At 59.7% G+C, this 137,435-nt stretch overlaps 4 protein-coding genes and 1 long non-coding RNA gene across 16 annotated transcripts; 3 read left to right on the forward strand and 2 right to left on the reverse strand.

Moving 5' to 3' along the window:
• Nucleotides 1-21,337: 21,337 nt before the first annotated feature.
• Nucleotides 21,338-32,707, reverse strand: MDH2 (malate dehydrogenase 2). Its single transcript, XM_002711906.5, has 9 exons — nt 32,495-32,707; nt 28,012-28,180; nt 27,049-27,132; nt 26,552-26,661; nt 24,840-24,965; nt 24,065-24,142; nt 23,483-23,582; nt 23,053-23,204; nt 21,338-21,624 (listed from the first exon to the last, which is right to left on the reverse strand). Exons 1-9 carry the CDS (start codon nt 32,558-32,560, stop codon nt 21,493-21,495), a joined length of 1,017 nt encoding a protein of 338 aa, XP_002711952.2. The 5' UTR covers nt 32,561-32,707; the 3' UTR covers nt 21,338-21,492.
• Nucleotide 32,708: 1 nt separating this feature from the next.
• STYXL1 (serine/threonine/tyrosine interacting like 1) lies at nt 32,709-73,386 on the forward strand. Of its 11 annotated transcripts, XM_070064489.1 has the most exons (10): nt 32,714-32,923; nt 43,380-43,483; nt 48,283-48,368; nt 50,219-50,375; nt 55,300-55,445; nt 59,524-59,669; nt 65,633-65,730; nt 67,132-67,244; nt 70,205-70,252; nt 73,148-73,386. In XM_070064489.1, the coding sequence occupies exons 2-10, from the start codon at nt 43,381-43,383 to the stop codon at nt 73,277-73,279; spliced, it is 1,029 nt and encodes a 342-aa protein (XP_069920590.1). In that variant the 5' UTR covers nt 32,714-32,923; nt 43,380; the 3' UTR covers nt 73,280-73,386. The 11 variants fall into 11 exon arrangements, with proteins under 11 accessions (XP_069920593.1, XP_051703629.1, XP_069920591.1 ...); XM_051847669.2 differs by lacking the exons at nt 70,205-70,252; nt 73,148-73,386 and adding an exon at nt 67,919-70,184 and having other exon boundaries at nt 32,712-32,923; XM_051847670.2 differs by lacking the exons at nt 70,205-70,252; nt 73,148-73,386 and adding an exon at nt 67,919-70,180 and having other exon boundaries at nt 32,713-32,923; nt 48,283-48,344.
• A 776-nt stretch (nt 73,387-74,162) lies between these two features.
• On the forward strand, nt 74,163-78,874 carry TMEM120A (transmembrane protein 120A). Of its 2 annotated transcripts, none has more exons than XM_051847681.2 (12): nt 74,163-74,381; nt 75,547-75,665; nt 75,782-75,898; nt 77,067-77,126; nt 77,252-77,347; nt 77,422-77,511; nt 77,725-77,790; nt 77,885-77,946; nt 78,058-78,150; nt 78,323-78,387; nt 78,541-78,609; nt 78,749-78,874. In XM_051847681.2, exons 1-12 carry the CDS (start codon nt 74,301-74,303, stop codon nt 78,785-78,787), a joined length of 957 nt encoding a protein of 318 aa, XP_051703641.1. In that variant the 5' UTR covers nt 74,163-74,300; the 3' UTR covers nt 78,788-78,874. The 2 variants fall into 2 exon arrangements, with proteins under 2 accessions (XP_051703641.1, XP_051703640.1); XM_051847680.2 differs by having other exon boundaries at nt 74,164-74,381; nt 78,674-78,874.
• A 57-nt stretch (nt 78,875-78,931) lies between these two features.
• POR (cytochrome p450 oxidoreductase) lies at nt 78,932-93,183 on the reverse strand (the record flags this gene model as incomplete). The annotated part of the gene is given in 15 exon segments (NM_001160290.1): nt 78,932-79,201; nt 79,290-79,375; nt 79,475-79,620; nt 79,728-79,998; nt 80,080-80,229; nt 80,340-80,521; nt 80,963-81,081; nt 81,165-81,281; nt 81,868-81,966; nt 82,080-82,169; nt 82,382-82,506; nt 82,594-82,743; nt 82,823-82,951; nt 84,247-84,298; nt 92,992-93,183. Coding segments are annotated over 15 exon segments (2,040 nt in total). The 3' UTR covers nt 78,932-79,056.
• Nucleotides 93,184-110,847: 17,664 nt separating this feature from the next.
• LOC138847005 (uncharacterized) lies at nt 110,848-113,452 on the forward strand. Its single transcript, XR_011384571.1, has 3 exons — nt 110,848-111,084; nt 112,166-112,313; nt 113,265-113,452. It is a non-coding gene; the product is annotated as an uncharacterized lncRNA (long non-coding RNA).
• The last annotated feature ends 23,983 nt before the right edge of the window (nt 113,453-137,435 follow it).

Consider the following 137,435-nt stretch of genomic DNA (forward strand, 5'->3'; position numbering starts at 1 on the left):
TGGGTCCGTCACCCTCACAACCCTCCCTCTCTCCAGTCTGGTCTCTAAGTCAGAGCACTCTGAGTCTCTGAGCTCCCCAGCCCTTCCCTTCTGTTTATAATTTTTTAAATTTATTTTCATTTGAAAGGCAGAGAGAGAGAGAGAGAGAGAGAGAGAGAGAGAGAGAGAGAGAGAGAAACAGACACACTGAGAGAGAGAGATCGTCCAACTGCTGGTTCACTCCTCCAAATACCCACAAAAGCCAGGGCTGGCCAAGTGGAAGCCAGGAGGCTGGAGCTCCACCCAGACCTCCCACGTGGGTGGCAGGGGCCTGGGGCCCTGAGCCATCATCACCTGATGCCGCTCAGCTGTGTATTAGCAGCGAAGCAGGCCAGGCTCAAACCAGCACTCCTGTGGGGGAGGCAGGCAACCTCAAACCCCACCCACCCCCAACTTCCTTCCCTTTTAAGGTTGAATAGTGTTCCACTGTATGCACACAGCAGTCCATCGATCTGTCCGTGGAGCCTTGAGTGGCTTCCATGTTTTAGCTGTTGTGAACAATGCTGCCATGGACATGGTGTACAAACACCTGCTCAAGCCCTCACTCAGCCCTCTTGGGTGCCTACCCAGAAGTGGAGTTACTGGATTATATGGTGATTGATGTGTAGCTCTTTGAGGAATGGCTGTTTGGTTTTCCACGGTGGTTGCACCATTTGTTCCCATCAGCAGTGCACAAGTGTTCTGCCATTACCATTTGCCATTTTATGGGTTCTTTTGAAAAATAACAGGCATTTTTCTGGTATCTCCTATTGTGCTTTATTTCTATTTCCCTCATGGCTAGTGATGCCGAGTTTTTTTTTTTAAATGTGGGGATACAGAAAGAAGGAGAAAGAGAGAGAGAGAGAGAGAGAGAGAGAGAGAGAGAGATCTTCCATCTGCTGGTTTACTCCCCAAAAGGCTACAACAGCTGCAGGTGGGCCAGGTTGAAGCCAGGAGCCAGGAGCTTTATCCGGGTCTCCCACGTGGGTGCGGGGGCCCAAGCACTTGGGCCATCTTCTGCTGTTTTCCCAGGCACATTAGCAGGGAGTGGGATTGGAAGTGGAGCAGCCAGGACTGGAGGTGGCGCACACATGGGATGCCAGCATTGCGGGCGGAGCCTTAGCCTTCTATGCCGCAGCTCCAACCCCAGGGCTGGGCATCTTCCCATGTGCTTATCGGCCACGGGTGTATCTTCTCCCTTACGTTTTCTTCATCCCCACCTGCCCCACGACCCCTCCCCTGTGTTCAGTTCTGCCTGCACACGCCAGAGCTTGAGCTCCGTGGGGCTGGGGACTTCACCCACTGCGGCGTTCCTGCCTCCTGCGTGTAGTGCATGCTCATTAGCACTTGCTGATGCGATGTCTTCCCTCGGTCCTTTCTCAATCCACCTTCTGCCTGGCCTCCCCGGCCAAAATGTGTGCTATTCTGCTATCCTGTAGCATGAGAGCAACAGTGCCACACAGACACCTTTCCAAGATAGACGCAGGATCCAGATTCCTGCACTTGCGGCTGATCCACGCTCTCCCATCTCCTGCACACCCAGACTCGCTCTCCCTGGCAGCAGCTCAACCTGTCCCTGAAGTTGGGACCACCCCTCCCCCTCCCTCTTCCCTCCCATCCCCTGCACCTCCTCTGAACTTCACACCTGTGGTTCCCCACCTGGAACACCACTTCCTGCTTCCTCTTGTCCTTTGAGTCTCAGTGCCAGGCTGGACCCCACTTCCAGGCAGTCCCCCGCCCCTGTGTCTCATCAGTCCATCCATAGGCCTCATGCCCAGAGGCACGAGCAGGAAAGACGCTGTGATGAGAGCCCAGGCTGGGTTAGCGTCCATCGCTGGCCGGAGTACCTGGGGTGGGACAGGGCTTATGGGGTGTGTAGTGGTCTGGGCCCCAGAATCGGCCCTGCCTTCTCTGACTCTGCCCTCTGTCTGTTCCCCCTCTCTCTGTGCCATTCTGGGTTAGGACAGGAGGTCCACTCAGGCAAGGCTGGGCCATACCTAGCTCTGTATCTTTCACATCAGCACCAAAGGCGTGAAAGTCATCTCTTGTTGGAATGAGTTGTCTGGGAGTCGGAGCTGTGGCAGAGCTGGTAAAGCTGTCTTCTGCGACACCAGCATCCAATATGAGCACCGGTTCGAGTCCCGGCTGCTTCACTTCCCATCTAGCTCCCTGCTAATGCACCTGGGAAAGCAGTGGAAGATGGCCCGAGTGCCTGAGCCCCTGCACCTGTGTGGGAGACTGGGAAGAAGCCCCCGACTCATGACTTCGGGCCAGGCTGTTGTGTCCCTTTGGGGAGTGAACCAGCAAGTGGAAGAGAGCTCTCTTCTGTGTCTCTCCTTCTTCCCCTGTAATTCTGACTTTCAAGTAAGTAAATAAATCTTAAAAAAAAAAAAAGTCTTCCTCCAAGCCAACCTCTGTCCTTTTGCTTCTCTTCCTTCCTGCCTCTTCCCCAATCTACTCTGCACATTTCTTTCTGTAGGATGTGGTGTAGACGCGCACCCCTTGGAAGCCTTGGACTTGGTTCCTGTCTCCCGGTCCTTCTAAAGGTGTTTTCCAGCCTGTGCATTAGGACCCCTCAAGTGCTTGTCAGGTGCGGTGGTGCCCAAGGTTCACCCCAGGCCTGCTCCAGAGGTTGCCTGCTGCTGTGCTACAAATACTCCCAGGCGCTTTATTGTGTCTCACAAGTTCATGGATTAGAAAATGTGTGCGGGGCTTGGCCAGGCGGTTCTTCTGCTCCGCACGCCCTTTGAGGCAGGCCCTGCGTGGTGTGCAGCTGTGGGCTGAGGGGCCCAGGTGTCGGGTCCTGGGGGAATAGGCAGGGGAGGAGGCTCAGCCTCACCTCTCTCCCTCTCCTGGCAATCTGAGGCCGCTCCACGGGGCGTGCCCAGCCCAGCAGTCAGACTCCATGCCCTGCTCAGGGCCCCACGAGCAAGGACTCCAAAGAGAGGGAGGAGGAGTTGCTGATCCCTGAATGCCTAGGCTCAGATACACATGACTTGGCCAGCGCCGTGGCTCACAAGGCTAATCCTCTGCCTTGTAGCGCTGGCACACCGGGTTCTGTCCCGGTTGCCCCTCTTCCAGGCCAGCTCTCTGCTGTGGCCCGGGAGTGCAGTGGAGGATGGCCCAAGTGCTTGGGCCCTGCACCCCATGGGAGACCAGGAGAAGTACCTGGCTCCTGCCATCGGATCAGCATAGTGCACCGGCGGCCATTGAAGGGTGAACCAATGGCAAAAGGAAGACCTTTCTCTCTGTCTCTCTCTCTCACTGTCCAGTCTGCCCGTCAAAAAAAAAAAAAAAATACACATGACTTTGCTTTCCTTATTTTTTTTTATTTTTTATTTTTTTAGACAGGCAGAGTTAGACAGTGAGAGAGAGAGACAGAGAGAAAGGTCTTCCTTTTCTGTTGGTTCATCCCCAAGTGGCCGCCATGGCTAGTGAGTTGTGGCCGGCGCGCTGCGCTGATCTGAAGCCAGGAGCCAGTTGCTTCCTCCTGGTCTCCCACGCAGGTGCAGGGCCCAAGGGCCTGGGCCATCCTCCACTGCATTCCCAGGCCACAGCAGAGAGCTGGACTGGAAGAGGAGCAACTGGGACAGAATCCAGCACCCCAACCGGGACTAGAACCCAGGGTGCTGGCACCGCAGGCAGAGGATTAATCTAGTGAGCCACGGCGCCGGCCTTCCTTATATTTTTTAAAAAGATGTATTTATTTGAAAGGCAAAGTGACAGAGAGATCTTTTTTTTTTTCCCGAATTTATTTATTTGAAAGACAGAGTTACAGAGAGGGATAGAGAGAGAGAGAGGTCTTCCATCCCCAGATGGTTCACTCCCCAGATGGCCACAACAGCCGGAGCTGCGCCAATCCAAAGCCAGGAGCCAGGAACTTCTTCCGGGTCTCCCATGCGGGTGCAGAGGCCCAAGGAATTGGGCCATCTTCTACTGCTTTCCCAGGCCATAGCAGAGAGCTGGATCGGAAGAGGGGCAGCCAAGATTAGAACCAGTGCCCATATGGGATGCCGGCGCTTCAGGCCAGGGCGTTAACCCGCTGTGCCACAGCGCCGGCCCAGAGAGATCTATCTGCTGGTTCACTCCCTAGATGGCTGCAACAGCCAGGGCTGAGTTCTCCCACATGGGTGGCAGGAGCCTAAGAACCTGGGCCATGCTCCACTGCTGTCCCAGACATATTAGCAGGGAGATGGATTGGAAGTGGAGCAGCCAGGACTTGGAGAGGTGCTCTGTCTGATATGGGATGCCAGCATTGCAAGCAGTGGCTTCACCTGCTGTGCCACTACACCAGTCCCTGCTATGTCCCTTTTATATATATATATAAAAGTACATGTTTATTTCTTTGAGAGGCAGAGAGAGTGGCAGAGATAGGAGGCGGACAGAGATGGATCTTCCATCTATGGTTCACTCCCCAGATGCCAGCAACCGCTGAAGCTGGAGCCTGGAACTCAACCCACAGGGGTGCTGGGACCCCGCGACTGCCTCCTAGGGTGTGCCTTGGCAGGAAGCTGCAGTCAGAAGCAGAGGAGCTGGGACCTGAACTCAGGGGTTCTGAAGTGGGGTGCAGGCTCCCCAAGTGATGTCTTAGTCGCTGAACCATCACCTGCCCTACTTTTTTTTTTTTTGACAGGCAGAGTGGTTCACCCCCGCAATGGCCGCTGCGGCCAGCGCATCGCGCTGATCCGAAGCCAGGAGCCAGGTGCTTCTCCTGGTCTCCCATGGGGTGCAGGGCCCAAGGACCTGGGCCATCCTCCACTGCACTCCCGGGCCACAGCAGAGAGCTGGCCTGGAAGAGGGGCAACCGGGACAGAATCCGGCGCCCCGACTGGGACTAGAACCCGGTGTGCCGGCGCCGCAAGGCGGAGGATTAGCCTATTGAGCCGCGGCGCCGGCCACCTGCCCTACTTTCACGGCTGGTCAGAGCATTGTCTGAGCCCACCTCGTTTAAAACAGGGCTTCCCCGTCCGTATTCGAAGGTGGAGGGCTGAACCCCACCTCTGGAGGGGAGCAGGGCCAAGGCTGCTGTGGTCTGTGTGTGCCCCGGAAATTCAAGTTGGAATCTCACTTCCTGGGTGCGGCAGTATCAGGAGGTGGGAGCCTAGTGGGCGGTGTTTGGGTCACAGAGGCAGAACCCTAGTGGGTGATTAATGCCTTTGTTTTGGGATTGGGCTGGTTCTTAAGGCAGGGTGGGCGCTCTCTCTCTAGAGGGACTGGATCAGCCACTGCAGGAGCAGAGGCTGCCCCTTCTGTCTGCGAGCACTCACGTTCCCTCCCGCTTTCTTCCATGCATGAAGGCAGCGCGAGGCCCTCACCAGAAGCCAAGTGGACGCCGGCACCCCGCTTGTGGACTTCCCAGCCCCTGGAATCAGGAGCTTACACAAACACCTCTCTTCTTCGTGAACCACGGCGTATCAGGTTTTCTGTGCCAGCAGCAGGAAGCAGATGGAGGCAGTGGCCAGGCGCAGACTGAGTCACGCCCTTTGGGGAGCCGGGAGTGTGCTCCTGACTCCACAGAAGCAGGGCTCTGGCCCCCTCCTGCCCTGGCGCTTGTCTCTGGCACCCCAGGCTGCCCTCTGCCCTGCGTGCCTCCTGGCCCTGTCGCCGTGGGCTCAGGTGCTACCCTGCTCACCCCATGGCCCCTCACTGGCCCCTGCCTTCTGCTGCTTGCCCACAGCCGCACACTGGCCGTTTGGTGGGGGACACGTGGGCGTGTCATGGGAGGGTGGCGGGAACCAGGCATGAGCTGTCAGCAGCTGTTTGCAGTGGTCCTGTGCAGGGCTCACAGCAGGCACTTAATTATTGCTCCATCCTGCTCTTGCTGGACGAAGAGGCCTGGACGACAAACACAGTCCCTGGACCCTCAACTCCAGTGGACTCTGCGCGCAAAGCCATTCCAGGCACAGTGACCAGAGGTGACAGGCCAAGGGCACCTGGACCTGACGACCCTCGGAAAAATGGCTGAATGCCTGGGGCCTCCCTGGCTGACTGGGAGGCATCGCTGCTGCCCGTTCCACGCAGGTGAGACAGGAGATGGGTTCAGGCGGCTGGAGCGTCCTCCTGGGAGGCTGCTGGAGCAACCTGGGAGGCCCTCCTGGAGGGAGAGTCCCTCGCCGGGGCCAGAGGACCGGGAGGATGTGGCTGACTCGGCAGAGGAGTGGGGTCTGGCGCCAAGGTTTGCCGCTCGCCCGTTGTGTGGTCTGGAAGAGTGGCGGAAGCGTCCCTAAGCCACGTCTCCTCATCTGTAAGATGGGGCTATTCACACCCATCTCCAGCACTCATTCTGAGGCACCTCGGGCTCCTTTTCCACTTGTTATAGATCTTTCAATGGCCACAGCCTCGAGGGAGCTGGTGAGATAGGTGAAAGGTCAGTGACATTCTGGTGCCATAAAAAATTTAAAAAAAAATTTGATAGAGAGGGGCCAGCGCTCTGGCACAGCAGGTTGCTGGTTCAAGTCCAGGCTGCTCCACTTCTGATCCAGCTCCCTGTTAATGCACCTGGGAAAGCAGCAGAAGATGGCCCAAGTGCTTGGGGGCCCTGCACCCACATGGCAGACCCAGAAGAAGCTCCTGGCTTCGGATCAGCTCTGCTCTGGCCACTCTGGCCACTTGGGGAGTGAACCAGTGGATGGAAGACCTCTGTCTCTCTCTATAACTCTGCCTTTCAAATAAATAAATAAATCTTAAAAAAAAATTGATAGGAGAGAGAAAGGAGACAGAGACAGTCAGAGCTCCCATATGCTGGTTCACTCCCCAAATGCCCACAACAGCAGAGAACACAACCCAGATTTCCCACGTGGGTGCCTGGGACCCCATTATCTGAGGTCCTCACTAGCAGGAAGTCGGAGTCGAGGGTAGAAGTCAGGTACTCCAACGTGGAAGGCAGACACCTGAACCATGGAGCTAAGTGCCCACCCTCTGGTGCCTTGAACCTAGTGAATGACTCAACTCAGGCCTCCGGGTCTCTGCCCGGTCCTGGTATCTTCACCATTTACCCCGGGCCCAACCCACCGGGGCTTCCCCTAAGCCACTGGGGCCCCTTTCTCCCCGCCGTGTGTCTCCCAGGTGATCCCTCCGTGACCAGCATCCTGCTGGGTAGCGTGTGTTCAGGGGCCACGGTGCCTCTTTGTGCCCCCACCCTGCCTGCCTGCCTGCCTGCCCTGGTATCTTCTCCAAGTCTATCCCCCGCCGCAGCCCAGCACTGCGCTCGCTCGCTCTCTCTCTCTCTCTCTCTCTCTCTCTCTCTCTGCAGAGCCTGGGAAATCGAGGAGTCCCTTGTGGCAGACAGGCTGGGCTGACCTTGAAGTAGATCTTTAATAAAAAATGAGCAGAGGCCACAGCCTCCCCCGCCGCCCTCCCCTGCACTCCCCTCCTCTCCCCTCCTCGCTCCCAGCCTCCCGCTCCCTCTGCTCTTGGGAACTCACCCAGGAGGAGCCGGGGCCCTGGGTCAGCACCGCGCTTGTCCAGCGCCTTCTGAAGGGCCCCAGCGTCGGGCGGGGGGCATGGAAAGGAAGGAAGCTTGGCCGGGATCTGGGGAAGTGGTGTAGCGCCTGCCCTCTCCTGAGTGCATGGCCCCCACCCTGAGTTGGGAACCCCCCTGCACCAGCAGCAGGGTCCACCTTTTTTTTTTTTTTTTTGACAGGCAGAGTGGACAGTGAGAGAGAGAGAGAGAGACAGAGAGAAAGGTCTTCCTTTGCCGTTGGTTCACCCTCCAATGGCTGCCGCGGCCGGCGCGATGCGGCCGGCGCATCCCGCTAATCAGATGGCAGGAGCCAGGTACTTCTCCTGGTCTCCCATGCAGGTGCAGGGCCCAAGGACTTGGGCCATCCTCCACTGCACTCCCGGGCCACAGCAGAGAGCTGGACAGGAAGAGGGGCAACTGGGACAGAATCCGGCGCCCCGACCGGGACTAGAACCTGGTGTGCCGGCGCCGCAGGTGGAGGATTAGCCTAGTGAGCCGCGGCACCGGCAGGGTCCACCTTTGAGGGCCCCCCAGAGCCAGGTCCGTCAGCACCTTGCCTTCTTCCCCTGGTCTACTGTCGTGTGTGTGTGCCTTGGCCCAGGCCCCTCCCCCTTGAATGTGTCTTTTTTTTTTTTTTTTTTTAAGATTTATTTATTTATCTGAAAGTCAGTTACATAGAAAGAGAAGGAGAGGCAGAAAGAGAGAGACGGGTCTTCTAGCCGCTGGGTCACTCCCCATTTGGCCACAACAGCCGGAGCTGAGCCGATCCGAAGCCAGGAGCCAGGAGCTTCTTCTGGGTCTCCTATGCAGGTTCAGAGGCCCAAGGACCCGGCCATCTTCTACTGCTTTCCCAGGCCACAGCAGGGAGCTGGATCGGAAGTGGAGCAGCCAGGACTAGAACCAGCACCCATATGGGATGCCAGCACTGCAGGTGGCGGCTTTACGCGCTACGCCACGGCGGTGTCTTCACAGGAGGTGTAGACCTAGGAATGGATGTGTGTGCGTATGGGACATAGGGAAAAAAAGTGAATGAATAAACTCTTCAATGAATTTGCAAATGAATGAGTGAATGAAACATTGAATCAGTGAGCTCTGTCTGCCCGGCAAGGTTGGGGCAGGACACAGACCGTTCTCGTAAGGCCCATGGCGACAGAGACGTCCACCAATGTCCATACACTCTTTCCAGAGTGCTGAGTAGCCTATGGGATGAGTCCCTCCAGGGACTACATGTCCCAGCATTCCTGGCGGGTATAGCAGTGGAACCATGTGACCCACTCTCACCAATGAAGTGCTAGAACTCACCAGGAACTACATCTCCCAGCATTCCCTGCCAGTATGGAGGCGGGATCATGTGACCCATTCTCACCAATGCAATGTGAGCAGAGGCGACCTGTTCCCGGAAGAGCCGCTGAGGAAAGTAGGTACCCCCCACCCCAGCCCGGCGGGGTCCCGAGACTGAAAGGCCGTGGGTAGGTATGGAGCCGCAAAATGGAAGAAGCCCCAGTCACTGAGTCATTCTCGGAGGGAGCTGCCTGCGTGAGGCGCGTGGCGGTTTACGTGTTAGGGCCGCGAGCGCCGTCCCCACCCACTCTCGGGAGCGGGGTGTTTGTCCTCAGCTGCAGACCCGCAGAGGCCCCCTCGGGGCTCCCGCCCGCCCAGGCCGGGGCCGGGGTCCTCATCGTTTGCCCGCCGCTGGGGGGTCCGGCGGCGTCCCCCGCGGCTTCCTCTCGGCTGTTGCTGCAGGGTTGGGGTTAGAAGGGCCCGCGGGGCGGTGTGGACACCCACTTCCCACACCCGAGAATACCTGGGCTCCTATCCCGACTCCAGCTCCCTGCTCACGCGCACCCAGGGAGGCACCAGGTGATGGCTCCAGCGCCTGGGCCCCTGCCGCCCACGGGGCAGACCCGGCTGGAGCTCCAGGCTCCCGGCCCTACGCCGCAGCGCCGGCCCCTCATTTTAAAAAAGATTGGCGGGGGGCGGGGGGGCGCGGGCCCTGTGTCCACAGTCTCACACGTGTGTCTGTCCCCGGGCTCTCGACACCCCTTAAAGTGCTCTGTCCACATGCCCCCCCCCCATATCTGCACCTGCTTCACCCCTGGAGACGCAAACCTCAGACGCAGACCCCAGGCACGCAGCTCTTCCCAGACACGCCTCACGCACACGCATGACACCCGCACACGTGCAGCTGTGCACAGACGACGGACACATCCCTGTGGGGTCCCAGCTAGAACCTCGGGCCCTGCCGGTGGCGGAGCGAGCTGAGACTGGGTGGGAGGCAGGGCCAGGCCCCGGCAGGAGCACCTGGGGAGCTCCGGGGCCCAGGACTGCACCCTGGACCTGCCAGTTCCGGCTGCCCCGTCGTGGGGGAGAGGCTGTGGATGTGGGGCCGGACGAGAGGCGGGGCGCCCGGCGCAGGCCTGCGTGTGCGCATGCGCACCCGCGATTGCCCTAAACGCAGGGCCCTGAGCTCCCCCGCCAACAAGCCCCTTCCTCCCCGCTCGCCCGGCTTCAGTGACTCCTCCAGAGGCCCCGCCGGGAGAGGCTGGACTTGCCTTCCTAGTCAGAGGCCAGCTCAGCCCCACGGGAGGGCAGCGTGGTCCCTGCTGGCCCTGGCCACTCTGCTCCCAGGAGCCCGGGGTCTTTATCTCCTACCCTGCCCTTGCAAGTGAGGAAAATCCCCAGCACAGTCGCCGCGTATTGAGCACCTGCTGTATGCGGTGTAACTGTTTAGCCCGGGAGTGGACGCCGAGGCTCGCGCAGGGCAGATTTGCTGACCCCATGGCAAGAGAGTGGACCTCTTGTTGGCCCTCAGGGATCTCATTTTCCGTAGCGTCCTTCTGGGCTACGGGACTCTCCCTTCTAGAAGGTTCTGCCGCACTGGTGCAGTCAGATATACAGTGCAGCCCCGTGACCTTTACCATGGAGCCCTGGTAATTCCTCCTCTTCTCCAGGTTTTTGCTCCACAAGCAGCTCCGGTACGGTGGTTTCTCTTGACCTGTTTCTTTTTTTTTTTTTTTTTTTTTTTTTTTTTTTTTTTTTTTGACAGGCAGAGTGGACAGTGAGAGAGAGAGACAGAGAGAAAGGTCTTCCTTTTGCCGTTGGTTCACCCTCCAATGGCCGCCGCTGCAGCCGGCGCACCGCGCTGATCCGATGGCAGGAGCCAGGATCCAGGTGCTTTTTTTCCTGGTCTCCCATGGGGTGCAGGGCCCAAGCACCTGGGCCATCCTCCACTGCACTCCCTGGCCATAGCAGAGAGCTGGCCTGGAAGAGGGGCAACCGGGACAGAATCCGGCGCCCTGACCGGGACTAGAACCCGGTGTGCCGGCGCCGCAAGGTGGAGGATTAGCCTATTGAGCCACGGCGCCGGCCTTTGACCTGTTTCTTGAAATCCACTCCCGCTTAATGGTAAGAAGCCACCTGAGATGCCCACATCCCAGATGAGGGCGCCGGGGTTTGGGTCCTGGCTCTGCTCCCAGCTCCAGCTTCCTGCCGATGCGCACCCTGGGGGGCAGCAGGTGCTTGGGTCCCTGCCACCGATGGGGGAGCCCCGGACTGAGTTCCTGGCGTGGGGCTGAGTGACTTTGGTGGGCATTTGGAGAGTCAGTTAGAGGATGGGTGATCTGTCTCTGTCTGCCTATCCGATAAAATGAAAATAAATCATACATAAGTCTTCCCGTTGGTCTGAGCCTGGCTCTAAGCAGAGCTGCCTCAGGTGTGCTAGGCCACAGGTGTGGTTGTTTTCTTGTTTTTAAGACTTATTTATTTATTTGAAAGGCAGAGTTACAGACAGAGGAGGGGAGACACAGAGAGAGATCTTTGATCTGCTGGTTCACTCCTCAAATGGTTGCAATGGACAGAGCTGGGGCAGGCCAAAGCCAGGAGCCTGGAGCTCCATCCAGGTCTCCCATGTGGATGGCAGGGGCCTAATCACTTGGGCCATCCTCCACTGCCTTTCTAGGTGCATTAGCAGGGAGCTGGATGGGAAGTGGAGCAGCCGGAACTCGAACCTGCTTCCCTACAGGATTCTGGTGTTGCAGGTGGCAGCTTAACCAGCTGTGCCCCAGTGGCAGTCCCAGGTGCTGGTGTCTAATATAGGGCCGGGCCTCAGTCACGGTGGTGGCCCTTGCAGGGGCTGGACCAGGTCCCTAGCACCAGACCTGGCCTCTGCGTATGGAGAGTGTCCCCTCCCCACAGGTGCTGAGACAGACCCACCCCCTCAACAGCCAAGCTGAGGGCTCCGCCCCTCCCCTGGGGAAAGCACGCTGCTCCGGGGTCAGGAGCCAACACATGTCACGTGCTGTGTGACCCCTGTGAGGCTGTAGCCTCAGTTTGCCGCTTGTCCCCGCCTCAGCTGCATGCCTGGCAGGCACCTGCCATGTGGCCGGCCCACAGGGCCTGGCTTTGGGACCATGGTTGGCAGGAGCAGCCCTGCTGCTCTCCCATTCGAGCGGCCTTCCTCAGAGGCCTCCGGGGAGACGCAGGCGGAAGGTTCTGGAAAAGGACGGGTGCTCTTCACACAGGTGCTTCTGGGATGTACTCCAAGTGGGAATCAGCAGGTGCTTGGAGGGTCCCGAACGCCGCACTCTCCTGAGCCCAGCCCAGCCCAGCCGAGGGTGTGTGGGGTGCATCTGGCATTGGTCACAGCCAGCGCAGCTTACAGTATCTGCCCCCCGCCCCCCACAGCACACCCACACCACATCCATGCACACAACACTCGCGTGTACACACTGTATCACACACACGCACACACGGAGTCGCTGCCCTGCCGTGAGGGATCCTCTCGATACCCCATGCCTGGCCCCAGCCTGGCGGCCTCCCCGAGCTAACCTAATTACGGGCCTGGGTCTGCAGGCGCCAGCTCAGCAGCCAGAGAATATCAGCCCGGCCGGAGCTGGGAGGGAGCCAGCCGAGGCACAGGCATTATTTTTAGGTGTGAGGTGGAGTTAGGGGCTGAGGGAGGAGGGGCTTCACAGAATGGTGGGGGGCTCAGGTGGGAGAGGCAGCAGGACAGCCTGGGACAACCCGGGAGTGGCCTCTCCTCCAAGGGGCCAGGCCAGACTGGGGCTCCCAGGAAGAAGGGAAGGACTTAGAGTTCTTCCCAGACGGTCCCCACTGGGCCTGGGGGCCGATGCAGGCCACACGCCGGTCTCTGGCCCCGGGGCAGCAGCGGAGTAGAGCCCGAAATGGCTCTAAAATGGGCAGGAAGGCCGGCGCCGCGGCTCAATAGGCTAATCCTCCGCCTAGCGGCGCCGGCACACCGGGTTCTAGTCCCGGTCGGGGCGCCGGATTCTGTCCCGGTTGCCCCTCTTCCAGGCCAGCCCTCTGCTGTGGCCAGGGAGTGCAGTGGAGGATGGCCCAGGTGCTTGGGCCCTGCACCCCATGGGAGACCAGGAAAAGCACCTGGCTCCTGGCTCCTGCCATCGGATCAGCGCGGTGCGCCGGCTGCAGCGCGCCGGCCGCGGCGGCCATTGGAGGGTGAACCAACGGTAAAGGAAGACCTTTCTCTCTGTCTCTCTCTCTCACTGTCCACTCTGCCTGTCAAAAAAAATAAAAAAATAAAAAATAAATAAAAAAAAAATAAAAAAAATAAAATGGGCAGAAGACTTGGTTCCGACCTGATAGCCCCTCACCAACACCTACACACACACACACTTACAAACCTACACACACACCACACACTTACACACCTACACATACACTGCACACACCTATACCACACACACATACACCTATACACACACCACACACACGGTGTGGGTCTATGGTCCGGCCCCAGAGGGTCACCTGGCAGAGGAGGGCTGGGTCTGCCCCCGGGGCACATCAGCCAGAGTGACCAGCTGCCCCCTCCATCCAGGCCCCTCCCCCGCTGCTCTGTAGCCTGCAGCCAGGATCTGAGAGATCTGAGGAATCCCTTCCCAGGAGACAGAACCCCCTGGGTGGAGGAGCTACCGGGGAGCCCTCCGGAAGCCCCCAGAGCCACATGGTGCTTTGTTGAAGGGGAAGTTCTCCTGCTGGGCCTCCTGGGTTCAAATCCCAGCTCCCCTGACAAGTTACCCAGCGTCTCTGGGCGTCGGTTACCTGGAATGGGGGTGGAGATGCTGACTGGACACACCTCGGAAGGCTGTGATGTGCATGAAGGGAGCAGCCTGGGAGCACCTAGCAGGGTTGCCATGGTGTCCTGTGGCTGCTGTCACCCGTGCCCAGGCTTACACCCCCACGGACGTGTTCTCGCGGCCCTGGGGCCGGCAGGTCTAAGACCGACGTGCCAGCAGCGCTGGCTCCATGCAGGGGCTCTTGGGGAGGACCCACGAGGGGGCTTCAAAAACTCGGTGGAAAAATAGCATGAAAAGATGTTTCCTTGTTGTTGCCAAAAAGAAGAAAAAGTCTTGAAGTCCACCTGTTGTTTTTTTTGTAATAGATTTTCTAAGGGCTTTCTTAAGACCTCTTGTATACATGGATTTGAATTGTTTTGCACCCAAATTTATTGTCTCTTATTATTTTTTAAAGGTTACTTGTTTGAAAGGCGGAGCATCAGAGAGAGAGGGAGAGAAGCAGGGGGGGTGGGGACGATCTATTTTCTATCTGCTGGTTCACTCCCAAGTGGCTACAACAGCAAGGGCTGGGCCAGGCTGAAGCCAGGAGCCAGAAACTACATCCGGGTCTCCCACGTGCATGCAGGGGCCCAAGGACTTTGGGCCATCCTCCACGGCTTTCCCAGGTGCATTCGCAGGGAGCTGGATTGGAAGCAGAGCAGGGGGGCTCGAACTCACGCACAGGATGCTGGTGTTGCAGGCAGCGGCTTACCTCGCTGCGCCGTGCAGCCCACCCCAGATGCATCTTTGATTCCATTTTCCATGTCCCTTCGTCCCCTTGTGTTTTTCAGCTCCTAGAAGCTGCCTGCCTCCCTCAGCTGCTGACACCGCACCCTGCCCCCCATCCTCAGGACCGGCAGGTGCCGGGTCCAGGCTCTGGTCTGCCCCACGCTGCCTCTGACCTGACCCCTGGCTCCCGGTGACGACCTTGGGCCCACTTGGTTAATCTAGGATAATCTTCCCCATCTCAAGATCTTTAACAGAGTCCCCGCTACAAAGGCCCGTTGACAACAGAACATCAATGTCCCTGGGCTCCCGGGCTTAACGCGCAGCCATCTTTGAGGGTGGGGGGGCCTGGGGAAGACATCAGTGGTCAGCAAACGTGGGGGAGGGAAGAGCGCCCAGCACCTCGCCAGCACACACAGCTTCCGGGAAAGCTTGGCCCTGCTTTCGGCAACAGGTGACCCTGGGGGAAGGTTCCAGAGAAGCGACAGCAGCTCCCTGGTGCACAGCTCTACAGCCGTCTCTGACAGTGAGCAGCAAGGGGTGAATCCGGGCACCTTCCCACCACACCCCAAGTGCCTGTGTGCCCCTCACAGCTGACACTGGCACCCCGAGCAGTGCAGCAAGCCCTAGGCGGTCAGACCCTCGGTCCCGTGCTGTCACGGCGGGCAGTGATGAGTGTAGCCTCCTAAGTGACACAGCCCGAGCCCAAGCACAAGGTGGTTGTGGAGTGTGAGGTGAACTTTCACAGGCACGAGTTTAACTTAAAACCCGACTTATTGGGGCCGGTGCTGTGGCATAGCGGGGAAAGCCAGCATCCCATATGGGAGCCGGTTCAGGTCCTGGCTGCTCCACTTCCGATCCAGCTCCCTGCTAATGGCCTGGGAAGAGCAGCAGAAGATGGTCCAAGTACTGGGGCCCATCCACCCATTTGGAGGAGGCTCTTGGCTCCTGACTTCGGCCTGGCTCAGCTTTGGCCCTTGCAGCCATTTGGGGGAGTGAACCAGTGGACAGATCTCTCTCTCTCTCTCTCTGTAACTCTGCCTTTCGAATAAATAAAAGAAATCTTAAAAACCAAACAAAAATCTGATTTATTTTTATTCCATCAAAAGGCAAAGAGATAGATATTCCACCCACTGGTTCACTCCCCAGATGCCTACAACAGCCAGGCCAGGGCTGGACCAGATGGAAGCCAGGAGCCAGGAACTCCATCCGGATCTCTCATGTGGATGAGAGACCCAAGTCCTTGAGGCATTGCCTGTTGCTTCCTCAGGTGGACGTTAGCAGGCAGCTGGCTGGGAATGGAACCCCCTCGAGCCCAGGGACGCCCAATACAGCATGCCGACATCCCAAGAGGTATCTTAACTATCGCACCAAACGCCCACCCTCCACAGATTTCAGTTTCCAGTACTACTCATTCCGATTTCTATTAGGACGGATGTATTGTGTGATATTTAATTGTACAAAGTCTCGCTTACTGGGGTTGCCATGGCGAAGAACCACACCCCCCCCCCCAGGGCCTTAGACAGCTGAAATGCACGTTCTGGAAGCTGGAGTCCAAAACCAAGGTGGGGGGAATCTCCCATGTCACTGCCCTGGCTACTGGGGCTTTGCTGCCCATCTTTGCCGTTCCTGGGCTCCTACACGCACCATCGCCCCCATGTCTGCCTTGTTCTGCAGCACATGCTTTGTGTCTAAATTTCCACTTTGTATACAGAGAGCAAGGCACTGGATTAGGGCCTTCCCCTTCTTCTCTTCTTTCTCTCTCTTTTAATTTGAGAGACAGACAGAGAAGGAGAGACAGAAAGAGACAGGGAGAGCCCCCATCTGCTGGTTCACTCCCCACATACCTGCAGCAGCCCAGGACCAGGGGCCAAACCCTAGCTGGGAGCCGGGAACGCGCTTCGGGTCTCCTGCATGGGTGGCAGGAACCCAGCTCCTGGAGCTGCCTCTGCTGCCCCTCAGGGTCCGCGTTAGCAGGAAGCTGGAGCCGGGTGTTGAACCCAGGTACTCCCGTGTGAGACGCGGGTGTCTAACTGCTAGGCCAAACGCCCGCCCCAGGGACTTCACCTCAAGGAACTGCTCCTACACATGCTTGTGTCCGGGCCAGCCTATGTCCCGGGACACTGGGGTTAGGACTTCAACGCAGGAAGTGTGAGGGACCCGTTCAACCCCTCACACCAGGTTGACAGTCAAAACCTTAGATTGCCCTACAGTACACGGGCCAACAGCAGTCTGCTGCCCCCTGCTGGGTGCTCCCCCTAACCGGTGTGGTGCGGTTCCCTTCCAGAGCTCTTGCCGTGCATTTACATTGAAGTGGGAATGCATTTCAGGGCGGTCCCTCCCTGTCCCCCTCCTAGCCAGGATGCTGTCACACACACCTGCTTTCATCTGAGGGGCGGGGAGTCTTTGCTGTCTGATCTGTGTCCTGTTTGGTAGCCTTGGCCTTGGGGACAGAACTGGGGGAGGTGCACTCACTGGGAAGCCATCCCAAAGACGGGGCCTTCCCCTCGGTGGACAGGGGCTTGCTCTCTGGCCTGGACCCTCAGCACTTCTGCAGAAGGGGTGCTGGTCCACTGTGGTATTATTTCACCCCTAGACGTACCTGGGCACTGGCCGACCTGTTTGGAAACCCCATGCCGCGAGGTGTTCCTGTACCATGGGGGGGAAGCATCCCTGGAGAGGGGCCACAGCCGTAGAGTAGTCGGCTCAGCAGTGTCTTTCTCACCACAGACCCAGCTGTCCTGCTGCAAGCCAGCCAGGCACCCCCCTCTGCCTGGGCCTGCACCGGGGGAGCAGCTACTGAGGAGCAGGAACGGAGGCCGGCTCTCCCGGCTGCTCCCCAAGCAGCGTGCGCCCTGGAGCAGGCAGGTGCAAGGGTGTGGGTTGATGGCGGCTGGAGGGAGGGGCCGCAGCTCTGCTCCTCCTCCTGGTCAGCCCCTCTTGGGGCGCTGGGAACAGTCACCCGTCCTTGCTGTACTGTACAAAGGGCCCTGGAGCACCCCAGGCTTCCTGGCTAGCTCATCTTGTGGGCACCGCCCTGCTTCTGACCTGGTTTGCTGGTGGTGATGGGGTCTTCCCAGACCCACCCCCTGAAGCCCACCCCAGGCTCCCACGATGGGAGCTGGCTTCCACAGGCCTCCATTCTCCCTGTCTGGGGGCAGCTGTCCCCACCCTGCCTGGATGAGCAGAGATCAAACAGAGCGGCAGCCGGATTTGGCTCTGGAAAGCTAATCCGCACTCCATGCACTTGACCTAGCCGGGCCCTAAGCCACTGTGCTGCAGCAGCCTCCAGCTCCCCCTCCCGGCCATGGGAGGGGACTGCAGAGGTGTGGCCTGCAGTGGACAAGTCCCTCCTAATGGAGGTCAGGGTCATTGCGGCTTAAGCCTTTGTAGAGCCCCGCCATTCCGCTTCCCCCTGATTACCCAGCGTGGCTTCTTGGCACGATTCTTTTTGCTTCCGAATTAACTCCTGGAGGCAGCTGGTTGCAGGGCCTCTGGGGGCCGCACGGAGAGGCTGAGGCTTTGCTCCAGGTCCCTGGCCCCCGCCCCTCCCGCTCACCGCCACCCCACTTCTGGCCCTCAGCCTGTCTGCTGACGAGCGCCCGTCGCGGCAGCTCCTGCAAGTGTGGCGCGCGTGCCGGCGCGGGGACGCCGCCTGGGGGCTGTCTGCGAGTGCAGGCTGGGCGGCCCCGGGCTCCTGAGCCGCCACCTGCCTGTGCGCCAGCGCTGTTGTGCAGATTGGGAAGCCACATCCTAGGATGGCACCCACTGGGCTCAGCACCTCTGCCATCCTGTCCCCACCGCCCGCGGCGTGAGGGCTCTTCAGCACTCTCCACCCTGGCCTGCCTTCCCCCTTGCTGGCCCTGTGCTGCCAGGCAGATGGCCCTTCAAGGCCCACCTCGCCCGAACTGCCCTTCCCGCTGGCTGAGGTCCAGCCAACCTGCAGGGCCGGCCTGCTGCCGTCTGCTCCTCCTCCCTTCCGGGTGTCCACGGGGACAGTCTTCCCCGACTCTCCCATTCACAAGCTCGTCCTCTCTCGAGTCCTGCAGCAGGTCCTCCGCATTTTCTAGCTGGTTCTCAGGCACCTGGCTCGTCTGGAGTCTCTGAGTGACAGGAGCAGGCCCTGCAGGGCGCAGAGTTCCATGGCAGTCTGGTTCCAAAGTGGGGCTCTCCCTCAGCATAACCTAGAAGAGTTCTGGGTCTTCTGAGGTATGTGTTCAAAAAAATTTTTTTGTCCATTTTTATCTGAAAGGCAGAGAAACAGAGTTTCCACCCACTGGTTTACTATTCAAATGCCTGCAACAGCCAGGGCTGGGTCAGGCTGAAGCCGGGATCCAGGTCTCAGATGGGTGGCAGGGACCTAAGTCCCTCCCAAGGAGGGCACTAGCAGGGAGCTGGGACTTGAATGAAGCTCTGTGGCATGGGATGCAGGTGTCCAAATTAGCAACTTAACCACCGTGCCAGACACCTGCCACTGAACCTCTGAGAGGCAGGGCCAGGCACCCACCTGCATCTTAAACAGGAGGCTGTGTGTGGCATCTGCTGGTATGTGGAGGTGAGCAGCAACCATCAGAAGCCAAGACACAAGCTGACATGACCCCATCCTAGGTCCTCCCTGTCAGGCTGTTGCCAGGACCCCAGGAGACAGCCAAGTGCCCTCCACGTAGAGCTAGCAGAGCGCTTTGCATATAGAACGGCCAGGAGACCGGGGTCTGAAAGCACAGTGATATTCCAATCATGCTCTCTGCGGTGAAAAGCTGATTATCTGGGCCTAGCGCTGTGGCATAGCGGGTAAAGCCGCCACCTGCAGTGCTGGCATCCCATGTGGGCACCGTTCGAGATTCTGATCCAGCTCCCTGTGAATGTGCCTGTGAAAGCAGTGGAGGGTGGCCAAGTGCGTGGGCCCCTGGACCCACATGAGAGACCGGGAAGAAGCTTCAGCCTGGCCCAGCCCTGCTCTTGTGGCCACTTGGGAAGTGAATCAGTGGACCAAAGACCTCTCTCTCCTCACCTCTGTCTCTTTGTGAGAACTCTTTCAAATAAATAAAAAAATTTATCTAGGCACAGTGGGCAAAGTTGCTACGTTCACCCTAAAGATGATCTGGCTATTTAACAAGTGACACGGAGAGGCAGGTGTTCAGCTTAGCAGTCGGAGGACACCTGGAGTTGCAAGTGCGGCCCCAGCTCCTGACTCCAGCGTCCTGCGAACTAACGCAGACCCTGGAAGGCAGCGGGGATGGCTCACGTGACCGCGCTCCTGCGCTCCCAGCTCCTGGTTCTGGCTCAGCCTCAGCAGAGGGGAGGGGGGAGGCGTCTTCCAAATGAAATAAAGGGAAAACATACCGGCGCTTGGAGTGAAAGAATGCGGCGTGGCAGCGTCTCCAAAGACCAGGCTCCTTGGTGTCCGCTGCCCTGCGTGGTCCCTTCCCACACACACCTGGGCTTGCCTCGTGACTTGCTTGGACCGAGAGAAGGGCACCCCAGTGATGCTGTGCCAGTTTGGGCCTAGCCTGCGAGCCTGGCGGCACTGCCTCCTCGCTGCGGGAAAGCGGAACCACCCTTCCAGCGTCTCCCAAACTCCTGCCACCACACCAGACGTTCTCCTGCCAGAGGGACTCGCCCAGCTGAACCCCGTCTGTCTAGAACCCTGAAAAGTTAAGTGGCCTCAAAGCAACGTGCGTGGGAGGAGGGACTGTGGTCTGTGGGGCAAGGTCCCAACGCGTGAAGTGTGTGGCAATCACTTTCCTGCCAACTTTTTAGGTTTTATACAATGAACGCCAGCTTCAAGAAAACAATCGCATCCCTCTTTATGATAAACCCATTTTGGGGAGGCCGGTGCTATGGCCTAGTGGGTAAAGCTGCCATCTGCAGTGCCAGCATCCCATATGGGCGCCAGTTGGAGTCCCAGCTGCTCCTCTTCCAATCCGGCTCTCTGCTGTGGCCTGGGAAGGCAGTGCAGGATGGCCCAAGTGCTTGGGCCCCTGCACCCACGTGGGAGACCCAAGAAGCTCCTGGCTCCGGTTTGGTGCAGCTCTGGTTGTTGTGGCCATCTGGGGAGTGAACCAGCGGATGAAAGACCTCTCTGCCTCTCTGTAATTCTGCCTTTCAAATATAAAAATAAATCTTAAACAAAACCACATTTCGGTAATTTTAAAAGAGCTGCCGTGGATAAAGGAGGGTCCACCCACCGTGTGGCCACCCCCTCCCCCACAGCAGGTCATGGTCATCCCGTGGCCTGCCCTTCTCAGGGACAGAGCTGTTTCCACTCCCAGGTTGCGGCTCCTTGGGAGCACTTGGCTCTCCCTGTAACTCCCCCACCTCAATCCCTTCTCCAGACTCTGAAGCCACTCTTTAAAATTTTCTGGTTTAAATGTCAAACATCTTATTTGCAGAGAGACAGAGAGAGAGATCGAACTTCCCAGGCTCACACGATGGCCAGGGCTGGGCCAGGCAGAAGCCGGGACCCAACTCCCGGAGCCACTTCTGCTGCTCCCGGGTGGCACCGCAGGAGCGGGGATCTGAAGCCAGGAGCTCCGACACGGGGCCTGGGCGTCCGCAGTGCCTCCCAGCCCGTCCCAAACCACACACAGCACAGCGTGCCCGCCCACATCCTCACGGCTCTGGCTCCGCCGTTCCACTGTCCCTATCCCTATGGGGGCATGGTCAGGCGGGGGGGTGGGGGAGGGACAAGGCAGCTCAGCGCAGAAGTCGGGGACGTTTGCTCAGCCAGAAAATACAACAGCACCAGGGGCAGGAGAAGGCCAAACTCTGGATCGATCAGAGCAAAAGGCCACTCTGAGGGGGACACGCCCCGGGCGCCCGAGCGCGATGACGCAACCGTGCAAAGAGCAGGGCTGGGAGCAGGAACTGACGGGTGTCGGGCATCGATCCCATCCAGGAGCGAACACCTGGGCCCTCCTCGCCGCTGCCGACGGACGCCCCGTGCTTCAGTCAAACACCGAAGCCGCATCTGGCAACGAAGACTGGTAAGGCCGAGAGGTGAGCGGCAGGTCCCGGCGGGGAAGAAGCAAAGCACACGTTTGGGGGTCCTGGGACAGACACTCAGACGGCTTTTATTGACGCGCCGGTGACCAGCGTGCCACCCCGGGGTGGCCCCGTGCACACGACCATCACTGAAGCAGGGCGCCGGGCCCGGCTCTGGGGGACACGGGCCGCCGGCTGCTCGCGCGCCCCTCACTTCATGTTCTTCACAAAGTCCTCGCCCTTCTTGATGGAGGCCTTCAGCTCGGGAATGGCCTCGGCGATCATCTTCTCCTCGAAAGGGGACACCTTGCCGATGCCCAGGTTCTTCTCCAGGCCCTTCTTCTGCAGGAGAGAGGGGGTGCGGGATGTGAGGGCTCCACGAGGCTCCCCCACCCCCGAGCCTCCTCACCGCCGCCCACCTCAGACCTGCACGTGGGGCCGGAGCTGAGGCGGGGCCTGGCTCCGGCGCTCCCTGCGCACGTACCCTGGACAACTGTTCAGGCTCCTTGTTTCCTTATGTTAAGACAAGCTCCTGGCCCGCACCTCCACGGAGCTGTGGGAGCAGGCGGGCTACCCGGCACATGAAACACCGAGTCAGCCAACTGGGCGTTACTCAGCCTGCCAGCACACCCCTGGCGTTCTGGTCCTTCCCCAGGCTGCTAAAGGACTGAGGAAACACTTTAAAATTCACCAGTCAAATGTCGTCCACTGGGTCACCGCCTGACATTAGGACCAACAGGCGCCTCGCGGTCCGTCTCCCCTCCCCACGCTGGGCAGTGTCTGGGCCTCAGCCTCGAGGTGACCTTGTGCCGCCCAGTTCCCTGGCTCTGAGCCGGCCAGACCTGGGTGCGGTCCCCTGCAGGCTCTGCACTGACCCGGGAGCTGAGCCCAGCCACGGGTGTGTGGGTCTCTGTGCCCAGTCATGGGGCTCTACACTTCAGAGTCTCTGGGCAAGGCCTCCGAGTGCCTGCCTTGCATGGAACAAACAAACCTGGCTCCATAGCCGGTGCCGCCCAGGGGCTTCTGCTCGCTGCAGACCCAGGAGGACCTGCAGGTCAGCTGGGCCGTGTCCCAGACAGACTTTCAAAGGTGAAGCCAGTGGGGCAAGGAACGAGCAATCAAGAAGGCCTGGGCCAGAAAATCCCAGGCTGGGGGCACTCGCAGGCCCTGGGGTCACAGGAGCAGGCTGGCGCGGGAGGCCTTCCCTACAGAGCCTGCCTGCACGCGGACAGAGCGCCTCCCCACTAGACACCCGGGCAGCGCCAGGACCAGCCATCACAGGAGCGGCCTGCACCTGACAGAGCGCCTCCCCACTAGACACCCGGGCAGCGCCAGGGCCAGCCGTCACAGGAGCAGCCTGCACCTGACAGAGTGCCTCCCCACTAGACGCCCCGGGCAGCGCCAGGACCAGCCGTCACAGGAGCGGCCTGCACCTGACAGAGCGCCTCCCCACTAGACGCCCTGGGCAGCGCCAGGGTCAGCCGTCACAGGAGCGGCCTGCACGCGGACAGAGCGCCTCCCCACTAGACGCCCTGGGCAGCGCCAGGGTCAGCCGTCACAGGAGCGGCCTGCACGCGGACAGAGCGCCTCCCCATCAGATACCCGGGCAGCGCCAGGACCAGCTGGCAAAGCCCCAAGGGAGAGACTCTCCAGGATGATTCCTCCCAGAACCCAATTCTGCACTCTGTCTCCAGGCGCACACCAGGCACGTGTGGTCACTGCACTGGTCCCTGGAGCCAGCGGTCAGTGGGCCCCGCCCAGGACGCTTACCCCCAGCAGGAGCGGCGTGGAGAAGTAGGAGGAGTCAGCTTCCTGGGACTGCACGAAGGAGCACTCGACGACCCCCTCCTTGCCGTTCATCGCGTCCAGCAGTGAGAAGACAAAGCGAGCGCCGGCGTAGGCCATGGACAGGGTGGCAGAGCCTAGGGCGGCGCAGGTGGGTCAGCTGGCGGCTCCGCGCCAGGGGAGCCTGCCCTGCCCAGCGAAGCCCTTGCCAAAGCCGCGCACCCGTCGAGAACCTAGGTCAGCGTCCCTTCACTTGCGAGTGAATGGCATGGAGTTAGCTTTGCCAGCCTCAAAGATCACCCCTCCCCCACCAAGCATGCTCAGCCGCCACCTCCGGTGGAGCTTTCTTATGGGGCGAATGCAAATGAAGCCCAGGCCTGGCCAGCCCAGGCTGACCACCCAGCCCTGACGCTACCTGCTCCAGCTTTGGCCTTGACCACCTCCGTGCCGGCCTCCTGGATCCGCCCAGTGAGTGCCGCCAGCTGGTCCTGGGGAAAGTCCACCTTGGGCGTGCACTGCAAGCCAAGGCCAAGGGTGTGAGATGCTCTGGTCGCCCGTGGAAGCCCCCAGACAGCACCGGTGCATCACGGACCCAACTGTAGGCCCTGCCTGGGGCCCTGCCCCACACCCAGTACGTCCCTCAGCCCGTCCGTGTCTCCGTCTGGAGACCACCCCCCTCTGGGAAGCGGGAGCCGTTGCTCTGCGGTCTTCTTGTGAGGTCGTGCGTTTGGGGCAAAACCACCCCGAGGGTCCTCAGTGCTCCACTCAGGAGCGCTCCCGTCTCCACTCAGTCTCCCCAGCCCTCGGCCTGCTCCGACCTGGCCCGGGGCGCAGTGACATTCCTCGCAGTGGTCCCCCTGGTCAGGGCCGGCTGCTTTGAGCACCGCCCACACAGATGGGGTGGCCACACCCCTGGGACCCCACCTTCCCCAGTCCGTCCAGAGAGCTCCAGGCAGGCGCCCGCCAGCTGCTCCTGACCTCAGCACACCCAACACACCTGCGAGATCAGGGGGATGATGGTCTTCCCAGCATGGCCGCCAATGACAGGAACGTTGACCCGAGCCGGATCCAGGCCCTGGGCACCAGAGTGTGAAGGTTGATTACTCTCAACAAGCCCATGGAGTACAAAACCCATCACAGCCACCCACCCACCACGCCGACCCTGGACACACCCACGGACAAAACAAAATGAGGGGCCGGCATTACGGTGCGCCGGGTTAGAGCCATGTCCCGTGTCAGAGCGCCAGTTCAAGTCCCGGCTGCCCTGCTTCTGATCCCGCTCCCTGCTAACGCGCCTGGGACAGCAGTGGATGACGGCCCAAGTGCTTGGGTCCCCTGCACCCACACAGGAGACCCAGATGGAGCTCTAGGTGCCTGGCTGTGTTCAGCCTGGTCTGGCCTGGGCTGTGGCAGCCACCTGGGCAGTGAACCAGCGGATGGAAGTTCGGCCCCTCCCCCTCTGTCACACTGCCTTTCAAAGAAATAAATAGATCTTAAACAGAACAAAATAAAAACAAAGGGATAGGGCTGTGCTCAGAGCTCCGGCCCCCTGGAGGGGACGCTGGGAGCCGGCACCGCCATGCCTGGGACAGCCACATGGGGTGGCCGGGAAGGAAGAGGGCCCTGGACAAGCCTGGCGGGAGGGAAGGGCCAAGGAAAGAGAATTCTAGAAGTGCAAGACAGGAGCTGCTGCCGCAGAACCCGCAGGGCCCGTCACGTGGCCTTAGTGAAGCCCACGCGGTGCCTCGAACGGCAGCTGCCACAGCGCTCACCTTCAGCTCGGCGACAAACGTGTTGGCTCTGACGATGTCCAGGGTCGTCACGCCGAAGATCCTGTTGGGGTTGTACACTCCGTGCTTCTTGAAGACTTCCGCCGTGATGGGGATGGTGGAGTTCACCTGGGAAGCCAGACGTGCGTTATCTGCTCTGCGTCCCGAGGGCACAGCCCAGCAAGCAGCACAAGGGACAACCTTCTCGGCGACCACCGCCAGGTCCACAGGTGCCAATCACACCGCCCCGACCAACCGCACAGGAGGCCGCCTGCTCACATGACGCCCCCTCCTGGCAAACGGGGGCGCTCTGCTGGGGAACGCTCACTCCCTGGGTGCCTCTCAGCCATCGACTTCAACGTGATCACGGCTCCACCGGCACCTCTACTTGGCTGGGCTGACACCGGTGTGGCCACTCCCAACAGGAGACAGCCCAGCCCAGCAGCAGAAAGCTCAGACGAACTTCATTTTTATTTGTTTATTTGGGGAGTGGGGAGAGAGAATCACCCACTGGCTCACTCCCTAAATGCTCAGTGGAGCTGGGCCGGATCCGGCAGTCAGGAGCAGGAACTCCCCCCAGGGCTCCCACGTCCCGGAGCCACCACTGCTGCCTCAGGGGTCTATGTCAGGAGGTGGAGCTGGGAATTGAACCCAGGGCTCCTATCAGGGGACACGGGCATCTTAACTGGTGACCCAGCTGCTGGGCCAAACTGGTCCACCCTCCTCGCGCAGGCGCCTACAAAACCAGCCGAGTCTGCATTAGGCACTGTTAGCTCCCTACAAGCCAAACAGCTACTACTACCTCCTCTTAGCACGCTTCTCGCCCAAGGTGAGCAGGCAGGGGGGGCAGGTGCCTCTCTCTAGAGGCCTCAGCATCACCGTCACCACTCAGACACCAGCTGGGACTCAGCGAGGGGCGGGGCGCGCAGGGGGGGGGCAGTTTCTGCCGCGGGACACCTGAGGCCCCGCCAGGTGAGGCTCGGGGCCCACAGCTGTGCCCGGTGTGGGCTGGCTCTTGGAGCTTCCGAGTAGAATGAGCTTCCTGCAACCCCCAGCCAGCAGGGCTGGGAGGCCGCGAGTGCCGGAGAGGATGCGTGGAAGTGTGAGGAGACAGGACAAGGGGGACCCGGGAGTGCACAAAGGAGGACTCCAGGCTGACAGCAGCTGCAAGACTGCACTTACTCACCAGGGGGAGCAGCTCCGCAGAAGGGAGGCGGTTTGCACAAAGGACACAGTTAGCTGCTGGAAGAACCAGGCTGACACTCGTACTTAGGGGCAGGTGTTTGGGGCAGCGGCCACCTCGAGGTGCTGCCTGGAGTGCCTGCAGCCGGCATCCAAGCGTCTGGGTTGGAGTCGTGGCTCTGTCCCCAACCCCAGCTTCCTGCCGACGCACACGGGGAGGCAGCGGGAGCTGACTCGGGTACCTGGGTCCCTGCCACCCACACGGGAGACGTGGTGGAGCCTCAGCCCCCGGCCTGTCCCAGCCCTGGCTGCTGTGGGCATCGGAGGAGTGAACCAGTGGACGGAAGACGTGTGCATCTGTTTCTGCCTTTCCAAAGAAACGAAAACCCTCCCACGGGGCTCACGCCGGGAGGAACGTTCTGGAAGTAAACCAGAGGCGCTCGCTGAGCTGCTTCCTCTTCCTGGAGGCGCGCGGTGCTGCGGCGTGCCCCCAGCACAGGCCTGGCGCCGGGAGCTGACCCAGCGGCACTCACCGGGTTGGCGATGATGCAGATCATGGCTTCCGGGCAATGCTGGGCGCAGGCGGCAGCCAGGGTGGCCACGATCGTGGCGTTGGTGTTGAACAGGTCGTCCCGCGTCATGCCTGCAACGATCCAGTGCAAACAACGTTCACGGACCACAAGGCACTTCCACGCAGCTGTCACGTGCTGTGTCAGTCGCTGCCAGAAACCCAGCCACGAGCAACAAGGGCTCCTGCTGGAGGTCCAGAGTCTACGTTGTGGGGAAGACAGCCCAGTGCACCAAGGGCCGGGGGTCTGGGGGCAGCTGAGAAGAGTTCTCAGGGTTCGTAGGACCCCCGGTAGGGCTGGGTGGGAGAAAGGCACTGGCCCAGGGACGGCGGAACACGGCGACAGCGCGGCACCCGTGTGTGTGTGTGTGTGGGGGGAGGGTCTTGATCTTCCGGGCAACGGGAGCCTTTGGAGTCTGCGGCGCACCCGGAGGGCACGCTGGGCAGGGCTGTCGCACACACCTGGCTTCCTGGGGACCCCGGCCGGAATCACCACCACGTCGCAGCCCTTCAGGCATTCGGGCAGCTGCTCGGGGCCGAGGTAGCCTGGAAAACACACCTCGTTAGCAGCAGCCTCACTTCTTCAGGCCCGGGGAGGCCAGCATGCCTGGGGGACAAAGCCTGGGGAGCCCGGGCTCAGCGCCAACCAGCAGCCCCCCCCCCCCCCCGACACCGTCTCCTCCCCTTGACAGCTGCCCCGGCCCCCACACAACCAGCCTGGCTCAGGAGGCGCCCAAGGCCATGGGAGAAAAGGCCCTGGGATCAACCAGGCTCAGATGTGTCTGTGGCCCCGGCGGCCACCAGCTGTGGCAGCAGTGGGCCTTCAGAGACCTCAGGGAAATCAGCAACAATGTCTCAAATCTGCTCCCATCTTGTAGGGCTCTACAGCTTGGAAACAGGCCTGCTCGCCAATCCCACTTTAGCGTGTTAAGAAACAAGATGTCAGGATAAAGTTACTTATCACAACTGACGTTTGTTTTTAGTAAAACGGGCAGGAGCCCGGTGGTGAACGGTAGGGGCATAACCAGTGATTGAGAAGTTACAGGACGGTCCCAGAAACGCTTTCGGCAGCAGTTTGCCGAGCTGTGGTAACCGTGATGTACTGCGAAGGCCAAGTTAGCAGGATGCGTAATTGTGAACGAGGTGCTGGAGAAGTCGCCGAGCCCTGTGGGCGAGGCTGGACGCCCCCTTTTGCAGGCACCCCCGCCCCCCTTTTCAGATCAGCAAAAGTAAACACTGGGCAGATCAGACCGGATTTTTCTAGAGGACACTGCAAGTCCAAAACGGCGCCACGACTTATAAAGCGTAATTCTGCTTGCACGTGGAAACCCCAGCCTCCACACGTCCAGTTCCACCCAAGGTCTCACTCCAGGGGTCCTGCCCCCTGCAGAGGAAGCTGGAGCCTCTGGGGTGAGCGCGCAGTACCTTTCACAGTTGCTCGGGTCTCGATGTGGCTCAGGTCGGCAGCCACCCCGGGGGTGTGCGCAATGTCGTAGAGGGTCAGGCGGCTGACTAGGGGGCTGTTCTTCAGGAGGAGGGAGAGGGGCTGGCCGATCCCCCCAGAAGCCCCCAGAACGGCTACTTTAGCATTGTTCTAGAAAGAAGCAGAGAGAAAGAACTCGTAGGATGTTCTCGGCATCAGACGGATCTGCACGGTGCCTGCAAGGCTGTGCTGGGTCTCCTGCTGCGGTGGGGCCACGGCAGGACACAGCGGTCACATTCTGGATCCCCATTCCCGAGGGCCTGCCTTGCCCAGGGATGCAGGACACTGGCTCAGGCTGCTGGGAAGAGCTGGGGCTGGACGAGCGGCTCACCTACTGAGCTACAGGTGCAAGCCCCCAACCCCCGGCTCTGCAGGGCCGTCAGGCCCTGCTCCCTGACACCCACTCTGCAACACCCGCCCGGGGTGATTCCTCTGTGGGCTTGATAAGCAGGGGGTCCCTGGGCCTTCTGGCTTAGTTGAAAAAGGGATACAGTTTAGTGCAGTCACGGGTCCCCCAAAGCTGGGGTCCAGGGCAGACTGCCACACTCACACCTAAAAGGCCAGGGCCGGGACAAGCGGCTTCTTATTATTAGCTTATGAGGTCAGACCTGACTTTCTCTGTCCTCCCTGGACTGTGCATCCAGCGGTCGTCACACCTGACCCTGTCCATCCCTATCCTGCACTCGAGTGGGTCCGTGCACGGAGACCACACAGCTCAGCACTACCCGCAGTTTCCATTTTTTGGCTCTAACAGGCAGTGCCGCCATGAACACTCACGTACTGGCGTTTGCTGGCACCTGTCTCTAGTTCTGGATATGCACCTAGCAGCAGAACTGATGGGTCGTGTTTCTGAGAAGCTGCCAGACTGCGTCCCAAAGTGGCCGCCTGTTTGCCCGTTCCAGCCACAGGCCAGACCGGCTTGCTGGCTCCAGGGACCAGCCTTGCGAACTGGATCGAAGCAGCAGCCCGTGTGAGCCGTGCCGCAGACGGGGACCCGGGACACGCTGTCGGAGAGGGTCCTGGAGGACGAGCAGTTTGCCAGGTGGTGGGGCTAGCGGGGGAGATGTGAGGACAGCCGCTGAGGGAAGGCAGTGTACACGCCTCCACGGCTTGAGCGCCAACACACACACGTGACGGCAGAAGGGCAGGGCCGGCACCGAGGGCCAGGCACAGGAGCAACGGGAGCTGCTGCACGGCCTCAGAAGCCGGGGAGAACACGACCAGATCCGTTCTTGGAGGACGTGAGAAGAGCTGAGGACGGAGGAGGCAGCGACTGCACTAGTCCGAGCGTGGCTCACGGTGGGTAAAGGTGATGGCCGCAAGGTGGAGGCTTGCGGGTGCTCTGTGGGCCTGTGTCAGTGGATTCCGGTCACTCCCTCCCCTCCATCCGGGTCTCCCACGTGGGTGTAGGGGCCCATATGATGAGTGGGGGGATCTGGGATGACCCCAACTTTCTGGCCCAAAACGTTGAGCTCCACGCACAGTCCCTTCCTGGTCCGCGTCTTCCAGAACTCTGGAGAACGCTCATGGGCGTGGATTTCAAACACTTTAAAAATTTTCAAACCAACACAAACTCTGGTTCCACTTCTTCATGAACTTTCTGACGTACCCTGGTACGTATCATGGTCTCTGGAAGTGGGCCTTGCGCCAAGGCAAGGAGCTTGGTCCAGAGGTCATTTAGCATCCACACCGAGACAGGTTGCAAAGGCAACACAGAGGGAGAGCACCAGGGGCAGAACCCACTTGGGGTGGGGGGGAAGGGCAGGGTCTCAAAGGGCACTGATAAACAGCCTTTCCTACGAGGCAGGACTGAGCGATGACACGGCCGCACTGCGTAAGGCAGCCAGCAACCTCGTGGACTCCCAGTGCTGGAAGCAGCATTTATCAGGGCAGGCTCAGCTGAGTCATTCTTCACTTGATTCTCACAATCAGAACCAAGAGGCAATGTTCACTCCTCAATTTGGGCTTTACACAAAAAGGGAGAGTCCTGGGAGGAAGCTGCTGGAGCTGAACCCCAGCCCTCAAGGCTCACCGCCACGTTCGAAGGCCCCTGCCCCTCCTGGCCCCACTCCAGGGAGCTCCTCTCTCATCTCAACTCAGAAATGAGCAGGGGCGGCTGCAGGGAGAACAGCAGGTGCAGGGACTTGAAGCCCCGGGTCCTGCAGCGGCTGGTGACGGCCAGCCACAGGCTTCGGTCATCGCTGGCCAGAACTAAACCCAGACAACGCTCATGCAGGACTCCTGCTTAGGAAATTAAGACTAAAGGCGTACTCCGTAACCAGGACTCGAATCCAAGCAGGCTGGGCCAGGTTCCAGGCGTGGAGCCAGGAACCCCAGCGCTCGGACCGTCATCCGCTGCCTCCCGGGGGCTGCGCTAGCAGGAAGCTGGGACCTGAACCAGCACTGACACGGGCTGTGGGCTCTGCAGGCAGCGGCCCAGCCTGCTCCACCTCAAGAATCCAAGCCCCAGTCATTGCTCCAGAACCTTCCGAAGCTCCTCGTGCCCACAGCACTCGGCCTGGGGCACAAGACGACCCCCCGGGGGTGCCAGGTGAGGACACTGAAATGTGTTTTTACTTTTATCCAAAGAATTGAGTCCAAGAGACAGCCTCTCCGGGCGCTGGGTGAGCCCGCAGGGCAGGCACAGGGAATGGGCCCTCCTCACCCGCCTCTGCTTTCGCGGTGCTGAGCCCGGGCCACAGCGCACTCAGCACTCAGCGACAGCTTCCCCGCTGTTCACGGGAAACAACCCTACAGCCGCCGCCCCCTTCCCCTGCTCTGCCCCAGGATCTCCGTAAGGAGCCGCCTTCCAGGTCCAACAGGCCCTGAGGCCGGCAGTTTTCCAAGTGGATACACAGTAACTCTCCCCTCATTTGCAAGTCTGCCTTATCCGGGTGGGTCTGTGATGCTGTTTCCAAATTCCCGTTTTTGGGTTTATAGGATACTGTATGTATTAGTACAAATGAGGATCCTTCAGAAGGTTCACGGACGACAGCACTGGTTTATTCTGGTGCAAGAAGTGCCTGAAGCCCACGCGGTTCTCATCAGACACAGCCCCTGGGGCCTGAGGACCTGGCATACACGGATTTTTAATGAACAATCTTTTCATTCCACACCCCCGCCGCCACGATCTCTTTGAGGTCCGCTCCCATAGGTAGCAGTTACCTCGCTGGAGCTGGGAGCCTAGCACCTCCTGGATCCAAAGTCTGCAGACCCCGAGCCGTTGGCTCGAGCCCACTTGCCTGAGTGACCCAGCTGCCTTCTCCCTGCGGCCACTGCTGTGTCCCACAGGCACTGCAAACTCAGCGAGCCTCAAAGACAGACCCTACCCAGAACCCCTCCCTCCCAGAGTTCCCGCCCAGCTCGGCAAACGCTGACCCCGAGACCCCAAATCTTGGTGTCACCCGTGACCCTCTCACTCCCTCATCCAAGCGTTCACTGCCAAATCCTGCTGGCTCCACTGTAACACTCGGGATCTAACCGCGTCTTACCACCTCCCCAGCTGGCACGACAGGAGCAGCCCGGCCGCCTCCCTCCACCTGGGACCATCCTGAGAAAGTGGGAGCTAAGACCAAGGCACTGCCCTGCTCAAAACCCTCCAGCCGCCGCCCCACGTGTGAGCCTGCCGGTACCCTCACTGCCCTCTCGGGTCAAGGCACGGCCCCAGCTCATCCTGGGATCCCCCGCCCCAGCATCAATCATCGCCTCCACCTGTGCTGTGTGCCCGCCTGGCCCAGCGCAGGTGCCCCTTCTCATCCTGGGGTTCCCCGCCCAGCACAGCTGTTGGCAAGCACAGATACTCCGCGTTCTTCTGCAACTTTATTTCTGAAATGAACCGAGTCTACAGGACAGGAAATTTAGAATTCCCTCTAAGAATAAGCGCCTCCCCCTTGGGTGTGGTAGGCAGCGTGGACGTCTCCAACTTGCATGGAACCGGACTCCCTCCGGTGGCGAGCAGGGCACCTGTTAAAGGCAGAGGCCCGGCGGGCCAGGTGGTTCCCACCCAAGCCCCGCACTTCGAGAACCCCGGTCCTGGAAGACGGCTAAAAATAGCTCGGCTTTAAGTGGTCCCAGGCCAAGCCGGCACCGCCACAGCACCCGGGAGCTGGCCCAGTCCGCCCTCCGCACGAAGGGGCGTGCGGCAAGGTTCTTAAGGGGGCAGCAGGCCGCTGGCCGGAGCAGGGCGCTGCCCGATGACCCTGCACGCACACACTCACACGGGCGCTGCAAGAGAGACCGGCTGCGCCCACGCCGCCTAACCTTGGAGGGGCGCGGGCTGTCCCGGGGACCCAGTATGGGGTGGGGGGAGCTCCTCTCCCGTCTCCCCCGCCCCTCCCGGGCTGGCAGTCACACTCGCCGGCGGCCCGGGGGCTGCACGTGGGTCAGCGCGCGGGAGCCCCCCAGCCCCGCGCCTGCAGGGCCTACCTGGGCCGAGGTGCTGAAGCAGCGGCGCAGCGCGGCGCCGGCGGGCCGGGCGAGGGCGGAGAGCATGGCTGGGACGGGAGGGGCGCGGGCCGGCAGGCGCAGGAGCGGGCGGCGAGCAGGTGACTCCAACGACCTCCACACACTGCGCACAGCACCTCCCGGCTCAGCGCCCCAGTCCTCGCGAGAGCGGACCGACTTCCGGCCCGCCCCGGCGCCCCGATCTCGCGAGACCGCGGCCGCTTCCGGGAGTCGCGGAGCGAGGCGGCGGGACGGCGCTCGGGAACTTTCCCGCACGAGTGGCCGTCGCGCCTCGCGGGCCGTGTGGCCGCTGGGGGACCCGCAGTCGGAGTGGGACGGGGACGCCTCCCCCGAGAGGTGGAAGAGGACGGGCTTTAGGCTGGAAGCGCCCGAGGAGGAGCCACTTTGCAGGTGGGGGCTCTGACCGGGCGCCCCGCCGAGGTCGCGCAAAGTGGATCGGGGGGCTCGAGCCCCCGCGCCGGCGTCGGCCACACCCGCCCCCTTGCCCCTGGAGGCCAGAGTAGGGTCTGAACCCCTGAAGACAGAGGGCGGCAAGGGGCGTCCCAGACCCGGGGCAGGCTGGGAAGATGGGGCCATCACTTCCCCCGCGGGAGTTGGCCAGTGCGGTGGCCGCAGCCGGCCCGGACCCTGGAGGGGACGCGGCCTCGGCGCCGGGCACCGCCCTGCGAGCCCCGAGCCCCCTCAGGCCTGCCCCCGCGCTCTCCTGTGAAGGTGGGGAGGTCACAGGTTGCTCAGTTTAAGGAACCGAAGCTTCACTCCTGCGCATGCGCGCGCGCACACACTCTCACACACACCCCGTTCACTTTCTGGGTTTAGGTAGGTGTCTCCTAGTCCTTGTCCTGCGGAACTGCTCTCTTCCTGCCTCCCTTGCGCTTGCTTATCCAGATGCTGAGCGCAGCCTTGCGTGAGCGAGAGCCACGCGTGGTCGGCCGTCCAGGAGCTGGGAGTCTAGGGCGACCATAGGGTTAGCAGGTGCTGGGGGCGCAGGGCAGGTGCGTCTGACCCAGAACGGGCCCCTGCCAGAGAACCTTCTGGAAGATGAACCGTGTGGACCGAGACACGCAGGAGGAGTTCAACGGGTGCATTAAACCCCAGGCACAGGGAAGGGACGGGCACCTGGGAACCCAGAGCGGTCAGAGGAGGGGCCCTAGCGTGTGGGTGACTTGCAATGAGAAGTGTTCAGACAGGATGGAGCCAAAGGTCGTGCCCAGGAGTCTTTAGCTTACGTAGCGCCTTCCTTTATCTTATCACCGACTGTTCCCTGCTAACTGTGCCTGCCGGTCTTGCCACTAGAGCTGAGCGCTCTTTGGAATCGGCTACTATGTCTCCGGCCACTAGATCTGAGCGTGCTACTATGTCTCCGGTCCGTCCCTATTATCCAACAGGAGGCTGGTCCAGGCGTGTGGGGCTCAGGGAGCGTTGAATGCTTTTTGGAAGAGGCTGGGAAAACGGGTCCTGCAGGGCTTTTTCTCTTGTCCCTTGGGCAGCAAGCGTCCACCAGAGGTGTCCGTGACACCACCAGGCGTGTGTCGGGGGAGGCTGGCACCAACCTTGAGAGTTGAGGATTCCCAGGGGAGGTTGTTGAGTCTTGAGGGGATAAGGGTCTGAGTCGTGGTGGTGGTCCTTGAGAGGGTAGGACCAGAGAGTTTGGAGAGTCTGTGCCCATCGAGGCTGGGGGATGTGGAAAATCAAGCACAGGAAGTGAGTTGTGTGGAGGAGAACTTGGGGCTGGGGGTGGGGTAGAGGTCCAGCCCAGCTGAATCGGGAGTGATGTGGAGTTGTCCACGTGGAAACATCAGCGGGCAGATAAGGGTTGTAGCCACGTGGGCTGGGCTGGTGCCGTCCCTAGAGGGGAGAGCTGAGGCCTTGTCAGAAACCGGAATCGCAGATTCCCACACCTGGTGTTCAGTTCGTTCAGCACCCACGCCTGTCGTTGGAGGAAGGCCCACCCCCGCCAGTCCTCTGCCCAGGCCATCTCAAACAGCCTGCTAGGAAAGCCTCGGGTTCGCTCCTGTCTGCTTCCCTAAGCCCTGGGTTACGGCTGCTGAACTCCGCCGTGGCAGCCACCGCGCGGCAGCGTGATGGCACTGAGCACGCAGGGAGACGCAGTCATGAAGCAGGTTGTCTTCTAGGACAGACTGCAGCAGCCCGAATGTCCCAGTCCATGACTGGATCTGCCGCCGGGCTGGCATCGTGGCGCAGTGGGTTAAGCTCTGCTTGCGGCGCTGGCGTCCCGTGTTGGAGCGCCGGTTCAAGTCCCAGCTGCTCTGTTTCCAAAGCTGCCGTAGGCCCCTGCTTGCCTGTGTAGGAGACCAGGATGGAGTTCCCGGCCCAGACCTGGCTGCTGGAGGAGCCATTTGGGGAGTGAAGCGGTAGATGGGAGACCTTTCTCTTCCCCCTTCCTTGTTGCTGTGCCTTCCAAACTATAAAACAGAGTTGTTGACTGCTGTTTCTTGATCTTGCTGCCTCACTCCCCTACTGCACCCCAGGCAGACCAGGCTTCCGACCTGCCTGCTGTGGGTGGGGGAGGGGCTTGTGACAGCGTGGAGACAGGGGGAGAAGGGTCGCAGGCAGTTTGTAGCTGACTTTCTCCCATGCAGTGCTGTTGTGGGTGCAATGCATTCGACCTGGTGGTTACATCTCCCTCTTGCTGTTTCAATTCCTCCCCTCCTCCAGCGCCTCTCTGCCTCCTGCAGTTCAAGATTTCTTCCTCCAGGTGGCGCTCTTGGGCAAAGTTGGCCTTCTCTCTCCTGGCCCAGGTCTGGTTTACAGGGAATACTTGGGCATGCTTTGTCCCAACAGAGGGTGGGACTGCCTCTCCTTGGATTAGCAGCTGGCCAGTCCCGGGAGTGCTCGGCCCAGGACCCGGTACCTTCCAAGGGCACTGGCCCAGCTATTCTGGGGGCTTTCTTCTGGCTTCCTTGTTGTCCCAGGATGTTTGAAATCGGAGAAAGACACTAGCCGGGGAGAGCCCTGAGGCGCCGGAAGGGGGAAGCCGAGACAGGAGGGTGCCCATGGCTCTGACGGGTACCCAGCGGGCAGGGGGCGGGGAGGACAGTCCATGCCCCTTGGCAGCCAAGAATGAGAAGGCAAGTTACTCCGTGGGCACCTGGGGAGGGCTGGGAAGGTTTGGGAAGTCGAAGCCACTGGAAGAAGCTGGCTTACCTGGCCCAAGGTGAGGGCCGGTGTGAGGTTCTGTGGTGGGTGTCGCCTGTGGTTTCCTGCAGGCCATACCCGGTGCCAAGGTCACGGACATGCACACCCTGGAGCAGCACACGTGGACGCGTGGACCCACACAGGGGACTTGTTACCTTCTAACTGATGTCCAGTTTACATACAGTAAAGCATTCCGGTCTTAACTGCTCTCTTTGGTTTTGACACCATATAGCCTTATTACCACCACCCAAACTATAAAACAGTCACTCTTCCAGAAAGTTCCAGTATATTCCTTTTTTTTAATCACTGTCCCAAGAAAGCTGGTTTCCTGAACTCTAGTACCACACATTTGTGTTGTCCATCCATCATCACAAACACGAATCCATCCACTCTGCCTTCTACCCTGACACTCACGTGTGCTGACTGCTTGACTCACACGGTCACGGCCTGTCAGACTTTAGTATGACATGGATACCACCTGTTAACCTGCCCTGCCCTCAACCCTAAAATCGTGCCCGGAGTGAAGTTCCCTGTTTCCTTCCAGGTTGCTGAAGCAAAACAGAGCATTGTAAAGGTGCTGGTTGCTATACCGTGCAGAACTCGTGTATCTAGCATATTGGGAACGTGTATTTCAAAACAACTGTACTTAGATAAGTAGCTGTCACTTCCGCTTGTGACCCATACCTGCTAGAAGCCAAGGATTTGGCTCTCCTCAGTCTATTCCACTGGGGCCACTGGAGGTAGTGGACAGGTGGCGGCTGAAGTGGCTAGCTGCCGTCGATGGTGGCAGACGTGGGTCTGGCCTGGGCAGAGCCCTCAGACCAGCCAGAGGTCAGGGAAGGGTGGGCAGAGCATGGTCAGGGCAGGGACTGTCTGAGAAGTAGAAGGTAGAGGCACTGGCGCTGTGGTGTAGCCAGTTAAGCCACCGCCTGCAACACTGGCTTCCCATATGGGCACTGGTTCATGTCCCAGCTTCTCCATTTCCAGTCTAGCTGCCTGCTAACGTGCCTGGGAAAACAGCTGAAAATGGCCCTAGTGCTTGGGCTCCACCCTCGCAGGAGACCCGGAGGAAGCTCCTGGCTTTGACTTGGCCCAGCTCTGGCCGTTGTGGCTGTCTGGGGGAGCAAACCAGTGGATGGAAGATTCCCTCTCTTCCCCCTCTTGCTGTGGCTCTGTCTTTCAAATCAATCTTGGGAGAGGGGGGAGCGGAAGGTGGGGGCCACAGACCAGAGGAGCAGCCCCTGCAGGCAGACCTGGAGGAGGGGAGCGTGTGGTTAGGTGTGCCACCCACGGGACCCCTAGGGCATCTCTCGGTGTCATGGGCCCGGGGCGGGGCAGGGATGTGGGTGACTCAGTCTAGGCCTCTGATGCGTACCTGTCGTTGCCGCAGTAGACACTGGTGATGGCTGAGGCAGAGTGAGGAGACCGTATTGGTCCTTCCGCTCCGTGCCACTGGGGCCTGGTGGCCCTCTGAACCGCGTGGCAGATTTTGGGACCGTTTTGTGCAGGTGGCCACAAAGGTGTCAGGCTGGGATGGAGGAAAGACTGTTCCAGATCCCTTACGGCCCTGACCCTCAGACCACACCACGGCTGCCTCTAGTTTGTGGACTTCACCAGCTCCTGCTCTGGTCTTTGGTCGGGTGTTTCTGCATGCTGGACTTGAAGCTATCCCTGGGTCCTAGGTGAAGTTGAAGACAGGGTAGGAATAAAAGTTTACTTCCTGGAGCTTCCACCGAGTGTGAAGCCCAGAACAGGGCATTCTGCGTCTGTTATCTTTTTATCTTATTTGAAAGGCAGAGTGACGGAGATCTTTCTTGCATCCATTGGTTCACTCCCCAAGATGATGTAACAGCCTGGGCTGGGCCAGGCTGAAGCCAGGAGCCTGGAGCTCCATCCAGGACCCCCATGCACGTGTCAGGGGCCCAGGTACTTGGGCCATCCTCCACTGCTTTCCCAGGTGCATTGGCAGGGAGCTGGATCAGAAGTGAAGCAGCTAGGACTTGAACCAGCGCTCCAGTATGGGATGCCAGCATCATGGGTGGCAGGTTAACCTGTTGCGCCATGATGCTAGGCCCTGCATCCGTTATCTTGATTGAGCATTCCTCTAGTCTTCCCAGTGCATATTAATGTCTCAGCGTACAGGTAAGGGCGTCGATGCCTATGGGTTTGTTGCAGCCTTGGTCAGCCTAGCAAGCCTGATTTTCCCACCAAGAATAGGACATGAGTAGGGTTGGCTGTGGGCTCCCCCCTTACCTGCCCTGCTCTCTGCTCCACCTGAACCAGGTGCCTAGGGTGAAGCTTGACAGGTGGCTTTTCCGGGAATGAGGGCTGGCGGACTTGGGGCGTCTCAGCCTATGATAAGGCAGTGGTCAGGCCCTGCTGTCAGAACAGCAGGTCCCAGGTGTTGGTCACAGGGAGAAGAGCTGGATCTGATTGGCTCCCTCTTTGGTCGCAGGCTCTGGCAGCCCTAATGAAATACCCCTTCCCCAAATGTGGACGTGGGCTCTCCCTGGAGGGGGACTCTAGATTGACGGGGAGAGATGGGGGGCGCGGGGAGATGGAGACAGCCCCTGGCTTAAAGTTCAAGGTAGGTCATCCCCCAGAAGGTGCAGAGCCTCCTTACTGGGGTATGCAGGGGTGAGACCTGTGCTGGCACCTGCTTTCCTGACAGTGAGACTGTGAGGATCTTCCACAGGGGTCCATTCATAGGGAGGTCCTGCGTCTCATGCCCACCAAGCCAGATCCCCAGAAGGTGTTCCCACTGGCCACCCTCCCCACCTGCCTGCGCATCCTGCCTGCACTGGGGACCCTGGAAGTCTCCCAGGAACAGCAAGGCTGTGCTGAAAGAGCCTAGGGTGAAGGGAGAGGTCTGCAGCTTGCCGTTTTAGCTCCAACACCACCCCCCTTTTTTTAAAAAATTATTTATTTGAAAGGCAGGGTTCCAAAGGGAGAGAGATCTTCCATCCACTGGTTCACTCCCCAGATGGCCACGATGTCCAGAGCTGGGCTGATCTGAAGCCAAGAGCCTCTTCCAGGTCTCCCAGATGGGTGCAGGGGCCCGAGCACTTGGGCCATCTTCCACTGCTTTCCCTGGTGCCTTAGCAGGGAGCTGGGTCAGAAGTGGAGCAGTTGGGTCGCAAACACAGCACCCATGTGGGATGCTAGTGCTACAGGTGGTGGCTTAACCCACTATGCCACAGCGCTGGCCCCGACTCCACCCTTTTGAAGTCACCAGGAAAATGAAACTTGGTAGAAATAATCGACACAAAACGATACTCACAGTGGCCGAAAATTCGATGGGATCATCTGATTAAGGAACCAAGGCTTCATCGTGAAAGTCACAGGAGAAAGACTTGACCTTGGGGAAAAATACAGTTGGGTCATCAAAACTGGAAGTGGGGGAGAACTGGAATTGGTGAAATATAGAACATCAACGATGTTCTAAACCTCAGAATCGGAGCAGTGCTGAAAGGGGTGGTTCCCAATGCCCCGTCCTCAGCCCAGCCAGGCTCGCGGGGCCCCTGGCCTCAGCTCATGGGGGTGCGTCCTCTCGCAGAACCCCGCTGTTAGGGTCTGGGGCCGTACCCATCCCTCTAGCCCTTTGCTAGCAGGCAAGGGGCTGTCCTTGTTGGACCAGGGTGTCCCCCCCCCCAACACAGCCCTCTGAGAGGGACAGGGGTCTGGAGGAGGAGGTCCCTGGGGCCAGTGCTTGGCTGGGCAGTGAGAAGCTGGAGATCACCGAGGGGGCTGCGTGGGAGGGAGCTGAGGGTCGGCTCTGAGCCGTAGACTGGGCAAGGCGGGAGCCAGCTTTAGGTTGGCTTGGTGAGGTGGTGGGACCACACACAAGGCCCTTCCACCCTTCCGAGTGTATCATCCCCCAAGTGACCTAAGGTTGGGGTTTTCAGAGGTAGAGGAGCTGGGGTCTGGCTGGCGGTGGGAGTAAGGGGGTCCTTATAGGAATCTGTACGTGGGAAAGATGGCAGCAGGTCGGTGTGGCCCCCGTGGTGTAGGCAGTGAGAGTGGTGCAAGTAACAGCATACCTGGTGCCCACTGAGCGCCGCCCTGCAGCAGGTAGGCCCTGGGCACTGGGTGAGGACCCAGGAGTGGACAAGACAGGCAGGGTCCCTGTCCTTGGGTACCGTGCAGCCCCATGGGAGGAGACTGACAACAAACAAGTTGTGGGAACTTCAGGTGATAAGTTAAATAAACTCATTAAAAAATTATTTATTTATTTGAAAGGCAGTATTGCAGAGACAGAGAAAGGTTTTCCATCTGCTGGTCAATTCCCCAGATGGCTGCAACAGCCAGAGCTGTGCTGATCTGAAGCCAAGAGCTTCTTTCAGATCTTCCACACAGGTGCGGGCCATCTTCCACTGCCTTCCCAGGCCATAGCAGAGAGCTAGATCAGAAGTGGAGCAGCTGGGACTAGAACTGGTGCCTATGTGGGATGCTGGCACTATAGGCAGTGGCTTTAGCTGCTACACCACAGCGCCAGCCCTGTGAAATAACTTCTTTTTTTAAAAGATTTATTTATTTACTTGAAAGAGTTACACAGAGAAGGAGAGGCAGAGAAAGGAAGAGGGGAGAGGGGAGAGGGAGAGAGGTCTTCCATCTGCTGTTCAATCCCCAATTGACCGCAATGACCAGAGCTGCGCTGATCTGAAGCCAGGAGCTTCTGGGTCTCCCACGTGGGTGCAGGGGCCCAAGGACCTGGGCCATCCTCTATGCTATCCCAGGCCATAGCAGAGAGCTGGATTGGAAGTGGAGCAGCTGGGACTTGAGCTAGTGCCCATATAGGATGCCGGCGCTTCAGGCCAGGGCTTTAACTTACTGCGCCACAATGCTGGCCCTGAAATAACTTATTTTGGAAAAAATTCACTCCAACTACCATGTGAAGGCTAGATTGTAGGGAAGACACAGGAAGACAGCTAGGCAGGAGAGATGCCATCTTGGGGTGGCGTGGTAGTCAGAGGGAGAGAGAAGTGGGTGTTACTGGAACACATGGAGGAAGTAGAGACAGGGGTGAGGGGAGAGGGAATGGGTAGGGGGGCTCAAGCAACTGCGCGGACAATGGTGCTGTTGACTGAGACTGAGGAGGCTGAGAGGCCAGTGGGCACTGGGCAGAGGGACGTGTGTGGGTTACAAGTTCTCGTGTGGCCATGTTGTACTGGAGGTGCCCATCGGGTAGGTATCCTAGAGCTTAGTGCGGACGCCAGGGGTCAGATTTGGCCGTTTCTCGTATGTCAGTGGTATTCAAGGCGCCAGGCGAGCTGCTGCGACTCTGGGTCCCGGGTGGTGGTTCTCAACTGGGGGTGTTTGATTTGCCTTTTCCTGGGGAGGGGGGTTGCATTTGGCCATGTCTGGAGACAGTTTGCTGTGACAGCTAAGGGCGGTTGTTACTGGACATAGGTCAGGGCTGCTCTCATAGGTCCTACGATGCACGGGCCCGTCCCCTGTGACGAATGTCCCACCCCAGTTATCCGGGGTGTCAGAGTCAAGTGACTCTGAAAGTGAGGGTAGACGCAAAAGAGCGGTAAGCCCAGGGCATTGGGTGAAGAAAAGGCAGGGGAGGTGCCGTCGGAGAGGCAGGGTGGAAGCTGGGAGAGCGGAGTGCTGGGGACCGCAGGTCTGTGTCGCACACTGCTGACAAGCTGGGACACTGAGCCGCGGGGTGGCGCTGGTACAACCACCCCCAGGCCACAAGCAGAGAGCTGGATCGGAAGAGGAGCGGCAGGGACACAGACTGGTGCCCGCATGGTTTGCCGTGGAAGCTGCCTCTCAGGTCTGCATCGTCCTGCGCCCCCCTGACCGTGCCCAGTCTCAGAGGTGGGAGCTGAGGCTGGGGTCGGGCAGTCCACGGCAAGTGGCGAGTGAGCTAGAGAGGAGAACTGAGCTGTGTGCCGGCGAGGGAGGTCTACGTGCTGATAGGAAGGGCTCATGTCAGGGCTGAGACGGATGGCATCTGTGGGGAGCGGGGCTGAGAACTGGAGTCCGTGAGGAGGTGGGGAGGACCCAGGGTTCTGGGCAGGGTGTCGGCCCTTCCCAGGAGCATGGGACTATGCACTCTGAAGCACATCCTGTGTTGTTGTTGTTGTTGTAAGATTTTATTTATTTGAGAGGCAAAATTGCAGAGAAAGTTAGAGAGAAAGGTCTTCCATCCACTGGCTCGCTCCCCAAATGGCCGTGATGGCCGGAGCTGGGTCGATCTGAAGCCAGGAGCTTCTTCCGGGTCTCCCACGTGGGTGCAGGGGCCCAAATACTTAAGCCATCTTCTGCTGCTTTTTCCAAGCCATTAGCAGGGAGCTGGATTGGAAGTGGGGCAGCTGGGACAGGAGCTGGTGCCTGTATGGGATGGTGGAGTCATAGGCCTGTTATGTTACGACCCCTGCAGTGTCTACACTCAGTGCTAGACTATAACCTCCGCGAGGGCAGCTCTTATTTGCAGGCATTTCCAGTGCATACCATGTATTGTAGGTGCTCAGTAATGATTTGCTAAATGCATAAATGATTGGTATCTGTTTATACCTGTCTGTAATGACAGTATTTATTGGTTCAATCTTCTATGAAACATTTTAATCTGCTCTGCATATATTTCACTACCAATGCTTTTATTTAAAAAAGTATTTATTTGAGAGGTAGAGTTACAGAGAGAAAAAGGTCTTCCATCTGCTGGTTCACTTGCCAGATGGCCACAACAGCCGGAACTGAGCTGATCTGATGCCAGGAACCAGGAGCTTCTTCCAGGTTTCCCACGTGGGTGCAGGGGCCCAAGCACTTTGGCCATCATCCATGGCTTTCCCAGACCATAAGCAGAGAGAGAGCTGGATCATAAGAGGAGCAACAGGGACATAAACCAGCACCCATATGGTTTGCTGGCACTGCAGAAGGAGGCTAACCCTACTAAGCCACAGTGCTGGGCCCTGCTTTTGTTTGTTTATTTGAAAGGTAGAGAGGGGCCAGCACTGTGGCGCAGCAGGTTAAAGCCCTGGCCTGCAGTGCCGGCATCCCATATGGGTGCCAGTTCTAGTCCCAGCTACTCCACTTCCGATCCAGCGCTCTGCTATGGCCTGGGAAAGCAGTGGAAGATGGTCCAAGTCCTTAGGCCCCTGCACCTGCGTGGGAGACCCAGAAGAAGCTCCTAGCTCCTGGCTTCGGATCAGCACAGCTCCAGCCGTTGCAGCCATCTGGGGAGTGAACCAGCAGATGAAAGACCTCTCTCTGTCTCTACCTCTCTGTAACTCTTTCAAACAAGTAAAATAAATCTTAAAAAAAAAAAAAAAAGAGAGAGAGAGAGATCTGCCATTTACTGGTTCCCTCTGCAGTGCTGTGCTTCAACAGCCAGGGCAAGGCCAGGCCAAAGCCAGGAGCCTGGAACTCCATCTTGGTGGGGGGGTCTCACATGTGTGGCAGGGACCACAGCACCTGAACCACCATCTGTTCCCAGGGTGCGGATCAGCAGGAAGCCGGCCTGGAAGTGCAGTGGGGACTTGGGCCCAGGCACTGGGATACGGGCTGTGGGTGTCTGAACCACTGTGCCGGCTCCTGAGCCTCCACCGTCTCTGATGTTGTTACCTCCATCTGCGTCTGCAGGGGTGTTTAGAGAGGGTTGATGCAGCTCTGCTCCGTACTTGGTGCTCATTCATCTAACACGGGAGTGCTCAGCTTGTGCCTTGTTGATCCTTCCCCGTAGGATGGCTGATCTGGTCTTGTGTGAACCAACCGAGCTCTATAACATCTTGAATCAGGTCACGAAGCTCTCCAGATTAGCTGAGCCCAACTACCTCTGTTTACTGGGTGAGTGGTGACAAGGCCTGGGTGTGTTGAGAGGCGGCACCCTCCAGCCACAGTTAACGTTTGGGAGGGAGGGGACAAACAAGGGTGCAAAGCTGTTAGGCTTATTAGCTCAAATTTTTGCTACTGACTGTAAAATGACTTTGAAATCACTCCAGATTAAATCTAAAAGTTCCTGGAAGACTCACTTTTTGGGGCCAGCGGGTAAAGCCACCACCTGAAGTGCCCGCATCCCATATGGGTGCTGGTTTGAGTCTCGGATGCTCCACTTCCAATCCAGCTTTCTGCTGTGGCCCAAGAAAGCAGTAGAAGATGGCCCAGGTCCTTGGGCCCTTGCACACACATGGGAAACCCAGAAGAAGCTCCTGGCTTCGGATCAGCCCAGCCCCGGCCATTGCTGCCATTTGGAGAGTAAGCCAGCAGATGGAAGACTTCTCTCTCTCTGCCTTTCAGATAAATAAATCTTAAAGACTCATGTTCTGGGCTATTTTTTGTTTAAAGATTTATTTATTTGAAAGGCAGAGTGGCAGAGAGAGAGGGAGATGGGGGAAGATCTTTGATCTGCTAGTTCAATCCCCAAATGGCTGCAACAGCCAGGTCTGGGCCAGACAGGAGCCAGGAACTGAATCTTGGTCTCCCACATGGTGGCAGACACCCAAGTACTTTGGCTGTCCTCTGTTGTTTTCCCAGGTGCATTAGTAGGGAGCTGGATCAGAAGTGGAGCAGCTGGAACGTACACCAGTGCTCTGTTACGGGATGCTGGCATCGCAAAAAGCAGCTTAACCTGCTTTGTGACAATGCCAGGCCCCGCTTTCTTAATTTTCATATTGGGTAGTTCATTGTTTGTGCACAGAAAGGCCACTGGCAGAATTCTATGTGTTGTCTTTGTATCTTGCTACTTGTTTATTTTAACTTGTAGTTGAGTCTCTAGGTAGGGTCTTCTGCATATATGACCATGTCTCCTGTACACAGAGAGATTTTGACTTCTTCCTTTCCAATCTGGGTGCCTTTTGTTTCTGGTTTCATTGCTAACTCCCTTCTGTACTGTTCTGAGTGTTTTGACATGAATGGCTGTGCAAACTGGGGAAATGCTTCCTCATCTACTGAGATGGGGTTCTCACGTTCCATTCCGTCCGTGTGGTGTAGCACACGGATTGCTCTTGTGTTTGGAGCCATCCATGCATTCCAGGGGTGCATCCCACTGGGCCATGGCAGGGAATTGGATCGGAAGTGCAGCAGCCAGCACTTTGCCCGTGGGATTCTGGCACTGCGGGCAGTGGCTTGGTGCCCCACACCACAATGCTAGCCTCCCACACAGAGTCTTGAAAGCAGTTAGACAGAAGTGACCCATCACAAAGGATCCTCTACAAGACGATCAGATTGCGTGTCAGGAGGCCGGGGCAGGGGGCTGACACACTCTAATTGCTAAAAGGAGAAAACCAAGCATCCTGTACCTGGCAAGTTGCCCTTCAGAAGCGAGGGGGAAATCGGTGTTTCTAGATCGCAGACACTGAGGGAGTTTGTTAGCACTGGACTCACTGCAGGAAGCACTAACACAGTCCTGCAAAGTAGAAACCAAAGGACAGCCAGCAGTAGCTCAGTGTCGATGGAGTAATACAGATAAGCAGGCAGGCAATCAGGAAAGCTAGCACCGTTTGCTTGTCGGCTTCAGCAGTTGATGCACTTAAAACAGTCATGTTTTGGGGCACACGGTATGAGAATTCTGTGACACCAGGAACCTAAGATCAGGGATAGGACCGTGAAGGAGCATAGTTTTTGCTCCTTGAGGTTAAGCCGGTATGAATTCGGGTGGGAGCATTCTAACTTCAGGATATTGCTGTGGTCGGGATGCGCTTTGTCCACCCAGCGTTCATGGATAGAAGCTGGGTTCCCATCGCGGTAGTAAAGAGGCGGAGGGGCCTTTGACAGGTCGGACCTGCGGGATGTAACGAGGCCGCGGCGTGGCCCTTGGCGGGGGCTCAGTGCTGGGGCTGTGCATGAGTTCTTGTGGGAGCAAGACGGTGCCTCCCTGCTTCCTGGCCCCCGGCCCACCACATGGTGGTCTCCGTACACACTCCCACCAGCGTGACGCCAGGGCCGGCAGAAGCTGGTACCACACTCTTGGTCTTCCCATACTGTGCACTGAGCCTGCCTTCCTGACACACTACCCAGCCTCGGGTTTGTTATTGCCATGGAAAATGCACTAATATGGGCATCAAATGTAACCCCCCGGTAACCACCAAGAAAGTGGGCAAACGCAACACACACACAGCAGGAAATGAGAAGGGACTTCACCATACAAGACCAACTAAACACAAAGTGACAGACAGCAAAAGCTGCAAGACGCATAGGACGCAAACGGCAGAAGAGCAGAATTGAGTCTTTATCTGTGATTACTTCGAATGCATTAAGCTTCCTGTCACTCCCCCTCTTCATGGAGGAACGACACCAAACCCTGCCTAGGCTTCAATCCGAGTCACGGCACCATTATGTCGCTCCCCGTCTTCGTGGAGGAACGACACAGGACCCTGTGCTGTTCTTTCGTCTGCTCGGCCCTTCCCGGGTTTGCTGCTGGTTCTTCCCGGGTTGGCTACCGTCCCTTCCACCTCCGTGGAAGGGCGGTTCCCCCTGGCCACTTTCCCCACTTCCGCGGGGGAGCGGCACACCGCCGGCCGGCTCTCTCGGGGGCTGCACAGGTGTTCCTCTTAGATGTTCCTGGTGCATGTTGTCTCTCTCCTCCTTTATAGTCCTCTTCCACCAGTCCCAACTCGGCTGCCCACACGCCGAGTTCGCTGCTCTCCTCCAATCAGGAGCAAGATCAGCTCCTGGAGGTCATCACTCAAGTTGGCAAGAGGCAGCTGCGTAGAAGCTGTTTTCTCCTCTCCCAGCGCCATATTGTGGGAGAGCAGATGCATAGAATAAGTCTTAATTTCAGTAACTCAGTCCAGTCCGGGTTGCTCCCCACACTTCCAATCAATAGATAAAGGTTGGCAGAATGGATTAAAATTGCTCCATCTGTGTGCTGTCTAGAGATGCACTTTTTTTTTTTTTAAACAGGCAGAGTGGACAGTGAGAGAGACAGAGAGAAAGGTCTTCCTTTTGCTGTTTGTTCACCCTCCAATGGCCGCCGCGGCCAGTGCGCTGCGGCCGGCGCACCGCGCTGATCCGATGGCAGGAGCCAGGAGCCAGGTGCTTTTCCTGGTCTCCCATGGGGTGCAGGGCCCAAGCACTTGGGCCATCCTCCACTGCACTCCCTGGCCACAGCAGAGAGCTGGCCTGGAAGAGGGGCAACCGGGACAGAATCTGGTGCCCCAACTGGGACTAGAACCCGGGGTGCCGGCACCGCAGGCAGAGGATTAGCCAAGTGAGCTGCGGCGCCAGCCAAAGAGGTGTTTTTTTAACCCCCTGCCTCACATGGGTGGGCAGAAACATCCTAGTGTGTGGTTCCCCCACCCCCCACAAGTAGAGCAGAGATCTGCTAGGTCTCAGGTTTTACACGTGAGGCTCGGCTCCTGCTCCACGTGCCGCCCGCCGTTGAAGGGAATGACAGCTGACGCGCCGTCCTGCCCGGGCGCTAGCGTGTTGTGTCAGCTCCTGCGCTCTTGGGTCTGAGTCTGGGTCTAAAATCCAGCGGGGCCTTATTGTGAGTGTGATAGCCTTTGCTCTCTGGCCTCCCCAGCTTTTTGGAGACCTTGCAGAAAACCCCTCTCCCATCAGTGATCCAGTCTTACTGCCCCTTGAGGGGAGGTGGGGGTATGATGGGGGGATCATGCCACAAGAAGCCCACAGGGTGAGACTGCCCACCCCTGAGTCTCAAACTGACCACTGTTGCCTGCCTGCCAAACAGATATGAGGGAGCGTCACAAAGTTTGTGGTAAATGGAGTTTAAAAATTTTCTTTTGTGCAAAAAATAAATAAAAATCCATGCATACAAGGGGTATTCAAAAATATATGAAAATGTGTAATACTAAAAACAAATCTGGATTTTGACATTTTTTGCATGAGTATAAACATTCTTTGAAAAAAAAAAAAAGGTTTATTTGGCTGGCACTGTGGCCTAGTGGATAAAGCCACCACCTGTAGTGCCTGCATCCCATATGGACACCAGTTCGAGTCCTGGCTGCTTCACTTCCGATCCAGCTCTCTCTGTGGCCTGGGAAAGCAGTTGAAGATGGCCTAAGTCCTTGGGCCCCTGTACCCACATGGGAGACCCAGAGGAAACTCCTGGCTCCTGGTTTCATATCAGCCCAGTTCCGGCCGTTGCCACCAATTGAGAAGTGACACAGTGGATGGAAGACCTCTCTTTCTCTCTCTCTCTCTCTCTGCCTCTCATTCTCTGTGTAACTCTGACTTTCAAATAAATCTTTTTTTAAGAAGGTTTATTTATTTGAATGGCACAGTGGTGGAGGCAGAGAGAGAGAGAGGCCTTCCATATATACTGGTTCACTCCCCAGATGGCTGCAATGGCCGGAGCTGTGCCAATCTGAAGCCAGGAACTTATGCTGGATCTCCCATGCAGGAGCAGGGGCCCAAGGACTTGGGCCATCTTCCACTGCTTTCCCAGCCATAGCAGAGCGCTGGATCAGAAATGGAGCAGCCGGGACTCAAACCGACGCCCATGTAGGATGCCAGCACTGCAGGCAGCAGCTTTACCTGTTAGGCCACATGGCAGCCCCACGAGTATAAACTTTTAATTCCATTTTCCGTGAGCTCACTGAGGCATTCTTGTTGATGGCGATGGCGATGGGAGGACTTTGGCCCTCTCGGGGCTGGCGCTCAGCGACGTCCTTTTCGCTCTGCAGATGTTCGATCCAAACGGGAGTATGACGAAAGCCACGTGATCACAGCCATCCGAGTGAAGAAGGTGTGCGGGCTGGGGGCGGGCCAGGTTGGTCCCGCGGCGGGAGCCTGAGCTGGGCATGGGTGCGAGTCCTGGTTCAGGTCTCCTTGGAAGCCAGGTGCCACCTTGCCCCGCCTGGGGCGTTGTTCCAGGGTTTGGTGAGTATCTTGTTAAGGTGGTGCACAACTGACATTAGAGGATGTCTTAAAACCTGGGTGATGTGGCCATGTGACCCCCTGCGCCAGTCCCGAGAGGGCCAAAGGGGCTGTCTCAGGCCTGGGCTCTGACAGCCACGGTGCGTCTGCTCGTCTGTGTCTTGGATGCTGTCCCCGCCAGCGTCTCCCGGGTGCTCAGTACATATGGGCTAAGACAGACGGCAGGAGGCTGTTCCTGCCCCAGCCCCTGCCAGCTGGGAAATTTCCTGCTGGTCCCCACCATCCCAGGTGCCTCCTGCTCGTCCTCCAGGTTGTCTTGGACATTTGTGTGTTTCTCTCTCTCTCTCTCTCTCTCTCTCTCTCTCTCTCTCTCTCTCTCTCTCTCAGGTAAAGCTGCTGCCTACAATACCAGCAACATGTATGGGTGCCACTTCGAGTCCTGGCTGCTCCACTTCTGTTCCAGCTCCCTGCTGATGGCCTGAGAAAAGCAGCAGCAGATGTTCCAAGTCCTTAGACCCCTGCACCCACATGGGAGACCCAGAGGAAACTCCTGGCTTTGGCCTGGCCCAGCCCTGGGCTGTTGGGGCCATCTGGGGAATGGACCAGCAGATGGAATATCTCTCTCCCACTCTCTCCATAATTCTGACTTTCAGATACATTTTAAAAATTCTGTTTGTTTGAAAGAGTTACAGAGAGGTCTTCCATCCGCTGGTTCACTTCCCAATGGCCGCAATAGCTGGAGCTGAGAAGCCAGGAGCTTCTTCCGGGTCTCCCACACAGGCGCAGGGGCCCAAGCACTTGAACCATCCTCCACTGCTTTCCCAGGTGCATTAGCAAGGAGCTGCATCAGAAGTGGAGCAGCCGGGACTTGAAGCGGTGCCCATATGGGATGCTGGCGCTGCAGCCCGGGGCTTTAACCCGCTGTGCCACAGCGCCGGTGCCTAAATAAATCTTTAAAAAGACAGTCCCGCTAGCGGGTACGTGCTGGGGCACTCGCCTCGACCAGACTGGGTTATGACAGAAGGAGGGTCAGGTTCCCCTGAGTCACAGGGGTTTATGGGGAGCATTGTGAGCGTGTCCCTGAGCGCTGGGACACCCTTTCGGGTCCTGTGTGGTTCTGGAACCACAAGACCACATCACCTCCCCCGGCACTTTCCCAGTCTCCCTGGTGGTCACTGTGGCCCTGCCCTGTGACCCACCCTACGGTGACTAAGCCTCTCCCTGCCTTGCCTGCTCACCCACTGCTCTCTGCCCCATGGCTTCTTATCTGCCCATGCATTCACTTAACCGTATCTATGCCCTATACCATGTGCCAGGCACTGTTCACTTAACCATGGTTAGGACCCGCCCATGTGCCGCCAGCCATTTACTTAACCATACTGAGAACCTGTCCACGTGCCAGACACTGTTCTAGAGACTGATACATCAGTGATTTAAAAAAAAAAATTCCCAGTTCCCACAGAATTCCATTTGGTCATGACCCCTGCTTGCTTGCAACTCCAGAGTCGGCCATGGTGCCAGGACAGAGGGCTGCAGCCCTTGGCTCCGATCCCCGGCCCAGTCAGTTGTGGTCAGTTACTTTTCAGAGGGGGTGTGGGTGCGGAAAACCCTCGGCGTTGAACAGACCTGCCGTCCCGTCTCTGGAGCTTCCGGCCTGTGTGCGTGGCCGGGGGTGGGGTGGGGGGCTCCTCCTGGAATGTGTGCTCCGTGGAACCCCCCATCACGGGCCTCTGCCTTCCTCAGAGGGGCCCCGAGTTTCTCATGCTGGAGTCGGTGGACCTGGAGTGCGTGAGGTACTGTGTGGTGTACGACAGCAACACCAGCTCCCTGGAGGTTCCCTTGAAAGATGGTGAAGACGAAGACGACGAAGACAATGCAGACTCTGAGGATTCCATCCACGGTCGGTGGCTTCTTTAAAAAAATTATTTTATTTGAAAGGCAGAGTTAGAGGGGGAGAGGGAGAGAGGTTGGTCTTCTCTGCACTGGTTCACTCCCTAAATGGCCACAACGACTAAGGCTGGCCCAGGCTGGAGCCAGGAGCCAGGAACTCCATCTAGGTCTCCGATGTGAGTGCAGGATCCCAGGCGCTTGGGCCATCTTCCGCTGCTTTCCCAGGTGCATTAGCAGGGAGCTGGATCAGAGTGGAGCAGCCGGGACTTGAACCAGTGCTCATATGGGATGCCGGCATCCCAGGCAGAGGCTTTACCCACTGTGTCACAACGCCAGCCCCCTGAGGTGGGTTTTGGCAGCAGCAACAAGAAGATGGCTAACAGTTTCTGCACACCTATACCCCGTGCAGGGAGCCGCGGTGCCAGGGTCTCCACCGGGCTCAGTTGGGCAGCCTGCAGTGCTACCCCCCTAAGGTCGGGAGCTCTCAGGGATCTGACGTTTCACCCTCCTCACAAGGCGACAAGTTAGCCTGCCCGCCCTTGTGGATTCTGGCGGAGACCCGGCCCTCCTGGGGCAGAGCCACGGGACTGTGCCGCTGAGAGTGGAGAGAACATGCTCATTTTCCTGCACTATCCTCCAACCCCCCGTTCTCACAAGAGGACGATAGGGGGCCGGGTGACACCTCTGCAGGCAGGGGCTGCATCGTGAGAGACGAGCCCTGGACTTGGGGGAGCCTGAGGCTCTTACGATGGGCAGAGAGGAGGGAGAAACTGTCTTCCGAGACTGGGACGCAAATGCCTTGCGGAGGTGGTCTGCGGTGACAGCAGCCAGTGCCGCTGTGTGTGGGACATGCAGAAGTATGACACACACTGAAGGATCGTCTCCTAAGGGGGAACACGACCCCCATTTCATAAGTGGTTTATCAGGCTCAGAAAAGGTGACATACTCGCCCAGGGCCCCACGCCTGGGGAATTAGTTATGATCTACCCCCTAAACTCGGCAACTTAAACAGTCATTAGGGGCTGGTGCTGTGGCGTAGTAGGTTAAACCTCTGCCTGTGGTGCTGGCATCCCATGTGGGCGCTGGTTCAAGTCCCAGCTGCTCCTCTTCTGATCCAGCTCTGCTAATGAGCCTGGGAAAGCAGTGGAGGATGGTCCAAGTGCTCGGGTCTCCGCACCCACGTGGGAGACCCGGAAGGAGCTCCTGGCTCCCCGCTGCAGATCAGCCCAGCTCCAGCCATTGTGGCCATTTGGGTAGTGAACCAGCGGATGGAAGACCTTTGTCTCTGCTTCTCTGTCTATAACTCTACCTCTCAAGTAAATAAGTAAAAATCTTTGACAAAAAAAGAAAAAAGAAGCAGCCGTTAATTACCTAATAGATTCCGCGAGTCCAGAATTCAGGAGCTACTTAGCTGGGACTCAGCCAGGACCGCTGTCACCTGGAGGTTTGGGCCAGGAAGCCTGGCATCCAAGATGGCTCCAGCCAAGGGGCCTCCAGGATGTCTCCATGGACATCGCAGATGGCCTCACAGCAAGGCAGCTGGTTTCCCCCAGAGCAAGCGACCTGAGAGGCAGGACACGCGGGAAAGCCACGTGCCTTGGGACTGGCACCGTCCCTTCTGCCACCTTCTGCTCCGTAGAGGTAGGCCACCTGTGCAGCCCACCTGTGCCTCAGGAGGAGCCCTGCCTGGCCTCCCAGCTCAGCGGCTGCAGGTTCTGGCCCCACAGAAACGCTAAGACAGGTGACGCTGGCTGTTTGGTGTTCCTGAGCTTCGGAAAATGTGCAGGCGTGACCTTTCCAAGGGAGTAGTTTGCAAGGGACGTGTTTTTTAAAATTTATTTATTTGAAAGAGTTGCAGAGAGAGAGAGAGAGAGAGAGAGAGAGAGAGGTCAGTCAGTTGGTCGGTCAGTCTTCCATCTGCTGGTTCACTCCCCAGATGGCCTCAACAGCCAGAGCTGCATTGATCTGGAGCCAGGAGCTGGAAGCTGCTTGTGTCTCCCATGAGGGTGCAGGGGCCCAAGGACTTGGGCCATCTTCCATTGTTTTCCCAGGCCTCAGCAGAGAGCTGGATGGGAAGTGGAGCAGCCGGGACTAGAACTGGCACCCATGTTGGATGCCGGCACTGCAGGCAGTGGCTTTACTTGTTATGCCACAGCACAAGCCCCAGGGACGTGGTTTTAAACCACCACACCTGGTGAGCGTGGGGCCAGGATTCGAGCCCAAGTGGTTTGGCTCTGTCTCGTGTCCCAAAGCTTGGAGGTCAGTGCAGGTCGCCCCAGCCCCAAGATGGGAGCGTTCGGTCCCTGAAACGCAGAGGTCCCACCTGTTCTCCGTACAGTTCCTGGCTTTGGGGTGAGCACCCCTGGCCATTGGTTTGGGGGGACCTCTCCCTCCTGTGGCTCAGGAGTAGCTATATGCAGGTGCAGTTCTAGAGCCCAGGCACTCACGCTGGCTGCCACTAGGTGGCGCTAAGCTTCTGGCTGTGATGAAGCCGGCGTCCGGGACTTGATACCCTGGAGGTCCTTGGCTAGGAAGTTGTCCCGTCTTCCCTAGACCCATCTACAGGAGTCTGGTCTAGGATTCTGGTCTGGACCCTGAAACCCTAGGGAACCTTTTATGAACTGACCTCACGGTGCCGAGGGGCTCCTGCTGTCACTCACGAAACCACACCATGCATGTGAGGGTGCGTCAAAAAGTTTGTGGAAAATGGAATTAAACTAAGTTTGTCTTGGTACCAGAAAATTGAAATTCCTGCATATGGTAGACCTTCAAAAAGTTCATATTATGAAAAAAGTATGCATGGATTTCAGAATTTTTTGGTGTGCAACAAAATGAACTTCTCAAAAAACTTATTGGGCTGGTGTTGCAGGGTAGCAGGTTAAGCCCCCTCCTGCAGTGCCAGCAGCCCTTACGGGTGCTGATGCAAGTCCTGGCTGCTCCACGTGGTGGAGGCGCCCCCATGCCCAGACATCCTCTGGGAACCAGCAAAGAGAGGGATGGAGAGAGAGAGGGACCGTGAAACGGCCTCGTCCTCCAAAGACTTCTCATTGAAAACAGCATCTTTTAGGTAAATGCAAAAAGTTGTCTCGGGTGGACGGGCTGTACAGGGAACTTGTTTGTTTTCTCAGGTGAGGGTGTGTACCCAGAAAAAACGCAGACACACCCACAGTGACACTGGCACCTGAGTGTTCTGTTTTTTTTTTTTTTTTTTTTTTTTTTTGAAAGTCGGAGTTACACAGAGAGAGGAGAGGCAGAGAGAGAGAGAGAGAGAGAGAGAGAGAGAGGTCTTCCATCTGATGGTTCGCTCCCCAGATGGCCACAATGGCCGGAGCTGCACCAATCCAAAGCCAGGAGCCAGGAGCTTCTTCCGGGTCTCCCATGTGGGTGCAGGGGCCCAAGCACTTGGGCCATCTTCCACTGCTTTCCCAGGCCATAGCAGAGAGCTGGATCAGAAGTGGAGCAGCCGTCTCGAACCGGTGCCCATATGGGATGCCGGCACTTCAGGCCAGAGTGTTCACCCACTGCGCCACAGCGCCGGCCCCCTGAGTGTTCTTAGTAGCAGTATTACTCATACTGGCCCCAAATGGAAACAGTCCTGGTGTCCATCAAGCAGAGTGTGGAATTGTCCACGCATGGAATAGCGCTCACCCACACGAGGCAGGGAGTCGCGCCCCACGCCACAGCGTGGACGAACGTTGAGGAGATGAGTGTGGGTGTTGGGAACCGGCCATAGAGCATCACGTGTTTGCTTGACTGCGTTGTGTGCAGGGTCCAGAACAGACAGATCCATAGGGAGAAACCGGGTGGGTTGGTAACCAGAGCTTGCAGCCGCTGGAGCTGGGAGTCGGGATGCCGATGGGAGGAGAGACTGAGACTGGCACGGGGTTTCTTTCTGAGACACAGGAGATGTCCTGAGAGTGATTGGGGCTTAGCTCTGAATAGATCAGAAACCACCAGAAGTGCATTTTCCACGGGTTAACTGTGTACAGCATGATACGCACATGGTAGAAAGAGGGAAGGATCCACTTGGTGGGGAAGCTGCTTCTCATATTTGAATCAGAACACTCTTCCTTCCTCATATGACGGTACTTCAGTTTGTGGAAAACTGGAATTAAAAGTGTAAGTTCAGGGCCAGTGCTGTGGCATAGCAGGTAAAGCCGCTGCCTGCAGTGCCGACATCCCATATGGGTGCTGGTTCTAGTCCTGGCTGTTCCACTTCTGATCCACTCTCTGTTATGGCCTGCAGAAGCAGTAGGAGATGGCCCAAGTCCTTGGCCCCTGCACCCACGTGGCAGACCTGGAAGAAGTTCCTGGCTCCTGGCTTTGGCACAACTCTGGCTGTTGCAGCCATCTGGGGCGTGAATCAGTGAATGGAAGACCTCTCTCTCTCTGCCTCTGCCTTTCAAATAAAAAAATCTTATAAGAGTATGAGTTCATTTTGGTGCAAAAACTGTTTTTTTCCAGTAATACAGGGGAAATGTGTACTCTTTAAGACTGTTCATGGATTTCAACATTTTTGGCACCCAAATTAACTCACTTAAAAAAAAAATTATGTGAAGCAGAGAGAGGATCTTCCGTCCACTGGGTCACTTCCTAAATGGCTGCAAAACCCAAATCGAAGCCAGGAGCTTCCTCTGGGTCTCCCACGCGGGTGCAGGGGCCCAAGCACTTGGGCCATCTTCTTCTGCTTTCCAGGCCACAGCCGAGAGCTGGGTCAGGAGTAGAGAAGCTGGGTCTTGAACCTGTGCCCGTGGGGGATACCAGTGCCGCAGGCAGCAGCTAACCCGCTACGCCACAGCGCCGGCCCCAACTCACTTCCACGAGAGGCCTGAAGGAGCCGCCTCCTCGGTGCAGCTTCTCAAATCGTTGCTTTCGGGAAGAGAGTGGCCCCCATGCTAGACGGGGGGACGCTCACCTCCGGGGTCTCCGCTCAGGGCTGGCGTCCGGAGCGGCCGTGCAGTATGCCCGGCTTCTCGCCCACCTCACCCGTCACCCCATCCTCATCCTGAAGGGGGGCTACGAGCGCTTCTCGGCCCGCTACCACTTCTTCCAGACGCAGAAGATCATCTGGATGCCCCAGGTGAGGCGGGGCGCTGTGTGCGTGCGCAGCCCGGCTCAGTGGATGGGCTGGGCGGGGGCGGGGGCGGGGGCTGGGGGCAGCGAGAGGAGACTGGACGGGCACAGCCCGGCTCAGTGGAGGGGCTGGGGCTGGGGCTGGGGCTGGGTGTGGGCTGGGGGCTTGGGGCGGGGGAGGGGGGGAGAGGAGACTGCAGGGGAGAAATGAAGGGGGTGGGGGGTGGGGGGTGGGGAGGCAGCCGGGAAGTCCGGTCCACCAGCAAGAATAATTCCCATCCGTCAGGTTTAGGCATAGCCCAGGCCTGTCCCAGGGCAGGGAACGCTAGGGGGAGCTCCAGACGGTGGGCTGTACCCTTTCAAGGGGCATCATGGCTGGAGACCCCGTGTCCACGCCTGACTGTCTGATTCTCCAAGCCCTAGCTGGATCTAGGGATCACAAAAAAAAAGTGAGGTGACAGCACCCGGCGGGGAGCTCCTGGCCTCCAGGGAATCGCGGGCTGTAACAGACTCTATCACACTGTTCTTCCTCTTTTTATGTATTTAACAAAGAATTGTAAAGGAAAGAAAGCAAGGAGTGTGGTGCAGCTCGGGCAGGTCCCCGCTCTGAGCTCGCGGCTGAACCTGATGGCTTCCCTTTCCATGCCCCAGGTGGCTTCAGGTTGTGGGTGGAGGGCTGGGGCTCAGAGGGACAGCGGTGTGAGGACAGCTCCCCCTCTCCTGGTCTCACCCCTTTGGCTGCAGGGGGTGGGGGTGGCTGTGTACGGGGTCCACCTTGTGTGACTGCTGCTTGCGAGTGGAAGGGAATCCCCCGAGCGGCCTCTGGGTGCTTCTGCTGGGTTTCTCGGGGGGCCCTGCTCAGCCTCACCCCAGCCCCTTCTCTTGCCACTGATCTCCCCAAGAGAGACAGCTGTGCTCCCTTCAGCCCCTGCCAGGGGTCCCCTCAACCTCTCCCCTTCCCCGGGCAGCCCAAGGCCGTGGCTGCCGCACTCCAGCCTGGCTTTGTGATTCGGTTGGGGACCTCTGAGGGCGCAGCCCTGTTCCCAAATCCAGGCTGTGCTTGGGGAGCAATGCCTGCCTTCACTGGGACCCCTGCTCAGCTGGGGTGTGCCCCGTCTCTGAGTGAGCCCCCTCAGCCGACTTTGCCAAGTGTGGGCCACTCCTTTCTCTGCTGATATTTCACCCTCCCTTAAAAAAATTATTTGGGGCCGATGCGGTGGTGTAGTAGGCTAAGCCTCCACCTGCGGTGCCAGCATGCCCTCTGGGCACCAGTTTGAGTCCCGGCTGCTCCACTTTTGACCAGCTCCTGGAAGATGGGTTGAGTTCTTGGGCCCTGCACCCTCATGGGAGAGACCTGGAAGAAGTTCCTGACTTTGGATTGGCACAGCTCCTGCTGTTGTGGCCATTTGCGGAGTGAACCAGCGCATGGAAGACCTCTCTGTCTGTAACTCTGCCTTTCAAATAAATAAATCTTAAAAAAAAAAAAAACTTATTTGAAAGGAAGAGAGAGACAGAGAGCCCCCATCTAGTGGTTCTCTTCCCCAAATGCCCACGACCCCCAGGGCCACGCCAGGCTGAAGCCAGGAGCCAGGAACTCCATCTGGGCCTCCCATGGGGGTGACGGGGACCTAAGCACTTGTGCTGTCACCTGCCACCTCCCAGGTGGGCAGTAGGTGGCTCCCTGAGGGAGGGGAGGAATATGTGGGGCTCCGTGTGGCTAGGTTCCCTCCATGGTGTCACCCAGCATTCCCGTGTGCTCGTCTTTAGAGCCCAGTGTTTCTGTATCATCCCGTCTTCCTGGCCTGGGCCGCCCAACTGCAGAAAAAGGAAGTGGGTTTGAAAGCAGCAGGAAGAGAGTTGATTGATGTGCTTTGAGTTTTTACAGAGATTTTTTTTTTTTTTTGGTAGCAGAGTTGTGGGGCTCTCCCTGGGCTCTATCTAGCCTGTGCTGTGTGGGGTCACCACGGGGGAGGGGAGAGGTGACGGCCTGAGGTCAGGGACTGATGTGGACGTTGGGAGCCAGAGGTACTTAAGGTGCGACTTCCCACTTATTTCTGATGTTACTTCAGAAGCCAGAGGACTTTTGGAACTAACTGGTTTTTTACCTTTTTCTGTTTTTTTTTTTTTTTCTTTTTAAGATTTATTTATTTATTTGGAGTCAGAGTTAGAGGAGAGGCAGAGAGAGAGAGAGGTCTTCCATCCACTGGTTCACTCCTCAGAGGACCACAACAGCTGGAGCTGTGCCAGTCCAAAGCCAGAAGCTTCTTCTAGGTCTCCCACGTGGGTGCAGGGGCCCAAGCACTTGGGCCATCTCTGCTGCTTTCCCAGGCCACAGCAGAGAGCTGGATCGGAAGGGAACAGCCAGGACTCGAACTAGCACCCATATGGGATGCCGGCACTGCAGGTGGCAGCTTTACCCGCTACGCCACAGCGCCGGCCCCTGACTACTTCTGCTTTTAAGTTGTTTGAGAGGCAGAGAGAGAGGCAGATACAGAGCTCCCATCTGCTGGCTTACTCCCCCAACGCCCCCAGCGTCTGCGGCTGGGTAGGGAGTGAAGCCAGGGGCTGGGGAAGCCCACCTGCTCAGAGACTGCATTTGCAGGGAGCTGGAGTCAGCCCCGGCGCTCTGCCGACCTGGGATGGGCACACTGGACGCCTGCCCCCGTTCTGGCCTCTGCCTCTGGGAGCACTGATGGAGGGAAGCTTCCTGGAGCCCGTGGTTGCCCGCGTGCGCCACAGGGGGCCGCCAGGTCACGCAGGTCGGCTGCCTGGATGCACTTGGTCCTGTGACTCCTGCATCCACAGTGCATTGTGGGAGGGCAGTGTTTCTTAGAGCCCACTTTGGGAAGCGAAGAAATCATTCCTCGTTTCTCTGCGTTTCAAAGAAACGGAAACTTTTACGGTGCTTTTGGAGCTAGAGTGCCATGGGCGTCCGCTGACTGGTTGTCCTGTCCCTGCCTCCCGCGCGCTGCTGCTTCGTCAGGGCTGGTTTCCGGACACCAGCACCATGCGGCGGGGATTTCTGCCCCTTGTGATTCCCGGTATTGGAGTCCCCGCTGCTCTGCTTCTTATCAGCTCCCTGCTGATTTCCCTGGGAAGGCAGCAGATGATGGTTCCACTGCTTGGGGCTTGGTCACCGGTGGTGGGAGACCCGACTGGAGCTCCTGGCTCTTGGCTTCAGCCTGGCCCAGCCCTGGCTGTTGCAGCTATTTGGGGAGCGCACAGTGGCTAGAAGATGTCTCTGTCTCTCTGTCATTCTGCTTTTTCAAATACATACATACGTACAATCATCTTTAAGAAAAAAAGATTTTTTTAAAAGATTTATTTATTTGAAAGATGGTTACAGAGAGAGAGAGAGAGAGCGCATATGAGAGAGAGGTCTTCCATCCGCTGGTTCACTCTCCAAATGGCCGCAATGGCTGGAGCTGAGCTGATCCAAAGCTAGAAGCCAGGAGCTTCTTCTGGGTGTCCTACATGGGTGCAAGGGACGAAGGACCTGAGTTATCCTCTGCTGCTTTCCCAGGTGCATTAGCAGGGAGCTGGATTGGAAGTGGAGCAACTGGCACTAGAACCGGTGCCCATATGGGATGCAGGCACTGCAGACCGGGGCTTTAACCCGCTGCACCACAGCGTCAACCCCCATGATTCATTTCTAATGGCACTTTCTGTTCTGTGTGAATAGTTTTGTTTTTAGCGTGTTGACATCTTGGTGGTTTCCAAGTTAGTAAAAGGACTGTGCCTGGCTTTCTCACACCTGCCCCAACTGGACATGGTTCTGAGCCACAGGGTCCTGGACTCCAGTCCGTGTGCACCTGGCCAGAGGTGAAACAGGTGTCCCGGGGGGAGCCAGCGGTGTGTGGAGAGCTCTGGCCTGGCGCTCCGCACCTCCACACCGCTGGGTCCGAGTCCTCTGCTCGCTCCTCGTGCCCGCGGCTCTCGCCAGTCTCTGGAAGCCCGGGCCTCCGTCCTGTCTCCCATCCTGGAGTCGCCCCTCCAAGCAGGTTCCCCGAGCCACCTGTGAAGACAGAAATTCCCCATCCCCTGGGCCATGTGCTCACAGCGGGCTTCCTCCTCCCCGACCCCAGGAACTGGACGCCTTCCAGCCGTACCCCGTGGAAATCCTGCCAGGCAGGGTCTTCCTGGGCAGCTTCTCGCAGGCCTGCGACCCTAAGGTTCAGAAGGATTTGAAGATCAAGGCGCACGTGAATGTCTGCATGGAGACCGGGCCCTTGTGAGTCGGGGAGGGCCCGGGGTCTCACGCCTGAGCACCAGGGAATTCCGTGCGCCTTTGTACAGCCGAAAGGGCTCCTGGGGCATGGCACACGCAGGGGTGGGGGCGGCGGTGGCTGTGAGCTTCCTGTGTGCCAGGCCATGTGTTCCCTGCTCTCGACTGAGACCTGTAAGTGTCGCCATCAGTGGTGTTTTCCTGTATTCCACGACATGGGGCCAGGGCCCGGGGCTACTCTGCTTCCTGTCTTAGGACCTCTGCGATGTGTCCCTGTGCCTCATTCTCACACACACACTCAGTTGTGTGCACACTCACACGTACACACTCATTCACACACACTCATGTGTGCTCTCATACTCTCATTCACACCTATGCACTCAGACCAGAGATACTCACATGCACACATATACACATTCACACACATGTATGCTCACACGCAATCACATATGTACACTCGCACTCACACATATACACATGTATGCTCTGTACACACACATACACATATACACATTCATGCACACACTCGCGTGCTTTCACACATTCACACATACACTCACAGAGCACAGCTGTACTCACATACATGCACTCATTCACACACGTCTGCTCACACATGTACACTTGCACTCATGTGCACACATACACACTCATCCACACACGCATGTGTGCTCATACTCATATGCTCAGATATACTCACACATTCACACACGTGTATATACACTCACGCACATACTCCTGTATCTCACATACTCATTCACACATACACACTCATTCACACATCATGTATGCTCACACACTCATACACGCATACGCACACATGTACTCACACATATTCACGCATACACTCACATGTACACACTCATCCACACACACATGTGTGCTCATACTCATATGCTCAGATATACTCACACATTCACACATGTGTATATACACTCATGCGCATACTCCTGTATGCTCACATACTCATTCACATACACACGTATGCTCACATACTCATTCACACATACACACTCATTCACACATCATGTATGCTCACACACTCATACACGCATACGCTCACATGTACTCACACATATTCACGCATACACTCACATGTACATACTCATTCACACACACACACACACACACTCACGCTCTTTCCCTCACCCAGCGTGGTTGCTCCGTCACCAGGATGGCCCTGCACGGCCCTGCTTGTCCGTCTCTGTTGTCTGTATGCAGGCGGGGTCACCAAGGCCCAGCCCTGTGCAACCCTGCCCACTTCTAGCTCCTGACCACACCTGATAGAGGCCTCCAGGAGACTGTACGGAACCAACTCTAGAATTCAGCCTGGCGTCTGGAGACAGGAGGTGGCGTCTACAGAGCAGCAACCCTGACGTATTGATAGGAAAGCAACAGTGCTATAATATGGCGAGAAAAAGAAATGGAAAATAAAAAAAGGGCAAACAGAAAATGTTCATTATTCATAGATGACATAATTAGGTACAAAGAAAAGCCAGTTAGACTTAAAAAGTAAGGTTACTGGATACAAGATCACTATACATCTATCAATTGTTTTTCAGAATACCAATGAGAAACAGAAAATTAAATTTTAAAAAATTGTAGTATTTGAGTTACACAGAAAGAGAGATGGGGGGGCTCTTCTATCTGCTGGTTCTCACCCCAAGTGGCCTTAATAACCAGGGCTGGGCCAGCCAGGAGCCAGGAGCTCCATCCAGGTCTCCTGCATGGGTACAGGGTCCAAAGAACTTGAGCTATCATTTCCTTTTTTCCCAGGCGCGGTAGCAGGGAGCTGGGTTGGAAGTGGAACAGCCGGGACTTGAACTGGTGCTCATGTGAGATGCCAGTGTCGCAAGTGGTGGCTTTACCTGCTGTGCCACAATGTTGGCTCCAGAAAGTTAAAAAAAAAAAATAAAAACCTTAAGATTTATTTACTTATTTAAAGGTCAGAGTTATAGAGAAAAGTAGAGAGAGAGATATTTTTTTCCATCTGATGGCTTACTCCCTAAATGGGTGCAGTGGCTGGGGCTGGGCCAGGCTTGAAGTCAGAAGGCAGTTTCCCACGTGGGTGGCAGGGGCCCAAACACCTGGGCCATTCTCCACTGCCTTCCCAGGTCATAAGCAGGGAGTTGGATCAGAAGTGGAACAGCTGGGACTCCAACTGGCACCCACATGGATGCCAGCACTGGCTTGACCCACTGTGCCACAGTGCAGCCCCAGAAAATTAAATTTTAAAAATATACAGTTGAGGGGCCAATGCTGTGGTGTAACAGGTAAAGCCGCTGCCTGCAGTGCCGGCATCCCATATGGTTTCTGGTTCAAGTCCTGGCTGCTCCACTTCCGATCCAGCTCTCTGCTATGGCCTGGGAAAGCAGCAGAAGATGGCCCAAGTCCTTGGGCCCCTGCACCCGCGTGGGAGACCCGGAAGAAGCTCCTGGCTTTGGATGGGCACAGCTCCGGCCACTGCAGCTATCTAGGAGGTGAATCAACAGATGGAAGACATTCTCGGCCGGCGCCGCGGCTCACTAGACTAATCCTCCGCCTAGCGGCGCCGGCACACCGGGTTCTAGTCCCGGTCGGGGCGCCGGATTCTGTCCTGGTTGCCCCTCTTCCAGGCCAGCTCTCTGCTGTGGCCAGGGAGTGCAGTGGAGGATGGCCCAGGTGCTTGGGCCCTGCACCCCATGGGAGACCAGGAAAAGCACCTGGCTCCTGGCTCCTGGCTTTGGATCAGCGCGGCGGCCATTGGGGGGTGAACCAACGGCAAAAGGAAGACCTTTCTTTCTCTCTCTCTCTCTCACTGTCCACTCTGCCTGTCAAAAAAAAAAAAAAAAAAAAAAAAAAAAAGTCTTGCTTGGCCAGCTGTCAATGCATTTAAAAAATACTACCCCAGAGTGGGCATTGTGGCACCACAGGTAACGCTGCATGTGGGGTGCCCATGTCTCCTATCAGAGTGGTGGTTCGAGACCTGGCCACTCCACTTCCAACCCAGCTCCCTGCTAATGCACCTGGGAGGCAGCAGGTGATGGCCCAAGAGCTTGAGTCCCTGCCGCCCACATGGGAGACCCGGATGGAGCTCCATGGCCCAAGGGCTTGAGTCCCTGCCACCCACATGGGAGACCCGGATGGAGCTCCTGGCTCCTGGCTTTGACCTGGCCCACCCCCAGCCATTGTGGCCATCTGGGGAGTGAACCAGTGGATGGAAAATTCTCTCTCTCTCCCTCTGTCCCTCTCTCCTTCCTCCTCTTTCTCCTTTCCCTCCTTCCTTTTTTGCCTGTCACTCTGCCTTTCAAATAATCTTAAAAAACCCATCTATCCCAAGTAAAGCATTGTGACATTGGTGTGAGGATGGAGAATTCACCCCAGGGGTTAGAATGTAGTTCATTCATAGAGGAGGCTGCTTCAGAAAGGAATTAGAAGATACATTTATTTGGGTGCAAAATGTTTTTGGAATCTGTGAGTAGTTTTTTCAAAATACATATTTTCCATGAATTTTTGGAAGATTTCTTTCTTTCTTTCTTCTTCTTCTTTTTTTTTTTTTTTTTTTTTTTTTTTTTTTTTTTTTTTTGACAGACAGAGTGGACAGTGAGAGAGACAGAGAGAGAGAGAGAGAGAAAGTTCTTCCTGTTTCTGTTGGTTCAGCCCTCAATGGCCACTGCGGCCGGTACACTGCGCTGATCCGAAGGCAGGAGCCAGGTGCTTCTCCTGGTCTCCCATGGGGTGCAGGGCCCAAGCACTTGGGCCATCCTCCAGTGTACTCCCGGGCCACAGCAGAGAGCTGGCCTGGAAGAGGGGCAACCGGGACAGAATCCGGTGCCCTGACCGGGACTAGAACCCGGTGTGCCGGCACCGCAAGGTGGAGGATTAGCCTAGTGAGCCGTGGCGCCGGCCATTCACTTGAATTTTTTAAAAATATCTATTTATTGGGAAGGCAGAGTTGCAGAAGCAGAGAGAGAGAGCGAGGGAGGTCTTCCATCTTCTGGTTCACTCCCCAATTGGCTGCAACAGCCGGAGCTATGCCGATCCGAAGCCAGGAGCTTCTTCCAGGTCTCCCACACGGGTGCAGGGGCCCAAGGACTTGGGGCCATCTTCTGCTTTCCCAGGCCACAGCAGAGAGCTGGCTCAGAAGTGGAGCAGCTGGGACTCAAACTGGCGCCCATATGGGATGCCGGCACTGCAGGCAGCAGCTTTACCCGCTACGCCACAGCACTGGCCCCTGATAGTTTTGATGGGGAGAGAATTGAACCCAGAGGTCGACGTGGGGAATTCACACCCTGACAACGTCGAGTCCCCTGTCAGCCTGTCGTGTGCCCGCTCCGCACCCACTGTGGCCGCTCACGTCTCTGAGGGTGTCTTGTAGCTTCAGTGTGTTCAGAGCTTGCAGGTCTCGTGTTCGGTTTCTTCCTAAGTATTTGATCTTTTGGATAAAAATATATTTTAAGAATTCTGGTTTTGAGCTGATTGTTGCTAGGCTGTGGAAATCCCCCAGCCTTAGCCCACTGGGTTGGTTCTGTTCACGTCTGCCTCCCCCATCAGACTGGGGACTCCTTGAACCTGGGAGAAGTTTAATTCATCTTGTGTCCAGTGGACTCCAGCCCAAGGTCTGGCCCCCGAGAGGCACCAAATAAGGAATGTCCCAGAAGGATGGCTGGCCGGATGGGCAGGGTGGGAGCGAGAGGTCAATACGGTGAACTTGCTTGTGGTGGTCCTAGTCCGCCTTGTTCCGAGCCTGCTGCAGCCCTGTGCTTGCCCCAGGGGTCTGCGTGCCCCCAAGTGTCGCCAGCAGCCCTTCATCTTCCAAAACAACACTTACTAAGTCGCTTGTCCACAGCGCGGCCCAGGCTTCCCGCAGGCATCCTCACTGTGGCCGTGCTGCACACGGTCGCTCTCCGTGTTCATGAAGTTCAGCCTCTCGGATGTCCCTGTTGCTCCTCAAACACACGCAGTCCACTGCCTCGCAGGGCCCTGGCACACGCAAGTCCCCTGGACCTGTCCTCCGTGCTGGCCTGGCTTGCTCCCTCCCCTCCCCTGGCCCCAACCTCCCACCTCCGCGAGGCCTCCCCCATGGCTCTCTGCTTGAGGCTCGTCCGCCAAGGCTGTTAACCACACTGCCATCCTGATTCTCAGAAGGTTCCGAGGGTGTGGTTAATGATGTCGCATTTAACACCTGACACAGAGTCACCCATTCAGTCTTCACGGCCCGCGTAAGCGCCAGGTGCTTGCTTGCTTGCTTCAGAAGATTTACTGGGGCTGGCCCTGTGGCTCAGCGGGTAAAGCTGCCGCCTGCAGTGCCAGCATCCCATATGGCTGCCTGTTCGAGTCCCGGCTGCTCCACTTCCGATCCAGCTCTCTACTGTGGCCTGGGAAAGCAGTAGAAGATGGTCCAAGTCCTTGGGCCCCTGCACCCACGTGGGAGACCCAAGTCCTTGGGCCCCTGGACCAATGTAGGAGACCTGGAAGAAGCTCCTGGCTCCTGGCTTCGGATCAGTGCAGCTCTGGCCCTTGTGGCCAATTAGGGAGTGAACCAGCGGATGGAAGACCTCTCTCTCTCTGTAACTCTTTCAAATCTTTTTTTTTTTTTTAATTTACTTACGCATTTGAAATTAGGAGTTAGAGGTCTTCCATCCCCTGGTTCACCCTGAAGCTGGGAGCCAGAAACTCCATCCCACGTGGGTGCAGGGGCCCAAGGACTTGGACCATCTTCCGCTGCTTTCCCAGGAGCATTAGCAGGGAGCTGGATTGGAAGCGGAGCAGCCGTGGACTGGAACCAGTGCTCCTCTGGGATGCCGGCGTCGCAGGTGGCGGCTTAACCCACTGCCCCACAACGCTGGCCCCACGGCCCTTGCTTTCTGAGAGAGGCTGAGTTACCAGCCCACGTCACCCTGCTGCCCGCCCAGCGGCCTTCCCCATCGTGGGGTCCCCGCCTGGGGCTGCGTGCAGGCTGCCCCGTTACCCTGTGCTGTCGTCCCGTTCAGCTTCAGAGGCGACGCGGGGAGGCTCCTGCACATCCCCGTAGAGGACTCCCTGGAAGCCGAGATGCTCCCCTTCCTGCGCCACCTCTGTCACTTCATCGGTAAGGAGCTCACGGGCTGGCGGCCGGCCTGTGCCTAGGACACAGAGTGGTCACGGCACCTCCTGCCCTGTTCCTGACTGGGCCTCCCGAGGCCCACGAGAGAGAGAGAGAACACTTGCCGGGCTGGGGCTTGACAAGTGTAGCTTCTCAGGTCCCCCAGGCACCGTGAGCCCCCTGGACGTTTATCTGGGGGGCACTGGGGCCCAGTCAGAGCCGCAGACTCTGGGTGGTGCGGGGCGTGTGTGTTGGGGCTTTGGCTGGACTGCTGTGTTCTCCCGGGCCTGTGATACAGTGAGGGTGTCAGCTAACCACAGTGCACAGATTTGGGGAGGCCAGCTCCAGGCTGGGTGCTGGGGACCGGAGCAGTCTCACTGCGTCCCTGCCCTCAGCTGGGCTCGGTGGGGGTGGGGTAGGAGGAAGCCCTCGAGCCCTCCTGGCTGTGACTCCACCGTCCCCCAGCCCCCTGTGGTCTCAGAACACAGAGCAAAGCGGCCGGTGGATTTTGCTTGTGCCGGAAGCCGGAGCTGAGGATTGAACCATGAATCCTGGTGTGGGATGCAGGCTGCTTAACCGCGGTGCTGAGACACCTGTGCCGAGGGGAGATGTTTTAGTCGATGGGCAGGATCGTCCCTGGCAAGCAAGGTCCCCAGAGAGAGCAAGGCTGAGTCAGGCCGCAGCCCCTCCCCGCCCCGGCCCCCACAGCAGCCAGCCTGGCACCTGCACAGCCCCAGCTGGAGCCCTGCGCTAGGGCTGGGGAAGCAGTGTCTTGGCTCAAGCCTCCCTCATTTGCCTGGCAGGTGCCTGCTGTCGCCTGACCAGGGTCTGACCCTCAGCCCCCTTTGCTGCTGCTCTGGGCTGGTCCTTAGGGTGTGTGCCTTCGTTTCCTGGCCCTGAGTCTGTGACCTTGCACTTGGCGTCATCTGGCTGCTGTTCTTGGGGTTTATGAGAGCAGCCTAGGATATCAGCTCTGATTCCCCCTGCCCCTCACTGGGGGCGGCTCTCAGCCTCCAGGGCCGTGGGATTCCAGCTGACATTTCCTGGCCCTTGGCTGAGCCACGGGACAAGACAAAAACCCTGGGAAGTGGACTGTTAGCCCATCTTCCAGATGAGGAAAACCGTGGCTTTGAGTAACTTGCCCTAGCCCCACAGCCAGCGAGCGGCAGTGTTGGGGTTTGCAAACGGGCCACACTGCCTCTGTCGGTGCCTGTGTGTCCCCACCCTAAAGGACAAGTGACAACCGAACTTCCTGGGTCAGGAGCCCAGGCTTGCGTCTCTCAAATGCCCGCAAGTGTGAGCACCCCCCGCTGGCCAGCCAGAGAAGTGCGTGATTTGTCCAGGACAACCTGGAAGCCGGAGTCTCGGGGCCATGCGTGACCCCCGCGCCTGCCCTTCCTTTCGCAGAAGCTCACCTCCAGGTCGGCTCCGCCGTCCTGGTCTTTTCTACCCGAGGGATCGGTCGTAGCTGTGCTGCGGTCATAGCCTTCCTCATGCACGAGAACCAGGAGACCTTGAAGGTAGGCGTTACCCCTACCCTGGGGGTGGGGGCGGAGCCAGGCTGGGAGGAACAGGCTCCAGGGGGGTCCTGGGGCCCTAACTGGGTAGGAGTGGGGAGAGGGGGAGAGTGGGGGCAGGGAGCGCCAGCCCTGGGGCGTCGCCCCGCAGGTGGTACCTGAGTGCGGCAGATGCCAGGCCTCAGGCCGTGAGCTCACAGGTGCGGGGCAGGCCCGGGAACCCAGCTGGGCAGCATCAGTGCCGTCAGCCTATCCCTAGCACGCGTCTGGGGTCATCCGAGGGAGCACTGCTTGGAGTCCAGACCGTGGTGCTGGCCAGGCTCCGTCAGGGTCCCCTCAAGGGCCCTCCGTCACCTCGAGGGCGGGCCCTGGGGAGGGCAGGGAAGTCCAAGCCGCTGTGGAAAGCCCAGGAGGCTCGGGGCTCCTGTCTCCCGGGCTGTGCTTCCTTGGAGATGTGCCACCCCGCCCTGGGCAGCCGGTTCCTGGACTCGGGGAGCTTAGGAAAAGCCCCCAGGGTCCCCAGAGGTGTGTGTAGGAAGGGCAGGGACTCAGACCTACCACGGCGGAGCCCCCTGGCCAGTGACTGGGGGTGTAGACCCGGCTCTTTGGAGGGGAAGTTGCAGCTAGAGAGAGTCTTGGAGTTCCAGCAGCTCCACTGCTGCGTTTATGCCCACAAGGGACTCGGAAGACTCACGCGAGTTGGCGGCAGCGGCGTTCACAGCACCCAGCGGGGGAGACGGAAGTGTCCTCCATCGGGTGGAAGAGTGGTACAGATGTGGCCGATGTGCAGTGGAATATTATTCAGCCTCAAAAAAGGAAATTCTTTTAAGATTTATTGTATTTTTTTAAGGTTGATTTTATTTGGAAAGCAGAGAGGCAGACAGAAATGGATCCTCTGTTCACTGGTTCACTCCCCACATGGCTGTGACAGCCGGGGCTGGGCCAGGAGCCCAGAGCGCGCTCCGCAGTCTCCCACATGGGTGGCAGGGGCCCAAGTGCTTGGGCTGTCACCTAACGCCTTCCGGGTGCCTTAGCAGGGAGCTGGGTCAGAAGCGGAGTAGCCGGGACTCGAACCAGCGCCCTGATACGGGATGCTGGGGTTGCAGGAGGCAGCGTAACCTTGACGACGTGAACCTCGCCCTTCCCACGCGAGGGCCATCAAAGCGTCCACCTGAGGACTCCCTTTGGACAGGAGAGCTGGGGTAGCAAAGCCAGTGACAAAAAGCGAACGGCGGGCTCCAGAGGCTGGGGGGGCGGGGCGAGCTGGTGTTCAGCTTGGGGAGACAAGACGATGGAGTTTGGTGACAATACTGGTAGCTCTTACGTGGCGAGTGTTTTACCACATTTGGAAGAATGAAATCTGCACTGAGGGCCCGAGGGCCTTGCCGCGCCCTGTCGGGGTGCAGTTTGCTTGATTGGCTTGTCGTGGAGGGGAGTGGGGTTACTGATGCAGCAAGGTCCGGGGAGGGGCCTCTGTGCAGGAGTGGCTCTCGCCCCCTCCCCAGGAATCTGTCCCGGAGGGGCCTCTTGGCTGTTTGGGAGCTGGCTCCTTCCCCGCTGGTCTGCTGGCACAACTTGACACACACACACACACACATACACACACACACACCTGCTGCCGCAGGGCCCTTGGGAGTTCCCGGGCGCTGAGCCCCCTGGAGTGGCAGAGGAGCAGATGAGTGACCCTCACCCAGCGCCTGCCCCGCTGGGCCCCCCGGCACGAGGAGGTCTTGAGCGTCCTCCAGCCCTGATGGCCAGTGTGTGCTCCAACAGGTCGCCGTGCTCACTCTCCCTGGCCCCACAAGAAAGCGGGGGTCACAGACTGCTCGCCCGGGCTGGCTGGGGCCAGTGCAAAGTGGGGCTCCTCCTCCCGCAGGTCCGAGCCCCGCCCTTTCCTGTCCCTTGCTTGTCACTGGTCCTTCAGTGATCAGCGAGTGAGCGGTCCCTGGCCCCTGAGGTCCGGGTGGCCCTGCTCTCAGGAGGAACCCGGGCTCGGGAGGCACGTTGCCAGACCTCACGTCCAGAGATGCAGTCTGAATAGCTCTTGGCCAAAGGCGTTGAGCAGCCCGCAGCCGTGTGGCCAGGGAGGGCTGCCCCCTGCCCCCTGCCCCCTGCCCCCTGAGGTGGTTAGCTTTCCCTGCTGCCAGGCTTAGCTGTGAGGATCCAAGCCCTTGGGGAAGAAGGGTGAGGGCTGCCCGTGCCCAGTATCCTGCTTCTTGGGGCCCCAGCTCTGCTCCTCAGTGGCTAAGGCCAAGGGTGGGGGCAGGGAGGGAGTCCGCTGGCCCCTGTGACCTGGGCTTCTGAAGCTTTGGTGTGAGGTCGTGTGGGATCCCAGAGCCAGCAAGCCCTTAAGAAATCTATCACGGTGCTTTCAAACTGCCCAGGGTACCTTTGTCCCCTCCAGGGATTCGGAGAAAAAGCCCGGAACTCCCAGGGCGCTAGAGGGGTTCACACCAGGCCGCTGTGGTGGAATGAAAACATCCACACGGGCCCTGCGGCAGGGGGACGGCCTTGTCCAGGGGCCTGATGGCCTGGCTGCAGAGCCTGGGCTGGGAACAGGGCCTGGAGAGGGCGGGGAGAGCCCTGCCTTTGCCCGGTGTGACCTGGGCACGTCCCTTCACCCTCCGTCCCCTCTGTAGGCAGAATGGGGCCAACGGCACCTGTCCATCCCACCCGCTGCACCTGCTTTATGGGCTAGAGGGGGTGTATGTGGTCCTCCCACAAGGGTCTGTTTGGCCTGTCCAGGACTTACTAAGCCGTCCAACTGCACAGCTCTGCCCCCAGGCTGGCTTTATTATTATTATTATTATTTAAATGGTAAAATACATTTGACATTTACCATCTTAACCATTTTTAGTGTACAGTTCAGTAGTATAAAGTTCATTCAAGTTGTGCAACCAAGCTCTCTCATTTTGCAAAAACTAAAACTTCTGTAACAATTAACTCCCCACTCCCAAACCCAGGCCCTGGCAACCAGCATTCAACTTTCTGTCTTCATGAATCTGACTATGGTAGGCACTTTATATATAATCTCCCGAGTTCTAAAAAGCTAAGTAACATTCCATTATTTGTAGATTTTGCTTTTGAATCCATCTGAGCCAGGTACTGTATTTTGGAACGTTATCAATTGTGGATTTGATTCTTTGTGTAGATACAGACATGGTCATTTTGCCTATTTGTTGTTTTTATTTGAAAAGCAGAGTTAGGGAGAAAAAGGGAGGTATTGATCGTCTGTCCACTGGTTCACCCCCCAGATGGCCACAACAACTGGAGCTTCTTCCAGGTCTCCCACGTGGGTGGCAGGGCCCAAGGACTTGGGCCATCCTCCACTGCTTTCCCAGGACCACTAGCAGAGAGCTGGATCGGAAGTGGAGCAGCCAGGACTTGAATTGGTGCCCATACGGGATGCTGGCGCTGCAGGCCACGGCTTAACCTGCTGCACCACAGCACCAGCCCCATATTGGCTATTTCTTGAGTTTTCACTGATTGTGTCTTTCAAAATATTGGTCAATTCAATTTCTGTGCACAGAGTTTTTTTTTTTTTTTATAGTTTTTTTTTTTTTTTTTTTTTTTTTTTTTTTTTAACATTTGTGGGCTCTGCAGTGATACCTTCTTTAGGGTATCGGTGATGTGTACCCACCCGCCCTGCCTTAGTTAGCCTGGCTAAAGTTTTATCAGTTTTATGGATCTTTTCAAAGAAACTGATGTTGGTATCATCGATTTTCTCCATTGATTTCCCGATTTCTATTTCATTCTTTTTCATGTAGCTATCTAGTTTTTTCCAACATTATTTATTGAAAAGACTGACCATAAGTAGGATTTATTTCTGGGCTCTCTTTTCTGTTCCCTTGGTCTTTTTGTCTTTGTGCCAGTCCAACAGTTTTGATTGCTATAGCATTTTTTCTTTTTTAAAGATTTATGTATTTGAAAGGCAGTTACATTGAGGCAGGGGCAGAGGGAGGTCTTCTATCCACTGGTTCATTCCCCAAGTGGCCGTAACAGTCAGAGCTAAGCCGATCTGAAGCCAGGAGCCTGGAGCTTCTCTCAGGTCTCCCGCGCAGGTGCAGGGGCCCAAGGACTTGGGCCATCTCTACTGCTTTCCCAGGCCACAGCAGAGAGCTGGATGGAAGTGGAGCAGCCATATAGGATGCCAGCACTGCAGGCAGAGGCTTAGCCCACTATGCCACAGCACTGGCCCCTACCATAGCTTTTTAATAAGGTTCGAAATCAGGAAGTGCAAGGCCTCCAACTTTTTCTTTTCACAAGACTCATTTTGGCTATTTGGAGTCCCTTGCAATTTCATGTGAATTTTAGGCTTTTTCTCGTTTTGAAAAAAAAAAAAAAGCCATTGGAATTTGATGCAGATTATCTCACTTCTGTAGATTGCTCTGTGTAGTAGCAATATCTTAAAAAATATTGTCTTCCAATCCATGAACATGGGATATCCGTTTATTTGTGTCTTTTTTCATTTTCCTCAGCAATGTCTTGTCATTTTCAGTGTACAAGTCTCTTGCCTCCTTGGTTAGGTATTTTGTTCATTTTGATGCTATGGCAAATGGAATTATTTTCTTGACTTTTGGGTCATGCATTATCAATATATAAAAACACAACTGATTTTACTTACTTGAGAGGCAGAGAAGCAAAGACAGAGAACTCCCAGCCGTGGTCCACTCCCCAAATGCACACAACAGCCAGGCCAAAACCAGAAACTCAGAACTCATTCTGGGTCTTCCACGTGGGTGGCAGGAACCCAAGTACCTGAGCCATCACCTGCTGCCTCCCAGGAGGCTGGGGTGGAGAGCAGAGCCGGGACCCAAACCCAGGTGCCCTGACATGGGTGTGGGCTCCCCGAGAGGCAGCTTAACCATGGTGCTGAGCATCTGTTTTTGCCAGCTCTGTTGCTCTCGTTTATTACACGTAATGGGTACGTGTGTGTGTGAGTGTGAGAGCGAGTGTGTGACCCTTGGAGGCTTCTGTATGGGAGACCCTGCACAGAGATAATTTTATTTCTTCCTTCCCAGTTGCGACCTTATATTTCCTCTTCTTGCCCAGTTCTGGCCAGGACTCCCAGTGCCGTGCAGAACAGAAGTGGCAACAGTGGGTGCCCCTGTCTAGTTCCTGACCTCGGAGGGAGGACGTGCAGGCTGACCGCGGGCTTTCCACGAACGGCCTCCTTCCCTGTCCCTCGGCTGTCAAGGCCCCGCAGTGGGGCCTTCGTCCTTTTCCTCCTTCCTCTGCCCTCAGCCCCGGAGACCAGGGGCTCACCCGCCCACGTGCTGTCACCCTCTCTGCTCCTCCGGGCGAACGCCTGAGGAGGCAGCTTTAGCGTCCTCGTTCTGAGAAATCGCCCACAGCTCGCTTCCCCGTTCCCTGGATTCACCCCGGCACAATGGAGACCTTTGTGGCCGCCGCGCCGAGAGCCAGGCTCGGGTAGGGTGTTTCCTGCCCACGGGAGGTTGCACATATGTCGGTCTCCTCTTCACGGGGGCATCTGAGCTGGAATGCCTTCCGTCCCCAAATACAGCAGCAGAGGTGCACGGGGCGCGACTCCCTGCCCTGACGAAGTCGCCCCAGGCTGTAAGCCACGTTGTGGACCCCTGGCCGAGTTCCTCCCGCCTGTCTGTCTGTCTTCTGCTGGTTTACGTCTCAAATGCTGGCAGTAGCCGAGGCTGAGTTAGTCGGGGTCTGGTTCTCCCCCGGGGGCCCGGGACCCAAGCCTCCCAGGATGTGCCCTAGCAGGAAGCTGGGGCCAGAAGCGGCGCCGGGACTTGAGCCCAGACACTCTGACAGGGGAGGGGGCGTCCCAAGAGGCCACGTGCCCGTCCCTCCTGTCCACCAGAGGTGGCTGGGATCTGGGCGGGAAGGGCCGGGGGCCGACGTGGTCTTGTCGCTCTCTGTTTCCGCAGAGGTCCTGGGACCACGTGAAGAAGTGCAAGAACAACATGCACCCGAATCGGGCCCTGGTGGCCCAGCTGCTGGGCTGGGAGAGGGTCGTCCTAGGCGACAGCGTCACGGACGTCTCGGACCCGTGCTTCTGACCTCTGCGCCCGGCCCGGTGCCGGGGCCCTCGGGGACTGCAGGGGGCGGGGCAGGGTGTGTACCCAGGTTGGTCCGGAAGGAGAAGGCCTTTGCCGCTGAACACCCACCTGGCTCCTGCACTGGTTCTTCCCACGCTCCTTGTCCACCCCCACAGCAGGTGCACGTTGCTCAGGCTCCCCGAAACTGGGGCCACCCCCAACCCCACACCCCCACCACGGCGGACTCTTGGGAGGGAGCCCCAGAGGTTGGTTGGTCCCACAGCGGGTGTCACGAAGCCCACCCATGGGTGCAGGTGTCCTGGCCCAACAGCTCATGGAGACCCCTGCCGTTGCCTCCCCCATCATGGGCTGCTAGCCTGTGCAGGCCCCTCCCAACCCCCCATACCCATGTTTCCCGAAGGCACTGTCCCGGAGCTCGGCGGAGTGCAGAGGGAGGGAGGGTCCCCAGGGTGCCCCCCCCCCCCCGCGAGAACAGCAAGCCCGTTAGGGAGTGGGCTTCTGCCAAAAAGGGAAGCGCTTCTCAGGACAGCCCGGCGAAGACTGCGGGGCGAGGAAGATGAGGTCCGGGCCAGGCCCTCCCGCTGGGCTGGGCAGCGCAGGACCCGGAGGGGACTCGGCCTTGTGTCCTCGGTGGCGGGGTGAAGGGCAGAGGTGGCGAGCAGGGTCGCCGCTGTGGCAGTGCAAGCCAGAGCCCAAGGGGACCCCCGATCCAACCCGAGGCTGCACGCGGTCGGCCGGCACGGCACGGCACGGCCTGGGGAGCCCGGGCCTGGGGCTGCAGCCGCCGGGGGCGCCGGGGAGAAGCCGGGGTGCGGACGCCCCGCCCCACGCCCCGATTGGCGGCGGCGGGGGGCGGGGCCAGCGCGCGGCCCGCGCCGGGCCTTTTCCAGTTGGCGGCGGCGGGGCGCGGGCCCGGAAGCGGACGGGGGCGGCGGCGGAGGCGGAGGCGCCTCGGGCCGGCCGGGCTGGTGGCGCCGTCCTCGTCCTCGCTGGGGCTCCTGCGGCCCGCGGTGCGGCAGCCATGCACCCCCCGCCCCCGGGCCCGCTGGGCGACTGCCTGCGGGAGTGGGAGGACCTGCAGCAGGACTTTCAGCGCATCCAGGTGAGCGCCGCTGCGGGTGCCCATTGGCCCCGAGCCACGTCTCTCTCGGGGTCAAGGGTCGGGCAGCCCCGGGTCCGGCAGCCGGGAGCTCGGGGTCAGGGGTCGGGCCCTGGCGTCGCTCCATTTCCGAGGGCGGCGCGGCCCCTGCAACCCCCGGTGTCCCTGGCCAGACTCTCGTGGATGTCCAGTGGCCGCCGCGACCCCAGCGGACTCCACTGCGCTGGGTGACCCCGGCCTCCCATGAGGGCTTCGGAAAGAAACCCGGTCCTGGGGCTGTGCCTCGCCCTCCGCACCCCGGGTCGGAGCCGGACCCCGGCCCCTCCCTGCAGAGCAGCCGCCTGAGCCAGAGCCAGCGGGCCCAGCCTTGGCCGGTCTCAGCGGACCTGCCGTGGGCCGAGTGCTGGGAGGCCTGGGCACGCCCTGTGGGGATGTGGACTGGGGGCGGGGTGGTCCCTGGGCAGGCAGAAGCGCCCCGCACGCCGTGGGAAAGGGATCGAGAGACCTGGTAGCCCCGTGTGACCGCTGCAAGGAGGGGAGAAGTGGGCGGGACCCGACCCTGCAGGGACTCTCGGCGCCTGCCCGGGAGCGAGGTGTCCCCGAGGCCGGTGGGAAGATGGGCAGCGGGCCATCGTGGCTGTGCTCTGGGGTCAGGGAGGGAGGAGGTGTGGCAGCCCTTCTCTGTCCCTGGTCTGCCTTGAGGGCATCGCCAGGGAACCCTGCCCCGGGCTCCCGGCCTCTCGGGTTCTGGCACTCACCCACCTTCTCCACACTCACCCACCAGGGCAAAGTGCTCTGGCAGCTGTGGGCCAAAGGTGCTGGGGGGGGGGGCTGGTCTTAAACCCTGATGGCCTTTAACCTGGGAGGAAGATGGGGGGGGCTTGAGCAGGAGCCTCCCAGGTCCCTGCATCCCCTCCCCCTCCTTGCAGGGTGGATGGGCGGGGAGCTCCAGGGGGCAGGGGGAGCTCCAGGCAGCCCAGGGCTCCACATCGAGCCCGCGGCCGGGACAGGGGCAGCTCGGAGATGGAGGAGATGCCAGGGACCTGGCCTGTTGCCGGGGCGGCATGCAGGGGGTGTTGGGGAGAGAGCTGGCACAGTCCCGAGGCGCCCAGCGGCTGTGGCCCAGCCAGCCTGGTCACCCGCCGCCCCCACCCCGCCCCGTCCCCAGGAGACCCACCGGCTGTACCGCCTGCAGCTGGAGGAGCTGACCAAGCTGCAGGACAACTGCACCAGCTCCATATCTCGGCAGAAGAAACGGCTCCAGGAGCTGGCCCTCGTCCTCAAGAGGTCGGGGGCACCCGCGAGGCCCCCCTCGGGCTGGGGCCGGGGGTGCAGCCCCGGCAGGCTCCCCGGGGTGCCGGGTGGGGCACTGGGAGCCTGCTCTGACTCTGGCCCCCCTGCAGATGCAAACCCTCCCTCCCATCAGAGGCCGGGCGCGCCGCGCTGGAGCTCGAGGGCCAGATAAAGGAGCGCCAGGGCCTCTTCTTCGACATGGAGGCCTACCTGCCCAAGAAGAACGGGTGAGGCCCCGCCCAGGCCCCGCCCCCTCCCCCACCCTGGCCCCGCCCCCTCCCCCCACCCTGGCCCGGTGCCGGCCCAGGCATCGCAGAGGGCTTCAGGGCTGGGGTTGTCTTCCAGAATGAGACCGAGGCAGACCCGGGAGGGTGGCAGGAGCAGGGGACCCCAGAGCCAGGGGAGGGGAGCCCGGAGGAGGTATCGGCTGCCTGCCGGGCCCGGGCGGGACCCTTGGCTGGGCAGGAGCCCCTAGCCCGGCTTCCCCGGGAGTAGGAAGGGAAGAGGCCTGGGAGAGAGGCTGTGCTGGAGCAGTGGGGGTGGGGAGCAGCCCGCTTAGCTGACTCCCGTGGGAAGGAGAGTGGAGCGCAGGCGTGGGTGCAGGCGCAGGTGTGGCTGTCACCCAGCGCCTGTGGAGGGCTCGAGCACTCTCCCTGTGAGAGGAGGGCGCTGGCCGAGGGGAAGGACCCAGGAAAGCGGCCAGGAGGCCTGATGGGCGAGGTGCCCAGGCAGGCAGGCAGGCAGGGAGGCAGCGGCAGCTTGGCTGAGCTGGGGTGGGGGGGGCGGCCCCTGCTGGGAACAGGACAGGGGGCCTGCAGGGTGGGCTGGGCTGGGAGCAGCCTGGGTCGGGGGTCCCGTCCCCGGGTCTCTGCCCACGCAGCAGCTCGGTGTGAAAGCGAGCCTAGGTGCCGTGGCAGCTGCGTGACTGAGTGACGGTGACCTTGCCGTGAGCAGAGGAGGGCGGGACAGCCGTGCCGGCGTCTGTGATGTGAGCCTGGGGCCTGTCCACAAGGACTCGGCCAGGGTGCGAGGCCAGAACCCGAGCCCCGAGTCTCCCGGGGTGGCTGTGGACACTTGAGCGACACAGCCCGGCGGCTCCTGGAGTCGGGCCGAGTCCACTGCCCTGGCCCGTGGGCCGTCTGGGAAGCGGGGACAGCGTCTGGGGCGCAGGCTTTGCTTGAAGCCCCGAGGTCGGGGGGAGCTCCGCCTTATCCCTGGTCGGCGCCCCGGGAGCAGGCAGGGAGGAAGGCTGGGGTCGCCTGGGGTTGGTGTGCACGGTGCAGACCCTAAGTGAGGCCGTGGTCGTGGGGAGGGCAGCGGGTGGCGGGGCTGAGAGGGACCCGGCACGCTGGGGACGGTGCCCTCGGCCCGCGTGTGACTCCAGGCCTCCCCTAGGTTGTACCTGAGCCTGGTCCTGGGAAATGTCAACGTGACCCTCCTGAGCAAGCAGGCCAAGTAACTGCTGCCCCGGGGCGGGGGGGGGGGCTCTGCCCTGGGGCTGGGGGCTGCCCCCTCTGCCGCCCCCTCTGCCGCCCTCCCCCCCGCTCCGCAAGCCCCCCCAGCAGCGTGTGCGCCCCCAGGTTTGCCTACAAAGATGAGTACGAGAAGTTCAAGCTCTACCTCACCATCATCCTCATCCTCATCTCGTTCACCTGCCGCTTCCTGTTCAACTCCAGGTGGGTGTCTGGCGGCGGGGGGCCGGCGCCCAGCCGTCCCCGGCTCGGAGCACCCACCGTGTCCTCCCGCCCAGGGTGACCGACGCCGCCTTCAACTTCCTGCTGGTCTGGTACTACTGCACGCTGACCATCCGCGAGAACATCCTCATCAGCAATGGCTCGCGGTGCGCCCCGCCCCCGGCCGGGACCCTCCTCCCGCCCCCAGCCTTCCCCCGCCCTGGCCCCGCCCCTGGCCGGGACCCTCCTCCCGCCCCCAGCCTTCCCCCGCCCTGGCCCCGCCCCCGGCCGGGACCCTCCTCCAGCCACCAGCCCTCCCCCTGCCCCTGGCCCCACCCCTGCCGCGGGGACCCGAGGCTGACAGTGGCTTCCTGATGCAGGATCAAAGGCTGGTGGGTCTTCCATCACTACGTGTCCACCTTCCTGTCCGGAGTCATGCTCACGTGGTGAGTGGCAGGACCTCGCGCTGGGGGCGGGGCGCCGGGCGGGAGGCCGTCCCCAAGCCCCTCCCTGCCTCCCCCCTCCCGCTGTCTCCCTCAGGCCCGATGGTCTCATGTACCAGAAGTTCCGGAACCAGTTCCTGTCTTTCTCCATGTACCAGAGTGAGTGTCTGGGGTCCCTGCAGGGTCGGGGTGGGGCGGGGCGGGCGAGTGCAGGGCGGTTCCAGGCCCCGCCCCCGGGCCCGGCCCCAGCTGTCCCCTCCCGCCCTGCAGGCTTCGTGCAGTTCCTGCAGTACTACTACCAGAGCGGCTGCCTGTACCGCCTGCGCGCCCTGGGCGAGAGGCACACCATGGACCTGACCGTGGGTGAGTGGGCGGGGCCGTGCCCTGGGCGAGAGACCCAGCGTGGACCTGATCGCGGGTGAGTGGGTGGGAGGCCCAGCATGGACCTGACCCTGGGTGAGTGGGCGGGGCCGCGCCCTGCGCCCCCGCGGGCGGGCTCACCGCGCCCACCGCGCCCGGGCCTCTCTCCCTGCAGAGGGCTTCCAGTCCTGGATGTGGCGGGGCCTCACCTTCCTGCTGCCTTTCCTCTTCTTTGGACACGTGAGTCAGTCGCTCCCGCCTGGGCCTGCCCCGCCCCGCGCCCCGCGCCCCGCGCCCCGCGCCCCGCGCCCCGCGCCCCGCGCCCCGCGCCCCGCGCCCCGCGCCCCGCGCCCCGCGCCCCGGAGGCTCACTGAGCGCAGCCCTCTCCCTCAGTTCTGGCAGCTTTTCAACGCCCTGACCTTGTTCCACCTGGCGCAGGACCCTCAGTGCAAGGAGTGGCAGGTGAGCCTGGCCCCGGGGGCGTGGCCGGGAGGCCCCGCCCCGCCTGACCCCGCCCCCTCCGCAGGTGCTCATGTGCGGCTTCCCCTTCCTCCTGCTCTTCCTGGGCAACTTCTTCACCACGCTGCGGGTCGTACACCAGAAGTTCCACAGCCAGCGGCGCGGGCGCAAGGAGCACTGAGGCCGGCCCCAGCGGGGCCTCTGTCCCGTGGCTGTGGGCGGGGGGGGGGGGCTCCCCTGGGCCCCAATAAAGGCAGAGAGGCACGGAGGCGGCTGCGCTGTGTGTCCCCGGGGCCCCGTGCCGCCCAGGCCACGCCAGGCCACTACAGAAAACAGGACTTTATTCCAAGGGCACAGGGTATTTAAAATTATTTACATTCACCGGCAATCACTGGCGGGGCCAGGCCCCAGCCCGGCCCGCAGGAGTCCGTCCGCGGCCGCCCCGGGGCCCTAGCTCCACACGTCCAGGGAGTAGCGGCCCTTGGTCATGAGCTTCTTCACGTAGTCCACGGCCTGCGCGTGCTCCATGGCCCCCAGCTCGGCCACGATGTCGTAGAAGGTGTTCTGCACGTCCCTGGCCATGTTCCGAGCGTCCCTGGGGGCGGAGGGAGGGAATGGGGGCGGGGTGAGGGCGGGGCTGGGGCAGGGTTCCTCCCCCCGCCCCCGCAGGACGGCCCCCTCACCCGCACACGTAGATGTGGGCGCCCCCCTCGTGGATGAGCCGCCACAGGTGCTCCTTGTCCCTCCTCAGCAAGTGCTGCACGTAGACCTGGGGGCGCACGGGGGGGGGGGCGGGGCCGTGAGGGTGGGCAGGGCACGGACCTGGCCCCGCCCTGCCAGGCCCCGCCCACCTGCCCGCCCCGCCCACCTTCTGGGCCTGCTCGCGGGAGAAGGCCACGTTGAGCTGGCTGAGCGTGCCGTCCTTTTGGAAGCCGGCGAGCTCCTCGCGGTACAGGTAGTCCTCGGCCGCGCGCCGGCAGCCGTAGTACAGCAGCGTCTCGCCCACTTCCTTGCCTGCGGGGGTGGTGCGGGGCGGGGGTGAGCGAGCGGGGGCTCCCACCCAGCCGGGAGCGTGCTCACCCACCCGTGCCCGCCCGCCCACCCAGCCGGCGCGCGCTCACCCTGCTGCCGCAGCCAGGCCCGCTCCTGGATAAAGCCGATGAAGGGGGCCACGCCGGTGCCGGGGCCCACCATGATGACCGGCGTGGTGGCCTTGAAGGGCAGGCGGAACTGGGACTTGCGCACGAACATGGGCACCAGGGCACGGCCGCCATTCTCCCCGGCCGGCTCCTTGGCCCGCAGCCAGCTGGTGGCCACGCCTTTGTTGAGGCGGCCGGCCTTGGTCTCGTACTCCACGGCCACGGCGCAGATGTGCACGGAGTTGGGGTGGACCTGCAGGCGGGCGGGTGGGGTGAGGCCGGTGGCTCCCGCGGGCCCGGGGCCGGGCGGGGCGGGACGGGGGCGGGGCCTCACCTTGGAGGAGGAGGCGATGGAGTAGTAGCGCGCATGCAGCCGGGGCAGCAGCTCACACAGGTGGTCGATGGGCGGCCGCAGGGACGGGTAGTCTTGGAGGATGGCCAGGATGTGCCTCCGCGCCTCTACCACCCAGCTCAGGTACAGCTCCTGCGGGGGGCAGGCGGCGCGGGCGTGAGGCGGCGGTGCGCACGCCGGGGCGTGGCGGGGGCTGGGGGCGTGAGGCGGCGGCGGCGCGCGGCAGGGGGCCGGGGGCGCACCTTGCCCTCGCCCGAGGATGAGGCCATCTTGCGCAGCTGCTCCTGCTCAGCGGGGTCGGCGGCGTACTGGGCCAGCTCGTAGAGCACGTTGGTGCGCGGCGGGTTGGTGATGTCCAGGTAGTAGGTGAGGGCCGTGCGGTAGGAAGTGGGGCAGGGGAATGGGTGCTTCTTGTTGGACTCCTCTGTGGGGACAGTGAGGCAGGTGCGTGGGCCCGGCCGGGGCGCCTCGGGCCTGCCCTGCGGGAAGCGGGCACCTGGCCTGCCGGCTGCCTCCCTGGCCCCGGACAGGAAGCCAAGAGGAGGGATCTAGCCAGCCCGGCCCCTGTGCCGCCCCTGGGGACTGACAGGGTTTGGCAGAAACTGGCCCTTTGTGCGCTGCCCTGCCGAAGGGACATCCTGGGCGGGGTCACGGAGGACACGCGTGGGCAGGGAAAGGCCTCTGGTCAGCCCCACCAGGCCCCTGTGGAGCCCTCAGGTTGCTGGCTCAACCCAGTGTTCCGCCAGCATGGGCCGGGACCCCTGCCTCGACCCCAGCAACACTCAGGGGCTGCTGGGTGGGCACCTGCTCCCTTGGGAAGCTGGGCTCTGCCCCCCGGGGGCCCACGCCAGCAGCCAGGCCTCACCATCGAGGTTGTTCAGGGACATGACGACGTCCAGGTCGGCACCCAGGATCTCCCCCAGCTGGTTGACGAGGGCAGAGTCGTTGGCCGGATACACAGCCACGTGGTCCCCAGACTCATACCTGGGGAGAGGGAAACGGAGGCTCAGCCTGGGGCGCAGGGCCAGCTGGGGCGGCATCCGGGCCGGCTGGGGGTGGGGTGGTACCTGATCTTGGAGTCCGAGATGTCCAGCTCCAGGTGCATGAGGTGGCGCTCGGTGCCCTGGTTCAGCTTCCGGTTGGTGGTGACCGTGGCCAGGAAGGGATTCTTGGCATCGAAGGGGCTGGGGGGAGAAGAGAAGCTGGGTGATTGGTGGGATTTGATCTGCAGCCCCATGGAGGTGGGGCGTGAGAGACACCGCTCCTGTGAGGCTCCCAGCCCGCTCCGCGAGGGCGTCCCCGTTCAAATCTGGAAACTGAGGCTGAGCCCTAAACACGCGGGGCTCTCCACGCTCCCACGTGCCCGTGGCAGGCCGTGTGGGCAGGGCCACAACGTGCACAGGGCTCTGGGGCTTCCCAGCCCAGCGGGACCGGGACCAGGGCCTCTGGGGCGGCACCCAGAGCAGGTCAGCTTCTGGACAAGAGGCCGCTGTGTTAGGAGGACTGGAAGCAGAGGGGTTCTAGGGCCGGGGCTCGAGCTCAGCGCTGACCCCGGGTCCTGTGCAGGGTGGGAGCAGCCGCTGCCTCCGGGCCCCTTCTCTCTGCTCCGGGCCTCACGCCCTCCTGTGCGCTGGCCAGGAAGACGCGGCCACCCCCCGTCTTGGTACCCGCTCAGGGGATGGGCCTGGCCGATGGCTCTGAGGAGGACCAGCGGGCACCGCCGACGGCCGCGCCTCCCCCGCGCCCACCGAGGGTCACGGCCGCACTCACGGTTTCTGGTTCTCGTAGCTCTTGAGGCGGCCCATCTCGCCCTGGTACACCTTGGCCACGTCGATGTCTGTGTGCAACACGAGCTCGTACTGCCGAATGCTGGCCAGGGGAGACCGGGGTCAGAGCTGCAGGGGCCACTGCAGCCCCCCGGGACCCGCGGGGGGCTTGGGCCACCTCCCCACGGCGTCCCCGCCACCGCCCCCCGCGCTCACCTGGACTCCTCTCCTGTGGCCTCCACACCGAAGTGCTCGCACACCGCCGGCCAGAACTGCTCCCGCCACGTGATGAAGTCCTCCTCCAGGCTGCAGGAAGGGCTGGTGAGCGGAAGGGCCGGCCCCGCCCCACCCCGCCCCGCCCAGTTCTCTGCCCCCCTCGCCTCCACGCAGCAGCCCAAGGCTGCAGCAGTCCCCTCCCCGCTGGGGTGGGCACGTACAACAGGAAGGCACAGCCAGCCCCACAGCCCCAGGGTCCAGCCCCCCGTGGCCAGCGGAGGGCGGGCCGGGGCGGCACTCACTTTGCATCATCGTCGCCCATGCCCAGCTCGAAGATGCGCTGGGCGCCAAGCTGCTCCAGCCGCTGGTCCACGTACTTGCCCATGGCGTTGAAGTGCTCGTAGGTCTTGTTCCCGAGGCCAAACACCTGCGTGGACATTGGGCGGCTCTGAGGCCTGGCCTCCGGCCCCGCACCGGCTCTGCCTCAGAGCCCGGCGGCCCCCGCGTGACTCACCGCGTACTTGACCCCCGAGAGGTCCACGTCGGTCTCCTGCAGCCAGTCGTAGAAGTCCTGGGCGTTGTCGGTGGGGTCCCCCTCACCGTAGGTGGCCATGCAGAAGACGGCCAGGGCGTTGTTGATCTCGGGCAGGCTGCTCAGGTCGGCCTGCGGGGCGGGGCGGGGGCCCATGCGTCAGGCCCTGCAGGAGGGGACGGAGGGAGGGCCGCGTGTGGCGGGTGCTCACCAGGTCGTACTCCTCGGGGTCGGCGGCCATGCCCCGCATCCCGTAGCGGTGGGCGTCCTTGGACAGGCGGTTGGCAAACTCCTCGGCGGTGCCCGTCTGGGAGCCGTAGAAGACCACGATGTTCCGGCCCTGGGGGAAGCAGGGCACACAGCGTCAGCGTGGCTTTGGCAGCTGGGCTCTGAGCTCCAGGGCCTGGTTTCCTTGTGCCTGGGCCACAGCCGCCCGCGGTGCAGCCCGAATCTGCCAGCTCCAGGCTGGATCGGGGGTGCAGCCGTCGCCAGCGCAGGCTCAGAGCCAGAAGGGACGTGCGACTCCAGCTGCACGTGGCAGCAGCGGCAGAGAAGAGCAAGCCCGCGAGACACCACTGGGTGGCGCTCCCCAGGGCGACACGGGGCGGAGCCTGAGCTCGGGTGGAAGATCACACACCTCAGCCCCTGAAATAGGGTCTGGTGATGAGCAGGACGGAGTGCCCAGCATGGGGGCCAGACCCAGAGGCCACAGGCCACGTGGCCCACGTGCAGCATGTGGCCAGAACGGGCAATCTGCCACCGGGGGTGACGGGCTGCATGGGCTGGGAACGGGCGGGGTTTCTGTTCTGGGAGAACAGTGTTTCAGTGGCGCAGCAGGTGCAGCTGCCACCTCTGGTGCCGGCATCCCACATGGGTGCTGGTTTGGGTCCCGGCTGCTCCACTTCCGCTCCAGCTCCCTGCTGTGGCCTGGGACAGCAGCAAAGGCGGCCCCAGTGCTTGGGCCCTGCACCGCGTGGGAGACTGGAAGAGGCTCCTGGCTCCTGGTCTGCCCAGCTCCAGCCGTTGGCGGCATTTGGGGATGAACCAGCAGATGGAAGACCTCTCTCTTTCCCCCTCGCCTTTTTTCTTTCCCTCCCCCCATAACTCTGCCTTTCAAATAAATCTTTTAAAACGCTTAGAAATGGGCAAATTGTATGGGGCTGGTGCTGTGGTGCAGCGGGGTTAACACCCTGGCCTGCAGCACCGGCATCCCATGTGGGCGCCAGTTCGAGAACCTGGCTACTCCACTTCCCATCCAGCTCTCTGCTGTGGCCTGGGAAAGCAGTAGAAGATGGCCCAAGTCCTTGGGCCCCTGCACCCATGTGGGAGACCCGGAGGAGGCTCCTGGCTCCGGATCGGTGCAGCTCCAGCCATTGCAGCCAATTGGGGAGAGAACCAGCAGACGGAAGACCTCTCTCTCTCTCTTCAGTGTAACTCTGACTTTCAAATAAATCTTTTTAAAAAAATGGGCATACTGTACGGTAGATAAATTCTCTCTCAACAAAGCTGCCCCCAAAACTAAATGCACATCCAGTAAAAGCCAGCAGACCTGGAAGCCGAGCGTGGCGGGGGCGGCCGATGCCTGCGGCGCTGAGGGGGCGGCCGAGGCTGGCCGAGGGGCGGCCCGGGACTCACCGTCTTCTTCATCTTCTCCACGAAGCTGCTCTCCTTCACTGACGACGACGTCCTGAAACAGAAGGCCCAGTGAGTCCCGGGAGGCCTACGGCTGTGCCCTGGGCTCCGTCCTGGGGCTGCAACAGGCAGGCCCAGGGCCCCCCCCATCCCTACGGTAAATGCAGAGGCACTGTGACGCCAGCGTCCTGCAGTCGGGCCTCCCACCCTCACAGACCGGAACTGTTCCCGCTCCCCTCCCCCACCTCAGCCCAAGGCCCCCGGGGTCCCTCCTCCTCCTCCGTCACCACCTGCACCGCCTTCGTGACCCACAGCAGGCTCACAGCCCCTGGGAACCCACCCCTCCACCACAGCTCCCCTGGGGTTCCTGTTCCCTGTACCACTGTGTGGGACACTGTGAGGCCCAGCGACTGTCTCCTTGGTACACAGGAGGGGGCTCCCGGGTGGTCACAGGGCCAGAGCCACCCCACGCCAGGCTGCAGGGGCGGGCCTGTAGGCTGGCTTCAAAAACCTCCTCTCTTGGGGCTGGCACTGTGGCATAGCAGGTAAAGCTGCCGCCTGCAGTGCTGGCATCCCATATGGGCACTGGTTCGAGTCCCGGATGCTTCACTTCCAATCCTGCTCTCTGCTGTGGCCTGGGAAGGCAGTAGAAGATGGCCCAAGTCCTTGGGTCCCTGCACCCGTGTGGGAGACCCGGAAAAAGCTCCTGGCTCCAGATCAGCACAGCTCCGGCCATCACGGCCAATTGGGGAGCGAACCAGCAGATGGAAGGCCACCCCCCCCCCCCCGCCTCTCCTTCTCTGTGTAATTCTGACTTTTAAATAAATTAAAAAAAAAAAAACAAAAAACAAAAAACAAAAAAACCCAAAAACCTCCTCCCCCCTCCCGGGCTCTGGAAGAGGCGGCGGAGCCAGAGAGCGGCTCGAGGTCAGGCGGACGGGCACAGCTCCCCACCTGCCTGCCTGCTGACACCCAGCTGAGCGAGCCAGAACCCGGATTCCTGCTTCTCAGCCAGCAAACTACGTCCAAGGGCCGGCAGGGATCAGATAAAGGGTGCGTGGCACATGGCAGGCTCCGTCTGGCCGTTGGCCGTCACGGTCACACAGGGAAGGAGCTGACCCGGCAGCCAGGCCACAGCCACGAGGCGGTTCTGAGGGTTCCCGGGTGGCCGCAAGGAGGCCGGGGTCCCCGCAGTGCAGGGGAGAGATGGCGGGTGCCCGCGTGTCCTGTGAGCCCCTGGCGAGGGTTCCTGAGCTCCCCGGACAGTGGCCAAGATGATGTTCCAGCCAAGTTCCAGGACACCCGGACAGGCCATGGATGGCATCAGAGTGGGCACCCACTGCGGCTGTCTGGAGGTGGGAAAGGGCTCCCCAGACCTCAGGGCCTGCCCGGCCTGGCGCTCCTGTCAGGGAGCGTTGGGAGATGCGACTGCCGCTCCAGATTGCATCCCCTACGTCTCGGGGGTCCACACGAGAAGCGGCTGTGAAACTTTGTTTCTTTAAGAGGGACGCCTCCCATGCGCAGGTTCACTGCCCAAACACCTGGCACGGCCAGGGCTGCGCCGGGCCGGGAGCCAGGAACTCGACCCAGGGCTCCCGCAGGAGCGGCAGCAGACTCCCGGGTGCGCAGAGCAGGAAGCTGGAGCTGGGACCAGCCGCTGGACCAAACACCTGTCCCTGGGAGCCTTTTTGGATTCTGGGGGCCAATTTTTGTGTCCGATCTCTCGGCCCTTTTTCCCTTACAATAAACACTAGTGGCTCTGTGGGGGAATGAGAGAGGCTTTCTGTTTCAGGAAGCGGGCTGGGGTCTGCGGCACTGCCTGCGTGGGCTGCCCCCTCCCTGCACCTGGCGGGCCCCCTGGCCTCTCCCTTCTGCACCTCTGAGCCAGCTGTGCCCACCCCTGGAATGGGGCAGTGAGGAAGCTGTGGGCAGCCGCCCGGGGGATTGAGATGGTGCCGGGGGCACAGCCCACTCCCCGTGCCCTCCCCCGAGAGGGTCTGCCGTCCCCTGAAGAACCACTCCGTTTCCGCTCGGGGCACAGGGACGCGGAACGGCCGTGCCTGGTGCTGTGGCTGTGGCCATGGGAGCAGCCTGCAGAGGGCCAATCCTGGCTCTGGGGACGGTCACAGCAGAGCGAGGAGCCCCGGCTCAGCAGCAGGCGTGGCCGCAGGTCCCGGTCCTGCCCCTCCCAGGGCCATGGCCTCCCCTTGCCCTGCACCTGCTGGGTCTGTCACAGACACTCAGTGGCCCACGGCGGCACACAGCAGGACCCCGGGGGTGGAACAGACGGCACACACCATGAACACTAAGAGGAGCAGGTGCTCTGGGCCCCCGGCCTCCCAGAATACGGGGCTCTGTTCTCGGAGGAGACAATGGCTCCCAGGCAGGGCCAGGCTGCCAGGTGCCCCCTGGGGGGGGGGGAACACAGGACACAGGGGAAGCCCTCAGGCAGGACTGGCTGCTGACAGGCTCCCGCCACCTGCCCCAGAGCTGGGCTCTTCTAATGCTTTGGCTTCAGTCCTGGGGGGACAGGAGGAACCCCACCCCCACCAGCTCCAGGGCCCACCTGCAAGGGGGAAGGCGGGCAACCCAGGAGGCTGGAAGGCCCTGAGCCCCTGAGCCACCTGCTGGCTGAGCCCTCCCCATCCCAAACCATGGGCAGGGCTCAAGGCGGCAGAGGCCCCGGGCTTAGCCGCGGGGTCCATGCCTCCGGCTGCCGTGAACTGGCTCTGTCCTACCCGACAGCTTCATGCCTGGGTCTGCCCTGGAACCCGGTCCTTCTGGGAGGCCCAAACCCTTTCTTTGGGAGCCAGGACCTGCAAGTCCAGCGCCCAAGGGCCCAAATGAGCACCCCCACCCCCACCAGACCCTGGGGGGACAGCCCCCGGGACTGCTCGCTGCCTCTGTTGGCCAACTCTGCAGGCTCTGCCTGGGAAGCAGCTCCTGCATGCAGGGGCCAGGGCCTCCAGGCCCCGCCCCCAGGGTAGCCACGCCCCCTGCCGTCCGCAACGCCATCTGGACTGACCTCCGGGCCGGCTCGTCCTGCCGAGATGAGTACGTGCACCCCATGGCTTCCCGCTCCCTGGGAGCTCAGGGCTGCAGGACGAGGGACGGTCCCCCAGGCAGGAAGCCGCCTCTGTCCGCCCGGGCCCATGGACGGCTCTCCGAATCTCCCCGCGCCCCTGCCTGTCTCCGGCCCCGGAAGCCGGAGAACTCGGCAACATCTGGCAGTTCCAGCCGGGAGCGACTGGGAAGGGAGACTGAGCCTCCCATGATCCCCTGCGGTGGGGCACACCCCTCCCCCTCCTCAGTGTGGACCCAGGGAAGGAGGGGACCTCTGCAACCCCACTCGGTCTCCTTGGAAACTGTGCATCAGAGCCCTTCTCCCCACACCTCCCCCCCGCCATTTAAAAAAAGAAGGAAGGAAGTGCTGGGGGCCAAGCTCAGCAGTGCAGGGCGGCTACTGCCCGGCCTGGGAGCCTATTCAACTCGACCCGGCTCCCGTGGGGCCCGAGATAGCGGGGGAGGAGGGGAGGGTGTCCTGGGGGCCGTGGGACAGACGGCCCTGCCCCTCCGGCCTCGCATGGGGCAAACGCCAGGCCCCTCTCCCCCCCCGGGCCTCGGGAGCCAACGGCAGTGCGGGGTGGTGGGGACGGGACTGAGTCACTTGGATGGACCCACATGCCCCCGCCTGATTCATTCGGTTCCCATCCCAGGCAATGCGCGAAGCCGTTCTGAAAACCAACCCAAACCTCGTCATCTGCCCAGCAGAACCGACTCCTCCTCCAGTGTCTGGCGCCCAAGCTCCCCAGGGTGCTAGAGCAGGGACAGGCGGAGTGCAGCTTCCAGGCCCTCGTGCAGGAAGGCGGTGGCTCTGGGCTGCCCAGGAAAGCACCTGGCCTACACCCCACCCCCCACCCCCAGTGCCGGCATCTCGTGTGTCCTCGGGTTCAAGTTCCAGCTGCCCACGTCCAATCCAGCTCCCTGCCAACCCACCTGGGAAAGCAGCAGAAGACGGACGGTCCAAGTGCCTGGGCCCCTGCACCCACGTGGGAGACCCAGATGGAGCTCCTGGCTCCTGGCTTTGGCCTGGCCCAGCCCTGGCCGTCGTGGCCATCTAGGGGAGTGAACCAGCAGACGGGCCTCGGGCCAGTTCCTCTCTCGCTGCCAGATGGCCCTGGTCCTGTCTCTGACCACAGCACACAGTGGGGCCAGTGCCCACCACGTCCAGCCCTACAGCCTCCAACTCGTGGACCAGTTCCCTCCAACTGAACCCCAACCGCTGATTCCTGGGCCGCGAGGTGGCCCCAAGACCCTGCCCTGCTCAGGTCCCAGCGGGCTCCCCGACAGCGTCAGGGGTGTGCAAACACCACGGTAAACACTTCTGGTGGACACAGTCTTTGCCCATCCGACCTCAGGAAGGCTGCAGCAGCCTCCCTCTAGGCCCCGCCCCTCCTCCGCTCCCTCTGTGACCCCGACTCCCTGGATGACCCCTCACCTCCCTCCACGACCCCCATCTGCTCTGGTGACCTCGGCCAGGGCGCGCGTTTGCCAAAGGCAGCCCTGTCTCCCCTCGCCTGAGCTCAGGCCCCTCACCCCCTTCCCCAGCTACCCTCAGCCCCTCAGTCCACCCAGGGGGCGCCTCCCGCCTGCCCGTGAGCCCCCGGGATCCTTGCTTCGTCCTCTGCATCCTCACAGCCGGCCTACAGCGGCAGTCACCAGCGCACCTGCGCCCTGACCGCGCCAGGTGAGGTCCAAGGGCGGCTGCTCCCACACGGGCAGAACGGCTCTCACCAAGGACCGGGCAAGGCAAGCAGAGGCCCCTCAGCGGCCAGACACCCCAGGCCGGCCTTCCAGCCACTCCCTCCGAGCCCTGCCCCCTCCCCACGGCCTCGGCGGGGCCTCTCTCTTCGTAGAACTCTGTCAGGAGGGACCCTGCCGCTCATGCGCTGCCCACTGGGCTCAGCCGGTGGGAACAGACGCGAGCGAGGCCGGCAGCCTGCATGCCTGAGCTTTGTGTGCAGAGCCGCCCTAGTGCCGGGCACCTGGGGCTCCGGGGGCCGCCCCTGGAGGAGCCAGGGTCGGGATGACAGTGGTCAGGAGGTCTTCACGCAGGTGCAGGAGGAGCGGCCCTGGGCACGGGGGCTGTGGCTACTGGGACGGGGTGGGGTGGGGTGGGGGACAGGTAAGACCAGGAGCGGCCAGAGGCAGAGGCTGACGGGCAAAGGGGCCCTGGGGGCTTTTCAGGGCCGTGGAATGTTCCGCGAGGAGACCGCGTGCATCTGTCACTCCAGACAGGGGCGACCTGTGCCCGGCCCTCACTGCACCTGACCCCCAGAGGCCGCTCTGCTGCAGTGTTTGTGTCGTGTCCACACCCTGCCTACCCCGCTGCGGGTGGGGACTGAGGACAGGGGCGCAGCAGCCTAAGCTGGCTCCCCCGCCGCGGAGAGCGGGCCTCAGCACCCCTCGCGACGGGCCAGGTCAGATCCTGCGGTAGTAGGTTCTTATGCTTAAATGCCAGACTTTTTAACCTTCTAATTAAAGTCCCCTAAAAAACAAACAAAACAAAAAAACTGGGCTGGCCAAACGCAGCCAGCGGCCACAGTCTGGCCTGGCATTTAGGGATCCCACAGCAGGTCTGGGCTCCCCCCACCCCCAACAGGTGGTCCTGAGCTAAGTCAGGGGGTCGGACAGGAGGGGGGCGCTCCCTCTACACGGGGAAGGCCGCCCAGGGGTGGGAGCCTGGCCCCAGGGCCGCAGAGCCGGGCAGGAGCTGAGCAAGGCTGTCTGTGGACTGTGTTCACGCTTCCCAAATTCATTTACAAATTCTGTCCAATCCACGCTGAACAGACACGGACAAGCTGCTTCTGAAGTTTACACGGGGAATGTTAAAGGGCCGCATTGGAGGACTCCAAGCACCACCTGTCACAGACAGGGCCGGCGCTGGGTGCAGCAGGTTAAGCCACGGCCTGCAGTGCTGGCATCCCATACAGGCGCTGGTTCGAGTCCTGGCTGCTCCATTTCCAAACCAGCTGCCTGCTAATGCGCCTGAGAAAGCAGAAGAAGATGGCCCAAGTGTTTGGGCCCCTGCATCCATGTGGGAGACCCAGAAGAAGCTCCTGGCTCCTGGCTCTGACCTGGCCCAGCTCCGGCCATTGCGGCCATTTGGGGAGTGAACCAGCGGATGTAAGCTCTGTCCCTCTCTGTAACTGCACCTTTCAAATACATAAATGAAACCTTAAAAAATAATAATAATAAAAAAAAAAGCTAAGGAAAGGAAAGGGATCAATGGGACTAAGCAGCCTACAAATCGCCTGACAGGGCCCACTGGGGGTCAACGGTGACACCAACCGGCAGTGGGGCAAGTGGACGTCTACGGGGAGTGACGTCGGGAACCCCTTCACCCCATCTGCCAAGGCCAGCTCTGGCAGGGCCGCGTGGCCACGTGAGAAGCTAAGGTGGGGCCTGCACATGGTGCAGTGGGTTCAGCCGTCCCATACCACGGTGCTGGTTCCAGTCCTGGCTGCTGGTCCGCTTCCTGCTAATGTGGCTGAGAAGGTAGTGGACGCTGGCCCAAGTGCCTGGGCCCCTGCTACCCATGTGGGAGATCATGGGAGACCCTGGGTTCCCGGCTTCAGCTGGGCCAGCCCTGGCCATCGCAGCCATGTGGGCAGTGGACGACAGACACACACGGATCCGTCTCCTGACAGCATGGAGCACGAGGCCAAGGAAGACCTGTTCCATGACCCAGACGGGGCTTGGCTGTGAGAGCCGGAGTGGGGGGGGGCACCGTGGCCGCAGGGGCTCGGCTGTGAGAGCCAGCGTCGGGGGGGGGGGAGGGCACCATGGCCGCGGGGGCACAACTTTGAGAGCCAGTGTGTGTGGGGGAGCGGGCACCATGGCCAAGGGGGCTTGGCTGTGAGAGCCGGACTGGGGGGGAGGGGCGGGCACTGTGGCCGTGGGGGCTCCCGAGGTGTGGGAAGGGGCCGTGTGCAGACCTGGGTGCTGTTACACAGCTTGCGCTGGTGGGTTTTGTGCGCCATGCACACTGCGGAGCCTTCTGGGGCCTCACCCGGCTCTCAGCTCCTTCCCTGGTCCCTGGCTCCCTCATCTCCCAGGGCAGCCCGGCCCGGGGAACAGAGCAGGGTAAAGCAGCCTCCCCCAGCAGGCCACCGGCCATGCTCCAGTCTTCAACAACGGCCACGGAGGTCTCCCGCTGCGTTCCGCGTCCCCTCCCCCAGCCTCACTGTCTGCTCTCCGCCCCTCTGATTTCACAGGAGTAAGAATCTCTGAAATTCAGCTTTGGCTCAACTGCCTTGCCCAGTGTGGCTGCTCCTGCCCCGACACCCCAGGGGGGTCCTCCAGCTCCCTGCTGGGACACTCAGCTCAGCCATGCCTGCTGCCCACCCCCCCACCTTAATCCCAGCCAGGCCCGGCCTGACTGCACCTGCACAAATCCCCCTCGCCCCACCACCTGCCCCTCCCTTGCGCCAGCCTGGCCCAGCCCCGGTCAGAATCCAGCAGTGCCTGCTGGGTCTCCCCGACTCTTTGCACACAGCTGAAGCCCAGCCCAGCACCCCCAGACGGTTCCCTCCCTCAGCCGCCTGCCGTGAGACTGCGCGGAAGGGACCGGTTCCTGTCACAGGGACATCAGCATGGACCTGGTGGAACCTGGACTTTCACTCATCTCCCCCGGCAACGCCGCTTCTGACCAGAGGCTGGGGAGAGCCTGCACGCGCTCCCTGTGTCCAAGTCCCAGCTGCACGGGGAGCGGGGGCTCCGCAGCTGGAATTCGTCCAGGAGTGCAGGGCAAAGTCTCCTGGCAGGTGCACGGTCCGGGCACGCAGCGCCGCGGGGGCCTCCTGGGGCCAGGCTGAGGGTCTGCTTCAGCGTGTGAGGACAGCGAGCTGGACTGGGACTGCACCTGCCCGGCCAGGGGCTCCTGCCTGAGAACCCCGCCCCGTCTGCTGCACCTGACACTGACCCTGGCTGAGGCTGGGAGCCCACGGGCAGGCCTGGCTCAGCACAGGTCAGGCCGGCAGACACCCCCCCCTCCCCGCCCCTGAGTCCGAGCCGGGGCTAAAACCCGGCCAGCAGTGACCGCAGGCCCCCGAGTGGGGCTCCTGGGGTCCATGCTGGGGACAGCGATGCAGTCACAGGGCCAAGTCCCCACAGCATTTGTCCGTGTCCATCTAGCATCCTGGACGTGCGCCTTTAGATCAATTCACCTCTTCACTTATTCCTCAAGGAGGCCCTATGGAAGGGTCAACAACAAAACCCAGTGACAGAGGCAGGAGCCTGGCGCCTGGCTGGGCCAGGGCTCGGGGCGGCCGCATGGCCCTGAGTCCTGGTTCAGGTTCAGGCCCACTTCCCGGCCAGCTCCCTGCTAATTCGCACTCTGGGGGGTGGGGGCAGCAGGTGACGGCTCGAGTGCGGGGGCCCTGCCGCCCACGTGGGAGACCTGGATGGAGCCCTGGCCGTTGTGGGCGTCTCGGGCATGACCCCGCACACGAGAGCTCTCGCTAACTCCCGCCTTTCAAACAACACGAAGCGGAGCCTGACACCACCACTCCCCAGGGCTGCAGGCGGCCACACACCGGGACCCTCCCCTCTCTAAAGCACCTCCAGGAAGGGGACGTGGCGTGCCTGCGCCCCTGTGCAGAGGCACCCGCAGAGCCCCCGTCCCGCTGCCGGCCTGGGGCGCGCCCGTCCTGCCTCAGGGGACATGCCCGCCGCGGTGCCACTTACGGGGCCTGGATCTTGGTGAACTCGGGCACTTCCTCCTTTTTCTTTCTGAAGAGGAACCAGTAGGTGATGAGCCCCACGATGAGCGAGAACAGAACCACGTCCGTCATGCTGAAGACCGACGCCTCCTGGGCTGCCGCTTCAGGCACGGTGGCGCCGGTGTCCCCGTGGGAGTCCGCCATGTTGATCAGGAAGCTGTCGGGAGAGAGGGGGGTGGGCATCAGTGGGCAGGGCCCTGGACAGGAGGTGCTCGCTCATGGCCCCCAAGGAACCAGCAGCAGCCCAGGAAGCATGGTGAGAAGCCACAGGCTCTGCCGAGCGCACAGGTGCAGGGCACAGGTGCTGCCTCCACACATGGCAAAGGTCCACAGGTCACCAGGGCCAGCGTGTGGGGCGCCCTGCGCAGCGAGGGTGGGGTCTGTGTGCCCCAGACCCCGGGTCTCGCAGTCAGTGTCGGCGCCCGGCTCCATGATGTCACAGGGCAGGAGACCCAGGAGGTGACCTCAGATCAGAGGCCTGGGTGCCTTGGGTGCCCAGGCCCGCGTGACTGACCCTCAACAAACACACTGGACGTCAGGGCCCGGGCCGCTTCCCTGCTTGGCAATCTCCAGCTGAGAGAGGGCTCAGGGCCCCATAACCGCATTGCTCAAGTTGACACTGTTGGGGTCTGTGCTGTGGTGTAGCAGGTAAAGCCGGCACCTGCAGTGCCAGCATCCCATATGGGCGCTGGTTCGAGTCCAGGCTGCTCCATTTCCGATCCAGCTCCCTGCTAATGGCCTGGGAAAGCAGCAGAAGATGGCCTAAGTGCTTGGGCCCCTGCACCGGCGTGGGAGACCCGGATGGAGCTCCTGGCTTTGACCTGGCTCAGCCCCAGCTGATGTGGCCATCCGGGGAATGAAACAGCAGATGGAAAAATCTGTCTTTCCCTCTCTCTCTGTAACTCTTTCAAATAAATGAATAAATCTTAAGAAAAAAAAAAAGTCAACACCATTGTAAGTCAGATCTGTCTTTAGGGGTGAGCACGTGGTCTTACACATTGTGAAAGACACGACCCGGGACGCCTGCCTGCCCCACCAGACCGGCTCAGCTTGCGTCCTGGCCCCACGCCCCATTCTAGCTTCCTGCTGACCCACACGCGGGGAGGCAGTGCCTGTGGCTGAGCACGTGAGAGATGGGTCAGAGCTCCAGGCTCCTGGCTTCGGCCTGGGGCAGCCCCGGCTGTTGCAGGCACTTGGGCAGTGAACCAGCAGGTGGAAGATCTGTCTCTGTGCCTTTCAAATACAATTTGAAAAGTTTTTTTGAAAATGTCAATTTAAACCTCTATAAGCTACCCCCACATCCCAGCTCAGCGAGACAAGCTTACACGTGCTCAGGACGCTCCCGGGAGCCTACAGCCGAGCACAGCGTCCCCCCACACCTGCTGTATTCCCACGTGCTGGCCGGCTCCTGCAATTCACTGACCAGCGCGCCCGAAGTGAGGAACGGAATGCTTGTGTGGGTATTGCTTTTGCGCCATCGTAAAGTCTAAAACCCCTCCAATGAGCCAGCATTGGTGAGGACGTGGGGACGGCCTGTTCTCCACAGGGGGTGTCCCTCGGGTGCTGGGTGCGACTCTCACCCTGCCCCCGGCTCTACCGACCCTGCCGTGTGCGCCCCGTCTCTCGGCCGGCGTCAGTCTGCCGCCTTTTGCTGGCAGGAGCCGTATGTTTTCTGAGCTCTGCGAGCCCTGGGGTGGTCTTGGGGACCCTGGGTCACCATCCCAGTCCCCTTGGAAGATGCTCACGGGGGCCTTCGACCTGGGACGCCGGGGACACCTGCACCCCCACAGCCTTGTTCCACTGCAGGGTTCCGGGACAGGCCGTGGCAACACAGTCAGGGGACGTTTAGAAAACTCCGAGCGTGCCACCTCCCTAACGGAAATCCTCACGTCACGCTCACCGCAGAACCGGAAGTCCTTCCCCCACCATACAGTGCGTTACAGCTGCCCGGGCCCCACCCCCCTGCCCACACCCCTCCGATTCTCTCCCTCCCCCCAGCGCGGGCTCCACTGGCCGCTGCCGCCCCAGGGCCCTTGCACAAGAGCTGCTGAGTGCCCGGCTCCTCTTCCTCCAGCCGTCGGCGGGGTTGGCTTCCTCCCTCCATTCTGCGCAGACGTCACCAGTGCGGAGAGCAGTTTCCTGGCCCTGCCAGCAGCGGCTACGCACCACATGGCACCACACGGCACACTGCCCCCCACCTGGCTCCCGGACAGGAGGGTCAGGCCCGCAGGCCCGGCGACTCTGGTGCACTGGGGCACCTGCTGTGAGCTGGCTGACTATACCAGCGCCGAGATCCCAGGCGGGAGGCCCCTGGCGCCGTGGCACCTGGGCTCTGCGACAGTTTTTATCTCCAGCCCCGTCAGCACGACACGGCCACCCTTCTAGCACCTGCCCTCCCTCAAGGGCCAGGGTCACAGACTCACCAGGGTCACAGACTCACCAGGGTCACAGACTCACCGTTAGGGGGACTCAGAGGACGTGGACAGGCCCTGCTCACCGCCAGTGAACACGCGAGACCCCGGCTGCGCCCAGAAGTAGGACCCGGCCCTGAGGCCCCCGGCCAGCACCCACGCAGGGCTCAGGACAGGGGACGTTCCCCGCAGCTGTGACCCCAAGCTTCCCGCAGGGTCATCAGCAGAGAAAAGGAACCTGCGGTCACCTTCCCCAAGGCCTCGGATCTACAGAGTGGGGAGGGGCGGAGAGACAGCAGAGGACCTCAGGGTCCCCGGGGCAGGCCGAGCTCGCCGCCTGTCCACCCAGGAAGGCCTTGTGCCCCGCGTCTGCATCCCCTGGGGGTGAGCTCGGGACAGTCTCTGGGGGGTGAGGACCTGCAGGTGAGCTCCGGGGAAGTCCTCACGCATGTGAACCAGCCCCCCGGCCAAGTCACCCCACGGTCCCGTGTGGGAGCCACACGATGCCCTTGGCCTGACCTTGTGCGCTGCAGCTCTCCAGCCCCTCCCCGGGGGACCCGCGGGCCTCACCCCCTCTGCCTGCCCCGCAAGCAGGGGATGGATGAATGCACTGCAAGTGTTGAACGGAAAATGGACAGAGCTAGGAAACCCACAGTGGGACGCGGCCACCCTCTAGGATTGGGGTCCCCAACCCCTTACGGTCTCCCCAGGCCAGCAGCAGGGACACAGCCCACACGTGTGTTTCCACGATTCTTACAAGATGCCGTGGACATCTGGGGGAGGCTGCCCCCTCGGGGTCCACACACTGGTCTCAGGACCCCCGTGGACGCCAAAATCCACGGACACTCAAGTCCCTTCTATACAATGACACGGCATTTGCTCGTGACGGGTCTTTAAAATGGTTGTAAAAAACATGTATTACAGAAAAATCTGCATGGATTTCAATATTATTTTGCACCAAAATCCTTATCCTTTGATCCTGTTTTTCCTGATGTCTCAAAGCGTTCTCACTTGGCCCACGCACCCGCTCCGGGGTCCTGCGCTCTCTCCAGGGGACTTAGGGCACCCAACACAGCACGGATGCTGTCATACTGCAGTCTTCTGTGTTATCATTGCCGCATCGTTGTTTTTTTCAAGAACTATTCATTTATTTGGAAGGCAGGGTGACAGGGAGAGGCAGAGAGAGATTCTCCATCGGCTGCTGCACTCCCCGGATGAATACAACAGCCGTGCTGGACCACGCAGAAGCCAGGAGCCAGGAGCTCCATCTGGGCCTCCCACACAGGAGGCAGGGGCCCAAGCACTTGGGCCATCGCATGCTGCCCTCCCAGGCACATTAGCAGGGAGCTGGGTGAGCAGTAGGGCAGCTGGGACTGGATGCAGCACCCTGAGGTGGGCTGTCAGGCTGACTCTGGGTGCGGAGGGCTGGCGCACACGAGTCCCAGCAGCCGGCTGGGTGCAGAACTGCAGCCCGGCCAGCACACGGCAGAGCGGGGTGGACTAACACGAGGGTGTTTTGTAAAAGTCTGCGGCAATTAAGAGATAAGATTTATTTTGGTGCAAAAACCCCAAAATTGAGATCTGCAGTGTTTTCCAGGAATCCCCCACGTTCCCTCACAGATCGCTGGCCATGCAGGCTGGGGTGGGGGGTGACAGTGGTGACAAGAAGGGGAGGCTCATGGTAGAGCACGGGGTCACCGTCCGGGAAGTGCCTGTGACTGCATTCAGTGAGGCAACTTGTGGTCAGTGCACGGGACCGGGCAGCGCCCCGGCGCAGGCATCAGGGCAAGTCACGGCGGGAGCGGTTCAGCCACCCTGCGGTCCTGCCAGCAGGGGGTGCTGTCACGCTGCAGCTCCAAGACAGGGCCCGGGCGTGTTGGGGGCAGGGCCTACCCAGGTTCAGGAACCCCTTCCAAGGTTTGGTGGCTTCAAGGACAGGGAAGACCCCACAGCTGCCCAACGGCTTCCCCTGCAGGGCCTGAGTGAGGCTGGGGGAAAGCTGGGCTGATTCCTCCCGCGAGAACTGAGGCGCGGTCAGCGCGGACATCTGTGGCTAATCTTATCTGGAGCTCACTCAGCTTCTCCTATCTGTAGACATCTTTGGTCAAATCTGGAACTCCTCAGGGAGTGAGCGTTTACCCTAGTAGTTAAGGCGCTCTTACTGGGGGCTGGCGCTGTGGTGTAGCAGGTAAAGCTGCCACCTGCAGTGCCGGCATCCCATGTGGGCGCCGGTTCAAGTCCCGGCTGCTCCACTTCCAATGCAGCTTCCTACTGTGGCCTGGGAAAGCAGTGGAAGGTGGCCCAAGTCCTTGAGCCCCTGCATCTGTGTGGGAGACCTGGAAGAAGCTCCTGGCTCCTGGCTTCAGACGGGTACAGCTCCAGCCATTGCAGCCATCTGGGGAGTGAACCAGTGGATGGAAGACCTCTCTCTCTGTCTCAGCTCCGGACTCCAGCTTCCTGCCTGTGCACAGCCTGGCGGACAGCGGGGGTGGTTCGAGTGACTGAGTGCCTGCCACCCATGTGGGAGACCTGGATTGCATTCCCAGCTCTTGGCTCTGGCCCCAGCCCAGACCTGGCCACTGCAGGCACTTGGGGAGTGAACCAACAGACAGGAGCGCTCTCTTTCTCCTTCCCTGCCTCTCAAATTAACAAAAATGTTAAAGAGTGAGCTTTGCTGTCTTCCCAAAGTCCACGCCTGCCTTTTCCAGGTCACTCAGCCGTGCATCACTGTGCTCTGGGCCTCGCGAGCAGGGGAGAGGCTGGGGTGGGCCGGGGTCTGCGTCCCTGTTCGGGGGCAGGGCAGCTGTTCCTGTTACGACAGTGCCCGCTTCCTTCCGAGGCCCCTCACTTCTCATTAAGCTGTTCTCAACCTGCGTGAACCAGGAAACCGCTGTTGGAACCGTGTCTGCAGCAGGGCAGGAGCGAGTGCTTAGCCTCACGGTCAACACCTGCCTCCCACATCTCGGCTCCGGCTCCCTGCTAATGAGCACCCTGGGAGGCAGCAGGTGAAGGCCCAAGCACGCAGGTCCCTGCCACTGTGGGTCTCTGGGGAGAGGACTGGTGGTGGGAACCCTGTCAAATAAGTTAATAAAGGCCGGCGCCGTGGCTCACTAGGCTAATCCTCCGCCTTGCGGCGCCGGCACACCGGGTTCTAGTCCCCGTAGGGGCGCCGGATTCTGTCCCGGTTGCCCCTCTTTCAGGCCAGCTCTCTGCTGTGGCCAGGGAGTGCAGTGGAGGATGGCCCAGGTGCTTGGGCCCTACACCCCATGGGAGACCAGGATAAGCACCTGGCTCCTGCCATCGGATCAGCGCGGTGCGCCGGCCGCGGCGGCCATTGGAGGGTGAACCAACGGCAAAGGAGGACCTTTCTCTCTGTCTCTCTCTCTCACTGTCCACTCTGTCAAAAAAAAAAAAAAAAGTAATAAAAACTTCTCCAGGAGCTCTCCCCCTGCAGGCTGGGTGTCCCCCATCCAGCGCCTGGGGCCAGGACATCCGTCATGAGATGTCTGGGGTGTGGGACTCAAGTTCAAACACAAGGTCATTTGTTATCCCTCATTCACACAGCCAGAAGGTAACTTCACACTTTATTTTTAGTGTGCCTGAGGGCTTAAAAAAACAATCACTTATTTGACAGCAGAGAGAGAGGAGCAGACCCATCGCCCATCTACTGTGTTGCTCTGTCAGTGCCCACAGCAGCCCTGGGCTGGGCCAGGAGCTCCCAGGCGGGTGGCAAGGCACCCAATCACCTGAGCCGCCAGTGCTGCCTGCTGAGCCAGGGCGGGGCACTCTCTGTGGGACCTGGGCCCAGCCCAGGGCTGAGGCCCCTGGGCTCACAGCACGTGGTCACGGGAACAGGACACTACTACTGGGCAGCGCCTGCCCCCACGGTGCCACGCGGCCCCGGCCAGGGTGCCAGAGAGAACAGGGCGCATGACGGACACCCTCTCCCCCACATGACAGAGCTTAACTTGGACACGCATGACTGGCACGTGTCTAACGTAACATCTCGAAAGCGGGAGGCAGCCCCAGGGGTGGGAGCTGTGGGAGCATGACTGGGCAGCCCACAGGCTGGGGGACGGTGGCCACGGCGGGGCGGGGACCTGTGGGAGCATGACTGGGCAGGCTGCAGGCTGGGGTGGTGTCACTCAGCCCCACCCCTGCTGACCGGGCCCCGCCCCCCCCCCCCCCCCGGGGGCTGACGGCTGCAACTCTGGGGCCACGGCCAGCTGGCTTGCAACCCACAAAGCAGAGAGCGAGGGTGCCCGTGCCTCGCATTAAGGTAAATGGACAGGACCAGACAGGGTCCCAGGGGGTGGGGGAGGGACGGAAACACGAGGCTGGCGACACAGGGAAGGAACTGGAGGGGCCCAGGGCGTCAGGAACCAGGAGCCGCTGGGGGTGTGGTCCCTGCAGGAGGTGTGGCCACAGAGGCCGGGTGACAGGCGGGAACGACGGAGAAGGTGCCGCCCCGGCTCCTGCACACAGACCAGGTACCGTGGGCACCAGGAACTGGCTGAGCGCCCAGGATGTGCTGGAACGGCTCCGGTCCCCGCCCTGGGTTAACGCGCAGTGGCAGGTTCCTGGATCTTCTCCCACCCCACCCCACACACGTGTATGCACCTTGTCCTGCATACGTGCACACGCGCGCGTCACAGAGAGCGCAGACGATGGACGCGGTGACCAGCCCACAGCAGGCCCCCGCGACAGGGGGGTCTGGGGCGGTCCCCTGACAGAGGCAGGCAGGAAGCGCCAGTTCTGTCGGCTTCACCCAAATGTTTCAGGGCTGAGCAAACACGCCCCGGCTCCCGGCTCCACCGGCTCGCCTGCATAACTCCTGCGTGAAGTCTCTTCAAACCCATCGAGTCCACACCGGCCAAAGCAGCTGTTCCCCACGGGGGCTCGCCGCTCCTCCGGCTGGAGCAGGAGGGCCCAGGACCCTAAACCATGGCAGGCAGAGAAAGGAGCCAGACTCCGGGGCCCGCCCTCCCGGGCGCCTCTGCACCCACGCCCGCTGTGCCACCTCCAGCCTCCTCTGTGACGGGGACCTCGCCGCCTCCCGGCCGAGTCTCGGCTGCTTAAGCGTCACGGTTTCGGGCGGAACTCTGGATCGGCATCCGGCCGCCTGCCTGTCTGTTTTCTATTTTCTCTCTGGAACTTTCCTGCACTCTTCTCATTCGTCAGCCTAAGGGAAGCGGGTCCGCTGGATTCCTCTGTTTAAGGCATGCTTTCTGGCTGCCAAGTGACCCTCCTTGGGCTGCACGGGGGTCTAGGGATGGTGCAGCTGTACTATTGCAGTAGTATTTACAGCAGGGCTTTGCAGGGGTCACAGTTACACGGCCCCGTGGTATTTATAGTAGCGCTACTTATTTATTTCCTTATATTCTTCCCTTATCAAAATCACCTAAACACAGGTTAGGGTGTTGGTTTGGACACAGGAAGAAAAGTTGTAAACCCAAAGGCTGGCACTGGTGACGCTGGCGTCCCAGGTCGGGGAAAGAGCTCCAGGCCCGACTGCTCTGCTTCCAGTGCAGCCCCCCGCTGATGGCCTGGGAAGGCAGCGGAAAGGGCCCGAGTGCACGGGCCCCTGCACCCACGTGGGAGACCAGGCCGTCGTGCATACGGGAAGGTTCTGGATTGGAAATGGAGTGACCGGGACACCAACAGGTACCCGTGTGGGATGCTGGTGTCGCCACAGCGCCGGCCCCCAAAGCTCCTTTCTTCAGGGGAAACGGAGTGTGCGGGCTCTTGGGCCCACGGTTCTTCTCCCAGACCTGCCCAGCCGGGCCCTGCAGCACCTTCCCAGCAGCCCTGCCTCTCGCAGCCCAAACTGGGGCTCACGCCTCCCAACTCCAGAGCACGGGACGCCAGGCAGCCAGCAGGTGAACAGCCCCATGGGAAGCTAAGACGCCCTGACCCACGCAGGAGGGTCCGCGCTGGACTCCCGGGAGGCACCCGTGGCAGCTGCAGGCTGCTGGGCCCCCGCCATCCACAGGGGAGCCAGCACTGCCATCCTGGCTCCGCGCTCCGGGCCTGGCCCAGCCCCACCTGTTGCAGGTATTTAGGGAATGAACCCATGAGAGGAACGCTGTGTTTCTGCCTCTTAAATAAAAAAAAAAGAAAAAAAAAAAAAAGAAAAACAAAGTTACAGGGCTACAGTACTCCGGTCAGAAGACTGCGCAAACGTATTAAATTTAAAAAAAGACAAGCTGTGCTTTCATTAATGAGACGTTAGAAAAATGGGTATCTCTGTGGAAAAACGACCGGGGCACGCGGGCGACGGGACGGTGGCTTCCACCAGACAGCACCTGCGCTCGGCCTGGCGGCAATAATGAGCCCTCCGGTGCGGGCCGTGCTTGTAAAACCAGAAATAAAAATGCAGAAGCAGCCACAGGAGGAAGTCACGGACAGAGAGGAGGGATGACGGAGGCCATGGGGGCTGGCGCCGCACCCGTGTTTCCCGAGCCGACAGGCAGGGGCGCAAGTGCCCAAGGTGCTTCCCAGTGTCCTGGACTTCGAAGGCCCGGAAGCAGCGGCTGAGCCGCCCGATGCCTGGGCCTGGGCCTCTCCACGTCCGGCCGTGGCCTCGGCCAGACTGGGGCAGGACGCCTGGTGCGTGGGCCTGGGTCCCCTCGCTGTGCTGGGAGACGGGGGCGGGTGTGTGTGTGTGTGTGTGGAAGCCCCTGCAGGGCATCTGAGCCGTGCAGGACTCTGACAGAAATCAACAAGCACAGGGTGGGTGGCAGGGAGAGCCGAGCTCTGCAGGCCGCCCGCAGCCCACGCGGGAGGACTGGAGCCCCTGGGCAGCCACCGCAGCCGACGCCGTCCCACACGAGCAGCCTCAGGGCGTGAACATGGTCTGATGAGAAACCCACCGATGGAACACAGAGGGTGAGGGGCGGTTGGGGCCGCCGGCGGGGGCAGGAACTGACATCATGGGCCGGACAGGGTGCCCACGTGCACAACGCCGTGTCCATGACGCTCTGCCGAAACACACACGCGAGACTCTCACGCGAGGAAAAGTCAGACGCCCCGCAGAGCAAAGCGCCGACTTCCCGGGAAATGTCAAGGTCACGTGAGACAACCCCGGGAGTGCTGTCCCCGACCAGAGGCTCGGGCTGAGGCGGCTGTGCGCCTGCGCCAGGAAGAGGCTTTGCTGCTGCTGGAAGACACGGGAAGACGCGAGCGACGGAACAGACAACGCAGGGCGCATTCCCTGGCGCTGACCCGTGACCTGGCCATGTCCTTGACTTCCAGGAAATGCAAGTGGATGGACTTAGAAGCAAGCAAGCGCTGTGTCTGCAAATTACTCTCAAGTAATTCAGGAAAAGAATTCACAGGATTCGTGAAGCAGGCTGGGCTACCCCTGAGATGCCAGCATCCCGTGTGACGGACGGTTCAAATCCCGGCTGGGTCCCAGCTGCTCCACGTCCGATCCAGCTCCCTGCTAACGCGCCTGGAAAAGCAGCAGAGGACGGCCCAAGTGCTTGGCCCCTGCTGCCCACCTGGGAGACCGGATGGCGATCCTGGCTCCGGGCTCCTGGCTCCGATGGGGTTGGGGCTATTTGGGAGTGAGCCAGTTGACGGAAGATCTTTCTCTGTCTCTGATGCTCTGCCTTTCAAGTAAATTAATGAATAACTTTTTTTTTTTTTTTTTTGACAGGCAGAGTTTAGACAGTGTGAGAGAGAGAGACAGAGAGAAAGGTCTTCCTTTGCCGTTGGTTCACCCCCCAAGTGGCCGCCACTGCCGCTGTGCCGATCTGAAGCCAGGAGCCAGGTGCTTCCTCCTGGTCTCCCATGGGGTGCAGGGCCCAAGCACTTGGGCCATCCTCCACTGCACTCCCTGGCCACAGCAGAGAGCTGGCCTGGAAGAGGGGCAACCGGGACAGAATCCGGCGCCCCGACCGGGACTAGAACCCGGTGTGCCGGCGCTGCAGGCAGAGGATTAGCCAAGTGAGCCGCGGTGCTGGCCATGAATAACTCTTAAACAGTAGGTTTTAAGTGTTTTCACTACAAAACCTGGTAAGTATATGAGATAATGCGTATGTTAAATACCTTGATTCAACCATTCCACAATGTACACATATTTCAAGATAACATATCGCACATAGTAAGTATAACATCCATCATTTTTCATTTACTAGCTTTTAAAATTTTTTTAAATGTAAGTGTGTATTTTTTTCTGTGGCAAAGACACAGAGACAGACAAAAATCTTCCATTCACTAGCTCACTCCCCAAATGCATACAACAGCCAGGGCTGGGCCGGGCCAAAGCCAGGATCTGGGAACTCCATGAGGGTCTCCCATGTGGTGGCGAGGACCCAGGTACTTGGGCCATCATACACTGCCTTCCCAGGATGCGCCAGCACAGAGCTGGAACTGGGGCGGAGCAGCCGGGACTTGAACCAGCAACTCCAATGCGGGATGTCCGCATGAAGCAGCTTAACCCTCTGCATCACAACCGCAGCCCCGGGTGGGAGTCCTTCAGACATTCCAGAAACTACATCCTCCCCAAACAACTTGCAAGTACTTTTTCCCATGGTGGGGACTGTCTTGGTGGCATCCTTCGATGCACGCACATTTTTAATTTTCATGAGGCCCAATTTCTTTGCCGGCGTTGCTTGTGCATCTGAGATCCCATCTAAGAAATCACTGCTGAGCCCCAGGTCATGAAAATCTACCCAATTTACCCTCTGTGGTTGCTTTAGAAGTTTTATGGTTTCAGCTCTTACATTTAGAAATTTGATCCAACAGGAGCTGACCTGAATACGGTACAAGGAGAGGAGCCAGCTTCATCCTTTTGCGTGGACATCCAGTTGACCTCACAGGAATTGTTAATGAGAACATTCCTTCCCCACTGAGGGGTCTGGGCACCTGGGCTGAAAATCAGTAAGCTAGGGGCCAGTGCTGCGGCGTAGTAGGCCCCTGTCTGCAGTGCCGGCATCCCATATGGGCACTGGTTCATGTCCTGGCTGCTCCTCTTCCGATCCAGCTCTCTGCTATGGCCTGGGAAAGCAGTAGAAGATGGCCCAAGTACCTAGGGCCCTGCAACTGCATGGCAGACCCTGAGGAAGCTTCCTGGATCCTGGCTTCAGATTGGCCACCTGGGGAGTGAACCAGCAGATAGAAGACCTTTCTCTCTGTCTCCCTCTTGCTTTCTGTAGCTCTGGTGTAAGTTTAGAAATGAGGAAGTATGTGTCCTCCAACCTGGTGCTTCCTACTCAACAGTGTGCCAGCAATCTGGAGTCCCTTGCGATTCCACTTGAATTTAGGATTCGCTTTTCCACTGCTGCCTAAGAAGCCACTGGGATTCTAGCAGGGGTGGACCTGTACATTGCTTTGGGATGGGAACACGCTATCTATTGCAACAGTATTGTCTTCCTTCCTATCCATGAACATGGGATATCTTTCTGTCTATGCAGGTCTTCTCTGCTTTCAGAATGTTCTGTGGTTTTCAGGGCAAAAGTTTTATACCTCCTTGTTTAAATTTATTCCCGAGTATGCTATCTTTTTTATTCTATTGCAGATGGAATTGTTTTTCTTAATTTCCTTTTTTAGACTGTTCATTGCAGGTGGAGGGATTAGTAGCTCCTTAACCACAGAATAAAGATCTAGCAAGAGGTCCAGGTGACCGTCCCTGGCCATGTGATGAGCGGAGAAGGACGCAATCCTGTTTTTGTGATATTGTTGCTACAAATCGTGGGAAAACAGGAGACAAACCCAAACTGAGGGCAATTCTAGAGTGACCGACCCATGATTTTCAGAAGCTTCAAGGTTATGAATGGCTAAGGAGCTGGCCCAGATTGGGAGAGACTAGGGAGACGCCATAAGTAATGGCAAGGTAAGGTCCTGGACAGGAGCCGGGAAGAGGAGGACGTGCTGGGAAAATGGGTGAAATTCACAGGCCTGCGGCTGACGTCAGAACCGGCAGGCCCTGCACAGCCCACTGCTTTGGGGAATGAAGTTCCATACGTTGGACTGGAGTGCTTTTTTTTTTTTTTTTTTAGATTTATTTATTTGAAAGGCAGTTACAGTCCCCACATGGCTGCAAAGACCCCAGCCAGAAGCTTCCTCTGGGTCTCTGCATGGGTGCAGGTGCCCAAGCACTTGGACCATCTTCTGCTGCTTTCCCTAGAACATCAGTAGGGAGAGGGACTGGGAGTGGAGCAACCGGGACTTGAACCGGCACCCATATGGGATGCTGGTGCTGCAGGCGGCCCTGGGGCTGCTTTCTTGCTAAGACAACACAGGTGGAGCTGCTGGGTGGGGTCCTCTGTCCCATGCCCCGAGGAGAGGCATCGTCTCCCACAGCAGATGCCCTACTTGAGGTCTCCATCAGCAGCTTGGGAGGATTCCAACTTTTCACATCCTCACTGAGTGAGTGGTTGTTCCAGAGACCTTTTGAGTTCACAAAGCTGGAAGCGTGGACCCATCTGGCCCTTAATAAAGAGGCTGATGCTGGGTGCCGTGGCCTAGGGGGTGGAGCCACAGCCTGCAACTCCAGCCTCCTGCGTGGGTGCCGGTTCTAGTCCTGGCTGCTCCACTTCCCTTCCAGCTCCCTGCTGATGCACCTGGGAAAGCAGCAGAAGGTGACTCACGTGCTTGGGCCCTGGTATTTCTGGGAGGTCCGGAAGAAGCTCCTGGCTCCTGGCTTCAGCCTGGCCCAGCCCTGGCCCTGATGGCCTTTTGGGGAGTGAACCAGTGGATGAAGATCTCTGTTTTTGCTTCTCCGTCTCTCTGTAACTCTTTCAAGTAAATAAAAATAAAGCTTTAAAAGATAATAATAAAATGCACACTAGGCTCTGAGTCCTTTGTGGAGATGCCCACTTGGACTGCAACGTGCATTCTCTTAGAATAAACAGAGAAGCTGGCCAAGGCTTGATGTGGTACGTGGCGTCGTACGGGGTCACTTCCCTTTCTTGATCATTCTGTTCTGATGTAAGGGGTTAGCGCCAGGGAAGGCTGGGTGAGAAACACAAAGGACACTCTCTGTGCCAGGTTCTGCAGGTATAACATTGGTTAAAAACATAAAGCTACCAAGCAAAACAAAACCAGGCCGGCAGCGGCCTCACCGCGAGGCTTCTGGCAGCTTCTGGCAGCTCCCACATTCCCACATTCCAGCCTGGCTCTGCGTCACTGATCCAGCGAGTGCTGAATCAATGTTTGGTGATCTGAATTCCTCACAGCCTCCAAGAAACAAGGGCTCTTAAAACAAAACAAAGCACTCGGGACCACAGAGGCAAGGCCTGGCTCTTGGCGGCCCTGTGTTCACCGCAACCTCACCAAGCAGGGACCAGGCGAGGGAGCCAACACTGGCGCCACGGAACAGCCAGCGGCACGCTGGGCACTGCCAGCACCCTCCTCTGCTTGGCGTGACAAACTTGGTTAGAGAGAGGTTATCTCAGCCATGTGTAGACGGATTCAAAGACCCGGGAGCCAAGCAAGTGACTCAAAGTCTCACGGCCATCGACTTACAGAGGGAGCTTTTTTCATTTTAAAATTTATTAATTTTTTCTTCTTTTTTGACAGGCACAGTTAGACAGTGAGAGAGAGAGAGAGAGAGAGAGAAAGGTCTTCCTTTTTCCATAGGTTCACCCCCCAAATGGCCGCCATGGCCGGTGCTGTGCTGATCCGAAGCTAGGAGCCAGGTGCTTCCTCTTGGTCTCCCACACGGGTATAGGACCCAAGCACTTGGCAGACACACACACACACACAACACACACACAACACACACACACACAACACAGATCTGCCACCTGCTAGCTTACTGCAACAGCTAGAAGCCGGAACTCAATCTGGGTCTCCCATGTGGGTGACAGGAGCCCAAGTGCTTGGTCACTCGTCAGAGGCTGCCTCCCAGGGTGCACGCTACAGGGAGCTGGAGTCGGAAACGGAGCTGGGACTCAAATCCAGGCACTCTGATTGGCACCAAACGCCCGCCCCCAGGGGAGAGCTAAGGACCCTGTGAGACCCTCCCGGGCACTTCGTGTGGCAAGCCTTGCGGCCATTTGGGAAGTGAACCAGCAGATGGAGACCTCTCTCTGCCTCTCCTCTCTCTGTAACTCTGCCCTTCAAATAAATAAATAAATCTTAAAAAAAAAAAAAAAAAAAAACAGCCACAATTACCACCCCATTTATGAGACGGCCACTGTTGGGAGAAGCTTCCGATGGCCCTGACTCCAGACCACGCCTGCTGCTTGGGACAGGTGCACTGGGCTCCACCTCCGCCCCAGAGACGTGGTCGAGAGCTGGTGCTCGGGGCAGTGAGCTATGGGGATGTGCCTGGGTTAACAGAACGGCGCTCCACTGCTTATGCTGTGGCTTCCAGCTGGAAGACCCCCCCCCCCATGCAGGAAGACACCCCCAGGCTCACCATCAAGAGCAGGGGTCCTCGTGGGCACGCACAGCACGCCCCGTGCAGGCAGGGCCCCGCCAGGCCCCCACCAGGTGACTCCTGCAGAGGTTCTGAGAGCTTCTGCTGCCCCCCCCCCCGCCGCGTGTGACCTCCAGGGCTGCTGCGATGTGGGGGAGACGGTGGGGGGCCCACTCCAGCTCCTCAGGCCTCTTTAAGGGACACCTGTCACTTTCCCTCCCGGGCTAGCAGCCCACGCCCACTTCTAGAGGGATGTGGGGGCGGGTGTTTGGAACAGAGGTTAAGAGGCCCCGGGAGGCCCACCCCGCCCCGTACCAGAGAGCCTGGGCAGAGCCCAGCTCTGCTTCCGATTCCAGCTCCCTGCTCACGTGCAGCCTGGGACACGGCACACCGTGGCTCAGGTATTTGAGCCCCTGCCACCCAGGTGAGATACCTGGATGGAGTTTCAGGCTCCTCACTTCGGCTTGGCCCAGCCCTGGCCATTGTGGGCATTTGGGGGATGGACCCTCTGTCCCTCTCTGCCTGTCAAACAAAGTAACAAATTTTGAAAATTTTTTTAAAAAGAGCAGCATGGGGGGCACAGAAGTGCTCCGTGAACACACACGTCTGCTGCAGGGGTGCGTGCGGGGCCTGCTCAAGGGCTCTCGGGGCTGCTGGCAGAACCTGTGGGAGTACAGTCGCTCCAGAATTTGTGACCAGGCCGGCACTGTGGCCCAGCGGGCGCAGCCACCACCGGTGACGCTGGCATCCCACACGAGGGCTGGTTTGAGTCCCGGCTGCTCCACGTCCCATCCAGCTCCCTGCTAATGCACTTGGGAAAGCAGGGGAGGATGGCCCAACTGCTTGGGGCCCTGCAGCCCCCACGGGAGACCCAGACGGAGCTGCAGGCTCTTGGCTTTGGCCTGGCCCAGCCCTGGCTGTTGCGGCCACTTGGGGAACGAGTCAGTAGATGATGGAAGATCTCTGCCTTTCAAATAAATAAGTACGGCCTTAAAAAAAAAAAAAAAAAAAAAAAAAAAAAAGCGCATGACCTGTAGACGTGACTTTTCAAGACCGAGACAGAACTCGCACCCCGTGAGCTCCACCACTCCAGGGTGTTAACTCGCAGCGTTCAGTACCCCGATGCACCGTGCGGCCATGAGCACCGTCCATGCCAGACATCAGCGCAGGAGGAGCCAGGTCCCCACCAGCGGCCACCCCTGCCTGACCCCGGCGTCTCCAAGCAGCTGCAGCTCCTCCTCCCGCTGTCCCCGTCCACCTGCCTCAGTCGCCTCGGCTGTGGACGTCCTTCTCTAAATGAACAGGAACTGTAGCAGCGGCACGGACTAAGCGCTTACCACGGGGCACTGCATCCTCGCAGCGGCTCTGGGGCACAGCGGCTGCACTTGCCACAGGGGTTCAGACCTTCCCAGTGATGCTGGGGGACTGACAGATGGCAGAACAAGATTCGAACCCGGGGCCACTCCACTCTACCCACTGCAACCCCTTCCGAGAACAAGGCAGGGCCGGAGACAGACAGCTTCCTTAAACGACCCAGGGTGCACCCCCCGGATGATTACGTAAGCCCTGCATCTCTGCGCCCCACGTGTTTACCGGGCTTGGCCCAAGCTGGGGACTCGATGTGCACCACGCGCTCCGTGACTGAGTGGGTGAGATCACCTGGACCTGTCACTGCCCCACACCCCACGGGACACACCCACTGCTCTCTGCTCCCTTCACAGGGGCGGGGGCTTCCTAAGCTGCCTCCCGCTCACGCCCCCAGGTCCTCAACCTTCACCCCCACCCTGCCACGATGCGTCCCTCGCAGTGCTACAACTGCGCCTGCAGCCCGAGGCCTGGGGCCCCAGCCCATGGGAAGCATCCCAGCTCCCCCCCGCCCTGCCCCTGCCTCCAGCACCTCGCTCTTGTTGGGGGAGGGCCTGGCACGCACTCCCACCCTGCCACGATGCGTCCCTCGCAGTGCTACAACTGTGCCTGCAGCCCGAGGCCCAGCCCGTGGGAAGCACTCCTGCTCCCCCTGCCGCGCCCCTGCGTCCAGCACCTCACTCTCGTGGGGGCGGGGGGGGGGCTGGCACTCACAAGCGTTCCAGACACCTGCTGAGCACAGGGGCCGCGACACGTGGCTCTCCTCGGCGACACTCGCAGGAAGGCTCGGGGAAGCGTTCCTCCTGTGACAAGGCCCCTGTGTCGCCTCTCCCAGAACATTTGCTGGGCCACCCCACCCATCTCTCCTGGACGCCCTGAGCCGAGTTCCGCGCCGCAGGGAGGCGGCTTCCCTCGACCGTTGTTCGGTGCAGGTGGTCACCCACCTGCAGGCATGAGGCCCCTGGGTCTTAATTTTTGGTGTTGCTGGGGAGAGCACAGGACCCGACAGTCAACCAGCTTCCACCCCGGCTGAGCACAGCAAGGGGCAGCAGGCTCCTCTTACTGTCGGTCACTGTAAGCTCCTGAGCAACGCAGGCCGGAACGTGAACCTGGCACCGGGTGCGTGGGCGCTGGGGAGGCACAGAGTGCGACAACTTCAGACCCGACAGAGTCGATTTGGGGGGCCAGCACAGCAAGGGCACCCCCAAGACCTCAGCAGTAGAAAGAAAGCCAAAGGCCAAAATCTCACAGGCGTTGGTGGCAGAAGACGCAGGACGGGTGGGGGAGGTGCAGGGACCAGGAGGGCGGCGAGGCCGCTGTCTGGGACGGGCGCCTCGCTGCAGAGGCTCAGGTGGACAGCGGGCGGCTGGTGGCACTGAAGGACCTCACAGAGTTTGCAGATCAGTTACATAAGGGACCGTGACCAACACGTCCGTGTCATTCCCTGTGATTTCATAAACAAAGGCTCTGAAATCCTTACCCAAAACCAACAAACAGCCCCCTTCACGGGACGGACCCCGCCCCGACGCCTGGCCCGTGCACTGAGCAAAGTCCCACCCCCAGACGAGCCCGGCCGCCATTGGCTGATCCGCTGCCCTGTGGCTTTGAGAGCTGTCGTGGCCACTGTGTGCGGTATCAAAAGTTCACCCCAGGAGACACGCGGCTGGGGCGCCCAAGTTCAAGGGTGACCGGAGTTGGTGTGTTCCTAACCCAGCCCTGGCAACCTTTGCCCAGACCCAGCCTGCCCACGCGGTGATGAGGCGTGCCCCTGGGGGTGAGAGGAAAACAGGATCACGGCGTTCCCGGCACGGGCACACAACCCCCAGGGGAGGGGTGGCATGGGCCGACTAAAGTAAACCGGGGAGAGGGAAGGAAGACAGGCCCAAAGGCAGCGCCGCTCGCCTGGAAGCAGGTTAGTAACGTCCGAATAGCAGGCACAGCCCACAGCACCCAGGGGACAGAGGCCAGCGCCTCCCATCCCACCTCCCAGCCGCAGGTGGTCTCCTGAAGACTTTTGTCCTCTGAGACCAGCCCGCCACCCGCCGCCCACCGCACACTCAGGCCCAACAGGAGATTCCAGTTTAGCCTCGAAAGGAACAGATTTCTGGACAGCACCGGGCAGGCCCCCGCCCAGGAGGACGGCCCTCCCTCCTGCAACACTATCACAAAGGCTGAGACCTCCCACTGCAGACCCCAGCACCTCCAGGGGGCTGGGACCGGCAGCCACTCCCCGTCGGTGTGACCGACCACAGCAGGGGCAGGAAATGCCGCTCTCACAGCACGGCCCTGCACGGCGGCCCGCCACGCCGGCATCCCCTCTCAGTACCGGTTCAAGTCCGGGCTGCACTGCTTCCAACGCAGCTCCCTGTGGCTGCACCTGGGAAAGCAGCAGAACATGGCCCGAGTGCTTGGGCCCCTGCCACTCCCATGGGAGACCCAGGTGGAGTTCAGGGTTCCCGGCTGTAGCCTGGCTTGGCCCTGGCGGCTGCTACCGTTTGGGGAGTAAACCAGAGATGTAAGATCTTTCTCTCCCTCTCTCTCGCTCTGCCTTTCAAATAAGTAAGTAAATCCTAAATAAACAGTGCCTTTTCTGGGGAGGGCTGCACAACCCCTGTGCCCCGAGGCAGCCCCTTCTACGCGAGCCCCTCACCTCCAGAAGGAGCTGGGTGCACCCGGCCATACCTGTCCGCCTGCATGCTGGCTCTGCCCTGCCAGCAGCAATCCCAGGCCCCCCAGAACCTCACAGCCTGAGGGCTGAACCTCAACCCTGCCAGGAACCAGCAGAAGCAGTGGCTGGAAAGGCCGCACCTTGCGAGCTCTTGGGGGTGGGGGGCAGTGCAGCAGGGACCCTGCCCTGAGATCAGGCCTGTGCAGGCAGGTAGGCCACCCTGGCCAAAAGCTTCTCCCCTCCTGCCCAGGGGGATAGGATTTCTGTCAAGCGCCAGAGAGCAGACCCGCACGGGAAACTCGGTCTTGCTCTGTCACCCCCACAGAAGCGCTAACAACGCAACGTGGACTGGCACTTACAGTCTCCCGAGGATATTCACCGTTCATGCGTCAGACACGGTCAGAACATGGACACAGAAGATGGCGGCGCCCACTCACGCTTCGTGTGGCTGCGAGTGAGGAGCCGTTCTGTTGGTAAGCAATCATCCCAATCAGGAGATGCCCGCTTCACCAGAGAGCAATCTTTTTTTTTTTCTACAGATAGAATTAGACAGTGAGAGAGAGAGAGAGAGAGACAGACAGACAGAGAGAAAGGTCTTCCTTCCGTTGGTTCACTCCCCAAATGGCCGCTACGGCCAACACACTGCACTGATCCAAAGCCAGGAGCCAGGAGCTTCTTCCTGGTCTCCCATGGGGTGCAGGGCCCAAGCACTTGGGCCATCCTCCACTGCACTCCCGGGCCACAGCAGAGAGCTGGCCTGGAAGAGGGGCAACCAGGACTAGAGCCTGTGCCCATTTGGGATGCTGGCGCCACAGGCGGAGGATTAACCAAGTGAGCCACGGTGCCGGCCCCCCAGAGACCAATCTTATGCAGCAAGAAAATGGCCAGGGGCTCTGGCAGCAGAGGAACCAACACCCACAGCCGTCAGCAAGGGGGTCCCCCACCCAAGAGCACCGCCCGGCAGGAGCGTGCACAGGAAACAACAACGTTAGGGTGTCATCAGGGAACCTAAAATTCTGATACCGGGCACGCACACGTGTGCAACACACATAACCCAGCCTTAGCACAGAGCTCAGCGTAACATTCCCCAAAATACAGGGGGTCTTCAAAAAGTTCACGGAGGGGCTGGTGGTGTGCCGCGGTGGGTTAAGCCGCCCTTTGTGACGCTGGCATCCCATAGGGGACCACAGGTCCAAGACCCAGCTGCTCCGCTTCTGATCCAGCTCCCTGCAAATGTGCCTGGGCCCCTGCCACTCACACGGGAGACCCAGATAGAGTTCTGGGCTCCTGGCTTCCACCTGGCCCAGGCCTGGCTGTTGCAGCCATCTGGGGAGAGAATCAGTGGGTAGAAAATCACTCTAACAAATAAATCTTTAAAAATAATGAAAAGGGAAAATGAGTTACTATGAAACAATGTCCCGCAGGTGTCTGGATCTGCTGCACCAAGAGTAACTTTCACTCCCACTTCCCCTGGGTTTTCTGAGGCCTCCTGGGCGCCCTTCGCAAGTGGTCTCGGGATTCCGGGACGAACAATGGCGGCGCTGGCGTGGGAGCGCTACGATGGCGGCTCTCCGCTGATGTTCAGATTCCTAACCTTTGCCCAGACACCCCGACCTGGCAGCTGTCGCCTTCTGGTGAGCCACGTGTGGTGCCGTGTGTCCCTCTGCGGTGAAGATTGGGTCCAGGAGGGACCGTGTCTTTCTCGTTTGCTCTAGTCCCCTGGCGCACGCTACTGAGCCAATATTTGTTAAACAAACATGGGGTGCTTCGGAAAGTTCATGGAAGATGGAATTAAGACATCAGTTTATTTTGGTACAAAAAAGATTTCTAAAAAAAAAAAAAAAAAAAAAAGTTTAAAGCCACGTGCAGAATGTTTGCTGTATTCTGTGGACTGTTTGAAGACCAATCCCCCCCCCCCCCCCCCCCCCCCGCCAAATGGAGTTCATCTTTGAACTCCATCTTCCGTGGATTTCGGAAGCACCCATGTCCATTTAAAAGTTCACACACACTGCTCTAGCTCTACTCCTTCTCAGAGTCCATGATGCAAAAATATTTGCCCAAGCACACACAGACGGCGAACACTCAGGGCAGCAGGGCTCACACGACAGGAAAAAGTGGCCAGTGCCACAGCCATCCCCTGGCGACGCTGGCCGTACCGCGACACGGCAACACACAGACCCCTGATACCGAAAGGCCAGCCTCGGACCAGTGGCACCGGCGCCATTTTCATTTTGTACTACAAAATTAAGCACAAGACATCCCTATTGTTTTATAGAGAGACAGATTTTCATTAAAAAAGCTTTTCTTAAAGATTTTTTTTTATTTATTTGAAAGGCAGAGTTACAGAGAGAGGAGGAGAGAGGGAGAAGGAGAAAGAGAGAGAGAGAATTCTTCCTGCCCAAATGGCTACAGCGGCTGGGGCTAGGCCAGGCTGGAGCCAGGAGCTTTCTCCAGGTCTCCCACGTGGGTGCAGGGTCCCTAGCACTTGGGCCGTCTTCTGCTGCTTTCCCAGGTGCATTGGCAGACAGCTGGATTGGAAGAGGAGCAGCCGGGACCCGAACGGGTGCCAACATGAGATGCCAGCGCCACAGATGCTTAACCTGCTATACCACGGTGCCAGCCAATAAAAATAATGTTTTCATGTGTGAAGAAAAACACCCACAGGACATAACCTACACTGCTAGCCATGCCCATCTGTCTCGGTATAAAACTCTCAAGGACACCCACTATACTATCTTTATTGCATGTTTCTATAAAGTCTTTGTTAATAATAAACTCACTACTTTTGTAAAACAAAATATACATCTTTATAAAATGCAGTCGTTTCTGGGCGTTGTGGCACAGCAGGTTAAGCCGCTGCTTCCAACACTGGCATCCCTGTCAGAGCACGGGTTCGAGTCCCAGCTGCTCTGCTTCCAAGCCAGCTCCCTGCTAATGCGCCGGGGAGGCAGCAGCAGATGGCCCGAGTGCTTGGGCCCCTGATACACAGGTGGCAGACCCCGTTGGAGCTCCGGGCTCCTGGCTCAGCCCCGGCTGTTGCAGGCATTTGGGGGAACAGTGGATGGAAGATCTCTCTCTCTAGTCACTCTGCTTTTTGAATGAATGAATGAATGAATGAATCCATTTCACTTTTGTCCAACTTCTGAGCATATAATAAACAGTTGCATCTCAAAGCACTGGATTGAGGCCCAGGGGGGCCTGGGCGGTCTGCAGAAGCCCCCTCCCCCCGCTGCCCCGGGCCGTGTGAGCGTCTGGGCCTGCACTGTTCCCAGCCCCTAAGCACGAGAGGGTGAGGGAGCAAGGGGAGCAGCGGCCTCTCCAGTGGTGTCAGAGAAGCCTACGGACGCTTCCCCACGCGCAGAAGGCAGGCGGCAGCTAAGAGGTAAATTCTTTGTCCCTTGAAATCTTCCTTGGTTTTTTTTTTTTTTTTTTTTTTTTTTTTTTGACAGGCAGAGTGGACAGTGAGAGAGAAAGACAGAGAAAGGTCTTCCTTTTCCTTTGGTTCACCCCTCAATAGCCGCTACGGCCGGCGCACCGCACTGATCCGAAGCCAGAAGCCACGTGCTTCACCTGGTCTCCCATGCGGGTGCAGGGCCTAAGGACTTGGGCCATCCTCCACTGCCTTCCTGGGCCACAGCAGAGAGCTGGACTGGAAGAGGGGCAACCGGGACAGAATCTGGCGCCCCGACCGGGACTAGAACCTGGGGTGCCGGCGCCGCAGGTGGAGGACTAGCCTAGTGAGCTGCGGCGCCAGCCCCTTGGGTTTTCAACGCACCATTTTTTTTTTTTTTTTTTTTTGACAGGCAGAGTGGACAGTGAGAGAGAGACAGAGACAGAGAGAAAAGTCTTCCTTTGCCGTTGGTTCACCCTCCAATGGCCGCCGCTGCAGCCGGCGCACCACGCTGCTCCGATGGCAGGAGCCAGGATCCAGGTGCTTTTTCCTGGTCTCCCATGGGGTGCAGGGCCCAAGCACTTGGGCCATCCTCCACTGCACTCCCTGGCCACAGCAGAGAGCTGGCCTGGAAGAGGGGCAACCGGGACAGAATCCGGCGCCCCGACCGGGACTAGAACCTGGTGTGCCGGCGCCGCAAGGTGGAGGATTAGCCTATTGAGCCACGGCGCCGGCTTTCAACGCACCATTCTGAACGGGTCAAAGCGGTTCTGAGGATCCACGTTGGACTCAGCTGACCCGGTTTTCACTGGGTGGAGGGGGAACCAACCCGGAGCGAGAGACTTCCCCCTTGGCCGGCTCTAACCTCCTGCTACCCGGGAGGACTCATGGTGGCTGCAGCACCCTCACCCCCACCCAACAGCTTTCCAAGCCCCAGACGAGAGTGCAGCTCACTCGGCACCACCACACAACTGGATGAGAACATTGCCCCCTCAGAAACCCAGACCTGTTTTCCGGGCGCTCCTAGCAACAGGGAAGCCGTGTCCTCCATGAAACAGGTTCCCCAATCGGACGGGCACGGAAGTCCCAGGCCACTCTCTCGACAGGGAATCGAGACAGGCACACACACGCGTGCACACGCACACACACACACGCACACTCAGCTTCTGGGTTCACCGGTTTATCAACTGGGACTTTCTGGAGCGTTCTCCTAACCCAGCCAACCCCACGGCCACTCCCAGGGGATCTGCGAGGCTGAACTTGATGTCATCTCCACCGACAGGGCCTAGGCCAGGGAGGGCACTGGACCCCAGGGCGGGGGTCCCACAACTAGCCGGGGGGCGGGGCCTACAAAGGCCCCCACTGTTCTCCATTCTGCACTCTGGATCCCGCCTCCCTCTGCCACCGCACAGGAGTCCACAGCCCCAAGGAAGCCAGGTTCCCAGCCCGGGACCACAGAGGCCTGCCAGGCCCCCCCCACCCCCCCAGCGCAGGGAGCTGCCACTTCCACTGGGGAGGCCCCAGACGCTGCACCGCGGGGTCACCAGCTCTCACAATGAAAAGCAAAGGTCGAGGTCAAGTTCCCCCGCGGCCCCCCTCCCCCCGACTGCTGCCCAAAGGGAACCTCGACCTCTCACCCAATTGCTTGGCTGCGGCCAAGACTCGGCCCAAGGGTGCCGGGGCGGCCCCGAGACACCTGCCGACGACGGGCACCTGCCCCCGGGATGCTCGCTGCGGGCTCCTCCTCAGGGTCAGGGTCAGGGTCGGGGTCGGGGCCCCTTCACCCACGGGATTTCCGCCCCAGCGGGATCGCTGCCTCCCGAGGCCCCCCTGTACAGATGGGGAAACTGAGGCTAGGAGGCGCGAGCACCGGGGCCCGGGCCCTCAGACGCTCCTCGGGGGAAGCGCTCGAAGGCGGCGCTCCGGCCGCAGGCCGCGGACAGGTCGACTCCTAGGAGCGGCCGGAGTGGCCAGGTGGAAGGAAAGACCACCCAAGGAAGGGCCCGGTGGGAGTCACGCCTTCCGAGCGGGCGTCCGGAGAGACGCGGCCGCCACCCGGCCCTCAGGGCCCGGCGGCCGCGCCAGGGACACGCACCCCGCACACCCCAGAACCCCCGGGGCCCAGCCCTCGCCCACCGCGCGCCCGGGGTCGCGCGCACTCACCGCGGGCGGCCTGCCGCTCTCTGGGGCGCCGGGGCAGTACGCAGGCCCGCACCACTGAGGCGCTACCACCTTCCGCGCGGCAGCGGGGGTGGGGGCGTGGCCTCCGGGGCCGCCGCTCCGCCCATCCGGGCCTCTCCGCCGGCTTTCCCCCCCCAGAAAACCGAGGCTGTGGTACGGCGCAGCCTGGCCACGCCCCCTCGCTTCCCGGGCGGGCGAGGCCGCCTCCGAGCCGGCGCTGGGTTCCGGGGCAGCCGGCGGTCGTGGGGGCGGCGGCGGCGGCGGCGCGGCGGCTTCTCTCCAGCCTGGGGCTGTGGCTCCGGAACGCCACCGCGTGTCCCCACCTGAGCGCGGGCGAGATGGCGCTCGGATGTGGGCGCCGGGGTGTTGTGGAGGACGGGGGCGCTCGGCGCGGGGGCGGGGGTGGGAGTGTCCGGCATCGACCCCAGCCACCTGCCCCTCCTCGGGGGACACGGGTTCGGTCCCCGAGGCAGTGGCCGGTGTCACTGTTAATTGCCCAGAGCTCTCCTTCCATCTTTAAAGACGGTGCCAACCGCAGAGACCTGAGGGTGGCCGGGACCTCCGTGAGGATAGCATCATTGTGGCCCCAGCTGTCTGGGACCCAGGCCATCCCCAGCGTTAGGCGGCCTCCGTCTAGGACCCAGGCCACCCGGCTCCACGGGTGTGCTGACCGCAGGAGCCCTGGGGGACCCAGCAGTGCCGTCCCCGGATGACGCTCGCAGGCTTCCAACCTTGAGAACACCGCGTCCCCTGCTCTCTGCTGATAGCATCCCGGAGGAAACACGGGAAATGGGCGTTTATTTTATGCTTTTTTCCTGTTGAACTAAGACCTGTGCTCTCCGGGATGGCCTCTTCTGGCCTTCCCTGCTACCCCTGCCCTAATTCAGGTCCACCTGAACTCACCTGTGTCTCCCACACTCGACACCTCGTGCTGCTGGACACGGGCACCGCGCATTACAAACAGAAATTCTGAATCATTTAACATAGTCCAATCAGTATTTTTAAAAAGAAAAAAAAAATAGTCCAATCATTATTTTTAAAAAGAAAAAAAAAAAAACAACCAAAGGTCCATGGGAGAATTTGTGGTAACCATCTCCAAAAGGCCTTTCTGAGTTATGACAGAAATCCCCAAAGCCATAAAAAAAAAAAAAAAATTGAGAAATCTGTGTGCTTGGTCATCAAGGCTTGGGTGTGTGAGGAAGCCCCACCAGCCGAGTCAGAAGACTCAGGACAGACCAAGAGAAAACACCTGATGATTTAGAAAAAAAAAAAGGCTAATTGATATAAATGGGCAAAAGGTATGAACCAGTCACAGAAAAGGAAACACAAATGGCTCTCAGTGACGTTTCTCAACCTCATGCAAATTAAAGCCTGACAAAGAAGAGACCGCTTTTCACCTACCACTGGGATAAATTTGAAAGTTTGTGACACATGTGTTAGAGCCATGTGGAAATAGACCTGCCATTTAGGATTGCTCCATCCCCAGCTGGACGCCATCCAACTATAAGATAGGCAAACTAGGAAGCTCATTGCCGACACAGAGCTCTCTCTGAGATAAACCGATAACAGAGAAATGTAGCAGGAGACAGTGCTACCGCTGATGTCTGGGAGGTTTTTATTTGGCAGAGAGGAAGAGTTGTGATGGGCCGTGTTGGAAGACGTGCACACCCTGTGTATACGTATTTGCCTGTGTGTGCTTGAAATCTCCCGAGAAACACAGTCGTAGAGTTGCTTGCATTTGGAGACGAGGGGCTTTGCGCTATTCTTTATGTCCTGTGAGTTATGCACCTTAGGAATGTTTTCCTTGTCCATCAAATCCATCCACAAATGCTCTTAAAATGCCCCACCAACCTTGTGCTGACCACAGAACCGAGGCTCCTGCTGGTGAGGGAATCCCTGAGTAGTGACTACCAAGTCATTTTTCTCAAAACTGTGCCTGTGCAGGGCGACAGAAGGCTTCCCTGCCATCTCCCCAGTCTCTGCTTTACTGTGGCCGCCCAGAAAGGTGAACTGGGGGAATCGCCATTCTGGGGGAATCAATGCGTGTTTTGATGGGGCTGGCCTTGTCCGGTGTCTGGTAACTCAGGCCCTGCTTGTTGAGTCAGGCTAATGATGACCTCGGTCATTCAAATCCAGTTCACCTCCCGTGCCCACACCTTTCCGACGTAATTATTTACACAGCTAATGGAGCTGCTCTGTGAGTCATCCATCGTTTCCGTGGTGGCCTTGGACCCTCATTCTGTGACCCCTGGACCGCTGTCTCTTGGACATTGTGCAATGGAGCCACCATCACCTTGCCTCACCCTGTCCTTGGCTCTGCCTCCCTTCAGCAACCTGAACCTCGACATGTTCATCACCGGGCTTGATAAAGCTTACATTCTGAGTGTTTTCTCTGCCTTATCTGTAGCTTGGGCTTAAAAGTTAAGTCAACAAGCCAGGTTGCCATAGTTTCTGAGGTTATGCCTGGTATCCAGGGCAAAAGCCACCCATCGGTAAGATTACCTGGGCTCCTGGGGCAGCAGCTGTCTCCTTTGAGTCTTTTTTAGTGGGAGGAGCAGTGGACTTTCCATTTCGCCATGGCTTTAGTGCCACCCAGCTTTCGCTAGACTGGCTGGGCTGGCTGCGTCGGCAGGGGCGAAGGCCGAATTCTTCAGTCCTCGAAGCAGCAGTGGGGAGACGGTGGCTGTGGAATGAGTGGAACTTGGCCTGGAACACACGGGCAGTCTGAGCAGGCACCAGCCCACCTTTCCAGCTTGATCTCTGACTCATCCGGCCAAACCCTCGCAGGTGCCGGGCACTTGAATTCCTCGGAGCTGGTGGGGGTGTTTTTCTTTCCCGTGTTTTGTGTCTCTGGAAGGTCACTCTGATGTTCCTGCGGGAGAGATGCTCCAAAGTGCTGCCTGCGCAGAGTAATTCCCACTTTTTTTTTTTTTTAATGTTTATTTGTTCGAAATGCAGAAAGAAGGGCACGGACATCATCCCATCTGGTTCATTCCTCAAATGCCTGCAGCAGCAGGGCTGAGGGCCAGGCCAAAGCTAAGAAAACAAAGCTCATTCTGGTCCCCCGTGGGGGTAGCAGGGACCCAAGTACTTGAGCCATTACTTGCTGCCCCCCGGGTGTATTAACAGGAAGCTGGAGTCAGAAGCAGAGCTGGGATTTGATGTCCTAACCTCTGTGCCAAATGCCTACCCCCTGCATGTCCTACTTTAGATCGCTTTTCCAGCATATGGGCCCCCCTGTTGATCCACAGTCCTTTAGGGACAGGAGGTCCGAGTTAGCAACCTCTGGCTGTCTCCCTACCATACCCCATGTCCTGCCGAATGCAGGCGTTTGCTGAGTGAAGCCACGGAGGATTCAGGGAAAATGGGCTGGAGCTAAGAACTTGGGTTTGGGTGCGCACCTAGCTAGGGGCCTGGATGCTGATCATGGCGGCGCAGTGGGAGGAGAGGAAGTTTGCAGGTGTCCTGCCCAGGGCTCTGTTGGTTTGTGTGTTTGTCCCCATAGAACAGAATGGACGAAGAGGTGGGGCCGGGCATCAGTGCAGGACTGGCTGCCCTAAAGACGCCTTAGGCAGGGACAGTGCAGATTCCCCTCTGGCCAAGTTGGGGGAAACCCACAACAGGCACCAAGCTCAGGGACTGGCCCAGCGAGCGCTTGTCCTGGGAGAAGCTCATAGACAGGGAGCACCCCGCGATGCCAGCTTACGCTGACCCAGTCTCTTCTGATGGCCACAGCCCCCTCCCCCAACCTCCAAAGCCTTTCCTGGAATGTTCCCTCCTGCTTGCGACAGGGATGGGAGGAGCTGACCCCGAGCACCAACCTGGCCCCACGCACCGCACCAGTCGTCCCATGGCTGCCCCGAGAACTCTGCTTCAGAGTAAGCAGGGACCCAGGGAGGTGAAGAGACCGGGCCCAGGATCCCCCAGCTCCGTGCTGACCCCGTGACCAGGCCACGTTCCCATCAGCAGCAGGCTTGTCCAGTGTGTCCAAACCCAGCCCACTTCTCTGCGGCCTTGGAGAGCCTCTTTCTCCAGGGCATCCGGCCCAGCCCCTGGGCAGTAACTGTTCATTCTGCAAAGGTGCTGTTTACCACGCTGGTGCAACCCCCATGCCCCACAGCCAGGCAGCCCGTCTGGCTGGGAGCCTCAGGGCCCTGTCCAGTCACCTGCCCCTGCTCTGCTTCCCTGAGACCCAGGTACACATGGAGGCCACAGAAGTACCAAGGTCACACTTTGCAGCCCTCTGGCTTACGCAGGAGCTGAGTTCTGGCCTGGCTGAATTGGGGGCGAGCTGTCCTCTTAGGAGAGGACCCCAGATCAACTCGACATGCAGGGAGGTTGGCCCGATATCACCTCCCCCCTCCCCCAACTCACACACAGATGCCACACCGTTGAGTTGCCTCCCTACTTCTCAGAGAGGGCCGCTGTTAGGCCAGCTCGGCAGAGTCGGCGGTGGCACCGGCGGCTCCCTGTGCCTTTTCAATGAAGCGCTGCGGTGTGTGACGCCCGTGAGAGCGTCCCGGGAGGGTGTGCGGTGAGCCAGCCTGCAGGGTTCCTGCAATCACCCAGGGTGAGGTGGCCACGGAAGCCCAGAAGCACAGACTCTCCCAGCAGCCACATTCCAAGGAGAGCAACCATGACCTTGACCGGAAGTCTTTGTTCCCCTCCCTGGAGAAGTCCGTTTTTCTTATCAGCAAAATGAGAGAGAAATCCTATCCCTGACCATGTCCTTGTCCTGAGACTTCTGTAGGTCAGGAGGGGGCTAATCACGAGGAACCGTACTGTGGAATGGGGAGAAGGGAGGAGCCCTGGTCTTGAACCCCCACCCCTGCTAGCCAAACCTCAGGTGTGCCTTCATGCCTAAGGGGACCCTGGACCTCCTGAGCCTGTTGGATGAGTGTACCACAGTGTCTGTGACAGCTCCACAAACAGAACGTTTCTCTGCCCCAACCTCTTTTAAGATTTATTTATTTGGGAGGCAGAGTTATAGAGAAAGAAAGAGGTCTTCCATCCAATGGTTCACTCCCCAAATGGCTACAACAGCAGGAGCTGGGCCAGGCCAAAGCCCCTCGTGGTTTCTCGTTGGTGCCCAAAGCTCTGTCCCAGACAGCACATCCTCCGTGGTGGTGACCAGGTGCCGGCTCACCCTGCAGCTGGCAGGGCCACGCCATGGCTTGGTAAAAGGCCTTTGCTCTGTTTTCTAAGCACCCAGCTCCTGATCAGCCCGGAGGCTGAGCCAGCTGCCCAATATCAAGATAGGACCTAGGATGACATCTGAGGCCCTTTGAACAGAGCTTGGGGCAAGGCGCCAACGCCGTGGCTCATCGGGTTAAAGCTGCAGCCTGCTGTGCCGGCACCCCATGTGGGCGCCGTGGGAGTCCTGGTTGCTCCACTTCTGGTCCAGCTCCCTGCTAATGCTCCTGGGAAAGCAGCAGAAGATGGCCCAAGTGCTTGGGCCCCTGCCACCCATGTGGGAGACCCGGAAGAAGCTCCTGGCTTCTGACTTGGGCCTGCCCCAGCCCTGGCCATTGTGGCCATTTGGGGAGTGAACCAGCAAATAGAAGATATCTCTCTCTCTCTCTCTGTGTTTCTCCCTCTCTCTCTAACACTGCCTTTCAAATAAATACAATAAATCTTTTTTTTTTTTAAAGAAAGCTGTGCCCACAAGAGGTCTTCAAAAAGTTCTTGAAAAATGCATTTTATGAAACGAAATCTAAGCGTGGATTTCAAAATTCTTTTGTACAAAAAAGATAATTATCTTGGAATTCCATTTTTTTCCAGAAACTTCTGGAAGCAAGTACCCTTGAACAGGCAGAAAGCGGAGACCCTGGATGTGTCAAAGGGCAAATCAGCTGGCTACCCACAATAGAACCATCATGGGGTTGTTCAACCTGGGGGTACCCAGGACACCCCACCCCCCAGCCGCTGGGCTGGGATCTCTGCCCATGAAAGCTGGTGTTTTAAACAAGCTTCGTGGGGAGCCCTGTGGCTCAGCTGGCTCCAAATCTGTGAGGAGGGGGCAGCTGCTGTAATGTTGCAACACCACCCCACACCTTCATTCCTGTCTCCCGCACAGGTCTGGGTCCTCTCTACCTCGTCCAAAGTTCTCCCGAGGTGGCTCAGAGAACAAACAGGGCCTTTAGCAACAGCGGATCAGGTTTTCTGATCCCAGCTGCTGAGGCCAAGGCACAGCCAGCTGTGTGACCTTGGGTGGATCCTGGCGGTGCTGGGAATTGGACCCGGGGGGTGCGGGACCAGGATCCGCTAGGGGTCGATGCATGTGGAGTGGCCTCGTGCCCGTGGTTCCCAGGGCTCAGGATCCCTTCTTCCCTCTTCGCCCCCACCCCCTCCCTTTGTTCCTCTCTCTGTTATGCAACCAGAGATTACACCCTCCCTGGGTTTCTGCACAGAGTGTGGGGAGCCAAGGCAAGCTCCGGAGGAAATGGGAGGGTGTCCTCTGGGTGAGGGGAGACGGAAAAGACACACCTTCTTCTCCCTCTGTCCCCCACAATCTCATCCACGTGCAACCCACAGCCTAAGATCCGCCCCCCCATCACCTGCCTGCTGCTGCCTGTTGCCACGGCAACCTGCACCTGTTGTGATTGGCCATCTGAACAGGAGCCTGCCTGGCACCCAGACGGCACCTGCTGTGTGCCAGTGAGCAGTCATCCAGCAGGAATAAAGCCCACTAGAGCTGCTCCCCTGGTGTCCAGGGGCTACTCTAGGTCAGTGGTTATCCAAGCATCGGTGCCACCTAGGCATTTGTTGGCGATGCCAGATCTCAGGCTTCTTCCCAAATCTCCCACCTCGGGGCGTGGGGCTTGCCCTCTGTGTTTTAACAAGCCATGGATCCAAGCTGAAGACAAACAGTGACAGCTTGGCATGACTGCCTCCCCTGTGGGAGGGCCAGTTCGGGCCCTGACTACTCTGCTTCCAGTCCACTCCCTGTTAATGCAACTACTTGGGCCCCTGCTGCCCACATACGAGACCCAGATGGAGTTCCTGGCTCCTTGCATTCCATACTGGAGGAGCCTCATTGGAGTCTCAGCTCCTCCGCTTCCAATCCAGCTTCCTGGGTTAGAATGCACTCTCGGGGAGGCAAAAGATGATGGTTCGAGTACTTGAGTCCCTGTTACCTACATGGGTCTCCCAGACAGAGTTCTAGGCTCCTGGCTCCGGTCTGTCCCAGCACCTGGCTGTTGCAGGCATTTGAGGAGTGAACTGGAAGATGGAGGAAGATCTCTGTCTCTCCTTCTCTTTCTCTTTCTAGAAGCAGAAGGAGAGGGAGAGGGAGACTGAGGGGGGAGGGAAGGGGAGAGGGGGAGGGGGGAAGAGGGGGAGACGGAGAGGGGGAGAGGGAGAGAGGCAGGGAGAGGGAGAGAGGCAGAGAGAGGGAGGGAGAGAGAGAGAGAGGTCTTCCACTTGCTGGTTCACTTCCCAGATGTCTGCAACGGCCAGAGCTGCGCCGATCCGAAGCCAGGAGCTTCTTCTGGGTCTCCCGCGTGGGTACAGGGGCCCAAGGACTTGGACCATCTCCTATTGCTATCCCAGGCCACAGCAGAGAGCTGGATCGGAATTGGAGCAGCTGGGACTTGAACCGGTGTCCATATGGGATGCCAGCACAGCAGGCAGTGGTTTTACCTGCTATGCCACAGCGCTGGTCCCTGCATACATCAGTGAGGTCGACCTGGCCCAAACACAAGGACTTGACCTGACAAGATGCTCCCCTGGGTCATACCGGGTCACCAGGCTCCCTGGTGCCCAAACCCCCGTGTGAGGTTGGTCTCTGCACGTGCCTTACCCCTCTGCCACTCTCAGGCTCCCATCTTATGCAATAGTTGCCGCAACAGCCCTGCCCCTGCCAGGGGCCAACATCTCTTCTTCAGCCTCTGGAAGCTTCCAGACTCACACACACACGCACACGCACACATACCCCCGTGACTGCAGCTTGGTGCCTCGTGGGGGAAGCTCACTGGCTACGAGATCTCAGACTGGTTTAGGTTTTCTGTTGAGCTGAAATGCATCCTCGGGGAACGCCCACCTTCTAGAATGTGAGCGTCTAATCCCTTCTGGCAGAGATGACCAGGTGAGCTCCTAGGCCTGCCTGCCACCCACCTCTGCAGATAAAGATAAACCTACCCACTCCAACTTTCACTCTAGGCCAGGAGGGACGACCTGCCCAGGTGGGAGCAGGACAGGGAGAGACGGAGGGAGGCACAGCTGTCTGGTCCCCCCCGCCCCGGCTTCCCATTCATGCCATGGACCCCTCCAAGAGGCCCTGGCAGGCCTGAAGCATCCTGGGTGCTCCTTCAAGAAAAAGAAGATGGGGGCCAGCGCTATGGCGTAGATGATGGAGCCGCTGCCTGCGGGCATCCCATATGGGCGCCGGTTCGAGTCCTGGCTGCTCCACTTTCAATTCAGCTCTCTTTATGGCCTGGGAAAGCAGTAGAAGATGGCCCAAGTCCTTGGGCCCCTGCACCTGCATTGGAGACCTGGAAGAAGCTCCTGGCTCCTGACCAGCTCAGCTCTGGCCATTGTAGCCATCCAAGGAATGAACCAGCAGACGGAAGACCTCTCTCTCTCTGTCTCTCTGTAACTCTTTCAAACAAATAAATAAATTTTAAAAAATAAAGAAAAAGAAGTTGCAGACACAGCCAGAGGTGGGTGGCTTGTGGTGACAGCGACATAAACACTCACCCAGCCTGTTCCCCATCTCCTGGGCTCTGTGGGAGGGTGGACCTGGGACCTTCCCCAGGGACCCCCAAAATCCTTAGGCGCTCGAGACCCTTAGAGAACAGTCCACCTGGAACCCACGCGTGTTGACGGAGCACGCCTGACATGACATGAGCCTGTGTCAGTCATTGTCCCACCAGCACCGGGTTGTGATGGAATGGTTTTGGTGGGAGCGGGGCGGGGGAAGAGCCTCTGTATGCGTTTGATACGGATGCAATTTTTTCCACCCAAATACTTTGGACTTGCCAGAAGGCGACTCCATGGGACGTGGAGACCGGGATATAGGAGGCAGGGTGTGGTCTTCCTTCCAGAAGCTTGGGGATCTTGCAGCTTACGCAACCTCATGGAAGTCTGGCCCTGCCCCTGGCTGGACAAGCCGTTCTCACTTGGGCAATGGGGGTGACTCGAGCACCCTCCTCCCCCTGCCGCTGAGTGGAGGAGAGGGAAATGTCAGCCAAGATTGCATTGCAATCTCTAAACATGAATTCTTGGGGTTTGGGTGTGAGAGAAGAAGTAGGTCGACCAGTTATCCCCAAGGCAAGGGACACAAGGAACCTTCTGGCTTATGAGTCTGTGTGTAGGAACGTCTCAGCCAAAGCTGGGAGAGCCAGAGAGCTCAGCCACGCAGGGGACTCGCACTCCATCAGGAGGCAGTGGAGGGGTGAGCGTTTGGCACAGTGGTCACCACACTGCTTGGGACACCGCATCGCATGTCACAGCGCCTGGGTCCGAGCCAAGGCTCCCGGCCTCCTTGCTAACACACACCCTGGGAAGCAGCAGGTGATGGTTCAAGTGCCTGGGTCCCTGCCACCCATGTGGGAGACCCGGACCAAGTCCTGGGCTCTGGGGCTTTGGCCGTCACCCGGCTCTGGCTGTTGCAGACATATGGGGGGTGATCAGGCAGGTGGAAAATCCTGCTGTCTGTGTGTGTCTTCTCTGTCCCTCTTAGGGTGGGGGCATTGGGCTAGTGGTTAAGATGGCTGAATCTCCCATCAGAGGGCCTGGGTTCCCGACTCCAGCTTCCTGCTAACACTGCAGGGGGGTGGGTGTCAGGGTGGGGGCAGTAGTGATGGCTGGGAGACCTGGATTGGGTTCCTGGCTTCCGGCTTTGGCCCCAGCCAGGGGCTGTTGTGGGCGTTTAGGGAATGAACCAGCAAGTGGGAGAGCTCTCTCTACTTCTCAAATACATACATTAAAAAATCATCATCATCATTGAAAAAAAAAGTAAATGAAAAAAATTAACAACAAAACTTTTTCATGAGTCTCTCTCCCAAGTGGCTCTCAGCGCATTTCTTGGGGGTGGGAGTGGGAGCTTTGCCCACCTTTAGGCTCAAAGAGGCTTTTGGAGCGGGGGCGGGGCTGGGGGCGGGATCAGCCTCCCTCAAGGAAGGAAACCCGATCGGCCCCCCTGCCGATCCCAGGGGACCTTTAGGAGATTACTGTCATGTTTTTGGCAGCGTGGCCCCTGCCAGGCTTGCCAACAGGAAAAGGCGATGTTGAAATTCAGGAGAGAGGGAGCCCTGGCCTCCTTCCCCAAAACGTGTTTTTCAAGCGGGATCAGTGTTTCGCGTGAGAACGCAGGCGCCTGGTGTGTCCCCGCCTGGCCTCTGGATGCAGGCGCGAGGCCATCCACACCCTGGGTCTCCAGAGTGTGACCATTGCTCCCACCCCCAACTCTGGGCCTGACCCAGGTGCCTTTGAGGTCGAAGTAGCTAAGAGTGCCCCCCACCCCACCCCGTCCCTGTGGAAAGCACCAGAACCAGGTCTCCCTCACCCCCTCCCAGCTTGTCCGGAGCAGCAGAGAGGGTCAGGGCTTGGGAATCTGCATTGTCACCCCACAGGTAGTCCTGGGAGCAGAGCTGGGGAGATGAGACCAGGCTCTCTCTCCCCATCCCCTGCAGCTGGCTAAGACCCCCCTGGTCCAGTGCAGTTGTGTAGCGAGCGCAGGCCTCCCAGCTATGTGGCCTCAGCCCTTCTGCCCCACTTCCTGTCAGCTGCTGATGCCCCCTGGGGCCCCCACAGGTCAGACACGGGGTGGCCACAGCACCCCGGAAGTCGATCCCAAGTCACCAGCCCTGGGCTGGAAATGGCCGACGGCTGCAGGTGCCGTGGAAGGGGGCGGAGGCAGGGGCACCAGCACCTGGTCCCACTACAGACTGCAAGCACGGATCTCCCACACGGCAGAAGCCGACAGGTCCTCCCAGCCTCCCCCTCGCTTTACGGACGAGAAAACCCAGCTCAAGGTCGCACAGAAAATCAAAGGCGAGGCTGGGACGAGAGCCCTTGGCTCAGCACACCTGGGCAAGGCTTTCTCTGCCCCCCACCCCCCACCCCAGGGCTGGGACAGGGGTTGGGGGCTTGACAGAGTCCAGCCAGCTGCTCAGGCTCTGAGCTGCTGCACCCCAGCCCCAGGCTCACCGTCAGCTCCATCTGACCTGCTCCTCACCCTCCTTGACCCCAACCAGGCTTCCCTGGGAGAGGCAGCGGAGGAGGGCTGCCAGCTCCCAGGGACCCCGTGGTCCTGCCCTGACCCTTTGCTGCGGAGAGACTTACCCGGGCCGCCGGGGGTGTGGTTGTCCCCAGGCTGGGCCGACCAGCCGGGCAGGTGCTGTGCCCAGGGCTGTCTTGGCTTCCCAGGCCTTGAGGCCCGGGGTTGGCTCTCTTTGGGCCAGAGAGGCATGATGGGACGGATGGGGGAGGGGAGCTTCAGTGTGCCTGGGAAATGTCCACACCTGAGTGTCCTTGTACGGCGCCGCAGGCAGCAGCTGAGGCTGGGCCTGGTTCTGGAACAGCCTCTGCTCCGGCCGAGGCCCTCCCTCCTCCCACAGAAGCACGGAAGCCACGGGGCTGGGAAGGGCCCAGAGAGACTGAGACCTACTCGGGTCGGTGAACCCAACTCCTCGCTCCTGCAAGGCCTCTTGCGGGGGCTCGGACCCCTGCCTCAAGATCCCACCCACCCAGGGACCTCAACCAATGCCACCTGTGAGCCTCTGCATCTTTTTTTTTGACAGGCAGAGTGGACAGTGAGAGAGAGAGAGACAGAGAGAAAGGTCTTCCTTTGCCGTTGGTTCACCCTCCAATGGCCGCCGTGGCTGGCACACTGCGCTGATCCGAAGCCAGGAGCCAGGTGCTTCTCCTGGTCTCCCATGGGGTGCAGGGTCCAAGCACTTGGGCCATCCTCCACTGCACTCCCTGGCCACAGCAGAGAGCTGGCCTGGAAGAGGGGCAACCGGGACAGAATCCGGTGCCCCGACCGGGACTAGAACCCGGTGTGCCGGCGCCGCAAGGCGGAGGATTAGCCTAGTGAGTTGCGGCACTGGCCCGTCTTCCTTTTCAAAACAGAGATGATGGGGCCGGCGCTGTGGCTGAAGCACCGGCATCCCATATGGGCGCCGGTTCGAGCCCTGGCTGCCCCTCTTCCGATCCAGCTCTCTGCTATGGCCTGGGAAAGCAGTGGAAGGTGGCCCCAGTGCTTGGGCTCCTGCACCTGCATGGGAGACCCAGAAGAAGCTCCTGGCTCCTGGCTTCAGATTGGCCCAGCTCTGGCCGTTGTGGCCATTTGGGGGGTGAACCATAAAATGGAAGACCTCTGTCTCTCCCTCTATCTGTAACTCTACCTCTAAAATAAATAATAAAATAAAATTTTTAAAAAACCCAGAAATGATGGGGCCTGTGTTGTGGTGCAGCGGGTTCTTGTGGCATTCCGTGTGGGTGTTGGTTCAAATCCCGGCTGCTCCACTTCCGATCCAGCTCCCTGCTAATGCACCTGAAAAGCATCAGAAGGTGGCCCAAGTGCTTGGGCCCCTGCACCCATGTGGGAGACCTGGATGGAGCTTCTAGCTTTGGCCTGGCCCAGCCCTGGCTGTCGTGGCCACCTGGGGAGTGAACCAGCAGACAGAAGATCTCTCCCTCTCCCTCCATCTCTCTGTGTCACTCTGCCTTTCAAACAATCAATAAATCTGATACAGTACCGAGCACATAGTAGGTGCTTAATAACTATTCGGGAGAATGAATGAATGGATGGATGAATGAATGAATGAACAGAAAGGTGACGAGGATGGACGGGGTGAGGAAAGTCAGTGCAAATCCTCTCACTGATCCCTCCCCAGCCAGCTCCAGACCCCCCCTGCCCCGCCGCCCCATATTTCCTTCCCACCTGCATCCACTCATGCCCTGTGCTGTCACTGTCAGCTGTCACTCTGGCTGGGCCCCGACGATGAGGTCCCTTCTCCTCGATGGGGACGTGGCCCCGTTGTAGCCCAGGAAACAGGTGTGGGGTTCTGCTGAGTGCCTGCGGAGAAATGGCTGCCGGCTCCCAAGAGAATGGAGGGCCGCCCCCCTCCCCGCCCGTGTCTCTGCGTGCGGCTGTATCCGGCCGGATGTGACTCCCTGAGGTTGCACAGCTGTCTTGAAGCCACAACGGGAGCCAACCAAGCCCACAGTGAGGGCCAGGGAGCGGAATGTTCTAGAGCACATTCCTGAGCTCCGGGCGACCTCATTCCATGGGGATGATGCCAGTCCTCATGCCTCGTGCCGGTTCCCCTGGGCGGGGTTACCCACAGCCTGCTGTGACTGGAACAGGGTTTGCCCATGCTGGTCTCGTTCCCCACCGCGGGGGTGGGGGGCAATAACAGGCTGGGAATTCAACACACGGTGGGGTTTAGAGGAGGGGTCTTTGGGAGGCGAGGAGGATGAGCTCATGATTGAATCCTAGTGGCTTGATAAAAAGAGAGGCCACAGGGCCAGCGCTGTGACCACCACTGAGACACCGGCATGCAATATATGGGTGCCAGTTCTACTCCCAGCTGCTCAACTTCCGATCCAGCTCCCTGCTAATGCGCCTGGGAAGGCAGCAGAAGATGGCCCAAGTGCTTGGGCCCCTGCACCCGCATGGGAGACCCAGGTGGAGTTTTGGGATCCAGCTGTTTTGGGGTGTGAACCAGTGGATGGAGATCTCTGTCTCCTCTCCCCTATAAGTCAGCCTTTCAAATAGATATATCTATCTATATCTATATATCTATATATCTAGATATATATTTTTTAAATCATGAAGGGTGGATGGAAGGGAAAAGTTTTCCAATCTTACCTTCACTCCCATGGATTCCTGCTGGGAAGAACCGGGTCCCATGGCCGCCTCTAACTGCAAGGGAGGCTGGGACAAAGGACAGCTACAACTGGGTTACGCCATTGCCATAGCTGGAGCCGGGGGTGCCGGCATCCAAAGAAAACTAGAGTGTTTTTTTTTTTTTTTTTTTGACAGGCAGATTTAGATGGTAAGAGAGAGAGAGAGAGAGAGAGAAAGAGGTCTTCCTTTTTCGTTGGTTTACCCCCCAAATGGCCGTTACGGCCGGCGTACTGTGCCAATCCGAAGCCAGGAGCCAGGTGCTTCCTCCTGGTCTCCCATGCAGGTGCAGGGCCCAAGCACTTGGGCCATCCTCCACTTCCCTCCAGGGCCAAGCAGAGAGCTGGCCTGGAAGAGGAGCAACCGGGACAGAATCCGGCGCCCCAACCGGGACTAGAACCCGGGGTGCCGGCACCTCAGGCAGAGGATAAGCCAAGTGAGTCACGGTGCCAGCCAGAGTTCTTTTTATCAAGACAGACAAGGGTCATGGTCCAGCTATGTCCGCCGTCAAGAAACAGTAGCCGGCTCTGAGAGTCGGTGGCCAGGGCAGGCTTCAGGGAGGAGGCGGCTTTTGAGCCGAGGTTTGATGCGTGACTGGGCGTTTTCCAGGGGGAGCAGGGGCCAGGGCAGGCAGGATGGCGTGGACGGTGACGTGGGTGGCTGTGCTCAGAGGGTAGCAGGGCCTGGGCGGCCACACTGGGAAGTTGCTGTTCTCACCTGGGAACATCTTGATCTTCTGTCCTACCCCTCGCACTCGGTTCCTGAAGTCTGTGACCCTGCACAGCCGGCTCCCTTGCCTGGCCAGCCAGGGTCCTCGGAGATGCTTCCTCTCCCGCCCCCCGCCCCTCTGCCCTCCCCCACCCCCCACAATGCCTTCGCCATGCTTGGCACTTAGACATTCATTTGTGTGGCTGTTGGGTTACTGCCTCTGTCCACACCAGGCTGTCAGCCGGCTCTGGTCAACCCTGGGTGCACTGACGGACAGGTGCATGGGGTGGGAGCCCAGGAGGGGAGTGGGCTGTGTCCCCCTCCTCCAGCCACCACGTTGGCCGTGGCATCAGTCGGGGCTCCCCAGGGAGACAGCCAATCGGGAGAGTGTGCACGAGGGGTCTTATAGAAGCTCATGGAAAACGGGTGCTTTGAAAATACTAGGCGTGGATGTAAAACAAATTTTTTTGTACCCAAATGAACTTCTGTTTTCATTCAAATTATCCATGAATTTTTGGAAGACCCCTTGTACATGTAAACACAGGCTTGGGGGTAGGTCTAGGGAAGAGTTCAAGTTCAAGTCCAAAGGCAGCTGCTGGCAGAATTTCCTCATGGCCTTTTCCTGTGAGGATCTTTAATTGGTTAAATACACTCACACACACCCCCTCCCTGGAGCTGGCACTGTGGCATAGCAGGCTAAGGCGCCACCTGCAACACTGGCATCCCATATGGGCCACTGGTTCAAGACCTGGCTGGTCCATTTCCAATCCAGCTCCCTGCTAAATGCGCCTGGGAAAGCAGCAGCAGATGGCCCAAGCGCTTGGGTCCCTGCACCAACATGGGAGACCTGGAAGAAGCTCTTGGCTCCTGGCTTCAGATTGGCCCAGCCCTGGCTGTTGTGGCTTTTTGAGGAGTGAACTAGTGGATGGTTCTCTGTCTCTCCCTCTCTCTCTAACTCTGCCTTTCAAATAACTAAAAATGAATCTTTTTTAGAAAAACAAATGCAGCCCACCCACACTGTCTCACACAAAGCCCAGGTAGAAGCAGGTGCTCTGCCTGCCTCCCCTGTCAAAGGCCCTGGGTTTGAGTCTTGGCTCCGGCTTCCTGCTGACGCGCACCCTGGGAGGTGGCGGGTGATGGCTCAGTTACAAGGGCTCTTGCCACCCACATGGGAGACCCAGATTCAGTTCTGGGCTCCTGGCTGCAGCCTGGCCCAGTCCTGGCTGTTGCAGACGTTTAGGGAGTGAACCAGTGGATGGCATGAGTTCTAACATCTTTTTTTTTTTTTTTTTTTTTTTTTAAGCAGGTAGAGTTAGACAGTGAGAGAGACAGAGAGAAAGGTCTTCCTTCCGTTAGTTCACTCCCCAAATGGCCGCTACGGCTGGTGCTGCGCCGATCCGAAGCCAGGAGCCAGGTGCTTCTCCTGGTCTCCCATGGGATGCAGGGCCCAAGCACCTGGGCCATCCTCCACTGCACTCCCTGGCCACAGCAGAGAGCTGGCCTGGAAGAGGGGCAACCGGGACAGAATCCGACGCCCCAACCGGGACTAGAACCTGGGATGCCTGTGCTGCAGGTGGAGGATTAGCCTAGTGAGCTGCGGTGCTGGCCAGTAACTGGATTTAAACATTGATCTCAACTGAAAAACACTGTCACAGAAACATCTAGAACAACGTTCAACCCAGCATCTGGGTATAGGTGACACATGAGATTAACCACCAGCAGCCACAGCTGGGAAGGGTGGGATGGGGTGTGCCGGGCAGGGGTGTGAGGCCAGTGTTCACGTGGTCACCGGCACCCCTGGGGACTCCAGGACACCTCCTGGGCAGGGGGCCACACCCAGCACTTCCAGCAGGGAAGGGGGTGAGGGCCGAGTCCAAAGCCCTGAGCTGGACAGCAGCACGGCCCCACCTCATCCCCACCGGCCCTGACCCCTGTGTGCGCTGGGCAGGGAGGAAGATCTGCAGGGAGCCGTGGCCCAGCGACCTCCATGCCCCTCCCGCGTCTCTCTGACAGTAGTGCAGGAGAGGCAGGGACGCCAGCCCGGCCAGGACAGGGAGCCCTCCACAGCACCCCTGTCCCCTCTCGTCATGAGGGTCCCCGCCCTCCCCCAGGACAGCCCCGTCAGGCCCCAGGGAAAGCCCTCAGGTGGGCAGCACGAGCCCCACTTCTCAGCTGAGCAAACTGAGGCCAGGGGCCCGGGGGCCTTGCTGGAGGTCCCCGGGGAAGAGGATGTCCTGCTGATACCACGGAGTGGAGCACCCGGGCCTCACGACCGCACCCCAGCAGCCTTCCTCACGTCTGCCTCCTCCTCTCAGCCAAAGACACACGCGTGCACCAACACACCCACACACATGCACAGGGACACATAAACACACGGCACACACATGCACACACACACATGCACAGGGACACATAAACACATGGCACACACATGCACACACATGCATGCACATCTACATACATGCACACAAGATGCAAGTCACGCGCAAGCATTCCCATACGTGACACATACATATATACATGCCAAATACATTCATGTGCATGCACACACATGCAGGAACACACATATATGTGCACACATTGACACTCATGCATGTCCATACAGACACAGGCATACATGCACAATGCATACGCACACATAAACAGCGTACATCATGCACACACATTCATACACAAGCATACACAGCACACACAGGCATACACAGACATACGTGCACATACATGTACGCATGTGCCCACACACCCACACACAAGCACATGGAGACATGCACATATGAGCATACACAATGCATACAAGGCACACACACATGCACACAGAGACACACATGTGCTCACGGGCAGGCCAGTGACCCTTGCAATGCTCAGGGCAAGAGTTCCCGTGGACCCCTTCACCCCTAACGAGCAAATCCATAGTAGCTATAAATGGAGACAACACGTGACACTAGGTTGCTCAATAGACCACTGGGCTCTTAGGACAAACTGGGAGGTCAAGGTCACATTCCTAGACCCCATGGTTTCCATTCTCCCATTCTGCAGCACTGCCTGTCTGCCCACTCAAATGGATGTCCCGGTCACACTTGGGGGACCCCTTCAGCCAACAGCTGCCCTGGGCCTGTGGGTGGGCCCCCTGGCAAGGGGTTCATTCTCAGAAGCACTGGGAACTGTTCCCTGGGGAGGTCACTGTGGTCCCTGGCCCATGCCTGGGCCCCAGGACAGAGAAGCAGAGGCCAGGGGCAGGCATCGTAGTGCAGTGCGGGGTAGGCCTTTGCTTGAGATGCCGGCATCCCGTGTCAGCACCGGTTCGAGTCCCGGCTGCTCCACTTCCTATCCAGTTCCCTGCTGATGTGCCTGGGAGGGCAGAGGACAATGCCCAGGTGCTTGGGCCCCTGCAGCCATGGGGGAGACCTGGATGGAGATCCAGGCTCAGGTTCCTGGCTTCGGCTGGGAGGAGGAGGAGGAAGGAGGAGGGGGCCAGGATCAGAGGTCTCAAGGGTGCACATAAGTGGGGAGGGGCTCCCGGAAGGGCGGCTCCCCGAGAGGGAAGGGGAGGGGGCACCATGCAGGGAAGGGGCTCCTGGAGGAGGAGTGAGAGAGACGAAGGCTCTCAGTGTCAGCTCTCAGGAATCCAGTCCTCCCGGGACACAGCACACACACACACACTGCACACCTGAACATACAGCACGCATTCACGCACACCCACGTGCACAGACACACTGCACAAGGCACAGGCACGCAAGCATGGCGGCCGTGGCACCCACGTGGCATGAACCCTTGCACACACACCCGCATGCGTGAGCTCATAACACACACCTGTGCACACACAGAGAGCTCTGAGAAGACTCTGGTGGGTGAGCACATAACACACACCTGTGCACACACAGAGAGCTCTGAGAAGACTCTGGTGGGTGAGCCTTCGGCTTCTCTGAGCCCCTTCCCCATGTGTGGACCAGTGGAGGGGATGGAGCCAAGAGCAGGGCAGAGGCCGCAGGCTGAAGACTGGGGCGCTCCGCAAGACTGCCTTTACTGGCCAAGGCCAAGACCTAGTCCCCTCCTTCCCCGAGCCTCAGGACGCACGTGCCTGGCTACAGAGGCTCTTCCTTCCAGGACTGGGCAGGGGTGGGGCTGGGGCAGGCCAGGGTCACCCCTGTTACCTAACACCGGCTACAGGCCCAGAGCCTCCCAGGCTGGGCGGGCGGGGCGAGGCAACCTGACTCCAGCTCCCTCTCCCTCGCCTCTGCAACCTGACCTGGCCAGCCTCAGGTTCTCAGGAAAGCCAAGCCTCTCCCAGGTGCTGAAGCCCCCAGGAGGGAAGGGAGGGGCCAGGCTCCTTTCAACAGGACTGGGAGGACATCAGGGCGCGGGGTGAGACCCCGGGGGGGGGGGGTTATCAGGAGGGATCTCAGGGCACCAGGGGTGACTGTGCCCAGGCCAGCCCGCAGAATGGAGTCATCTACTGTACATCACTTCCTGTCTGCAGGTGCCCCATGACCTCAGGCTTGTCTACCTGCTCCCGCCCGGAACACACACAGTTCCAGCTGCCACTGGCTCCTTGGTGCCTTCTGTGGTCTCCCAGGGGAGGAAGGCTAATGGGGAGGGGAGTGACCTGGGTACAGGGGTCCTCCCCACCTCCTCTCCTCTCAGCTCCGAGGAAAGAAAGAGGGCACTGATTCACAGTGTGGACACCCGCCAGCGTGCAGTGCCAGCACGGAGCGGTGCAGGCTCACGGGTGCCGTCTGCAGCAGTGTAGCCAGGGGGGCACAGAGCTTCCCTGCCCCCGGCCCGGCCCTGGGGGAGTCTCTGTCTGCTCACGCCCCCAGGAGGGCAGAGTGGGGATGGCTGTGAGGCTGGTGGGCTGCATTCTCCCCCCATCCCCACTTTGCATGGCTGGTAACTTTCCTACCACCTGCAGCTCTGGTGTTAACAAAAGATGGGCCCCACCTGGGAGAGGAGGCCGACCCGAGAACAAACAGGAGGTTCGAGGGTTTGTTCCCATCCCTGCCGGCCACAGGAATGCCGCCGGCTGGGCGCAGGGCCCAGGAGCGGCCATCACGTGGCCAGCCAGGCGATGCTGAGAAAGCCTGGCTCCCCTCTCGGGCCAGCTCTCCCTCGCCATTCGTGCCCCAGAAGCTCAGCCGTGGCACTCAGCCTCCTGTCCATGCACAGGAAAACAAGCGGAGACGGCGACCATGGCCTGCACCAGCCTCAGGCTCCAGGTGCCACCCTGGCCTGGGGGGCTCTCCATGTCCTTCGCCCCTGCCAGGCTGGGCACATCTGTGTGGGCACACACGCTGTCTCCCGGGACACCCCTCTCCTGGTCAGGCCCCAAAGCCAGGTTCAGGGCTCACCTCTCCCGAGAGACCTTGCCTGGGTCCTGCAGGGTCGGCCGTTCCCAGAGCTGGTGCCTCTTGGGATTCCTTGGGCTTCTGCTCCCCCTCAGCTGATGCTGGGAGCAGGCCTTGG

The sequence above is a fragment of the Oryctolagus cuniculus genome, chromosome 19 (assembly GCF_964237555.1).
Source record: "Oryctolagus cuniculus chromosome 19, mOryCun1.1, whole genome shotgun sequence".
Taxonomy (NCBI): Eukaryota; Metazoa; Chordata; class Mammalia; order Lagomorpha; family Leporidae; genus Oryctolagus; species Oryctolagus cuniculus.

Coding starts and splice junctions, on each gene's coding strand:
- MDH2 (XM_002711906.5), bottom strand. CDS start 32,560: ATGCTCTCCGCCCTCGCCCGGCCCGCCGGCGCCGCGCTGCGCCGCTGC. Junction 28,181..32,494: donor GCTTCAGCACCTCGGCCCAG/GTAGGCCCTGCA, acceptor GCTTCTTTCTAG/AACAATGCTAAAGTAGCCGT. Junction 23,205..23,482: donor CAAGGCCAAAGCTGGAGCAG/GTAGCGTCAGGG, acceptor GCGCCGCCCTAG/GCTCTGCCACCCTGTCCATG.
- STYXL1 (XM_051847669.2), top strand. CDS start 43,381: ATGGCTGATCTGGTCTTGTGTGAACCAACCGAGCTCTATAACATCTTG. Junction 50,376..55,299: donor CTCTGAGGATTCCATCCACG/GTCGGTGGCTTC, acceptor GTCTCCGCTCAG/GGCTGGCGTCCGGAGCGGCC. Junction 67,245..67,918: donor AGAACCAGGAGACCTTGAAG/GTAGGCGTTACC, acceptor TATGCCCACAAG/GGACTCGGAAGACTCACGCG.
- TMEM120A (XM_051847680.2), top strand. CDS start 74,301: ATGCACCCCCCGCCCCCGGGCCCGCTGGGCGACTGCCTGCGGGAGTGG. Junction 74,382..75,546: donor AGGACTTTCAGCGCATCCAG/GTGAGCGCCGCT, acceptor CCCCGTCCCCAG/GAGACCCACCGGCTGTACCG. Junction 77,791..77,884: donor TCCGGAGTCATGCTCACGTG/GTGAGTGGCAGG, acceptor TGTCTCCCTCAG/GCCCGATGGTCTCATGTACC.